General features: G+C 40.5%; 4 protein-coding genes across 18 annotated transcripts; 3 read left to right on the forward strand and 1 right to left on the reverse strand.

Annotated features, from left to right (window-relative positions):
• Positions 1–3,771: 3,771 nt before the first annotated feature.
• On the forward strand, positions 3,772–103,825 carry SYTL2 (synaptotagmin like 2). 11 transcript variants are annotated; one of them, XM_061204062.1, is made up of 20 exons: positions 3,772–3,913; positions 47,407–47,904; positions 57,668–57,819; positions 60,166–60,301; positions 67,785–67,866; positions 69,088–69,202; positions 70,319–71,122; positions 74,332–78,231; positions 81,025–81,126; positions 83,101–83,154; positions 84,403–84,450; positions 87,967–88,061; positions 90,924–91,043; positions 92,359–92,528; positions 93,637–93,739; positions 95,760–95,930; positions 97,936–98,014; positions 99,746–99,845; positions 101,559–101,764; positions 102,601–103,825. In XM_061204062.1, exons 2-20 carry the CDS (start codon positions 47,804–47,806, stop codon positions 102,744–102,746), a joined length of 6,684 nt encoding a protein of 2,227 aa, XP_061060045.1. In that variant the 5' UTR covers positions 3,772–3,913; positions 47,407–47,803; the 3' UTR covers positions 102,747–103,825. The 11 variants fall into 11 exon arrangements, with proteins under 11 accessions (XP_061060045.1, XP_061060051.1, XP_061060053.1 ...); XM_061204068.1 differs by having other exon boundaries at positions 74,332–76,767; XM_061204070.1 differs by having other exon boundaries at positions 74,332–74,400.
• Positions 103,826–110,535: 6,710 nt separating this feature from the next.
• CCDC89 (coiled-coil domain containing 89) lies at positions 110,536–111,916 on the forward strand. The gene has a single exon (XM_061202766.1). It carries the CDS (start codon positions 110,660–110,662, stop codon positions 111,773–111,775), a length of 1,116 nt encoding a protein of 371 aa, XP_061058749.1. The 5' UTR covers positions 110,536–110,659; the 3' UTR covers positions 111,776–111,916.
• A 12,891-nt stretch (positions 111,917–124,807) lies between these two features.
• CREBZF (CREB/ATF bZIP transcription factor) lies at positions 124,808–130,219 on the forward strand. 2 transcript variants are annotated; one of them, XM_061204074.1, is made up of 4 exons: positions 124,808–126,099; positions 126,312–126,389; positions 127,471–127,539; positions 129,294–130,219. In XM_061204074.1, the coding sequence occupies exons 1-2, from the start codon at positions 125,042–125,044 to the stop codon at positions 126,325–126,327; spliced, it is 1,074 nt and encodes a 357-aa protein (XP_061060057.1). In that variant the 5' UTR covers positions 124,808–125,041; the 3' UTR covers positions 126,328–126,389; positions 127,471–127,539; positions 129,294–130,219. The 2 variants fall into 2 exon arrangements, with proteins under 2 accessions (XP_061060057.1, XP_061060059.1); XM_061204076.1 differs by lacking the exon at positions 129,294–130,219 and having other exon boundaries at positions 124,808–126,215; positions 126,312–128,159.
• Positions 130,220–134,152: 3,933 nt separating this feature from the next.
• TMEM126A (transmembrane protein 126A) lies at positions 134,153–142,086 on the reverse strand. 4 transcript variants are annotated; one of them, XM_061202767.1, is made up of 5 exons: positions 141,969–142,086; positions 139,849–139,941; positions 136,296–136,489; positions 135,029–135,161; positions 134,153–134,388 (listed from the first exon to the last, which is right to left on the reverse strand). In XM_061202767.1, exons 1-5 carry the CDS (start codon positions 142,010–142,012, stop codon positions 134,196–134,198), a joined length of 657 nt encoding a protein of 218 aa, XP_061058750.1. In that variant the 5' UTR covers positions 142,013–142,086; the 3' UTR covers positions 134,153–134,195. The 4 variants fall into 4 exon arrangements, with proteins under 4 accessions (XP_061058750.1, XP_061058751.1, XP_061058752.1 ...); XM_061202768.1 differs by having other exon boundaries at positions 139,849–139,976; positions 141,934–142,062; XM_061202769.1 differs by having other exon boundaries at positions 139,849–139,976; positions 141,969–142,033.
• Positions 142,087–144,179: the final 2,093 nt, after the last annotated feature.

The following is a 144,179-nucleotide window of genomic DNA, read 5'->3' on the forward strand; positions in this document are numbered from 1 at the left end:
TTATATGCTAAATGCTGTACATTTGATACCTACTGCTCGCTACAAGTCACATAACCACATTACCACACTAGATGTAATTGTACAGCATTTTGCAATATCTTCCATTTTTGGTGGGTAAGAGGTTATAAATCCACATAGCTTAAAGACAAACTCATGTCTTCACTAGAAGATTTGGTTTTTGTTTAATTTCTTTTACTTTTCCATGGTGGCAACAGTGCTGCTCTCTGTAACATGTCTACTATGAGATGCAATTTAACAAGCATTAATTGAGTGCCTATGGTATACAGTCATTTGGGGTAGAGATGGGGTTGGGGGAAGGGTGGAGGTCATGAGAAGAAACACAAAGAGAAAAAAGCGGTCCTTGAATTGGGGGATATTTAAAACTGGTGGGGAGTGGCATATCCTGTGACAACTAACTATAAAGACACAATGAAATCAATGCCAAGAAAAGGCTTAAGGGGCTTCCCTGGTGGCGCAGTGGTTAAGAATCTGCCTGCCAATGCAGGGGACACGGGTTCGAGCCCTTGTCCAGGAAGATCCCACGTGCCGTGGAGCAACTAAGCCTGTGAGCCACAACTACTGAGCCTGCGCTGTATAGCCAGTGAGCCACAACTACTGAGCCCAGGAGCCACAACTACTGAATTCTGCGTGCATAGAGCCTGTGCTCCACAGCAAGAGAAGCCACTGCAATGAGAAGCCTGCGCACCGCAATGAAGGGTAGTCCCTGCTCGCCACAACTAGAGAAAGCCCGCGCGCAGCAACGAAGACCCAACGCAGCCAATAAATAAATAAACAAATAAATAATAAATTCTTTAAAAAAAAGAAAAAGAAAAGGCTTAAGTAATACAGCATGCAGGTTGGAGATGTTCAAAGGATTAATTCATTCAACTAGGAGGGCAGAATCTTGTGAGATTTGTCCCTGGTCCTGATGCCTGAGAAGGAGTCCTTGGGTCAGAAATAGAGGTGAGGATGTCCTGAGCCTGCAGGAACCACACCTAGCCTATCCCACAAATATTTACCCGCTAACTGGCTGATAAAACTAAATAACTTGGCAATGTGCCTGTGACTCTACAAAGTAACAGCTGGGTGGTGTTAGGGTTTAAATCCCAGGTTCTCATCTGAAAGCAAGAGCCTTTGGCATTCCACCATCCCAGGAGGCCAGTTCAGAGGGCAGTCATACACACCTCTGCAAACAACACTTCATTTTATTTCAGTTCCATAGAGTTGCAAGAATTTAATCTTTGTTCAAACAGAGGTTCCAAATTTAAATAACCCACACGCAGCTGGAAAACTCTCCAGGCCCAAGTTCCACCTGCTTGTTTCTAAACTAACTTCTGCTTGTGTCCCAGTCAGTTTTCACAGATCCAGCACCAACCTTTACGTTTGAGTTTAGTTTTGGGGGGAGGGATTACACTTCCCCTTCCAATTCATTACTGTTAGATTACTTTTCCCTTTCCCCAAAGTATAAGAACTCTCTTCTAACCATTATCATACTATTAGCTAACATTTATTGAGATCTTACCTTGGGCCAGGCAGTGTGCTATGCGTATTACAGCATCTCCCTTGCACAAGACAGGTAATATTACTATTTCTATTTAATTGCAGAGGAACAGAGGCTTAAAGAGGTTATGTAACTTTTCCAAAGTCACCTAGCTAGTTTAGTGATGGAGTCCAGTGGAGTCAGGACACGCACATATAACCACTGCACTGCCTTATCCCTACCCACTTGTCTTTGTCTTCAATATCAACAGAGAATTCTGTGAAATTTAAGTGTCACTTGTAGGCAAACCATTTTGAAGGGCGGCAATCTGTAGGTTAAGAGGAACAAGCCGCTCCTGACTTGCTAGGGTCATGTTAACTAAGATTTATTCAGCGCTCTCTATGTGCAAGACACTCTGCTAAACACAAGCACGTTCTCATTTTAACCTTCACAGTAGCCTTAGAGAGGGGCACGATTATCATCTCTTTAACAGATGAACAAACTGAGGCACAGAGAGGTTATGCAACTGAGCTCAGGTCCTCTTAGAAAGTGGTGGGGACAGTATTTGAACCTTGGCCATTTGATGTCAGAGCTCTAGCTTTTAACCTCTGAGCGATATGGCCACTTTGGATGAGTTGAGGGTCGCTGACAAGACCCTACCTCAAAATTTCTCCCCCACTTGCCTGCCCCAGAACTTGAAGTGAGAAGCCTTAGACCCTCCTTTGCAGTTGGGAGTTGCTGTTTGTTTGCTGGAGAGGAGTGACGCTGGGAGTAGCGAGCATCGGTTTCCCTCAAAGCCCTGTACCAGGTGATGCAAGGCAACCATGGCGGGGGGCGGACAGGGCAAGACCCAGTGCCTGCCCTCCAGGCTGGAGAGGAGCAGGAAGGAGATAAACAAGGCAGGTGCAATCGACACTGAAATTGAGGCACCAAAAGCAAATGAGGTCATGCCACCCCTTTGCTTAAAATCATTCACCAGCAGTCATCACCGACAGGATGATGACAGCCTGCTTCCCTCAGCAAGAGAGGCACAGCTACTCCTCCTGCATCTGTCTGCCTTCCTCCTTAGCTTCATCTCTGCCCCCCTGTCACTCACTCTGTGCAATAGCCAGGCATATGACAGGCATCTTCATGTCCTCTTCGCGTCCACCTGACCTAAGTTATAGCGCTCCTTCAAGACTTATCTTGGTCGCACTTGTATTGAAGCTTTTACTGCTCTCCTCTCCCCAGTGTATGCGACTCTATAACACTTTGTACACCTATTATAGCAGTTACTACCCTAAATTGAAATCGTTTACAAATTTGTCTCTTCAAAGGCTTAATCCTCTTTTGCATCCGGAGTGCTCACTCAGCACGGGGGACACACTAGGCTCTCAAAGCTTGGGTGAAAGCCAAAATACGCACATTAACCCGATGCAAGGATTCCTAGGTCGATTAGCAGTCCTGCACCCAGCGCTAAACGAAGACACTTGGGGATCAGCACTTGTAAGTTCGGGAGAAGGAAGATCTTTGGAAGGACCCAAGGCAGACCTGGGCTACACTCAACTGGATGTTCAACAGTAACTGGGGAGATGATGAGGAAGCAGAAGGCCTTAAAGTTCACCAATTTCGGAAATTTGCCTGGTCTGGCTCCACCATCGGTAACTTTTTTTTCAACTGGCCCTGATACAATATTGTATTTATAGGCGTGCCTGCCTCTCCACCAGCCAGCACCTTCCAGCCGTGTACCAGTCCTCACTGCGCATCCATTGGGTGGCTCAGGCCGTACACATCACCCTCACCGCTTATCCAGGTATTATTGTATTAGATATTTTAAAATCATCAGCTCATTTAATCCTCTCAACAACCTGTGAAATATTTTTGTTTATTTTACTCGTGAGGAAGCTGACGTCCGGAGTGGTGAAAGCACCTTGTTCTGTACCACTGTGCGCTCCTTTCCACTGCGCCGGGGCTGACCCCGCTCTCTGAGTGGAAGGGCTCCTGGCGCTCCACGCTCTCGGGCTCCAAGGACCCCTAAAGCAGAGTGGTCAAAAAATGTGTTGCATTCTTTATCTGCACAGTGAAAAAGTTGTTTCGGGGTAAAAGTTGTTGAGAAGGAAGCCAAGATGGGGAGCTAAGGGGGAGAGAAGAAACAGGAGGGGGCGGGGAGGGGTGGGAGAAGGACCCGAGAGAGGGCTGGAGTCCAAGGCAGCGGAGGCCGGGCCGGGCCGGGGCGGGGCGCGGGGGCGGGCCGGGCGCGGGCGCAGAGCTATTGGCCCGTGCGTCCGGGAGTGGCCCCTGCGCGCCGGCCCGCCGCCCGACGGGGAACCCGCACGCGCCTCCCATCGCTGACAGCGGCCGGGCGGCACCTGGACCGCAGGGCGAGCGAGCCGCGCAGAACCGCCAGCACCCCGCCAGGGGAGAGGAGGCTCGCAGCGCCCAGTCCGGAGGAAGGTAACGCGCCGCACCGCGCTCGGGGTTGCGGGGTTTGCTCCAACCGGCCGGGGTCTGCGGCCAAGAGCACGAGGGAGGCGGCGAGAGGCTGTCCCTGCCCGGCAGCGCGCCCGGCTCTAGCCTCGACTAATCTGCCCACTCGCTGTGTTACCTCGGGCAACTTTCTTTCCCTCTCTGGGTCTGTGTTTCCTCCTCCTTTAAATGAGGGAGTTGGTGTTGAATGATGATGCTTTTCTGGTCTTCTGAGTTCTAAAACGTGAACTTCGTTTTGACACCCGGCAAGCGCCGTTTCTCAATTTCCCACTCACGAAAGAGCCGGCTCCGCTGCCCAGGGGGCGGTCTCCAGGAAGCCGAGGTGCTTGGGTAGGCGGCGGTTCCGTGGGCTGTCGCGTTTCCTGGGGCTTTCGAGGACTGAACCTGGGCTTGGGGCTGGCTGCTGGGTGGCCCTGACTACAGAGTAACTGTCCCTAGATTGCTCAGGTGGAGTAAGGTAGGGCGTTAGGACCTATCTACAGGTGTGGGGTTGGGAAGGGGGAGTTGGGTGCTGATGATTTCTACCTGGAAAATAAGCAGATTTGTTTTGGAGTTCTCCTCCTACACCCAGACCTTGTCCCGTGGTGAGTTATAAATTACAGGAATGAGATTTATTATCTTTCAAAGTAGAAAACCAACTGCTTCAGCAGCTAAGACATAGGGCTCTCCCAGCATGTAGGAAGTGGGCCTCTCTCTCTGCAGCCATCCTCCTCCCTCTTCCTTTTCCTCCCTCCTCCCTTTATAAATCCCCTTTGACTTTGAGGGGCTCCACTTCCTGCCTGAATGAAAAGTCCTCATTTTCATTGAGTGCTGGTTTGTGACCAGCAGCCTCCAGGGCTTTGGGCTCTGGGTTGAGATGGAAGCCTAGATAAGAACAGACTATGAATCATACTGTCAGCCTCTACCATGCAAGGATGTGCAGAGGAAGCCCCATGGGGTTTCAGACAGACAGACAGACAAACACTGGAAGGTGGGATGGATTCCAACTGCTGTTCAGCTTCCCGTCCCCTTCTTGGCAGCCATTCTCAGCTATGCAGCCAACTGTCAGTAGGCTGGAGCAGCCAGAGGAGGGTGCTTGAAAGCAGCAGAGGACTTTGGTGGGTTTCTGTGGAAGGTCTCCAGCAATTCTCTCCCTTCTCTTTCCCTCAGCCCTTAGTGTGGTATCCAGGTGAAATCAGATTCCAGGGCCCATCAAGAGCAGCGGAGGAGGGGGGCAGGGCAGCGGCAATATTGACTTTTTGGCGGGCACTTACGGGCCAGACACTCTTCTTTGCATGGAACATGTCCTTAGTTCTCACAAAACCACGTGAGGGCTGGTATACTGATATTTACCCCATTTTACAAATGAGGAACTGAGGCTCAGAAAGATGGCTTCCCTTAGTCACACAGCTAGTAAGTGGCAGAGCTGGGATTCAAATCCAATCTCTCTGATTCTAAAACCTGTGTTCTTTTCCCTTTTTTGGTGCTCCTTGAGTAAGGGCAAGTTGGAACAGTGACAGCAAAAATGATTGTTATTGAGTTCTCACGAGGTGACAGACTCCATTCAAAGCACTCTAGAGGTGTTAGGTCATTTATGATGCAGGCGTTTCAGTCATTCTGGTGGGCATCAGTGATGCCTTAGCCTCTCTCAAGCAGCAGTCCCGTTCCAGAACGCCTGCCTGACCCCACCCAGCTGCTGGTGAGTGGGCTGGGTGAGGGCCCTGTTTGCTTTATCCTGGAGGTGGTTTGAGGTCTCATGAAAGATTGATTGTCCACAGCTGATCCGTTAGACCTGACCGTTGGCTTGTGAATGATCCCACTGTCCCCTAAGAGGCCTTTCTCAGGCTCCGCTCAATAAACATTTGTGGAATGAATGAATTAGCACCTTGTGCAGAGTGGTCTGCTGTCCTGAAGAAATGTGAGGCGGCCCCTGGGGCAGCCCGGGCCCTCACCATCCTCAGAACCCAGGATGCCGGGCCAGGTAGTTCTCCCCGTTGGGCAAGGAAGGTAGGGCGAACTGTGCCCCTGTGGGCTTACAGATTTCCCTGCTAATGTGTTGGCTGCCACCTGTTTTATAAAGGAGTTTTTAAAGATAGTAGATGAAGACAAATTTGACTTTTTAAAAAAGTTAAAAGGAAAAGTGACGTAGTTTTAATCAGGTTTCTGCTCTCTCAAAAAGGGGGGGAAATGAGATGGTACTATTTGCCTTAGGGCTTCCCAAACTTCTCCATTAGAAGAGTCTCTAATAGCAAAAGAAGCCTGACAAGTGCTCCTGGGGGTTGGGTTATAGTTCAGATTGGCCCCAGCGAGCACGAAAATTGTTTTAAGGATTTATGCAGGTTTTTTTTCATTTGATTCCGTTATGTCTGTCAAATTTAGTTTTTCTGATAAATATTTATATATAGTTTTCTTCCCCAAAATATTTGTGTAAAATTGGTGTCCTGGCATATTGCTTTATATTTTTGCGGGGCTGAGAGTACCCAAATGGAGAAACAGGGCAAAGGTTCTGGTCTGGGAGCTTTAAGTATTGTTTGCATTTTCTAGTCACTTGGTTCATAGTGATAGAGCTTCCCAGCCTCCTGTGGTGATAACCTCTTTTCCCAGTTTTCAGAGTGAAGAACACATTTAAAAAATAAAAACAATCATTGTTTTCCCTCCCCACAGACTTATTAAGATATAAATGACATTGCATAAGTCTAGGGTGTATACATGATGATTTTATACATGTATATATCACTACTATTTTTCTTGTAGTGAGGACGTTTAAGATTTAGTCTCTTAGCAACTTTCAAGTACGTAATACATACTGTAGTCACCATGCTGTATATTAGATCTTAAGAACTTGTTCATTTTATAACTGGAAATCTGTGTGCTTTGACCAAGATCTCCCTGTTTCCCCCACTCCCCAGCCTTTGGCAATCATCGTTTTACTCTCTGTTTCTATGAGTTTAGCTTTTGTAAGATTCCACGTGTAAGTGATATCATTATTGTTTGTTTTCGTATTACCAAAACTATACCTATTTGTTGTAGAAAAAGATAAAATACAGATTAGCATTAATAATAATACATCTGTACTCAGAAACTACTAATGTAAAACTTGGGATACAGCCTTCCAAATCTTTTCTCTGCATATGTACGTTAAAAAAAAAAAAAGAACAAATGAATATAACCCTTATTTTTTTTTTTAATAAATTTTTTATTTATTTATTTATTTATTTTTGGCTGTGTTGGGTCCTCGTTTCTGTGCGAGGGCTTTCTCTAGTTGCGGCGAGCGGGGGACACTCTTCATCGCGGTGCGCGGGCCTCTCACTATCGCGGCCTCTCTTGTTGCGGAGCACAGGCTCCAGACGCGCAGGCTCAGTAGTTGTGGCTCACAGGCCCAGTTGCTCCGCGGCATGGGGGATCTTCCCAGACCAGGGCTTGAACCCGTGTGCCCTGCATTGGCAGGCAGATTCTCAACCACTGTGCCACCAGGGAAGCCCAACCCTTACTTTTGATTGTATTATTGTCAGGGCTAAGAGCCATCTCAGGTTGCTTTTGAAAGAATGTTGAAAGTAAATCATGAATAATTAAAGACATCATAAAGGTTAATCCTGTTTGTGAACCCCAAAGTTCACCCCCTAGAGTTCCCCTGTGTCATTTAGTTTCCAGCAGAAAGAAGTGCCCGCAGTGGGGCTGCTGCTGACATTACGGGGTCAAGTTGTGCTCCTTGTTAAAGTGAGTCAAGCATCTTAAATGTCTCAGATGTAACAAAAAGGTAGCTCTTCAGCGTTGTTAATGTGCAAAACGTGAGCAGAAAATTCTAAAGCTAAATAGCACAGTGAGGAGGAGAGAGCCTTAGAAAAGGTCCTTGCGCCAACATTGCATTTTAGTACCTGTGTGACTTTGGGTAGCTTCTGGGAACCAGTTTTTCCTTCCGTAAATTGGAAATAATGACACCTACTTGATTTTTCTCCACCGAAGTCACTAGGAGGGCCAAGTGGCAGGTGTTATTGTTTGTTACTTGAATTGCATGTCAGTGTGTATGCAATTTAAAAAAAATTTAAAGGTAGAAAAAAACAAAAACATTGTCGGTCTTTATAAAAATGCTGAAATCTAACTCCTGGGCCTAACGTTAGTAGGACTTAATTATGATGCAGATGCTCTGTTGGATCCCTACTCTGTTTTCTTCAAAGAATATAGGATTCCTACATGGCTGGCATCTCACTGATCTTCATCACAATCCTGAAGCGAAGAAAAGGACAGAAAATAGTCCCATTTCACAGAATAAAAAACAGGCTTGCCGTTCAAGGGAGCTGTTCCTTTGCACAGGGAGTCCCAGAGCTCCTGAGGGCCGTCTCTAGCTGCCTAAAGCAAGGCAGAGGCATGCTGGGAGGAAGCAGTGAGAGCAGCCGGAAAGGTGATGATGTACCCCTGGGGGCGCTCACCCAGCTTGGAGCAGCTCTGCGGAGAGGAACGGGCCCTGTAATGGGAGGCAGGTGGCTTGGCTTCCACTCCTATCTCACAGATAGGCTGTGAGCTCTGAGTTTAGTCATGTTCTCTCCCGGAGCCTTGGTATTTTTTTTTTTTTTAATCTATAGAGGGAGTTGGGCCAGATGAAGTTCTTTCCAGTCTCAAAAATCTATGATTCTGGGTTATTTTCCATTTACATTTGCCCAGATAAAAGTTTGGTAGAGAATCCAAATGAATCAGGTGTCAGAAAATGTTCCCACTTCCTGTTGCTTTCAGTGCCCCCTCATTATTTTCTAAGGGTCTTCCCAGCTGACTGCCCTCATGCAGAACACGTGATCCATAGATCATTGAGGGGAGAGTAGTTTCTGCTCATCTATTTGTTACTCTTAATCTAGAACACCCTCAGATTGTAGGAGGGAGAACTGCTTTGAGGCAACTTTTGGGAAGGTAGGTTGACAGAAGTATAATGAAAGCAGGTTATTTATGTTAATAAGGCTGTGTGTGTCACGAAGTACTCACTTCTGAAATCACTAAATACAGTACTATTCTTTAGTGCCCACTGGGTATTGGTCCTGTGCTGGGACCCTTGCAGAACGTGAGAGAAGCACACTCTAGAGTGGTTCAGAACCGTAGGCTAGGGCGAGGGAGGGAGAGAGGAGACCGGAGAGAGGAGAGAGCGCCAGGTGTGGCTGGAACACCTTGGAGATGAAAAGGCCAATTTGGGAAAAGATTGAGGCTCTAAGGGCTTGGAATCTCTGGTTTAATTCTGCATCCAATTGCCTGGCACTCAGTGGGAACTTAGTAAAGTATTTTCAATGAATTAATAAATGAACAAATGTAAGAATGAATGAATCACTCTTCTGAAATGAAGTCTATGCTGAAATGTGGTGTAATGATCCTCAGGTGGTTGCAGTGACTTTACATATGTGAAGTACTTACCACTTACAAAAACACGTTGCTATGCATTATCCCTCAAAATGATGATAGAGATTAAAGAAAGCCAAAATAAAAGCATTTCCTAATGTCATACTTTGTAGATATTTTGCAGCAACTAGTAGAACAGATTTGGTTTGTTATTCATAGATAAGTCTTCTTTCTATAAATGCATCAAGAAATATTTGAGAGGGGGGTATAAGACCTAGTAAACAATTCCACAAATTTGCATTGTGAGCTAGAGGGAGAAAGAAAGGCATTGCTTAACTTCTGAGTCAATAGACATTCTTTTTTCCCTTGTAGAGCATTGTTTTACTGTAACTCCTGGTGTAACTGACACCATCAGCTTCTGATTAGACAGATGTGTTTTGTGGTGCCATTACTCACGGCCACAGGCGCCTGGTCTCTCCTGCCACTGGCTGAGTCAGTTGATTAAAACACAGGGCTCTGCGGCTGAGGGCATGGGCTGGATCCCAGGCCAAGCCAAGGCGCCCTGTCAGATCTGTGCCTCAACCTCTCCGCCCCCTCTGCCAGCCATCTGCGCTGGGAAGAAGACTGAACTCTGGCATGTTAGATTCTTTAGGGCAGAATCTTCACCACTGCTGGTTTTAAACTAATCATTTGAATTTTAGAAATAAAGGGTCTGGCTCACAGACTTAGAAAATGAACTTATGGTTACCAGGGGGGAATGGTGAGGGGGACAGATAGACTGGGAGTTTGGGATTGACATGCACACACTGCTATGTTTAAAATGGCTAACCAACAAGGACCTACTGTATAGCACAGGGAACTCTGCTCAATATTCTGTAATAACCTAAATGGGAAAAGAATTTGAAAAAGAATTTAAAAAAAAGAAATAAAGGGTCTGGGTTTTCAGTTTAATTCTTTGATTCTTTTTTTTTTTTTTTTAAAGAGTAACACTTTTTAAAAAAAATTTTTATTTATTTATTTATTTATCTTTAGCTGTGTTAGGTCTTCGTTTCTGTGCGAGGGCTCTCTCCAGTTGCAGCGAGTGGGGGCCACTCTTCATCGCGGTGCGCGGGCCTCTCACTGTCGCGGCCTCTCCCGCTGCGGAGCACAGGCTCCAGACGGGCAGGCTCAGCAGTTGTGGCCCACAGGCCCAGTTGCTCCGCGGCATGTGGGATCCTCCCAGACCAGGGCTCGAACCCGTGTCCCCTGCACTGGCAGGCAGATTCTCAACCACTGCGCCACCAGATTCTTTATAGAATGCATTCTAGGGTTGTTTCAGGTCTGCCGTCTTGGGACATGTTGAAGGGCGCATCCTGAGACCTTGGTTGTCCCCCAAGTCTGCAACTATCGCCATAGCATATCACTTCCTCAATGTGTCTGTAAAATGGGAATGATCAGACCTGCCTCACAGGTTGTTCAGAGGATTAAATGAGGGCGTATATTTAATGGTCATATATTTAACGTGGGGGGCTGATGCCCAAAGGTGAAACCAGGCTATAAACTTGCCCCTTATCTTGAAGGCAGCAAGGAACTAATGGAAGTGTCTCAATATTGTGTGTGAAATAACTAGACTTTAGGACAGTAACACTGTCCAAAGTATGGAAGGTGGATCTGAGGTTGATCGAAGGCACGCTTGTTTGGACTTGTGGGAACAGATAAGATATTTTAAAGCTTTTGGTAAAAGGTACTTGTAGGAGCAGAGATGGTGCTGCTGTTTAATTCAAAACTTCTGGAGGAAGGTACACGTGTGTTGGAAAATGGTGGCTCCATATACTAATTTATGGACTGGACCACATTGGAGATTAATTCCAAGATGATAACTATGCCTGCCTTAGCGTTAAGCATATTTACCACTTTTAATAAGGACCCAGGTGTGCTTCTGGCAAAACGATTGAGGCTTGGACCCAGAAAGAATGTGTAAGGCCCGTATTTCCAGAATTGAAGTTCTGGGAATTGTTGACACCCAGTACGTGCTGAATTTGCTTCGTGCTTTGCAGAATTTCTCGTGCTCAGCAGGCACTGCTGTGGTTAGCAGTCTCTGAGTTTCCTGGCGGGGGAGGAGCAGGGAGGCGTGGGCCACAAAACTCTCATCTGTGGGCAAATCGCAAGAAACTGAGTGGCCCTTTTCCCCAAGCCATCAGCGTCAGACACAAGTACACACAAGTGTGTGTTTGTATGTTTCTAGGCCTGTGTTTCTGTTTCCCTGAGTGTTGTCGGCTTTATCCAGACCAACGGGAAAACCTGACATATACCCGGAGTTCCTCAGGGAAGAGCCCCTGGGGAGATCAGCCTCGGTCGCTAGAGTTGCCTAGAAGTGGAGAGGATCACCTGCTTCCCACATGAACTGGGTGGTGGCCCGAGCCAAGGGTGTGGAGGAGATGTGGCTCCACCTGTCAGAAGCTTCCGGGAACAGATGTTTGTGGAATGAAGCACAGGTGTTTGCTTGGTGTGTGAGGAACTGCGGATGGAGTGGACGTGCTCCCTTTTTCCCTTCTCTGGTAACCTTTCCCCATAATCTCACTCTCTGAGTCATCAGGAACTGAAAACTAGTCTCAGGCTGACAGGTGGAACACAGGGAGCAAGATGTACCCTTTAACCTCCTGGAGGCACCTCACCTTGGGCTTTTGGAATGTGAGACCTTTGAGCCTGTCTTCCTCACGTGCCAAGCCCCAGGTCCTTCTCAGTGGGTTAATCAAGCAGAGGAGGAATCCTTTGATAGATTCGGGTTTGGTCTCTCTCCTTTGAGACCACAGGCACCAAGACAGATGAGCTGTGGGTGGGAGTGGTCAGCTCTTTGAAGGGTGTGTTTGTGTGCTTCACTGCCTACAGGTACGATGACCACGTGTTTAAGTTTAGTTTGATATTTAAGTATAGTATGACTGGTTGATCTTTGGTGAAATTTTGTTGCTACTCTTTTTAAACTATTAATAAATAGCGAACGTTTGTTGATAAAGGGGCAGCATGCTCTGGGGGGAAGGATATCAGACTTAGAGACAAGAGTTAGTTCATTCAATAAATACTCAGTGTTTACTGTGTGCCAGAAATTGTTTTAGGCTCAGAGTCCAGTGGGGAAAGCAGGCGTCTATAATTACACATGGTGTGATGTTAATAGTCAGATGTGAGTATAGAGGGAGGTGGGGTGGTAAGAGGGAAGAGGGAGCAAGTGCCAAGGGCTTCCTGGAAGAGGTGACACTTGAGAGGAGACTTGAGGGATGAATAGGGATCAGAAAGTTAAGAGGGGCAGGAAATAGTGTGGCGGGCACAGTTTCACGTTCAAGGCAAGGTTGGCAGGAACTGAGGCCAGAGACGTAGCGAGTGGGCTGAACATGGAGAGCTTTGTAAATCTCATTAAGGAGACTGGACTTTATAAAATCCTAACTTGTATTCTGCACTGTGTGAAAATTGGGCAAGTATTTCCTCTCTGAGCCTCAGTTTCCTTATTAGTAATATGGAGATGATAATGATTGCCTGGCTTTATCTCATGACATTATAGTGAGACTCAAGATAATAATAGTGGCCAACAATTACTGAACACTCACTATGTGCCAGACAGACTTTGCATTAAGCTCTTTACATGATTTAACTCATTGAATCCTCACCACAACTTTATGAGATAGGTACTATTATTGAGCCCATTTTATAGATGGGAAATCAGAGGCATAGAAGTTAAGTAACTTGTCTCAGATCAGAAAGCTAATACATGGTGGAGTCAGGATCTGAACCGAGGCACTCTGGCCACAGAGCACTTCTCAGTAGTGTGCACGTGTGTGTGTGTGTGTGCATGCTTATGTTTATAGTGCTATCTCTCTGTCAAGCTTAAGAGCCTAGTTATGTTTGCTTGAGGGAGAAGAAATGCGTAGCTCTTGACTTGCCGTGTGTAGTGTTTGGCCTCTCCTCTGCTATAGCTGAGCCTCTAAGCTGGCTTCCTCCACATTTGCCATTCTAGTCGCCACCTCCTTCCTGAGCACTGGTTCCTCATCTCCATCGGAGTTCTAGACACAGCCACTGAATTTTCTGCCCTGCTATTAGTTTTTACCTTTAACCTGGCTGCCCTTCCAGGCACTTCTGGTTGAATGCACTAATCCCGCAGTTGACTTAAGAACTTTGAGTCTTGTTTGATTCCTGCATCTCCTGAGGAGCATTGTTACTGCTTCCTTCTCAATGTTGTTCCCAAAGGACATTTATATTTCACCTCTTTGCACCTTCTAGCTCTCTGCGGCTTTTGTGAGATCTAAGGCAAAAGCCCTGGTCCTTTCGATTATAGTGACTCCTCTCATTCATGCTAAAGTAACATGTTTAGAAAAGTAAAAAAACTCACACACAGACTCCCCCATTACCCACTGCATAAAACTCAATCTCCTTAGTTTGACATTTGAGACCTGTGTTTTAGATTCATGTCTTCCACTATCCCCTTCTATGAACCCAGTCTTCCATTCAAACCGTCTTCCCCTCTCCCTATAGCAGCCTCTGTGCATTGTTTACATAGCTTCCTGTCTGTGCCTTGTTTACATAGCTTCCTGTCTGTGCCTGGAACGATACGTTTATTCCCCTTCTTGAGCTCTTCCCTGCCCTGTCACTTACTCTCAGATCTTACCTGTTCCTAAAACTGCAGCTCTGTGGTAATTCTTACCAAAATCTTCCTGGTTCATCACAGCAGGAAGTTTCCTCTCCCTTCTCTAACTGGCTTAGTGTTTGGCTTATACCTCTTTTATGGTCGTCATCGCATACCACCTTGTGTTAATGCTCTTTGTGTACTCATCTTATCGTCCCTATTGGTCTGAAATTTCTTAGAGGGCAGGCACTTATTGTTATTTCCTTACTGCCTGGAGCCCAGCAGGCTGACACAGTACAAATGTGCTGAATGAATATATTTTGAAGCACTGAGTTATATTCACTATCTTTTTTTTTTTATAAGAATTTCAATGTGTCAATTGGCTCTAAGAATTTAGTGGTCAGAGGGCAGTTATTAATTAGGTATTTGGGATTTTGCTTTGTGTGTGCAGGAAAGGATTAACATAGTGAACCTGAGACTGCTTGTCCTTAGAAACGCCTGCTTGCAAGGTTGGTCCTTGACTGGTATCTGGGAACTTGGATTGCAGAAGGGTTCCCACCACTCTATATGATACCAGTAGCTCACTGTATATCTAAACTGTGCAAACAATGCAGTTTATGCTGAGCACCTGCTTTCCTTCTGGGAGTCTGGAATTTGGGTACATGCCAGGCAGGGGGTATCTACATGACCAGTCTCCAATAAAAACCCCTGGACGCTGACTCTCTAATGAGCTTCCATTGTTGTTAACATTTCACACATGTTGTCACAACTTGTGTGTATGACTCAGCTGAGATGGGCCTCTTTGAAGCCCATGCCTGGTTTTCCCCAGACTTCACCCCATCTACCTTTTTTCCTTGCTGATTTTGCTTTGTATTCTTTCACTGTAATAAATCATGGCTGTATGATTGTATGCTGTCCTATGAGTCCTCCCACTGAACCATCAGAAATCTGGGGCTGGTCTTGGGGATCCACTCAACACACCATGAAATGCCACAGATGCAGACCCAATCCTTTTTTTTCTTTTTTCTTTTAGCTAAAACTTCAGAGTTATTAAAGTTTTGGAGTGGTTATTGGTCCTCACATAAGAGAAGAACCCAATTCTTAAGACTGTATGCATATGGGCATGTGAATGAACATAATGCTCTGTGAGATAAAGCTGAAGCCTTCTTGATTGCTCTCTGTAAAATTTGGGTGAGAAAGAGCTATTGGAGGAGGCTTGGTTTGATTTTTCATAACATCTCAAGTACTGTCAGAGTCCTAAAAATATTAGTTATCAGAACTAGGCTCTTAGAAAAACTAGGGGCAGTATTAGCCTGGGATCCACCCATTCTTATTATTCCTCTAAATCAGGAGTTGAGTTCCTTGGGACATTTTTCCTGCCTGAAAATAAGGGGTGGGCAGGGCATCCATAATGTTGAGATTCTATTGTGTCAGATATCAGCTAGGTGTTTAACATGAATCATTTCCTTTAATCCTCACAAAGATCCTCAAAGGTAGGAATTTTAAGCTCTACAAATATAGTTAAGGAAAATGAAACTTAGAAGAAGTGAAATACTTGTCAAGAGTCACACAGCTAGTGAGTGGTAACCCTGGAATTCAAGCCTAGGTCCAAACTCCCAAGTCAGTGCTCTTTTTTTTTTTTTTTTTCCCATTGTGCTGCCTGAACACAATGGTGTGACTTCATAAAATAATTAATAATCAATCAGTGTATCAGCTCTTTTACAAGTGGCTAAGCCTTACCTGGGCCTCAGTAAATGTTAAGTTTTGAGAAGTTTTATCTTCTGGTCCCTAGCTGGAAGGTTTAGAGAAGGAGGAAGTTTCCCTGGCAATGGTGGCTTCTGTGCATGCCCTATGCTTGTGTGTTGCCTTTCCAGGGTCCTGGCTCTATTCACACGGCCCAGGAGTGTGCTGCAGTCCATGAGTGGGTGGAGGCAGGAATGGCCTGCTCTGTCATTTTGTCAGTTTCAGAGCAAGTGTGCCTGAAGTCTTTCTTCCTGATAATCTTGGATAAAAACTTATCTGGGAACAATTGCATTATGAAATTTGAAAGTAAATGGAGAGTTGTTTTTTTTTTTTAAAGAATAGAACTATAAGGAGGAGAATAGAAATAGGTGATTTGGGGTGCCCTCTTCTGTTCTTATTAGTTTCATCCTAGGAAATGTTTTTATACCGCATTGCTTTTAGATGATAAGCATATTTCAATAAGGAAACAAGGCCTTGGGCTCCACAGAGTACAGTGGGAAGTGCTGGGTATGAGCAAATAAATTTAGCATCCGGTACAGGGCCCAGCACAGACTAGGTACACAATGAACATTTGTTGAATAAATGCAACTGGGGGTAAGTGTCTTACCTCTTTTGCTGCCCAAAGGACAGAGTAACTTGGGCCCCAGTTCCCATTAGTGTGCTCCTGCTGAGGAAGGGAAGATTCACTTTTTTTAGATCAGATGTTGAACCTGGGGCCAGGCCATCATCATTTCAGAGAATGAAATGCAAATGGTTTCTCCTTGGTGGGATGACATTTTATTTGTGATGCTGAGAACAGATTTAGTGGTGGAGGTAGTAATAATAACAGCTAGTACTTAGGTAGTGTTTATTATGCGAGACTAAATGCTTTACACATACAAACCCATCTAATCCTCACATCATACCTTTAAGTAGATATTTTACCAGTGAGGAAGCTGAAATGCAGAGAGACTAAGTAACTTGCCCAAGGTCACATATAAGTGGTAATTCTGAAATGTAAATGTGGATACCAAAAAGCAGCCACTTAACTGCTCTTCAGTGATATTATAAAGGAATAGGAACCTAAGCATTTTCCCCCAATTTTTTTTTTTATTGTGGTAAAATACACATAAAATTTATCATCCTAACCTTTTCTAAGTATTCAGTGGCATCAAACACATTCACAGTGTTGTGCAGCCATCACCATCATCCATCTCATAACTCTTTTCATCTTATAAAACGGAAATTCTATACCCATTGAACAATAATTCCCCATTTCACCCTACTCCTACCCCCTGGCAACTACCATTCTACTTTCTGTTTCTGTGATTTGATTACTCTAAGTACCTCATGTGAGTGGCATCATACAGTATTTCTCTTTTTGTGACTGGCTTATTTCACTTAGTATAATGTCCTCAAAGATCTCCCATATTGTAGCATATGTCAAAATTTCCTTCCTTTTTTAAGGGCAAGTAATATTCCATTATATGTATATACCACATTTTGTTTATCCATTCATCCATCAATGGCTACTTGTGTTGCTTCCACTTTTTAGCTGTTGTGAAAAATGCTGCTGTGAACGTGGGTGTATAAATATCTCTTCCAGACCTTGCTTTCAGTTCTTTTGGGTATATACCCAGAAGTGGAATTGCTGGATCATATGATAATTCTACTTTTAATTTTTTGAGGAACTGCCATACTATTTTCCACAGAGGCTGTACCACTTTGCACTCCCACCAACTCTGCACAAGGGTTCTAATTTCTCCACATCCTTGCCAACACTTGCTATTTTCTGTTTTTTTTTTTCTTTCATAGTAACCATCCTAATGGATGTGAGATGGTATCTCATTGCAGTTTTGATTTGCATTTCCCTAGTGATTAGTGATGTCAGGTATCTTTTCATGTGCTTATTGGACATTTGTATATCTTTTTTGGAGAAGCATCAAGTCTTTTGCCCATTTTTAATTGGGTTGGTTTTGTTGTTGAGTTTTAGGAGTTCTTTATAACTTTTGGATATTAATTCTTTATCAGATATGTGTGATTTTCAAATTTTTTTCATTCTGTGGGGTGCCTTTTTACTCTGTTGATAGTGTTTTGATGCACAAAGCTTTAAAATTTTCATGAATTCCAATTTATCTATTTTTTTCTTTTGCTGCCTGTGCTTTTGGTGTCATAGTCAAGAAGTCACTGCCAAATCCAATGTCATGAAGCTTTTGCCCTATGTTTTCTTCTAAGAATTGTATGTTTTAGGTCTTATATTTAGGTCTCTGATCCATTTTAAGTTAATTTTTGTATATGGTGTTAGGTAAAGGGCCAACTTCATTATTTTGCATGTGGATATCCAGTTTTCTCAGCATTATTTATTGAAAAGACTGTCCTTTTTCCATTGAGTGGTCTTGGCACCCTTGTCAAAAATCATTTGAGGGAACCTAGGCATTTTGAAAGGCCATCTAGTTCTTGCTATTTCTTTGTTTTATTTATTAAAAGAATAGTACAGGTGAAAGGCTTCTCTTTCCATGAATTCCTGGAGCAATTTCTGGTAATTCTGCTTTTCTTTTAGATCTATATAAACCTTAAAAAATATTTTAAATTTTTATCAGAAAGAAATGAAAGTTCATGTTTCAGTCTTTTCATACTTTTCCCCCTAACATAATGTTGTTTTTTTCTTCCCTCAAATACCAGGCAAATAGTAGAAATCAAGTTCAAACAAGCAGCAAAGACTTTATAAACTCAAGTTCCCCCACTGGGAGACCAGTTCATGGAGAAACATGATGACCGGTTGGGAATTTGGATTCTTTTGAGTTTTGTGATATGAAAGTCTATTGTGTGACCTTGAGGAAATGGGAGATTTTATTGCTTGTTCTGTTGTCCTTTAGAGTTGAATGTGCATTTTTGAGTCATTGGAGCATGGGGGTTGAGGAACTGTGAGCTCTTTTCTCTAATGAGTTTCATAGCATCGTTAATTAAAGATGGCAAAGTGTTAACTTCTCATTTGGACATGTTTCCAGTTGTGCTGGACTTGTTTTTCAGACCACATAGTTATTTTTAATTAAATATTTTGCGGTGTTCATATTTGCATTGAGGGAGCGTACTGACCAAAACAAAGTGGAAATGCAATTGCTTGCTAGATTCCAGCCACAGATCCTCCAACCTTTTTTTGGTAATAGGATTTTTCATTTGTGCAGAACTAAATAATATGACAGCTGTGAGGCCTTAACCATGGAAATGCCTATTTATTTGCCTGTTGGAACAATTTCCATGACAGAAAGTGTTGAGAGCATGCCCTTGATTTTTAAGGACAGGTTTATAAAAACATCAGTTATGAGATATATCAGCTTACATTTCATGCATGTTTTCAAAATCTGATGTGGCTGAAACTTCTCTCCATGTCTGTCTCTTGGAGAAAGTTTATAATTCAAAATCCTTGAGGAGAAAATAGAAAACTGTTCGTCTCTAAAACATAGAATTTGATTAATAACAGTTCTCAAATTACTTTCTTCCTGATAGGTATTTGTATTTTGTAATGAAACTGGGCAGGTGGAGGAGCAGTTTATTAACAAACAATTAGCTTTTGTGATTACTTCTCTTGTGAAATCATTTTGAGTCTTTGGTTTATTGTTTCTAAAAGGTAGTTGTTTGAGGAAGAGGAAAAATCCTTCTGGAGACTTCAAGGTACTTAAAGTGACACATTTCATAGGAGCCCCATTTAGCGATGGTTTGCATTAAATGAACTAGAAGGTTAAGCTACAGGTTAAGAGAGAAATGAGCAGCCCTGACTGAGAAGAGAACACAGAAGGGCAAGGGACATGTGGCTGACAATGGCTGCCACTGCCCTGTCAGATAACCCCTTCTGGTCTATCCCAGAAGGGTCTGAGGGAGCTCTATTGGTAGAGCCCAGGGTCATCCCTAATTTGAAGAGGTTAGAGGCTGGGTTGGTGTCATATTTTCCCTGGTGAGTTGTGTCTTTTTTCAATGATTCAGAGTGCAATCTATAGAACAACGGGCTTTCGCTGAAGCAGACTATACCCCACATCAGACCTTGCTCATCTGGCTTCCTTTGACTCACACTGGGTACGTACCCAAATTTAGCACATAATAATAATCTTTCCTATAGAATTCACCAGTTACATACTGTGTGTAGGTTCGATCTCAGCTAGACTGTCAGCATGTCAAGGTTATTCATCCCCTTCTCCTGTAGCTTTTGTATTCCTGTAACAGCTGGTAGGATTCCCAGGGAATGAGGTTGAGAGTTATGGGTCTTTCTCAATTTCAAGAAATTGAGAAAGCGAACAGCTATTTGCTGCATGTATTCCCTTATTTATGAGCTCAAAGTTTAGCTATATGACTCCACATGAGTTACTCCCAATATCTTGCTAACCACACGACTGAAGCCAGAAGAGAGGGATTGAAGTGGGCACACATGAGAGACTTCAAGTATGTATTTGAAGAACTGTTGTAGGCGTGTTGGAAAACAGCTGTTTGCTGTGTCCACAGTGGATGTGCAAAAAGGAACAGATGGCAGATTAGATGGTAAAAACTTAGATGATAAAGGGCTCGTCCACCTTTATGATAGGAAAGGAACTTAGAAGTTGTCTCTTTATTCTACAGATGAGGAAACTGAGGCAAAGGCAGGTTGAATGATGAATCCAGGCTCACAAAGCTACTGAGTAGCACAGTTAGTGTTGAATTAATGTCTTGAGGCTTGCCGTTTGCTGTTTTCCCATAATCCTCTACTCCCAATCTTTAATCATTGCAAACGCTGTGACTAGATGCTCAAGTGCTCTACCCAGCAAAACTGAGGTCTCTTCCTTCTGGATTTTTAAAAAATTTTAAAGGCTAGATGACTATCTTCCTGGTGGAGGGGGTGTGCAAGTAAAGTCCAGAAAAAAGAATATTTTCTGGAGGTCACTGTGAGCCAGTATACTTACTGAGAGTTCTTTGTTTTGGAAGATGCACATTTGTACACATGTACCATTTCTCTGCCACACCATACTTTATCTCTTCACCCTGAAGTAGTTTCTAGGTCATTTGGTGTTCCCTTATGCTGTGGAATGGTGATGGGGCAGGAGCTGCTAGCATCCTATGACACATGCCAGTTTCCCTAAATAGAAGGTAAGCAAGAATCCTCAAGCTGGGTTTTTATATCTAAGAAGTGAGAGCCCAGGGATCAGAGGAAGCTGCTGGGAGGCTGTCCTTGAAATGCAGATGAATTTAGAATGAAAGAGAAAGCACAGTGTTTGGTATGTAGTTGTCACTTAAGAAATAATTATTGAACAAATGAATTATGGTGCGTCTCTTCCTTCCCTTGTAATTATAGAGCTGGAAGGGAACTTAAAGACAAATTCAGCTCAACCTTTTCATTTTATGGGATGAGACAAGTGAAGACTAGTGATTTGCCCAAAGTCTCACAGCTAGTTAGGGACTGTGCTGGGGCCAGGCACATGTCATTCTCTGTCTTGATATTATGTTACGTTGAACCAAGTGAAATTGTCATTTCTATGGATCAGAACATTTGCATATTGGCAATTTTGTGTGGTTTCACCTAATATGTTTGAAGGACCAATACTAAGTATACTTTCTTCTCAGTAATAGCAATAACAACCGTGGCCTTCTCTGTAAAACAAGCCCAGAGTAGTGTAGCTTAGTGTGAAGATCAAGAATACTGGTTCTGAATCAGATGATCCTGGTTTTATATCCTTGGTCTTTCTAAGCTGAAGTTTCCTCATCTATAAAATAGAAAAAATATTATGCACATCGCTCTTGAGATTGTTTTAAAGGTTAAACGAACTGATTCTTTGAAAGGCTTAGTATATAGTGCCTGGCACGTAGTAATTACTTAATGAGTATATGCTATTATTCATTGCATTAATAAGGAAGAGAATAGAACTCATAAAGTTTTAAAGATTTTTAATCCTTCTAGACAGCACATTCATTATTTTTTCTCTGAAATCTGTGGGTTATGCCATACGTTTATTGTCTAACTTGGACATATCTTTATATTCTGTTTCATACACTTCTGCTGGTTATAGGGAATATGCTTGGAATGATGTTCTTTTTTTAAGACCTTGGCTTTGACAAAACGTGCTGTTGTTCCATGCAAGATCATCATGGTAGAAGTAAAGCAAACATGTGTGAATATGCAAAATTAGACCAGGATCTCCATTAAGGGATGGAGTCTGTTCTGTAACAGTCATGCATGATTCCTCCTCAGTTTCTAGCTGAGGCCAGGTGTATAGTCAGGGCTCAAAATGACTGACCAACCGACTAAGTATATTCTTTTAAAACCTGGACCCTGGAACTATATCCAGTGTTTGTCCGTCTCTGTCTTATGGGTCAGCAAATATCTCCACTGCCTGGGCTTGGAAACAGCCATGTGTAAAGTATTTCTCATAAAACTCTTCATAACCCAGTGACACATCCAGAGCAAATATGTTTTCAGACAGCTGCATACTTAGGGGAAAAGTTATCACCCTCTGGGTAAGAACGGACTAAGGCACTCCCAGCCCTGAGAAGGAAGCAGTAGACTTACCCTGAAAACAAATACTTCCCTGGCAGAGAAAATAAACAGAAGCCCTTTCTCCTTCTCTTCAGTACCACCAACCCACTATTCTTAGGGATCGTAGACTTTTGGGGTGTCTTGCCCTAGTATCTATGCTGCTTTTGGACAGGACCAAGGCGTGAAACCAAGGGGAGGAGGCCATGCCTGAGATAAGCCTTCTTCCACAGTGATTTGCAGGGAGGGGTACTTGCGGTGCACTGTCCTAACAGCTACCAGTAAATTCCCTTGTCAGCTTCCACTTGAACTGGTCTGCTCCCATTTCTCCATCCTCTATCTCCATTTACTTTGTACACATTACTTTTGCCATTGTAAATGGAAGTAAAGTTCGATCTTTAGAGAAACGTGCTACATGAATAAAACACTATTTATTGAAAAGGCATAAACTTACTAAGAATTGGCCACCATTTTGCAAAAATAAGCAGTATCCCCCATTTTACAAATGGGAACACTGAGGTTCAGAGAAATTAGCTGGCACAAGATCACACAGCAAATAATCAATGCAGCTACTACTGCAGCCTCAGTGGGAGGTGATCTTTAACCTCACTGTAGGCCTGTAAGGCTGGGGTGGGGAGCACAGCTTTTACAGGCCTTTCGGAGTTAAGAAAATTGGAGCAAAAGGACTGTGAATTACTGGTTTACCCAGCTCTACTCTAAGGAGTAGAAAATGTGTACATTCCTTCATTCACATATTTATTAAAACCACTTTTATTCAGTCTCTGCTCTTGGTTCAACATTGTGCTAGGCACTGAGAGGGTATCAAAAAGGTAGAGGACATGGGTCCTGTCGCAGGAGCTTTTATCCTATAAGGAGATAAGTGTCCTGAAACACCTGTCCTTAATGTAAGAAGAGGAGTTTGATAATGTGATAAAAACAGTCGGTGCATTTAGAGGCGGGAGAGATCTATGTAGGTGGTAAGGAAAGATTTCATGTGTTAAACATTCAGTCTCAAATGGTGGTGCTTATGGTGGCAGAGGAGAGATTTCTTAAGATTTTAAAAAAAACTTTTAAGATATTGTAGATTCTTATATAGTTGTAAGAAATAATACAGAGAGACCTGTGTACGCTTTACCCGGTTTCCCTCAATGGTAACATCTTGCACAACTATAGTATAATAATCACAACTAGGATAATGACATCAATACAATTGTGATATCCTGAGTATTACATGTACTCACGTGTGTGAGCAAGAGTGCTCACCTGGGTGTGTTAAGTGCTGTACAGTTTTATCACGTGTATTCACCACTATCAAGATGCTGATCAGTTCCATCCCTACAAGGATCTCTCCCTTTTTTCTTTTACAGCCATCTCCATCTTCCTCTTGCCTCCTCTATCCCCATTCCCAACCCCTGGCAACTACTCTTCTGTTCTCCATTTCTATAATCTTGCCATTTCAAGAATGTCACATAGATGGAATGATAGAGTATATAACCTTTGGGATTGGCTATTTTTTACAGTTAGCATAATTCCCTTAAGATTCATCCAAGGTGTTGTGTGTATCTATAGTTTGTTCTTTTTATTGCTTAATAGTAGCCCATGGTATGGATATACTGCAGTTTAACTCTTCACCTCTTGAAGGGCATCAGGATTATTCCTAATTTCTGGCTATTACAAATAAAGCTGCTATGAACAAGATTTTTTTTTTACACTATTTATGTAGCATAGTTGGGTCTAACCTCAGGCAGAGCATGAAGTGGGAGTCACTGTCGTGCCTTCCCTGGGGATATTTTGTTCTTTCATTTAGCACTCATTCAGTGAGTACTTTTTTGAGCTAAGCATTATACTACTTACATTCTACTAAGAAGTAGGTGAATGAAAATTACCTTTGTTGACTCTTGGACTTCAGTGGCCTGTGGCTCTCAGTTTATGGCTTCTTTGGAAAATCAAGCTGGAAGGCCAGGGTGTGGACCTCATTAAGCTCCTGTGGACTCTGACAGGCCTCAAGAATTCAGTTTTCAGGGTTTTACTCTCTGAATTCTCCTGGACCAAGTCAGACTTTCTGTAGCATTTAATGATTAAAAATTTAATTGAAAATCTTACCAGTCAGCCTTTGGAATTATTTTGGAAACAGAAGAATAGAAGAAGTTTCTGCAGGAATTGTTTACAAATCTGCTCTTCCTTAAAAACAAAAATTAAAAAATGGGACCTAATCAAACTTATAAACTTTTGCACAGCAAAGGAAACCATAAAAAAAAAAAACGAAAAGACAACTTACACAATGGGAGAAAATATTTACAAATGATGCGACCGACAAGGGCTTCATCTCCAAAATATACAAACAGCTCATGCAATTCAACAACAAAAAAACAACCCAATAAAAAATGGGCAGAAGACTGTTATAGACATTTCTCCAAAGAAGACATACAGATGGCCAGTAGGCAGATGAAAACATGCTCAACACCACTAATCATTAGAGAAATGCAAATCAAAACTACAATGAGGTATCACCTCACACCAGTCAGAATGGCCATAATTAAAAAGTCTACAAATAACAAATGCTGGGGAGAGTGTGGAGAAAAGGGAACCCTCCTACACGGTTGGTGGGAATGTAAGTTGGTGCAGCCACTATGGAAAACAGTATGGATGTTCCTCAGAAAACTAAAAATAGAATTACCATATGATCCAGCAATGCCACTCCTGGGCATATACCCAGACAAAACTTCATTCAAAAAGAAACATGCACTCCTATGTTCATAGCAGCACTATTCACAATAGCCAAAACATGGAAACAACCTAAATGTCGATCGACAGATGAATGGATAAAGAAGATGTGGTACATATATACAATGGAATACTACTCAGCCTTAAAAAAGAATGAAATAATGCCATTTGCAGCAACATGGATGCAACTAGAGATTATCATACTAAGTAAGTCAGAAAGAGAAAGACAAATACCATATGATATCATTTATATGTGGAATCTAAAATATGGCACAAATGAACATATCTACAAAACAGAAACAGATTCACAGACATAGAGATCAGACCTGTGGTTGCCAAGGGGGAAGAGGGAAGGGAGAGGGATGGACTGAGAGTTTGGGGTTGGTAGATGCAAACTATTACCCTTAGAATGGATAAATAATAAGGTCCTACTGTATAGCACAGGGAACTATATCCAGTCTCCTGGGATAAACCATAATGGAAAAAAATATTTTAAAAAAAAGAGTGTGTGTGTGTGTATACACACACACACACACACACACACACACACACACACATATATATGTATAACTGAGTCACTTTGCTGTACAGGAGAGATTGGTACAACATTGTAAATCAACTGTACTTCAATTAAAAAAGTCAATTAAAAAATCTTCTTTTCTTTTTATAAGACTGGTAGACAAGGACTTTGACTCCTAGGAAGATATTAGACATTTGCCAGATAAAAGCTAGTTAAGGGGAAAGTTGAAATCCCACTTTTCCTTCTGTTTTATATCCCTGAAGGGGGTTTATTTCCATCTGCCCTCAAATGAGCTGTGTTGTTAGTTTGAGCCCATACTGAAAGTCTGTTCTATCCCCTCTGTTATTTACCATATGTCATTTCATTTGAGTTTTGTTCAGAATTACAAAAACCTCTGTCCTCAGGTGAGACTGAGTCCCACAGAATAGACCTCATTGGTGTTTTGCCTTCTAGCTTTTAGGGGCCCCCAGGTGCTTTTCCCTTTAGCGGGGACCATACATCATATATAGCTGTGATTTCAATGTGGAGTGGGTGTGGGATTTCTCTTGACTCAAATTGCCCTTTTCTCACCTCCTACTTCTTTCCTCCCCTCCTACTTCTTTCCTCCCTATCTTGAAACCTCTTCTGACTGATCCAAGTAAGAAGTAACACCCAAGTAAGAGGATACTGCATTAAATACATGCAAATACTGGTGTGTTGTAGCAGGCAGAAGGCTGTGATGTGAGTAACTAGTGATTCCAAGGGCTGATAGAAACTAGTTTGTAAATGTAGATGATGGAAACATTTTCCCCCTACCAGCTCTGTGGGATTGTGGGAAGAAATGAAACACTAAAATTTAAGGTGGTGGGTTTTTTTTTGTATAATTCTTTGTTTTAATGAATGTTGAAGGATGGTAGTTTTCTATGCTTCTGAGGTACATGAATGTAATACAATGAACATGTAATAAAGCGAAGCCCCATGATGATATCATTTATTTCCCTTGTATCTCAGCCTATAGTAGTGGCATTTGAAAGCTATTATTTTGGGGAATAATATAATTATGGACCCAGAATTTGAAGTGAAAGAGCATTGCAGGCTGACTAGTTCTCCTTGATCTCCTCAGTCTTTTCTTCCATTCTTTTTTCTTCTCTTGTATCTCAGATGGAAAAAAAAAAAAAATCAGGCAGAGAATATCATATCTTTAGATAAGGTTTTTTTTCTTCACATCTCTATTAATTTACTTAATTCCTTTTTGCAACACATTCATGAGGTTCACCACACTCCTTTTTTCTTCTTGGTGGCTTTGGCCTTCCAAATGGAAGAATAAGGCAGAAGGAATTTGAGGCATGTAGTGGTTAAGCCTGCCCTTAAAGCCCAAGCTCTATTTTCAGACCATTGTGTTGCACCATCTCTACCATTAAACTTTTACAAAGTTTAGTCTTAATTTATCTGAGTTCATTAAATGCTTTTCCTGGGGAAATGTTTCTTTTCTCCTCTGACTTGTCTCTTGGTGAAGATGAGAGTTCTCCCTGGGTTTAAGAAAGATGAATTTTCAGTTACCTTGTGAAGGCTGATTTTAGGACATTGTGTCAGGTCAGACCGAGAAGTTTGCTCTGGGGCACGTGAGCCATGGCTGTTGTGGCTGAATAGCATCCACTAGGCTGCTGGAGGCCTTCTGGCTCCTCCTGTCCTTGGGCTGCTTCAGAAAGTTCAGTCCGAGGAAACCTATGGGCAGAATCTGCCGGAGACTAGAAAATGAAACAAGCCGGAGAGTCTGCAAGGGTCAGAGAGAAAGGGGCAGGAAGCGCCAAAGACTTATAAGGCTACAATCCAGGCATCTAGAGAGTGACACCGTTGTCCAAGAGGGGCAGAGTGGCATGGAGGTCAAGCGTGTGGACACTGGTGCTGAACAGCTGAGTAGAGTCCTGCACTGCCACTTACTAAGTTACTTAGTCTCTCTGTTTCCTTATCTGTAAAATGCTCACTTTGGCATATAGTTGTGAGAAATTAATGATATAAAGTGTTTAGAACAATGCCTGTCATATGGTAAGTGCTGCCTAAGCCTTTGATATTCTTATAGTTATTATTAGTCAATAATAACTAATTTTGCCTAGTTTGCTATTTACTGTCAAGAATAAGGGCTATTTAATTTGGTTGTAAAATATCTTACTCTTTAGAGGAGCCTGAGCATTACTGAATGACTGTGTTAACTCGCTCCTGCCAGATTGGGATGGCGTCATTTTGGGCTTTGAGATGAAAAGTGTTCTCGTGAGTTATGGGGCCATGGCCTATTGTAGCCAAATTCTGCTGCGGTCTGAATTTTGCTCTCTGACCAGTATGAATCAGAGCATTTTATTGCTGGCTCTATGAGATCCCTCTTTGGAAAAGAAAGATCATCTTTTTCAGTGCCATTATTTTGCAAATGAGGTGAACAAAGACCCAGAAGGTTAAGTGACTTGCCCAACATCACATAGGTCAGGAGTGTCTGAGCTGGGAGAGAGATTGACCTTGATTCCCATGACAGTGTTCTTTTTCCAGTACATATGGGTTTTCCACAATCACAGTCCTCCTCTGAGGTGTAACGTACCTGATAAGTCTCTCTCACACAGATGTCCTTAGGAGGTATTTATTGATCAGTCTTCATTGATTAAAAATTTATAAAATGAGTGCTCATCTTCTTCTGTAATCAAAGTTATGGGTAAGATTGATTTACCTAAATATTTTCAGCTTTCCATTATAGCTTGACCATTTATTTAATATCTACCTCCGCTAGGAAAAAAAACAGTATAATAAAAATTTATAAGTATTACCTGACCCATATGTTTGTAGTTTTTGAAATGAAAACTTGAAATTCTATTATCAGTTTGTAGAAGGTAACTGTTATCTATAAAATACACACATATACCCATATCTGTGTGTGAATTAGTATTTAAGAAGACAGACGGGGGTGAAGTTCCTCCACTCCTCTGAGCCCAGTTCCTCTTCTGTAAAATAGGAATGATAATGATACTTTCCTTACAGTGTTGGACTGATGGTTCAGTGAGACAGCTTATGTACGTCTTCTAACATGGTGGGTCTTCATAGTGACAACAGCAGTAAGTAACTTCACATATAATCCTGCTAATCTCCCCGAAAACAAACAAAAAACCCCCAACTACATCTGAACCAAAATAAGCCTTGTTAGGACGTTGTTTTACTGAGGAGAGGTGCCTGATTTTACCCCCTACCTGGTCATCAGAATCCTGGCTTTATAGTCACTTAGCAACAGTCTTCTTTATATAACAATGGGATGAGGAGTTCTCAGGATTTCATAAATTGGTTGTAAATGATTGAGAAGTAAATATATATATGTGTGTGTGTATATATATATATATATTTATAGCATATATTCATGTATACAAATGCTGTTATATTCAAATGTGTATATATATTTGAAAATATATGTATATATACACACTATATTTTAGATAGGTGGATAGGTAGGTAGATAGAGTATGTGTGTGTCTATTCTGGTTCCTCCTCACTAAGCTTAGTCATTACTCGGCACTTGCACAAGGACAAGTCTTCAAGACGCCACTGGTAGATGTCTGTGGAAGGCTCTGCTGCGTTCTGATGAGCTCCTCAAGATGCCAGAAAGGCTGAAAAGATGCTGGCACTGGTTCTGCTGTCTAGTTTGGAGCTCTGTTTATCTTTGGTCATTGTATCCACTCTGCAAATAGTACTGGGTTCATGTGATGGAAAAGAAGGTTTAAATTCCCTCTGATTGGAAAGAGTCACTTTCAGCTTCAAGTCCAAACTCCAAAACCGTTTCCTGGGTACCATCATCATATAGTCCCAGACTCCATCCCATCCCCACTGCTTTCCAGTTGCTTAGGGTTGGAGGTGAGGGGGGGATTGTTTAATATCCTCTATTGTGTGAATTACACCTGTGAATTCCATCTCAGAACCCTTGATGAAATAGGTATTGTTTGAAATGTTACCTGATGAAATAAAATTGGAATCAGAATTCTGGAGGATTGACTAAAGTCTTACTAGTAAGAAATAAGATCTGTAATTCTGCAAAGAGTAAACTGTAGAATTCCTGTCCCCTAAATTCCCTACCCCAAACAGGTCTGTGGTTTAACTTTAATCTCACTCTTCTTTGTGTCTAAAGTCTCCCTTCTCAAGGACCTTTAGCCTGAATCCACAATCTCCCCAATTCCTGTTTTTTGACTTAAATCCCACTCTCTCTGATATACAGAGCCTGGGCTTGTGTTATTACACACTTAGGTAATTTTGAGGCTCTATCATCACCTTGAAATCTTCCTCAGACATTCTCCTCCTCTTCCTTCCCACTTCAGGACAGGGTCCAGGTTGCTCATTAATTACATTCTTGAGCCTAGGTAGCAATGAATGCAGTTTGGGAAGGTAGGCTGGCTGTACAAGCAAGCATGTGACTAGTCTCACTCACAGAGAAGAATACCTGACTGAGAAGGCCAGTTCGCTCAGGTAGTTACTGTAACGGTCAAGAGTGCCAAGTTCAAGGATTTTCACCCTGGCTCATTGGGTACAGATCCCATGCCCCTAACGCCACATGGCCCTTTCCCTGATGCCCACTGCGAGTGCCAAGGGAAAAGGCTCGGAGCCACCCATTTCTGCTCCTGAGAAAAAGAGCACACACGTGCTGATTACTGATGGTGGCTAAAGAATGTCCACTTCTTAAATGAAAGACAGTGTGCTTCTGTGTGCATATAAATATAGACATCCTTTTGTTTTTCTGCACTCCACCCTCTCTAAAGTAGTGTTATGCTGTCTTCTGCATTGAATTCAGTGAGTGTAGGTTGTGAATTGTCTAAATCTTACCCCATAGTCAAAGCTCCACTCAAGTTTCACCACTTCCCAGTTCTTGCCCTCATCTCTTCACTTCCCCACTCGTCACACAGTTGTCACAAATATACCCCTTTGTCTGTAGTCCTTTTCCTCCTCTGCAGATGTGTTGTCTGCCCAGCTCTGTCACTTAGCAGCTGTGTGACCTTGGACAAGCCACTTGACCTTGCTGAACCTCAGCTTTCACATCAATAAAAGAAGGATTATGATGACACTTGTTCCTACCTGCCCTCCTGCCCTCCCGCCCTCCCAGGGCTGTTGTGAAGAGCGCATATGCCAGAGTATAGTGTAAACCCCCAACCTTGTACAAATGGGAGCTGTTACTATTGCTGGGAGCCAAATCTTCTTGACAACAGGAACCAGGTCTTACTACTTAATAGTTGTATCTGTAGTGCCTCACCCAGTCCCAAACAAGGGACACTCTGAATGAGAGAGGAAAGGAGGATGGAGGGGCAGAAAGAAGGGAAGGACGACTTTTGTCAGTTTTTATACCCTATTTTACTAGTTATCATTCTCTCCTTCAATATAGCTATATCTTATCAAAGATTTTTTTTTTTTTTCCCTAAAAAGACATTTTGCACTGGGCAGAAGGATGACTTTTTTTTTTCTTCCAATATTCTTCCTCTACATCTCTTGCTCCCTCAGCTAGCTGGGTAGTGGTGTTGGAATTTACTCTGATCATTTTATGCTCATGAGAAAAAACGTATACAATTGGAAGATATCTGAGAGATCAGAGAGCAAATGCCTCATTTTATAGGTGAGATCACCCAGGGAGGTAAGTGAAACCACCAAAAGTTTCAGTCATAAGCAGCAGAGAAAGAACTGGTTTTCAGCTGTTCCTCCAGGCTGACTCTGAATAATGAAGTATCGGTGATCATTTTTGCCTGCCTTTGGAGGGTATTTTAAGTGTTGACTGACACTATAAAGCTCTTTCTCGGATCAGTGCAGGGATTTTTGTTGTTCAGGAGGGCTTAGGAAAAAAAAGATTTGCTGATGCTGGATCATCATACTCCCTGCCTGCTGCCCACACTTTAGGAGTTTATTTATATATGCTGATAAACTGGATCACATAAAGCATAAAAATCCCTTTGTAACGAGTTGCATTACACGTCAGGTTTAACAACATTCTGTACTGCAAAGCTCAGTGTCTTGGGTGTGTGGGCATTGAGGGAAACGCCGCTCCTCTTTGCATCTTTGAGTTCCTTCATAGGTACCTGTGTGCCTGGCCCTTCCTTCCACTTTTACCACTCTCTTCCTGGTGTGTCGGACAGCACTTTGGAGCCAGGCAGATCTGGGTTCGTATTCCAGCTCTGTAGCTTAGAGGCAAGATAGGTTTAGGCAAGTCCCTTAACCGCCATGAACTTCAGTTTCCTCATCTGTGAAACACAGACGATACTGCCTACTTTGCTGGTTCGCCTTATGGTGTAGAGGTAATGTGTGTAAAGATGGAAGAAGATATTGAAGGAAGATAAAATGTCTGTTTCTTCTCCAACTTTTCCGTCAAGTCCAAGTTCTACCTATTAATTTCATTAACTTAGTTTTTATCTTTTATAACACACATACATACCTTTCAATATTATTAGTAGTTAATAAGGCATTTTGCTTTTCTGTACAAAATCACATTCTTTCTTGTTGCCTTTCATCTGATTTTTCCAGGGTTTGGCTGAGAATTTTCAGAAGGCTTAGTGTATAATTTATCTCTTTTGGAGATTTTCCTTCCTCTTGCTAAAAAAAATTTTTTAAAAACCCCACCCCAAACCAAAACCCACCAAGTTGGACATCATTTCTAAATTTGACTCTCCTTTTTAAAAAACTGGTTCAGTTAGTTTAAAGAGAGGTTTCTCAGAAACAAATGTAGTGTATATTTTTCATCTCCGTGAAGATTATGTCACAGTTCCAAACCGCTATATATATTTTTTCCTAATAAGGCAAAGGCTTGGAGATAGTTTACTTTCTCGCTTTTTGAATAGAGAAAACATTCCCTTAAAAAAATCAATTTCTGGTCGTTTGTAATAATGCTTCAAAATGCATGTGGTACTTCAGTGGAATTTGGTCCAGTATCAGCAAACACTGTATGGCAGGCACAGGGTCAGGTAGTGGGAATACAGAGGAGATGGACACAATGTCTCTACCTTCAGGGAGCACCCAGGGTCCTTGTAAGGGAGACTGACAAGTCAGCAGGCAGTTGCTGTGTAATACAGTCCTGTGAGACCACAGAGGAGAAGACTGTAACCAACTTGTGAGGAAAGGGCTAGACTCACCTTCTCAGAGGAGATGACAATTGGACGGTGACTTGAAAGATGAGGAGGAGTCTAAGAAGCTGGGAAAGGGCATTACAGGCAGAGGGAGTTCTGTGTTCTAAAGGCACAGAAGTGTCAGAGGTAAATTTAAGGACCATCAGGGTGTGATGTCGGGGAAAACAGAGGGGAAGGCAGGGGCCAGATCTGGAGGGGCCCATGTAACACTGAGGGGTTTGACTTTTATCCTGAAAGCAATGAGGAACCGTTGAATGGACCTCCCAGGGAGTCTTACACCAGAAGGAGACCTTAGAGGTTAGAGTCTAGCATTTCATTTGACAGATTTGCAAACTGAGGCCGAAGAATGGAAATTGACGTACTCATGGCCACACAGCTAGTCAGTGGCTGATAATGTACATCCTTGTATAGACCCGGTGGTGCCTGGGGAGTAGGGTAGAGGGGAGCCTTCACAATGAAATTCCAGTGTTGACCTTGTGAAGGCAGATTCTCATAGGAACATTTAGCCAAAGATTTATCATGGGGACTGCATGATTTTTGGGCTAATGACCCCAGCATGCCTTTTTTGCATATTATGTCCTTTAAAGGAAAGGCCATCACTAGCTAGAAATGCTCTTTGACTATTTTTAGGCTGTGTGGTAGGGGGAATTAGTGGAATTCTTAAGGTCAACTCCAGCTGTTTTTCTCCAAAAGACCAGCTGAATTTTTCATGAGATTCGCTCATTAGGGCTTTTACCCTTCAGTGAGGCATTGTACTGAGTCTGAGTCAGCCTGTCCTGGGAAATAAGGGACGAGAGTATGGGGAAAAGTAGATTGGAGTTGGGATGGCTGCTGCCCTTTTTTTTAAATGTTAAGCACTAACTAGTATTAAGTGCTAATTAACGTTAAGTGCTGTCTTAGATGTGGTTGGTTATTTCTCATACCTTCTCAATCACAGTGAAGGTCCTTCTGGATTACAGCAAATACCTCAAAGGATTGTGGGGTTTTGAAGATTCAGGGATGCCATATATGTAGAGTCTGACACGATGCCTGGGTAGAGTTCTGACTAATTGCATCGTAGTACACTGAGTAGCACCTTTCATTCAGGACTGTCACCTTGGAACACTCTACAGATATCAAGTCAGATATTCCTTAAGAATCCTGTGAGGGGAACTTGCCCGTGGTTATTTGGCATCTACAATTACAATACTACCTCTCTATTGTGGGTCAGGGACTATATGAAGGCAGGTGAAGTGAAAGTATTCTTCATTTCTTCTGGAGTGCTCTGTGAACCCTTACTCCTATCTAATCTTATGGGTGTCTGTTTGGAGCTCACGCTGTGTTAGAAGGTAAATGGATAAATATAGCTGTAAAACATTTTTGCAGTTCACAAACTGTCTTTCCATATGTGGTCTCGTTGGCCCCCTGTAGTAATTCAGCAAGGGAGGTGGGCAGTGGCTAGAATCAATTTTAGAAAGGAGGAAATGGAGACTCAGGTAAGTGCTATGTTCGTGGTCACCAAGCTAGTCAGTGGGTGACTCGTTTTCAAACCAGATTGTATGACTTTAAATCTAATGTTCTTTCCTCTTCATGATGCTGCCAACTAGATTGAGAAATAAAGGGCCAAGTTTCTCCTCTAGCATAAAAGTGGTTTAAGGAATGCCTTTAAAGGAAGGTAACTGTTGCATACCCAACTGAGGAATGAAGGATCATGTCCAGCATGGGATTTCTAGACATGATGGAGTAAAAGTGAACTTTGTCCTGCTAGCTCCGGAATAACAGCTATTTTCTGATCTAGAACTCAGTGACATTGAAATAACAATGTATAACTTATGCTAATGAAAACAATACTCATTTAAAATTGTTGGTTGGGTTGAATGGTAGTTGAGAGGCATTAACCAAAGAGAGTAGGTCTTACAAAGTTTCTATCTTAAGAATTCTGTCTAACACAGATGATCCGAAAGAGAACCAGAATACTTCTCCCCTTCTCTCTTAAATGGAGAAAAATGAGGCCATCCTTACTATTCACAGAACAGGAAGCCTGAGGAGATACTCCCAACACTTCAGTGACTTACTTAATATTTAAGAGTTGTTTTTTTTACTACTATGTGCAAGGTACTGTGTGGCTACAAAAATGAAGTGGACATAAATCTTTCCCTTAAAGAGTCTAGAAGTGGGAATTTGATATGTTTATAAGTTTCTGTAATGTTTATGTAATTGTTGAATGCTTATTGTGTTGGGCACTTATATATGAGCTTAAATCTTCTTAACAACCCAGTAAGACAGGTATGATGCCCATTTTACAGATGAGAAGCCTGAGGCTCAGAGAAGCTAAGTAACTTGCACAAGAGGGTCACATTGTACCCAGGTCTGACTCTAGAGCCTGTGCTCTTTCCTACTTCAGATGACAGATGTACAGATAAGAGCTACGAGGGCTCAGTGAAAGAAGTAATTATTGCTAGCTTGTGGAAGGGATATTTTTGAGGGGCAGGGGGCTGCAGGAGCAGCTTCATGGAGGAAGTGTCATTTAAGCTGGGGCTTGAGTGATTGGTAAGGTTTGGATGTGTGCAGATATAAGGGAAAGACATTCTAGGTGACGAGAACAGCAAGAATAAAGGTCTGGTGATGATAGTGTAGAGCTGATATTGAGGAGTGATTTGGCTGGAATTCACAGGGTAAGAAAGGGTCCATGGAAAATAAGATTGGATAGGGAGCTTGGGATGAGAAGTACATCAATACTAGGAATTTGGACTTACTCTGCCATCAGGGAAGAGCTAGGAAAGGTTTTTAAATTGAGTATGGCATGCTCAAAGTGGGGCTTTGGAATATGAGTCTAGCTGGACTGTATATGGTAGCCAGAAGTGAGGGTGAACCAGGAAGTAAAGAAGCCATGTTCAGTTCATATTCCCTTCTAAATGAGTGGTAGAAAAGGAGAGAAGGGGTTGAATTGGAGGGAGAGTGCAGAGGTTCAGTCAACCGAACCTGGCAACTGATTGGCTATATGGCAAGGAGAGGAAAGCATCCACTCTCAGTGTTGCTTTTAAAGATGTATTTAGTCAACAGAGTTCCAGGCAACAAACTGGGGGTTCAGAGATGAATAAGGCACATTATCTATCCTCAGGCTGTATTAGTTTCCTATTACTGCAGAGCAAATTACCACAAACTTAGTGGCTTGAAACAACATAAATTTATTATCTTACAGTTCTGGAGGTCAGAAGTCCGAATTGAGTCTTACAGGATAAAGTCAAGGAGTTGGCATAGCTGAGTTCCTGCTGGAGGCTCTGGTGGGAGAATGTTTCCTTGCCTCTTCCAGCTGTTAGAGGCTGTCTGCATTCCTTGGCTCCTGGCCCCATCCTCCATCTTCAAAGCTCATCACTCCAACCTGTCTTCATCCTCACATCTCCTCTCTCTCTTTTAGACCATCTTGCATCCTTATGAGGACCTTGTGATTCCACTGGGTCTGCTGAAATAATCCGGGATAATTTCCCCGTCACGATATCCTTAATCACATATGTAACGTCCCTTTTACCGTTTACCATATTCACAAGTTCCAAGAATTAGGATGTGGACATCTTTGGAGGACCCTTATTCTGCCTACCAGGGAGTTAACAAACACATCTATGGAAGATAACCTGACAAAGCTTTTTGTCCCTGTAATCTCTTTTTTCTTCCCTTTATTCAATCAATGAGGCATCTGTTGTAAGTCAGGCACCTTACTAGGTGCTGAGGACACGGGGATGCCGAGGCGCCTCACTGCCCGCCTCTAGAGGAAGAAAAATTAGAGAAGGGCTGTTAATGTAGAACCAGAGACCAAAATGTCAGACTCTTGGCTCTTGATTTTCTAAAGCGGAGGTCCAGGCCTAAGACGAGAAGGTTTAGAAGAATTTTGGTAATTTAAAAATGGGATCCTCCTACCCACCCTCTCTACTGCCAAACCCCAATCCCCAATTTAGATTTTTTTATCTACTGAAAGGCCTCTGGGGACGGGGGTGTTTGCAGAAACCAGGAATTTGACTCTTTCTTACAATAGGGTGGGAGGTTAGAAGAGGGAGACAAATAGAAAAAGCAGCAGCAGTAACATTCCAACCTCAAGGTAGCATAGAAAGGTGACTGAGTTGGTGAAATGTTGAAGATTTATTGTCAGCTGGTGTTTATGAAGCCCTTACTATGTCCCAGACCATTTAACCTACAGCCTAGTGTCATCCTCACGGTAACCCTGTAAGGTAGGCCTTACTGTCTATGTAGCACAGACCAAGAAACAAACCCAGAGTCCGTAGGGGGACTGCCAAAGAACTAATGAAAGATCAGTCCCCTTCCAAGCATCTTTTGACTCTAAATTCAGTGCGTCCTACTCCATCACAGCAGCCTCTTATGTCAAGGGGTATAGTTAATGCATGTGGTCGGCATTATCCACCTGTATCCATTTCAAAACAAGTGTCTCTCGGAGAGGAGCAAGAAAGACCTTGCACACAGTTAAGAACTTGATGTATCTTACACTAGGGTGGTATTTCATAGAGGAAAGACTATGTGAGAACATCATGGGAAGGTGGCCATCTTCAAGACAAGGAGAAAAGACTCAGAAGAAATGAAACCTTCTGACACCTTGATCTTGGACTTGTAGCCTCCAGAACTATGAGAAAATAAATTTCTACTGTTGAAGTCGCCCATCTTTTTGGTTTTTGTTATAGCAGCACTTTCAAACTAATATAATGTATGCAGAGTATATAGACATTCTTTGTGCCATTCTTGCAGTTTTTTATAAGCTTGAAATTAATTTTTTAATTTCAAAATAAAGGAAAAGTTAAAGAAAAATGGCACACATCTATCTATTCTAACATAGAAACAAAAATATTGAAAGAGTATTGTTAAATTTTTAAAACCCAAGTCACAGAAACAATATCCACTTTTTTGTTGAGATATGTGATATGAGTATCTGAATAGAAAATGCCTGAATTGACATATAATACAGTGTAAAACAATGATTGCCTCTCTGAAATGAAGTTGGTAAGTGTGAGAGAAAAAGAGGTCATTTACTTTATACCTTGTATGATTTTGTGATTTTCAAACATTTTTTTAACAAAGAAAATGTATGTTACTTAATGATAATAATAATAGTATTAGTAATAAATTCAATGAAAAAAAACAGAAAAAGAACTTGATGTATCTTTGATGGGATAATTGATGGCCTGACCAGAGCGATCTGAGCAGGTGTGGGCCAAGGGTGAGGCACATAAGGCACCCAGGGCACAAATCTATGGAGAAAAGGTCACACAAGTACTGGCACGGCACTTGCCATACCCTGAGAGTGAGCGTCTCCTTAGTCGTGTGCCTGGGTGCCCGACTGGTAAGGAGGCCTCACTCTCAGGGTGCTGCAGTACAGTGCGCTGTGCTCACACAACCTTGCCTCCTTGAATTTGGGGCCCTGGGCATCTTGCTTGCCTCACCCTAGGTCTTAAATTTGAGCAGGGGCCAGAAAGAGGAGAGGACCAGTGAGTTCGGTGACCTCAGTGCTGGCTGCACATTCAAACCCCCTGAGTAGCTTAAAAAAAAATATCTCGGGTAAGGTCTGACCCCAGACCAGTTAAATCAGAATCACTGGCATGGGGTGGGAGGAAGGGAAAGAGGCCTAGGCACGGATATTTTTTTTTAAAGTTTTTCAGGTGATGTTAATATACAGCCAGGTTTGGGAACCCCTGAGTTTGTACATTTGGAGAGTCCCTCACTGCCAGGCTGAGTAGGAATGTACATGATTGTACCAAAAGTGAGGGTTTATGTAGTCCTTTTAAAGTCAGAGCTGAGGATTGCTACAGTTCAGTTAACTTTATGATCCTGGGTTTAATTCCAGCCTGGTTAATAAATCAGCTGGTTCTTCCACTCCCTTCCTCTGAATTTGAAACCTAGAAAATAATTAAATCTAGAATTCATCTGCAATGCCTGTTGTTATCATCAATGTGCTGGTTTCGGGGGTGCTGGGAAATGTATCTCAACCCATTTTATTAGCCCGTTTGCAAATCCTTATGTGGGTTGAAACTGTATCTGTCCCAGAAGATAAAGGAGGTCTCCTCTGAGTGTCCCAGCTCTCACGTTAGGTAGCTGTGTGACGTTAAGCAGTTGGTCTAACCCCTCTGTGTCTCAGCTTCCTCATCTGCACGAAGAACTGGTTATGACTCCATGATTCAGCCATTGCTTCATTTTTGCGTTTGCTCTTGTTACAGCTGGAAAACAATTGATGTACAAATGAACATGCTTAATTTTGCTGTACTCTTTAACCAGTCGTCAGCCATTTCTGACCTGTTGGGAATCCTTTATAGCTGTGATTGCCAAACCTGGCCAAACATCTGCATCCTGTGGGAACATTTTAGAAAATGCAGATTCCTGGGCCTTGTCCCTGAAGATCTTGATTCAGTGGGTCTTAAGCAATGTCTGGAAATCTGCTCATCAGCCATATTTTGATACAAGCAATGATAAGTTTGATTAAAGTGGTAGAACTCCCAATTTAGATATCACTGTAGAGTTGACCGTTGACAGAGATCATAGTTCTTCAAGGAAGCCTTCCCTGGCCCCCCGAAACTACATTAAGCCCCCTGGTTAAAAGTTTTAAGGCACCCTTTTCTTCTGTTTTGTAGGACTTCTCAGGCTTGTTCAATACCTGTCTTCCTTGCTGGAATATAAGTTCTCTAAGGGCAGAGACAGCGTACACTATCCCAACGTTTGGGACATACGACCTAATCTCTTCCAGAGTTGAGATCTGTGGTGAATGCTGCCATGGCAAAGGGAGAGGAAGTTTCCGTCTGGCATTTGAACTGAGGCAGGGCTCCAGGTGCTTCCCAAGCTGTGTAACCAATAAGAGCCCATGACTGTGTTGGCTTTTACAGCAGCTCCGTGCGATGTCCGATGAACCTTGTTATACTGTCTTAAAGCTCCTGGATGTGTTGTAAGTCATCCCTTTCTTAGGTCGTCATCCCTTTTTTTAGATTTGAGTTTTCAGCCCAAGTGTGAAGATTAATATGAATTTTCAGCTGCCCATTTCCCCAGCTCCTTTCTCTTTACTGTTTTTATCTTTTGAAATCCTGATATTCCAAGACAATTCAGATTAAAAGGGTAGTTCAGGCACATTTATCGAGACTGAAAAATGTGAAAAATTCCAGTTCCAGTTCCCTCCCTTGGCATTTCAGGCCCCTCAGGGTCTGACCCCAGATACTGTTTCCCCATTTGTACCCTACACTCCAGTTACCAGTCTTCTTTTTGAACACCCTACCTTCATGGTTTCATGGCCAGTGCACTTGCCCAGAATGCCCGCTCCCTTCTTCTCAGGCTCCAAGGCTCTCCTCATTTGATCTCCTTCCTAAATCCCTGTGGCCCCTGACACTTGGTTTGTGCCTCCTTTATTAGTACTTGTCATAGTACTTGTACGAAGGTAGGTTGTGTGTGATACTGTTTTCTTCACGTGGCCCATTATCTTACCCTTGACTGGGACTTGGTTAAACTCTTTGATTCCTATGGGTACCATAAGTCTAAACTTGCCTAGGAGTGGCAGAAGGTGAGCTTTTCTAGAAATCCAGAGACATTATCACTAGGTTTGAAGAGGAGATTAAGGTGTAGGGAGCATTGTCACATATGAGTAGTCTTTCCTTCTCTGCACTTTCTTCATCCTTAGTTTGAGATCACCAAGTCAGTCTATGGGAAATGTTACCCGTCAGTTGCATCAGCCCCGGGGCTGAAGGAGGTGACTGAAGCAGAAAAATTTCTTCCACTTTTGGAAGAATCCTCACAAAAGTGAAAGCTTTGTATCTTGTGGTGCCTGTCAATTTTGACTTTCAGTTGTTCCCCTGTGAAAAAATAAAACAGAAACTTATTGGATAAATTATTCTTTCTTATTCCATCTATATTTTTTCATTTGTTCACTTCTTCCTAGTTTCATTTCATTTGTTCGTTTTATTTTTTCATTCAACTCAGGTTGTTTTTGAGAAGCTACTTTGAACCAGTCACAAGACGATTGTTCTTTCCCCTCAAGAAGCCCAATTTAGGCAACAGGTTAGATTGAGTAATTTACATGTTTTTTAGTAGACTGATGAAAGCAGGGACCATGCAGAAACAAAATATTCATACAGCGTTGTTTCCTGACAGTGCTGTGGACAAAGTTTGCTGTTCATATAAGCACATTTCTATTAAAAACAACAACAACAACATTCTGATCGAATTTAAGCACCTCTGAAAAAACTTCTTTTAGTGATAGTTTCTGGTTCCTGGGATTGCTACCATTCTCAGAGTCTAATGAGCACATATAAACACCCGCATATTGACACAGGTGCCTTTTTCCCTCTATCCATGCTTGTCTTCTTTTCCATGTCTATCCGTAAAACAAACCCAAAGGACCCAATCATTTTCCTGTTCCTGACAAGTTCTGCAGAGCATGCCGTGCTTTTTTTTTTTTTTTTTTTAAATTACTCAGAGGTATACATTTTTTTTTTTTTAATTTTAAATTTTATTTTATTTATTTATTTTTGGCTGTGTTGGGTCTTCGTCTCTGTGCGAGGGCTTTCTCTAGTTGTGGCAAGCGGGGGCCACTCTTCATCGCGGTACGCGGGCCTCTCACTATCGCGGCCTCTCGTTGCGGAGCACGGGCTCCAGACGCGCAGGCTCAGTAATTGTGGCTCATGGGCCTATTTGCTCCGCGGCATGTGGGATCCTCCCAGACCAGGGCTCGAACCCGTGTCCCCTGCACTGGCAGGCAGACCCTCAACCACTGTGCCACCAGGGAAGCCCGCATGCCGTGCTTTGAGGGCCAGTGCAATTCACTCATAGGAAATGACAAAGAAGAAAATAGGACGTCCAGAAGGAGGAACAGCTGGGTGAAAACAGGACTGGGCTGGGAATCAGGACACCTGGGGGTCTCGTTTCATCTTTGTGCCTAACTAGCTGTGTGACTTCTCAGAGAATAAGGGGGGAGGGGTGTAATGAAAGATTAAAAGTGGCAGCTTTAGAATCTTAACAGCCCTGGGTTCCAAATCACATTCTGATTGAGCGACTGTGGACAAATTACTGAACTCCTCGAGCCCAGTGTTATCTGCACGATGTGGAGAAGACCTGCCGTACTGGGTGGGCAGAGTGATTAACTGACCTCCTGTGTATGAAGGATCTTAACACCACCTGCTCACTTTTCAGCCCGGAGAAAAATGACCAAGATGGTGAGAGGCTTAGAAAACATCATGTGAGGAACCCCTGAGGGAAGGAGGAAGTTCATCTTTCTCTCAACAAAGCAGACTCAGGGAGAACATGAATGCTGTCTTCCTTTCAGACTGTTGTGATGTCATGGGGCTGTCAGAACAATTTGCTTCTCTTCTGAAAACCTCGTCATGTGAGAGTCACTACTTAAGTTTTCCTCCCCTTCCTTGAGGTCCGCAGGCTTTGGTACAGCAGCAGCCATCTGGGAAAGGAGAAGGTGCAGAGAGAGCTGGGGGAACGAATGCTGCTGTTAATCAGACTTTAACCTGGGTTTGGTTGGCAGAATGTTGGAGATTAGGCCTGCAAGCCTAGCTCTTCTCTTTGCTGCCATCAAAAGCAAACACCAGCTGTTTGGGGCCTTTTGGACAGCTGACAAAGAGAAGAGTGTAGGCTTCTACAGATGTGGCATAGCAGGGCTGACACATGCAAACTATTTTGTTTGTTTGTTTCTTCCAGTTTCAGTGAAATACAATTGACATACAGTACTGTATAAGTTGAAGGTGTACAGCATAATGATTTGACTTAAATACACCATGAAGTGATTATCACAGTAAGTTTAGTGAACATCCATCATGTCATGTAGATACAAAATTAAAGAAATAGAAAAAGTGTTTTTCCTTGTGATGAGAACTCTTAGGATTCACTCTCTTAACAACTTTCATATTTAACACCCAGCAGTGTTAATTATAATTGTCAGGTTGTACATTACCTCCTTAGTATTTATTTATCTTGTAACTGGAAGTTTGTCCCTTTTGGCTGCCTTCCTCCAATTCCCCCTCCCCCCACTCCCCACCTCTGGTAACCATAAATCTGATCTCTTTTTCTGTGAGTTTGTTTGTTTTTGAAGTATAATTGGCCTGCAATACTATGATAGTTCCTGTTATACAACATAGTCATTTGGTATTTCTATGCATTTCAAAATGATGCAAGGAAAATTTGAATTAAGCACAGTTTGCATTTGGAGCCCTCACATTTCCCTTTTACCTGCTGCTCCTGTGGCTGCTCATTCCTTACTTGTCCTCGACACTTTCTTCCTTCTCGCCAGAGCCTCACAGTAATCTCCATAAGGAAGGGAAGGTAGGAGTGAAGAGACCCATCATACAGGTGAGGAAACTGAGACTTGGAGAAGTCATGTAATTTATTTAAACCAGACAGTCATGTGAAGGACCTGGAGCTGGAACCCAGTGAATAACATGGACCTGCTTTTTCAATGATGGACCCTAGAGCCAGGTTCACGTGAAGGGGGAAGTGGAAGCTCAGTCCCCTTCCACGTGTGTTCATATATGAAATACCTGAGTGCCTAGTACGTAGATGGGTGCCACAGTGGCAGGTGCTGGGTGGGCATACAAAGCACTTAGAGGCCCTGGCCTTGCGCATAAACTAGTGGAGGACAGATGTGAGTAGATGGGATTCGAGATGGTGTGGTGAGTATCCTGAGTGAGGAAGTTAGGTGCTAATGGAGCACTCCACAGGGGCACCTAACCTGGCCTTGGGAGGATGGGGAAGGCTTCTGTGCAATAAGTGACATCTCACCTGAGACCCAAGACGTATTTTCTCAGGAAAGGGTATTCTAGGAGCCAGGACAAGCATATGCAAAGGCCTGAAGGCAAAAGGAGCTGAAAAAGTTCAGTGGGGCAGGAAAAGAGCTTGGAGAAGAAAGCAGGTGTGAGTTCACGGAGAGCCCTACACGCCACGGTAAGGACTTTGAGCCTTAGCCAGTGGACAGTGGGAAGTTGATGAAGGGTTTTAAGCCTGGGAATATGGCTTTGTCATATTCATATTCAGCAGCATGAGGAGGATGGGAGGGAGGGCTGAACCTAAGGAGAACTGTTTGCTCATCCTGGGAGCTACTCCTTCTGTAAACACGTCAGGCATCCCTGTTGCCAAGATTCATCCCTCCCGAATTTTTGCACTGAGGTTGCCTCCATGCTGACAGCCAGCTCTGGGCCAGTGATTCTTTTATGCTTAAGCAGAGAATGAGGGTCCACAGCCAGACAGAAGAGCGTTTTTCTGCTTCCCCAGTTTGAGGATCTGTGTGCAGGGGAGAATTAAATGAGATGTCAATATCGGGGTGACCTATTCTAACAAAGCCACTGGCAAATGCCAGCCCCACCACACACAAGCTTGGTGGCAGACACCTCCCTGGGCCTCATGGTCCTCATTTGAAAAACAAAGGTAACAAAATACCTCCCTCAGATCTTTGTGAGGATCCAATGAGATGATATATGTAAAGTGCCAGGCGTTAGGAAGTGCCCAGTAAATATTTATTACCTTCTTTTTTTTCTGCCTTCCCTTATTGCTGCTGCAGAAATCTTACAGTCCTTGCAAAGCCTGATACAGTCTGACCTATTTCCTTTCTGACCCACTCCATCCTTTTCTCCTCCTGGCACACTGGCCTTCCAGCACTGGCTCCCCTGAAGTTTCTTGAACATGTCAAATACACTTCCACCTCAGGACCCTCTGATACCTGCATGGCTCGTTCCCTCATCTCTGGCAAGTCTTTGCTCAAATATCATCTTCTCAATGAGACCTACCCTAGCCACTCTCTTTAAAACTCCAATGCCCCTCACCTTATTATTCCCTTCCCAGCTTTGTTTTCCTCCAGAGCTCTTATCACCTTCCCAAAAGTTACATAATTGTTTTTATTTTTTATTTATGTTTTTATTATTTACTTTGGTCATTATCCCCTCCAACTGACATATACACTCTACAAGGATGGGAAGTTTTTAATGTCTTATTCATTAATGTATCTCCAGTGCTTAGAACAGTGTCAGGCACATAATAGGCTCTCTATAAATGTTTGTTGAATGAATGAATGAAATTGGTTAGCTCTCATGATAGATATCATCCAGAATATTGGGAGTTGGGGGGGCACCTGGTACTGAAGAGGCTTGATTGCCATCTGAGGGCTTTCCCACCATCTGGCTGGGTAGTAACTCCCTGCTACCCAATTAGGAGTCAAGGGTTCGAGCCCGTCACTTCTTTGTAAAATAAGGACATTGCCCTTTGCCTCACCAAATAGCCTATTTTTAGGAAAAACTTAACCCTAGAAGCTTTTACACAGAAGCACTGGTTAGCTTATAGTTCTATTTGAAGGTGTGGAAACAAGCATTTCTCCCTTTAGCCCCCCTGCCAGTTACCACTGCTGGAAAATTTAAGTTGTTTTTCTTCTTTGTTCTCTTCCTGTCCTCGACTCACTGAACTTAAAAACAATCTCCCATTGAACCTGGGAGGCAGTGTGATGCCTCATGAGGGACATGGTTCCAAGAATGTGGCCTGAATCTATTTCCTTGCCAGCTTTTGAGATCTAAGGAAGTTACTGCACATGAAAGAAAGCTACTGTGCATGAAAGAATTGAGATAGCCATCCCCTGGTGAAGTTGTCTATTTGGATTAGGTTCACTAATTCATTTAGTCATTCACTTATTTCTTTTCTTTTTTAAAATTAATTAATTTATATATTTATTTTTGGCTGCGTTGGGTCTTCATTGCTGAGCATGGGCTTTCTCTAGTTGCGGTGAGCGGGGACTACTCTTTGTTGCGGTGCACAGGTTTCTCATTACAGTGGCTTCTCCTGTTGCGGAGCATGGGCTCTAGGCACGCAGCCTTCAGTAGTTGTGGCTCGTGGGCGCTAGAGCGCAGGCTCAGTAGTTTTGGTGCACGGTCTTAGTTGCTCCATGGCATGTGGGATCTTCCCAGACCAGGGCTCGAACCCATGTCCCCTGCATTGGCAGGCGGATTCTTAACCACTGCGCCACCAAGGAAGTCCCAACTCATTCACTTATTTCTTCACGTTGAGAGACTCACAGTCAGATGGGAGAGATGGAGAGCAGACAGATAATTATAACAGTGGAGATACGTAGGTGGAGGAGAAAGTTTTTGTGTTAGTCAAGTTCCTGCTACAAAAGTGTTTGTTGTATAACAACCCCAAACCTCAGTGGCTTCCAACAAAAAATATTTACTTCTTGCTTCAATACCTACAGGCCAGCGAAGGTGGCCCTGCTTCAGGTGGTTCAGGTTCTGGTCTGTTCTTGTATCTCTTTTTCTGAGACCCTGACTGAAGAGGCAGTGGCTACCTGGGGCAAGCTCTTCTTGTGGTCTGTGGCCAGAGTACAAGAAGCCAAGCCAAACCACACAAGCACATCCACAGACTGTGCTTGCATCACATTTATAACGTTCCATTGGCCAAAGTAAGTCACAGGCCAAGCCCACCACCAGAAAGATAGGGATGAATACTCTGCTTACTGTAGTGGCAACGTGATTGTATAGCTCTGTTTCAGGGAGGAAGTGAAGAGTTAGGAATAATCGAATCTACTACAGCATTTAACTCTGGCTATGGGAGTGAGGGAAGGCTTCCTGGAGGTGGTGACTTTCATCTTGAAGGATGAGTTATTTTTCAAGACAAACAAGCAGGAAGTAACATATGCAAGTGCAGGCAAATTTAAAAAAGTAAGTGTGAAGTGTTGTCTTAATATTTATTTGAGTCGTCACTGTGGGCAATATGCAAAGAGCTACAGGAAGATAAAATAAAGGTCACCTGAGTACCTGCCTATGAAGTCCAAGCTTCATGGGGGAGATCAGAAAGATACGAAAGAGAAAAGGAAATTATGTAACCAGTACACTCTTATTCAGCTGGATGGGACAAAAGTGTGAACTCAGAAAGGAAGCTAGAATATATTTTTAGCTATTTTTGGTACAGGATGCAAGATATGCGCTCTTTTATGTTCTTTATTTCATTTAATCCTGACAACCTGCGAGGGATGTCCTAATGAGAAACCTGAGCCTCAGAGTGGTTAGGTAACTTGCCTAATGGTTTGTAGTTAGCAAGTAGTGGTGCGAGTACTTCCTAGTAATTCTGTTTTGCCAAAGAGCAAAGAATTTATTCATAAAAATTACTAGTGTACACACTGTATTTTCTTAAGTAGGGCTGCTTTAAAATGTACTAAACCCATGTTTTTTAGTGTCTACTGTATATGCAGTACTGTGCTTGTTAAAGGGCCCCGATCCTGGAGTAATCTCTGAAGTTCCACCTGGCTGTGGCATTCTGTAGGTCTCATCTACTTCTTATTGCTCATGGGTTTAAAATGCCTCAAAGAAAATAGGATTCTTGCCCATGGTTCTACGCAAAAATGCTCACTTTGAATGTTGAGGAGTTTTGAAATTCTGCCTCTTCCTTTCCCCCAGATTATATACACAACACCAGTAAGTGTTCTTTCTCCTTGGAAATGAAGGGAGACAAGCTAGGTGAGTTGCTCCAGGTCGAGCAAAAGTTAGAGGTGGGACTAAGTGGAGAATAACAATTCCCATTGTTGTGCAGATTACCTCTACCTAATACTAATTCTCTTGTCATTACGGAGCACAGATATACTGTAGTGGAATGTCCCTATGCATGAAGAAGTGAGCATTTTTGAATTTTTATTTCTAGTTTCCTACCAGTAATCACTTGACAACTGGAATAAGATCTCCCTGGTCTTCCTGACCTTTAGCGTGACCTTTTAGCCTACCGTCCCATGGGTTTTCGGAGAGACCCACCTCCTTTTTGCAACCATCTCTTCCCTCTGTGGATGGTTAAACATTGACAGGCGTTTTTGTGCGCTCTCCATCTTGGCGGTCCGGAATTGAGTTGAAGCATGTTTCATGACCCATTTTCTATTTGCTCAAGAAGCAGGCAGAACTGGTTTCCCTGATCTCAGACACCATCTCACATGGTCAGTTTTTTCCCCCCAGACATGTTTTAAATCTTAAAATAACGAGCAATGCTTATAGGAACTGCCTCTCACTGTGTGGTGTTTACTGTCTCACGATTCTGCAGGTAGGTGATGCTCAGATGCTGTTGCCTCTCATCAAGTTGACGTTGGACGGAAGGAGAATAAACTGTGCTCAGACTGGTCCAGGAGAGGGGGCGTGAGCAGGACTGCCGCTGTAGGAACAAGTGACCTGTCTGGCAAGGAATGCAGCATCCTGAGAGCCTCTTCTTGACATCATCCCACAGACCACTGCTTCCTCGAGGGAAAAGGCGCTGAGGATTTTGCTATCAGCTACCTAAAACTTTTGCCTAGCCAATAGAAGACTTTTGCTGAAGAACTGAACAAGATACCGTTTCATTTCGTTTTTGCATCTTCTAATCATCTGGGCTACAGTAACTGTTGTTTAGCTTTGAGAATTTTAAGCCATATTTGTTACTGTCATTTTTGTGTACACGTTTCAAGATGATCGACTTAAGCTTCCTGACGGAGGAGGAGCAAGAGGCCATCATGAAGGTTCTGCAGCGGGATGCTGCCCTGAAGAGGGCTGAAGAGGAGAGAGTCAGGTAAGAGGCCGGACAGGTCCTCGGGCTTGGGTGGAGGATGGGCGGTCTATAGGAAGATGAGACACTTTTCTTTCCTCAACCTTAAGTGGTAGTTCTGACTTGGAGCCTGACTTACGGATTCCAATTTTAAGTTTATTTCCTGGACAGAACTTTCTCCTCCATATCTCTTAATTTATCCCATAGGACTCCTGCCAGAAATAGTCTTGATTAAAAACCTAACTAAACTCCTTTAACTTATTAAACACTGGATTAAAAATGAAATAATGTATACAAACACATACATACATCTACCTCTCTCTCTCTCTCTCTCTATATATATATATATATATATAAACACACACATATATATCCACTTTTTTCACTGAATCTACTTAAAAAATGGATCATGTATGAAATTAGAAACATTTTTTAATTTCTAAAGTTTTCAGAAGAAAATAAACTGAGAAGTAGCTCACATTTTTGCACATCTTCAGAAATGTTTGAATTGGTTTCAACAGCAATTGAAATGAGTTCTGACTGAGCCAATTTTTCATTTGTGTTCCATAAGAAGGAGTGGCAACTCTGACACACTATTCACTTTGGGAGGAACCCAAATGTTCCACATCAACATTCCTACCACTTTCACTCACTTGCGGGGTAGGAGGAGCATGAGGGCAGAATGCTGAAGAAGTGGGCTTGAGTCCAAGCCCTGCCATCTATTGCCTTTGTAATCTGGGGCCTTGAAGGCAGTGAAAGGTTTCCTGAATGTGAGTTAGTCATATTAACTGCATGATCCCCAACCTAGGAGTTATCCAAAGGGAACATAAGCCCTGTTCTTACTTCTTAGGATAGCAGGATCATGAATAATGGAGTTATTTGTGCCCATATTTCGTTATCCATATTTTGACCCTAATTTGAACATGGGTGCTTTATAGAAGAACATGCTGAAATTCACTTCAAGCACTCCAGAGTGTCTGACTATGGCTACTAACAATAATTCATATATCGATAGTGCTTAACAGATTGCAAGGAGCTTACATGACTTTTATTTCTTCTGAGCTCACAACACTTGTGCAGTTGGGGGTGCAGGGTGGGATGTAATTACACCCGCTTGATGTGTGAGGAAATTGACCTTGAGACAGGTCAGGTGACTCGCCCAAGCTCATGTAGTCCGTAGGTGTCAGAAGTGAGGATTAAATCCTGGCCCTCAGGTACTCATTCACTAACTCCACCTCCCCTCCCTAAGAAAACTATAGCAGACAGGACATCCTGGGACCTGGCCATGGAGGAGGGGGTGGCTGTCTTGGTGTGAGGTAGGACACTGAGCTGTGATGGTGACAGGAGGTGGCTATAGGTAGTGGAGATCATGAGAATGGGGTTCCTTACTTGTCATGCTCCTTCCCACAAGTCACTGCTCCCCATTCTCAGCAAGAGGGGTGCCTTGAGTAGTTTTCCCTGGAGAGGTGGGGATTTACACCAATCAGCCATCAGAGTCTTAGTAGCATTCATCCTTTACCCATTCACAGTTTGTGAGTGTTATCGTCTTATGTTCCTCCCAGCAGCTCTGAGATTTGGCAAGACAAGACTGTTAGACCCATTTTAGAAAGAAGGGGAGGGGGCAGCACAGAGAAAATATTAGTTGATTTTTCAAGCATAGTGGGAAATGGGAATTCCTTTAGTCTCTTGGAAGACAAGATGGAGAGGATGGGAAAGAAAGCAGTGGAGCTGGGATTGCACCGGGTCCCGTCCCTCTTCCTGCCTCAGGATGTGGGGACTCTGAATCCTGGTGAGCTGAGATCTTTGATTCCTCCCACTTACAAGACCTTACATGTGGTCTGTAATTCTGTTTCCTCTATCTAGCCAGGTTACGAAGAGAGATTCATTCTCCCTCCCTTCTGTATTTACTTGGCCCCAGAGATTCCAGGCTGCTGGGTCTCCCCTGTAGTTCTGTGATTCTGAATGAGATGAGTGGAGGTGTTTCTCAGGCATCTACAGTAATTGCTGAAAATATACTTAAAAATTCAAAGTTCTGCCTGGAACTGGGCCTTGTAAGGGGTGTGTGTGTAGCCACTAGCGCCAGCCAGTCTACGGCCACAGCAGGAATGCTGTGAGTCCGTTTGTAGCAGGGACTTTGCAGATTCTCCTTCCATGCACTGTTTCTGAGGATGCCTCGGAAGCTGCTGCTGGTGCTGCCCTTGTTTCTTGCTTTTGTAAACTGATAGGAAGAAGGCTTGGGGTGGTGAAAATCTGGTGTGAGTCAAGTCCTGTTTACTGCTACCATTCTGGGGGCCTTCCTAATTAGGCACCAAGCAGCTCATGTGGACTTGGCCACAGGCAGGTCCAGGACTGAGTGACTGTGTGCGGGGGGCACAGATGGGCATGAGGTCCATAGCCTATGGACACTGACAGAGGCCCAACCCGTAACCTGCTCCACACAAAAGGAATGGAGCTCTGGCACCCTTTGCTTTAGGACTGACGGAACCTGGGTTGGTTCTGAGACTGTCTACTCCTGGGTTGGTGGAACCATGACTAGGTTTCTGGTCTCTGAAAATGCTATTCCATGGGCTTTTGCTTTTCAGCCCATCACCATCCCCCAGCTGTTTGTCTCTAGCTCTTCCATCAGAGTGATAGCCTGACAGCTCTGGAAAGATTTTTTGGGTCCATATCAGTCACTTTACAGATAATGAAGGAAAAGCCCAGAGAGGGGAAGTGACTTTCCCAGGGTCACACAGCTAGTCAGTGCCAAAGCCAGGAAAAGAAAAGCTCTTGGTCTACTGCTTTTCCTTCTGCCGCATGTTGCACACTGGTATTGTTTTTTCAGAAGAACAGTAAGGGCCCTAGCGCAGACCTTAAGTCAAAACTTAGTGAGTTTGAATCCTAATCTCACCATTGATCAACTGTGGTTCATTCAGCAAGTTACTTGACCTCTCTGAGCCTCAACTCAGAGACTGGGAATGACCCTAGTACCAAACTCAAAGAATTACAGTCAGGATTAAGTAAGATAATTCTTAATCTTCTTAGCACATAGTAGGTGATTGATACATTTTAATTCCCTTATTCACCACTCCACCTATGCCTCTAAAAAAGGACAGAATTCTCTGGTTAGTCGTCTGATTCCTCAGAAGGAAATTACTCCTAAAACTCTCAACTATTTAATACAGTGAAATTTAATTGAGTACTCATTAAGTCTAGGGAACTTCTCTGAACAAATGGAAGGAATTTTAGGGTAATTGAAACATGGTCCCAGCGCTCAAGGAATTTACCATTTAACCATTTAATGGATTATCAATCGCAAATTTAAAATCTCAACCTTGTTTCCCTAACATGATTTTACAATGCCCCAGTCCTCCTCCAAGTTAGTATATGGCTTTAGAAACATAAATTAGATAATTCTAATATTAGCCTAAGCAAAACATCATTAGAAAGGCAAATCTGCCACTAAAATTCAGACTGCTATTTCAAATGCTAATTCATTATGGGCTTTGGAGTATAACTCTCCTGTAGCCGTGAGGACCTTACTAATGGATTATAGCACTGCTGCCCACTAAGACCAGACACTGCCTCAGAGTCCTTTTCAATATGGCTGTTGATGAGAGTTGGATTTAAATTGAAATCTGTTTGCCATTCCTGATTTATCCAGTGCTTTGACTTGTTCACATCTAAGCTCTTTCAGGGCACTTTGGAGATGATTTTTATGCTACTTCCCATCCTGATTTCATGGATGAGAAAATGAGTGTCAAACAGGGGAAGCGTCCAGTTCCCAAATCACTCAGCCTGTTAATAGTAGAATGTGGATTTGAACCCAAGGGAATGTCTACTGTGGTATCTCAGGGGTTCAGTTAGAAGAAAGCAATTCCAGGTCACCGTCTTTCATGCTGCCTCCCTACCTGTACCACAGTGCTAGGCCCAGTTATTACCATGCCTCACTACCCAGCTTGCTTTCCTAACTACCAGCTGGAGAGAGACATTTCACAAACCAGCCGTGAAACAGACATCAGGATGGATTCTTTTCCTCTCTCCCCGCTGCCTCCTCCCTCTCTGTCCTCTGTTTTTAAAGAAACACCACCATACATACATAGATGTAACTTTAGTCTCTTACGGTTTAAAAATGACACACTCTAGAGGTGGTATTTCCTGTGCTTTCCATCACACTGCCAGCAGGAAATCATTGCCGCTGTGTGTCTGTACACCGCCAGCACCACGTCCCCCATCCCATAAACACACAACCACATCTAGGGTGATGGGCGTTCTTGCAGTAGATACCATCTCAACCACGACTGCATCTTATGATGCTCAGCTGCTGCCTTAAGACCTGCTTTCTTTTAAACAAAGGCAGTTGTCATTGAAGAACTGCTTTCTAGGACCTCTGATGGCATTTTCTGTCAAAGCAAAGGGGAAAGGAACCAGCATTTGTCCAGGATTGACACTGTACACAGAGCTTCACATTTTCCCCTTTCGTCCGCACAGCAGCATAGCTGAACCCACTCAACAAGGGGGAGGAAATAGAGTGGAGGAGGTTAAGTGCCCTGTAAGATTGAAACCTTGCTTATCCAACTACAGAGCCTGTGCTTCCCACACACAGTGCTGCCTCGCAGCAGATTGTGGGGATCTGTGGTGTGTCCACAGCACAAGTGATGCATGTTTCTTCTTGTTTTCCGCTGTAAAGAACTTTTGCAATTTATTTCATTTTCACGTGTTTGTTTTCAGATTCTCTATCAAAGGTTGAATGCCTTTGTAGAAAGAGTGAAGTGTGATAGCCATCTTAGAAATCAAAATCATGTTTGGCTCTCTCAGGCAGGATGATGGGGCAGTGGAAAGAACGTCGGCTAGGAGTCAGGCTGGCTTCCGGTCCCAGCTCTGTGTGACCTCGGGCAAACCTCTTAAACTCTCTGGGCCTCATTTCATCTATAAAGTGAGGCCATTTGTAACTATCTAAGGTCCATTCAAAACAAACATTCTCTCATTCAAAACAGACATCTAAGAGTACTTTCAAATCACAGAGTCTAACCACCTTGCCCAGAATATACTGAAAGGTTAAAGAAAAAAAATCTGAGAATGGATCAATCAACCTCTCTGGCCAGTCTGCTGATTCTTATTAGGCACAGCTGAGCAGATAATATCGACCAGGTCCTGCCTATGATGTTAGGCCTTTGCTTCATCATGAGGAATAGCTAGAAGCTGGGGTGCGCTATGTGAGTACAAGCAGGAAGAATGTCGAAGGCAGGATGAAGGGCGCCACTGCTCTTCTGGCTTTCCTCTGAAAGTGCTCACGCTCTCTCTGCACCGCAGGAGTTGACGTTAGCAGTTAGGGCTGTGGACTAAATTTTTTATGTACAATTCCAAGCATGTGCCTGGTATATGATAGGGAATTAATGAACTGTTGAACGAAAAAATGAACAGATATGGCCTTTACCATACAGAGAAAGCAAGATGGCCATCTTTTGCAATTGACTGAATTCTTTGTACATCATGGTGAAATTGTAAGGATTAAATGAGATGATGCATGTTAAGTCCACGCGTGAGGCCCAGTACCGAACACATGCTTTGTATGTATGAGCTGAAAGAATGGGGTGTGACCAGCATGTTCTGCCTGGAGGACCAACCGGACAGTGTCTTCTCTGGGTTGAGTGTTCTTCTGCCTTCACTTCTGCCCAGCAGCAGCCCATGGGTGTTTATTGAGCATCTTCTCTATCCTTAGCTCTCTACTAAGTACAACATGCACCTGTGGAGAGGATGGTAAGGTATAAAAAGTGTGAGTGCCAAGAAACTTACCTTTTTCCCACTTCAGCTAAATGGTACAACAACGAGAGAATCAAGTGCTAATTTGGTTGGTACAATTAGAGTTCAAGAAAAATGAGAGATCAATATGGGCTGGTAGAGAAGATTTTATTTTATTTTTTATTTTAACTTTTTTATCGAAGTATAGTTGATTTACAATATTGTGTTTCATATTATATTAGTACTGCATTGTGATTCAGTGTTTTTATAGATTATACTCCACTAAAAGTTATTACAAGAGAATGGCTATAATTCCCTTGCTGTACAATATATCCTTGTTGCTTATCTATTTTATACATAGTACTTTATATTTCTTAGTCCAGTACCCCTAATTTGCCCCTCCCCCATTCCCTCTCCCCTTTAGTAACCACCGGTTGGGTTTCTATGCCTGTGAGTCTATTTCTGTTTTGCATGTACATTCATTTGTATTATTTTCTTAGATTCCACATGTAAGTGATATCATACAGAATTTATCTTTCTCTGACTTATTTCACTAAGCATAATATTCTCTAGGTACAGAGAAGATTTTAACAGCACCACCTAGATGGTGGGATTTCTCTTTTTAATATACACCTTTATAAAACTTGGGCTTTGATGTCATACATATAGATTCATCTGTAAAATATTCCAAATGACTAAGCTAGAAAAAGAGATTGATTTACCCTAGTAGTGATTATCATGATAGGAGGTATATAAATAGCACTTACTGAATTTGAAAGAATTTCCTATTCTTTTGCCACTTTAAAAGAAATGAGCCAGAAACCCAACCTCAATTCTTTACTGTAATGGCTTTACTATGAAGGGCCACGTGCTTCAATGAGCCTGACTCACATGGCATGTGCCCATTGTTCACTGAAAGCTTAGTGGGATCAGAGGCTTGCAGACAGGCAGGAGCAAATCAAGAGTTGCATAAGGACCCTTACAAAGTGCCTTTCAGTTGAACAACAAAGATAAGTGAATAAATAATCTCATGAAGAGAAATTGGGAGTTGTTATGCTATGAGGGTTTGTGGTCTTCTTTAACATGATGGTGGCTGATGCCGTATTTCATCATGCTTTTCCCTAATCCACCAAGAGATGAGGTGGCCTGCCTCATTAGGAGAAGGCACTGCCATTGTGATGGAGCGTGGCTCACTTAACCCCAGCAGCGACAGGATCTCTCTTATCTCTTGTCTTTACTCAGACTGGGCTGGCTGCTGAGCATTTATTTGTTAACTGATTTATTCACTCAACAGTTTCTGGGTATCAGCTCTGTGCCAGGCTCTGTGCTGGATGCTGGTGTTACAAAGGTGATTATGAGTTAGTCCTTGCCTTCAAGGAGTTTGCAGAGTTCACAGATTAGTGTGTAAGACAGATGTGCAAATAGATCACTGGAACACAGTGTGGTGAGTGCTGTTGTGGAGGAGCTGTGGGAGCATGGAGAAGGGCAAGCCACACGGTGCCCTCAAGGATCAGGGAAGGCTTCCCTGGGGGGATGCTACCTAGATCTGAGGGATGAGGGGCCACGTGCTGGACAGAGAAGTGAGGGAAAGACATCTGGAGAGAATTCACATTTATTGGTCTCTTACCAGGATCCGGGCACCGTTAGGTACTTTCAGGTAAATACCGCATTTAATCATCCCAGAAGTCCTGCAGAGTAGGTTCTATTTTCCCCTATCTTTATAAACAAGGAGACTGAAGCTTAGAGGGGTTCAGTAACCTGCCAAAGATCACATTTAGGAAGGGTCACAACTGGGAGTTGGACCTAATTTGGGGAGACATCAAAGCCCATAATCTTTCTGCCACACCTTCCTGCCCTTAATGTCTACAGAGGTCATGTAAGAACAGTGTGGAGATCAGTAAGAAGTCTAGTGTGCTGGCACGTGGGGGAGCATGGGAGCAAGTGCTGGAAAATGAATCTGAACAGGTATCCTGAAGCCAGGTGGTCAGGGACCTCATATGATATCCCTTCACTCCAAAAGCGCTGAATAAACACCCACTGTTTTCCAGACACCAAGCAAAGCTATATTGAGTACAGGCCCTGCCCCTAGGGGCTCACTGTCTAGTCAAGGAGAGCTGGAAGGACTTCTCTTTTCTGGAATTGAACTTGAAAGTGGTCCTTTTGGGAAGAGAAGGCAAAAGCTTCACCAGCAGCTCAGGGTGGATTTTTTGCTGTGCTGAAAAGCTAGGCAATGGTTCCACATATAAGCGATATCATATGATATTTGTTTTTCTCTGTCTGACTTACTTCACTCAGTATGACAATCTCTAGGTCCATCCATGTTGCTAAAAATGACACTATTTCGTTCTTTTTATGGCTGAATAATATTCCATTGTATGTATGTACCACATCTTCTTTATCCATTCCTCTGCTGATGGACATTTAGGTTGCTTCCATGTCCTGGCTATTGTAAATATACACACTACTGTATATAAAATAGATAACGAATAAGGACCTACTGTATGGCACAGGGAACTCAATACTCTATATAACCTATATGGGATGTATGTGTATGTATAACTGAATCACTTTGCTGTACAGTAGAAACTAACACATTTTAAATCAACTATACTCCAGTAAAAATTTTTTTTAAAAAACAGAAAATTTAGGCAATGGGAAACCATTAGAAACATTTTATAAGAACCATGACCTCTCTGGTGATTCAGAACCATGAGATGAAGACACGGTCCCTGTCTGGATTTGGTGATGGGCTCTCACAGCAAGGTGTGTCCAAGGGTTGTGATTGGACATGTTTGGCATAGGGTCACTTCTTTCTAGGTAACTGTGGGAGGAGAGGAGTTTCCAGCAGAGAGTGGGACGCTGGCTGGAAAGACTCTCTCCAGGCACACTTGGGAGAGAGAAAACGTACTTGCCAGAACCCAGGTAAATGCCCCTCCTGCCTTCCCCATTCCTAGGTAGGCCTGCGTGCAACCCTCACACACAGCCCTGCCACCACCTTGGGTGTGGCCGCCATACACGTTCTCTGGCTAAAACACTTAGATTGACTACTTTAGGAAGCGTGCATATTGGCTCGAACGACAATCATAAAACCCTCTTGGATTTTTGTAACACATTACCCTCCAAGAGTTCAAAGTCCCCTTAAGGCTTTTATTCCACTTTATTGTAAGTACAGCTCTATCAAAAAGAAAAGATAGATTTTTTGATTCTCATTTTATTGACGTGGATAGAGAGATGCAGAGATTATAAGTCTTGTCATGTAGAACAGTGTTTTCCCCTCCACTGTAAATGAGGGAGATTTTAGGAGGGTGGTACTTGGTTCGTTCTTTAGGTTTTAACTTTTCAATGAGCATGAATGACGTGGAACCCTTCGATGCAGTATCTGCACAAATGGAATTTATGTCTGCCTCCACTCCCCACCCCATATAAATATGATCTTTCCTGATCCCAGCCAGTCTTGTTGAATTCATTTCCCTGACATTAAGAACCAGGGACCTCATGCACTGTCCCCCACAGGCTTCCAGAAAAGTCTCTGATAAGCTCATTTCAGTGAAATGGCAAGAACTGATGAACCGGTAACTTCCTCACCAGTTATTCACTGAGTGTTTATTAGGTGCCAGGCATGTGCAGAGGGTGGTCTGCATGCATTAGCTAATTTAATCCTCATAGCAACCCCGTCAGGTGGGTTACTATTATTAACCCCTTTTAAAAGATGAGGAAACCAAAGCTTAGGGAAGCTTAATATGTCATCTTTCTCTGGGGTATTTACATTTGAACAGTGAACAGCAAGCCTACAGCCAAAAAGTGAATTTGCTCTTGAGAAATTTCACGCATCATCTGGGGATCATGGCTTAAATCTTTGAATTTTTAAAAAGTGTTGGCCTTGGCTTCTCTGACCTTTCAGTCAAAGCATACATTTGTTAGTCATCTGGGAGGTTTGTGGGATCTTGTAAGATATTGAGAACTTCATTTTGGCTGTATGTTTACAGATTTCTTTATGCAGTGTCATAATAAACTCATTTATTTACTGTGGGTTCTTAGCAAAGTAAAGCTTTTTTTTCTTTTGTAGACATTTGCCTGAAAAAATTAAGGATGACCAGCAGCTGAAGAATATGAGTGGTCAGTGGTTTTATGAAGCCAAGGCAAAAAGGCACAGAGACAAAATCCACGCAGCAGATATCATCAGAGCATCCATGAGAAAGAAGAGGCACCAGGGAGCAGGTGAGTTGATTGGGCTAGTACATTTAGAGCCAGCGTTTGTTTGGGAGAAGGAGTCCTTGGGAGAAAGGAAGGGTGTCAGAATCGTTACTGAAATCTGCAGCGGGAGATCATTAAGGGGTGTGCTTTGCATAATGTATAGTTCTCTAGGTCGTAATCTTCTTGCCCTGGGTTTGGATGGATGAGGGCAGGGCTAAGTGACTTATTGTGGTGAAGAAGGATGAGGGAAGCCCTTTAGATGCCATGTTGAATTGGAGTAGCCTAGACAATTGGGGGTTATAAGGGATCTACCACCTCCTCTTTCTTGGCTTTTAACTCTGAAAATTCAGAACCTTTTCTCCTGAGGAGGGTGACAGGAAGAGATTAGCCTCCCTGTTCAATGACCTTGACACCTGGTTCTTCTTTAAAAACCAAGTACATCATTTAAGGGACTGTAAAGACAGTATTTTGAGGGCTTCTTTAGAATTCTGTTGAGTTCATCAAATATTAACCGGGTGCCTTCTCTCTAATTAACCCTGCACTAGCCAGTATAAACCTTTATCCCTAAGAACAGCCACTGTCTAGTTCTAGCCTGTACTCAGTAAGGAAAATAGCTGTCACCTCTTCAGTATCTTATATATGATAGGCATTTAGTCCCTATTATTTCTAATTGTAGTAGCAATCTTGTAAGGTAGGTATTATTATCCCCATTCTATATGTGGGGTATGTGAAGTTCAGAGAAGTGAAGTAACTTGCCCAAGGTCATATAGTTGGCAAATGACAGCTCCGGGATTTCAGTCTTTCGGACTCAGAGCCACGCTCCTTACAGATGAGGGCTGACCTCTTATGATGTGCTATGTATTGCTCACAGCCCTCTTGATTTCCAAAACCACCCAGACCTTCAGAAATCTTGAAGGGTGCAAATTAGTACCGTGGACTCCGTTTTGCAGCTGAAGAAAATAGACTTATGTGTAAAGAGACCTATGGATGTGTGAGTATTTGGAAATTGGGAGCCCTTATATTGCTTCATCTTCTTAACACTGATGAACGTATTCCTGGCACTTACTGGCTATGTGGCCTTAGGCAAGTTTCTTGAACCCTTTGATCCTCAATTTCCAAATCTGTAAACTTGGAAAATAGTTCCTTCCTCATAGGATAATGCATGCAAAGGACTCAGCACTATGCCTGGCACTCAGTCATCACTCAGTTGATGCTAATTATCTAAGAGGTTCAGGTAAAGAGTTCTGGGTGTTCAGAGGCAAAAGAGGTTATTTCCTGAAGAGGGATCACAGAGGTTTTAAGGGGGCCCTGGCATCTGAGCTGGCTATTAAGGAAGATACAGAATTTGGATGTGTAGAGATTGGGGAGGAGGAGGCAGTGGAGAGGGACATTCCAGAATAGAAGTATTTGTTCCCCTTTGTGTCCCAGAACCCAGCCTCAAGTTGGGCCCATTGTAGCTGTTCAGTAAATACTTGGTAATGATGGTGTGTCTGTCCCAGTGAGGACTCCCTGCCCTGAGCGTCCCCTGGCCATACACATTTGGTCCTGACCCCAGTTCAGGTCAGAATCACCTAGGGCAGTCGGAATTTTGCTTTAGTCATCTCTGCACATTTAAAGGTGCACCCATGGTCTCTGGAGACTGTACTTGTAGGGAGGTAACAACATGGGAATCTACTGACTTCTCTCGCAGATGTAATTTTTTTTTTAATTACATGATTTCTTTTATTTTTATTTTATTTATCTATTTGTCTTTTTATTTATTTTTGGCCGCGTTGGGTCTTCGTTGCTGAGCGCGGGCTTTCTCTAGTCGCGGCAAGCGGGGGCTCCTCTTCATTGTGGAGCACGGGCTCTAGGCGCGTGGGCTTCAGTAGTTGTGGCACATGGGCTCAGTAGTTGTGGCACATGGGCTCAGTAGTTGTGGCACGCGGGCTCAGTAGTTGTGGTGCACAGGCTTAGTTGCTCTGTGGCATGTGGGATCTTCCCGGACCAGGGCTCGAACCCGTGTCCCCTGCATTGGCAGGTGGATTCTTAACCACTGTGCCACCAGGGAAGTCCTGCATGATTTCTTTTAATTTTCACAAGTGTCTTCTTTTTAAGAAGAGGAAAATTAGGCTCATAGAGCTCAAAAACTTTCCCTCTGCCTCAGAGCAACTTAGTAATATAACTAGGTCTTGTATACAGGTCTTTATGTTTTGACTCCTCTTGCAGATGCAATTCTGATACCAAGTACTCAGACTCATTAGCGACTGCCTGGGCACTCAGGGAGGCCTGATGTTCAGGTTCCAGCCTTCAGTGATAAGAGCTGATATGAGAGTTGTAGGTCGTGGAGGTAATAGATAACCTTCTTGTCTTTATCGTTTCCTGTTTCAGCTGAGCAGAGTAAGGACAGAGCAAACAGGACAAAGGAAAGCTGGGTGAATAATGTCAACAAAGATGCTTTCCTCCCCCCAGAGCTAACCGGTGTTGTAGAAGAGCCAGAAGAAGACGTAGCGCCTGCAAGCCCAAGGTAAGACTGAGCTCATGAGGAGAGCTGCTGCACGTGGGATTCGTGGCTTGGTCCTGCTGTATGAATGCAAATGCCAGACAGGTCTCATGGGCATGGGAAGGGGGCATGTATGAGAGAATTCTGGGCCCTGATGTGGGCAAAGCCTGCGCAGTACTCTTTCTCAGCTTCCAGAATTTCTAACAGATCTGCATAGTAAATAAAACTAAAATGTTAAGTGGTGATTTCTTCCAGCACCAACAAGAGCAGTTTTTTATTTGTGCTAAGAATATCTCCATAGAGTAAGTGAAGAGGTACTCCAAAATGAATGTAGGGGAATAAGTCATTTCAGGAAAGAGATGAATGATGATCAAATTGTAACAGCTTGGTACAGTAGAAGAAGCTCAAGCACAGGAACCAGGCAGACGTGAATTCAAATCCTGAATACGCCACTTATTAGCCATTTGACCATGGGCAAGTCATTTAATCTCTCTGAATCTCTTTTCCTAACTATAGATAGGAATCATACTATATAGGAAAGGTTATGATGAGAATTAGTGGTAACGTATGTAGAATACCTGCACATGGTAGGCACTCAATAGATGTCTCTTAAGGATGCAGATTGTCCTCAATATTTCAGTCTTGATTTTTTGTGTTTTCCATACATTTTTATCATCTGGCCAATCAAAGTGTACATTTGTACAGTACATGGTTCCTGCGATATAGCTGATTATGGGGTTACGTTGCCACAGAACTTTTGGAACCATGATGATTTGCTTTTAGGTATTTAAGGATCTTCCCATTGGTGTCTGTCCCTTGGCAGTATAGTTGTTACCCTTTGGTGGGAGGGCAATTGCATTTTATCTCTACTTCCTCAGTGAAGACAGCTCAATTCAGAGTCTCCAACTGGAATGAAGTCAATGAATTTGCTGGTGGGACAGTCAGTGAGCCAGGATCCAAGGCTGAGGCACCTGGGGAATAGGGATGTTTCCAACATAATTTACAGGTGAGGGAGAGGGTCTATCCTGTAGGCACCAACCGGCATTTCAGAGTCAAATATAAGTAAAGTTATGTCACATGGATAATGGAATACTGATTCTATTGTTTCCCATTAGTTATCCATTTCCCTTTTGGAGAGGACTTGCTTTGTTTTCCTGGGTGGTAGGTGGCACTATTTCCCCTCTAGGATGATTTGTAATGTTCTGTTATGTCTGTAGAGGCCATGTCAGCTAGAGGTTGAAACACCTTAACAGTAGCTGCGAATTGACTCTGTGACCTTGCACTAGAAGTGACTTAACTTCTTGCACCGTTATTTCCTCAGCTGTAAAATGGGAATGAAATAGTTTGCTAGCAGGATTGTTGAGACTCTAATTAGCTAGTACATGTAGAATTCCTAACACATAGTTCATAGCGCATAGTAGTTGCTCAATGAATGGAAGTGTGGGCTCTCACATACATACAGGTATTTCAGGGAGCTCAGGAAAGGATGTGGAGAACACGTTACCTCTTTCTCCTTGTGACTCCCCATGTACCAGCTGCCTGCAACTTCCCTAATGGGATGAAGGCCTGCCTTCCTTCCATAGAGCAAATGGAGACCTTAAATATTAGAAACTCTGGGAGTGAGAACACAGGCATTTAGATTCCCCTTCAAGGAACTGAGAGCAGCTCCTAAGAGCTGGGTTTTATGGGGACACCAGAGCGCTGACTGACTGAGGGAAGAGGGGGACAAAAGAAGATTTGGGGGTGTCAGACACAAACTTAGCTCATTGTACTCTTTTATCTGGGTCAGACTTCCTGTCCTTCTCCCAGGAACTTGTTTCATCTCAAAGGGCCTAAGGGACCGAGGTGCCACTGCCCTTAGAGCATATAGTGTCCACATTTGCATCTCCATTGTTGGCTACATTTCTAGCGTCACCTCAGAAGAGTCTTTCGGGTTTCATCTGTATGTACATCAGAACTAAGCTGCCTCACCAGGATGTTATGAGACTGAATGAAATGAGGTATGGGAACCACTTGGCATTTCTCAGGAAGAAAGAAAATGGGCAATTTGCAGGTGGCCTTATAATTATGTTATTATAACATAGATGAGGTGGGTTGAGAAGGCAGGAATAAAAATGTTAGATGTATCCAGCATGCTTTGCTCATTACGTGGCACGGGTGGTAATCACCCAGAACTGTAGAAGGAGCTGTTGTTTAATCCCTCCTTTCCGTGTCAGAAACTACTGCTTTACTCAGTATCAGGTTCCAGCATGTTTTTCACCTATACTTTAACATTTGGGAACTGGGTGTGTTAAGTATATTTTGGGGCCTGTACTTTTAGACTAAGTGAACTTCAATAGAATGACTCAATACCTGTCAATATTTTGTTAGCCAGGAGTCAGGAGTTGGGGAGTGTGAGCCAACAGTGACTGGATATTGGAGCTTCTGAAGGAGTTTTTTCTTTCTTTTTTTTTTTTTTTAACATCTTTATTGGAGTATAATTGCTTTACAATGGTGTGTTAGTTTCTGCTTTATAACAAAGTGAATCAGTTATACATATACATATGTTCCCATATCTCCTCCCTCTTGCATCTCCCTCCCTCCCACCCTCCCTATCCCACCGCTCTAGGTGGTCATAAAACACAGAGCTGATCTCCCTGTGCTATGCGGTTGCTTCCCACTAGCTATCTATTTTACGTTTGGTAGTATATATATGTCCATGCCACTCTCTCACTTTGTCACATCTTACCCTTCCCCCTCCCCATATCCTCAAGTCCATTCTCTAGTAGGTCTGTGTCTTTATTCCCGTCTTGCCTAATAAGCTCTGGGGGCAAGAGTCCTTCTTCCATTGTGGGCACAATTCTGTGGGCTTCTGCCTGTGAATAGTTAAAACACTGTGGGTATTCAGTGTGTATTCAAGCATGGGAAGCTACCTGCGTTATTTTGGAACTCATCTTTGTTTGCATCTGTAGCACGGGGAAGCAGAGAGTGGTTTGATGAACAGAGCAGCAGAGAATGAGGTTCCCTTTCGAGTGGCAAAGAAAACTCCAAGTGATCCCAGTTCTGGTTCTGGTTACTGGTTGTCAGCATGGTAGTATTGGCACACACGGTGGTAAAGGGCCAGTGTTTTGGGGTTTTGAAAAAAGGCATAGCATATTTTTGAATTTGCTTCACTCAATCCCTGAGCCATTTCTTCATGTGTTTGTTGATGTGTTGAAGCCTCATTCAGTGTAACACGTGTTAGCACAGCGCTGGGTACTGGGCATGGGCACAGCATTAGCTGCCAAGGAGAAAGGGAGACATCAACAATCCAAAGGGAGAAATCAACAACAAAAAACACGGGGGGAAAAAAAGAAAAACACTTGCAAAATTTGCTTCTGATTCCAGACACAGTTAATATTTAAGCTGAAAAATACCTCAGAAGAGGGTACGTCTGGTGTTATTTTTAACTGCTTATTTATTTTTTAATTTTTTGGTTGTGCCACAAGGCTTGTGGGATCTTAGTTCCCCGACCAGGGATCACACCCATGGCCCCTGCGGTGGAAGCTCGGAGTCCTAACCACTGAACTGCCAGGGAATTCATTTTTAACTGCTTTAGAGGGAAAGGCTAGTTAAGGTTCAGAAGCTTTAAAAGTTGCTGCATGTGCTTGGAAACACTTTATGGCTAGACATAGAAGCAGATGAACTGCCCCACTGCCCACGTGGTGTACTTCTAAGACTGCTATAAAGCCCTCCCTCTTCCCCAGATGGCCCTACCACAGTACCTAACGTTATTCTTCTTTTTAGTTAAGTCTTCAAAGACTTGTATTAAAATGCAAACACTTTTAGGAGGGGAACCCTAACAGTAGTATCGTAGTCTAATATTTTAATAATCTTCTTACGGAAGTAAACCCATTTTGGCTAAGTGTTACATCTAGTATTGCCGGTAGTTTTTGAAGGGTACCTGAGGGAAGAAATTACAGAGCTCAAGGTGTGAACCTTGGCTTGCTGTACAGTTTTAAGAACTCATCACGTGGAATGTATTGAATATCTTATATATGCAGGACACACCCTGAGAATAGAAATCTGATCCCTCTGAGAGGGATTCTAAGAAACAAAAGACACAGTATCTGACTATAAAGAGACTATATTCTCTTAGGAAAAATAATGCTTCCATATATGAATATCTGATCACATGATAACAAATAGTACCAGGCAGGGAGCAAATCCCAGTCCCAAGGTACCAATAAAATGTGCTGTAAGACTTAAGACAAGGAGACCCACTTCCAGCTGAGCTGATAGGTGACCAGCATCACAAGGGAGGTGAGATTTGGACTGGGCTTGGAGGTGATAGTGAGGATTTGGGTCAAGAGAGTAGAGCAAACACTTGAGGGAAGGGCTGGGGATAGGTTGGAGGAGACAGCAAAGAGGGACAGTGAGTCATGTTTGGCATGAGGGTCAACAGGAAGGCGGAGTGGGAGGGTACAGTGGGGCAGATGGTGGAGCGTCTCCAGTTCCTTCCTGAGGAGTTCAGACTTCAACTTCATTCCACAGGCCTTGAGGATCCAGGAAAGGTAATGCGCAGAAGAGGGACATGATCAAAGTTCTGTTTTAGACCATTCCAGCTTAGAAGTGGAATGCTGAATGGATTAGAGAAGTGGAACTTTGGCGTCAGGAGGTCAGATATGAGGCTAATACAGATGACAGAAATAAAGGAGGAATCAGTAGGGGTGGAAAGGAAGTGACAGATGTGAGAGTCACTGGGAAGGAAGAAATCGCCCAGACTTCACTCCAGTCCTCTTGCCATAAACCACTGCTTTACTCATGTGAGAAATCAGAGGCAGTAGAGCCCAGCCATTACAGTGATTGTCTTTGGAATCAGGGTCAGACACACCTGGTGCAAATCCCCAGCTCTTTCACTGACTTAACCTCTCCAAGCCTCAGTTTTCTCACTAGTGAAATGGGGAGAAGGATACATACCTCACAGGGATGTTGCAAAGATCAACTGAGAATGCGATGGTTGCTGTATTGATGGTTGAGCGATAAAAGACAGCAAACAAAACATTGTTGCATTCCTCAAGAGAAGCAAAGCCAGAGCTTAACTGAAGAAGTAACTATATTTTCAGAGACAGTGTGAGGTATAAGACTCTTGTTTTATTTTTTTCTAGTAAGCAGACTTGTGAACTGTAGTTAACCAAGTATCTCACCCTCATCCCATTTCCCGCCAATCCCAACCACAAGGTAACCCAGTGAATACTGTATGTTTCTGGTGTTTGATCGTGTGCTCTGAATACCTCATTTCTTCTTCTCTTTTGATTTCTGAATAACAGGAACAAAGACATTTTGTTTAAAACCTAAATAATGTGCCTCATTGTAATGTGGCAAACAACATAGATATTTTAAAAAACCATGGCACCTGTGTGCTGCTGCCTTCCCTGGCACTGGCTCAGTTGGCCTTCAGTTGTTCAGTCGTTCACCAGTTGTGTACCAGGCACTGTACAAGGCATCGTGGGGAATAGAAAGAAGGTCAGGATACTCTTTAAGGATCTCCCAGTTTACTATGAGAGATAAGATATGTATGCAGAGAATGACGTTGCATAGCAGACATGAAATCCATAGCTGCATAGAGTTTAGTAGAGAGAGACTGGTTTCATCTCTGGGCAGGAGGGGACAACATGATATGCAGTGTGGACAGTTGTGGACCTGGTGGCTAGAGGCGCAGGAACTGGATTTCCAGGGAACAGAGGGAGGAGAGTGTAGAGACTCTGCTTGTCCTTTGTTCTTGGTGAGTGGGAAGGAGAAAGGAGGAAGATGACAGGAGAAGATGGCTGTTCCATGGAGACCCCAACCATCAGCATTTGGCCCAGGTCCTCTCATTGTGTGACTGATTTATTTACTAAAGGAGATGATACAAAACACTGTAAGAAAACTGAACATGGCATCCGCTATAAGCTTCCTCGTATCACTCACTGGCTTCTTAAAGTGACACTCAAGAGACATTGCTTTCTAGTCCTGAGCTGTTGGCTGTTTTTACTGTGAGTTCTATCAGTGACCAGGGTTCTTTTCTCACATTGGCCGCTAGATAACTTGCTTCAAGTTTGTGCTCACCTGGTTCAAGAACAGAGGTCTCCTGCCATGTGTTTTTCTATTAGCCTTAATTCTGGCTCCATTATCAGTTCCTCCTCTTGTTCCCTGCCCTTCCCCTCCCCATCCTTTTTTCCCCCCTTTCTCACATCCCTGCAGTCAGGCTGTATTTGATACACAACTGCCTCATCTGCCGTAATTCCTTTCTGGAACAGTGAGGAAGGTAACAAAAGGGAGCATGGCTTCCTCAAGTGTTCAGCCTGTCCCTGGGACTACAAAAGTAGCAATCAAAGTGCAGAGAGAAGGAAAGGAAATGAATCTGCAAGAACATCTAGTCCATAATTTTAGTGACAGCTATCTTGGGCAAGGCTCTGTGGCCTTGGGGCAAAATGCTCCCCTCCCCGCCTCCCCCAGTTCTTTAGCTTCGTGGTAAAAAGCCAGCACTTTCCGAGGTACTTCTTCCAAGTCCTTGACTCTGTGATGCCACTAGGAGAACTGGTGGAGTTTAACCAGGCACGGTGCTTTCAGCCAATAGTGACTTCCCCTCTTATGCCTGAGGCAGGGCCACTGGAGCAGGAAGTCTGAGTGGGTAGTTTTCCTCCCTCTCGGGGGCCACTATGACCCTCTTTGCCCTTCTTACTCAACAGCCAAGGGAGTGGTTGTTCAGGAGGGAGCTGGCTCAAGTCACTTTTCTCCATTCACCCTCCCCGCACTCTCACCGTAGGGCTGCCCTGTCCCTCCGGTAGGCAATCATGGTCTAGAGAATCCTCCTCTCCCCTCTAAGCCAGCTCCAGGCTTCTGACCTCCCACCATCTTCTGGATGCTCTGCTTGTCTTTACTCCTTGCATTCGAACGAGAACTCACCTGGCCAGCCTGGAGAATTGGGTTGAAAGTTCCCAGTAAGTTGCCCCAATCCACCATCCTCCCGGCACAGCATCTCTTAGATCTGCTGTTTCTTCTGTTCTACTGCCCAATCACTTGTCTCGCCTGCGTCTTTTCTTTAGCTATTTTCTACCCGAGTTAGAGTAAGCAGTGCCATTCTGGTCCTGGCCTACGGAATCTCTGAAATGCTTTGGGGCCTTATTTCAGCAGGGATGTTCCCTTCTTGAGAACAACTGCTCACTGTTCTAGTCTGCATCTGATGTTAGGTCCTGACTTTGAGGTGAGTTTATTTGTACAAATTTAAACTGTGAACCTCCTGTGTGCCTGGTACCATGATAAAAACTTCAAGGCTTCTGATGGATGGTTTTGTCTTGTCTCATGCCTGTTTTCATTTCTGTTCTACCATTGCCTTTGCTTCGCTGCTTAATCATCTCTAGGCTCCAACTCCCTCTGCCTTCCTGGCAGTTTGATTTTTACAAACTTCCTCTCCTATCCTGCCTTAATAGCTTCTGGCTTCAGAGGCGTGATTTACGCTTCCTCAAAGGGTAAGTTTTTATTCGCTGAATTATTGTTTCTTTTGCAGTTCCAGTGTGGTAAATCCAGCTTCCACCATGATTGATACATCCCAGGAAAGCACAAGGAAGTCAGCTGTATCTCCAGCCAAGGTAGATTGAGCTCAGACTTTGAAAATCTCATTTGGGGCAGGAGTGCCATTTTTCTCATTTTATCAAAGCACCGTGAAGTAAAGAGAATTTCGTAGTACTTTTTTCCTACCAAATATAGATAATTTTTACTGTTTAATATAAGAAATCACTCTTGTGGTGCAAAATTTTATGGATATCATGTTACTGCATTGCTGAAGACCTAGAGTTTTTGCCCTAAAGAATGAAAAGTCTAATGCTGTTGGGGGTTGCTTCTTTCAAGCATAGGAATGTGGCTTGTTGGTTCCATATCAGTCCTTATTCCTATTCATGGCTTCCTGAATCTCTGTTAGAGGTCTGCTTATGGGAGGGAATTGTCAATTTATGAAACAACAGATAGCAAATATTGATATTCAGTCTTACATTAATAAAAAAATGCTGGGGGGAGGGATAAATTAGGAGTTGGGGTTAACATATTCACACTACTATATATAAAATAGATAACCAACAAGGACCTACTGTATAGTACAAGGAACTATACTCAATATTTTGTAATAACCTAAAGGAGAAAAGAATCTGAATAAAAAATATATATATATGTATGTATAACTGAATCACTCTGCTCTACACCTGAAACTAACACAACATTGTAAATCAACTATACTTCAATTGAAACAAAATTCTATTTACTGATATGCTTTCTGTCATTAGAATTGATGATCATGATAGTGACTGTGAACCACTTCAAGATACCTTGTCTTTTAAATCCTTATAGGAAAGGTCAGTTACAATTATATTTAGTACAGCTTTAATCTATCACAGTGAGTCTCATACAGTAGGAAGAGCACGGGTGGGAATCTGCCCTAATTAGAGTCTCAGATTTACCCCGACCTTGACCAGCTCTTTGATATGTTCAGGCCCATGTTTTCTCACATCTGTAAAAATCTCACTTCTGTGGGATTTAGATTTGAATGCCTGGTTCTGGTTTAACTTTGTAGGACTCTGGAATTGAGTATATTTTATACAATTTTGTTCTGTGTTTATTTTGGTTGTTTTTTTTTTTTGGTATGGCATATATATGGTAATTCTTTGCTAACCAGATTAATTAAGACCATCATTTTTCAAACATGCCAGATAGAATTTACTGGATAAAGCTACCAACTATTGGAGATAATAAGCATTTGCTGACACTGAGTTGCTGTTGTGACATTTAAAATGAATTTAATAAACAATATTTTTCCCCAGCAAAGGAAGAATCCGTTTAATAGCTCCATGCTGCCAGAAGATCACTTATCTCAACAAATCAAAAACGAGCAGTCAAAAAATGGAAGGGCTGGTTTCTTTCGGACTTCAAAAGAGGGTAAATATTATTTTTATGGGCTAGATATTTTTATCTTTGTTATCTATGGACTAAGGGAAATTCTCAGAGTTCCTTTAACCAAAATAGCTTTCAAGAGAAAGTGAAAAGGACTGATGGTTTTCTTCTACTATGCTCACTGGTTTCCTGCCTGAGGGAAGGAAGCAGAAATTTTAGAAACCGGAAGTTCGTGCATTCCAGTCTCGGAGCTGACACTTGTGTGACCTCCATACCTTGGGTCCCCCCACAGTGACCTGGGAAATTTTTTGACCAGAGGCATTCAGTCATTCATTTAACAGTCTTTATAGGATGTCTACCAGGTACAGACACAGTTCTCTGTTTAAAATCGAGAGTTTGCCTCCAGATAAAAAGACCACTTGACAATGTTACAATCCTCTAATCTGTAATTATCAGCACAGTCTTCCAGGAGCATTTGATCAGATTTGTTGCTTAACTGATTGAAGTCTGCCTCTTATGGAATTTTACCATTCTTATGTACCATTAAGAAGAAACATTAGACAATTTAATCTCTTCAAAAGCAACTGTAAGACGATTCCACAAGCATCAAAGATTGGAGGAGGGGTAGAAAATTAACAAACAGTAGAGTTAGGAGTTTCAATTAGCCTGTTTTAATATTAGTGTATTTTTCCTCTCCATTGGATACACTTTATATAGCATAAAATATTTTACAGAAAAGAAGTCACTGGAACATTACCTGTTTTTTTTAACTTTTTGACAAAATTAATTTTTGTTTTAGGTATTGAGATTTTAAAAAATTGAGCTCCCTTTTCTGGTTTCCATACGTGAATTTTTTAAAGTGACTTTTGGGTTTTTTCTTTACCCTCCTTGAGGAATTTTTAAAGTTTCTTTTTTAAAAAAAATTTTTATTGAGTCTAAAGTACCACAAAGTATGTATGTAAAGCACAGCAATCTTAAATTCAATGAAGTTCATGCATGAATTTTTTAAGGCTTTTTAATTAGGTCTGTATTTATGCTTCATGCTTCATTGTCTTTAATATTTAGTGTTTTTGCTAAATGTAGATTAAGTTTATGATAGGTGTTTTAAATTATAGAGTTATTCTCCATTTGGTATATCATCTAATATGTTTTACTTTTCAGGTGAATTGTCAGAGTCCAAAGAAAAGTCATCTATCCTGGATATTTCAAGCCAAAAGTTAGAGAAAACAAAGCAGACTTTTCCAGGCCCTGAGAATGGGTCCCAAATCAAGGCTCCAATCCCCAAAGCCAGGAAAATGATCTATAAATCGCATGACTTAAAGCAAGATGATGACCAGTCTTTTCCTAGACAAAGGACAGACTCCCTGAACACAAGAGGGGCTCCAAGAGGGATCCTGAAATGCAATTCCAGTTCCAGTAGCACAGACTCAGAAACTGTTCGTTTTCATCAGAACATTGAACCCAAAAGCAAAATTGTGTCACCTGGCCTAACCATCCATGAGAGAATTTCTGAGAAGGAGCATTCTTTAGAAGATGACTCCTCCTCAAACTCACTGGAGCCATTAAAGCACGTGAGATTCTCTGCAGTGAAGGATGAACTCCCACAGAGTCTGGGGCTAGTCCATGGCCGGGAAGTAGGAGAATTTAGTGTTTTAGAATCTGACAGGTTGAAGAATGGAACAGAAGATGCAGGGGACATAGATGAGTTTTGCAATGATCCTAAGCCTTCCCAATACAGAAAGCCTTTGCTTTCTCAGCCATCAGCCTCAAGCCCGAGTACATCAAAAAATGAAACACATCAGCCAACGACTTCTGGTTCCTTTCCAATTAATGAGCACCATTCTCCCAAAGAAATTTTAACTACAAGAGCACAGTCCACTGAGAATTCACACACCATCAATGAACACAAAGCTAACTCATCAGAATTGTCAAGGCTTGAATCAAAATTGTCCAGAAGCCCTGCTGGTAAGAGATTCGTCACTACCAGGCTCTAAAAACTGAGCCAGTGGGCTTGGAATGGCCAGGCCAGCCAGCCAGCCTGGTAGAAACCCATTTTGCTTTCTAGGTATTCCCACTAAAATTCAAGCAGATGCCACTGGGGAATGTTTATGCCTCTTAATGGGTTTGCATGTTTTCCTCAATCACCAATAACTAAAAGAACCAGGATAGCACACTTTCTGGCACATTATGCTTAATCCAAAAAAAAAAAAAACATATCAATAATTTAACTAAACAAATTATAGTATTTTGAGTTAAATCAAGGTGTGTATACAGAGTGAGAAATAAACATATGCTAATACCTTTGTACAGAGTAAATATATAATTACTCACCTAATGCAAATTTATCAATTACCATTTAACCAAACTTCGGTTTCTCTTTTAATTTCAGGAGAACCGTCACTTTCTTAGCCTCAAAGGATGGGAAACTAGACTTTAAATTCTTACTATGAAAAAGCCTCATACTTTGGCCTGCCCAGGGCCTCCATCCATTTGTTCTTAGACTTTAAATGCTCTGAAGGAACTTTCTCCTTCAGCTGGTGTGAGCTGAGAGGCAATGAGAGTACTGCTTTTTCCTGCTAACTAGCTGACTAGTCCTTTCTTGAAGATCTTAGAAATCTCAGGGGATGCCTCAAACTGCTTTCCTATACCTATATGATTACTTCACAATTCTTATGTTTTAAAACAGAAGCAATGGGAAAAATCATTTTATGTACTCTCTCCCATCTTCACTAAGTCCTAATCTAACCCTATGATAATTTTTATGGTCAGGAAAATTTACAGTAGCAACAGTCAAGTTTCTAACTCATTTGCTCTCCTCCTCCCTTATTAGTCAATGTTAAGTTGACCCTGAGTCACTTTTGCTTAGCCGTACACTTTCATACTTATTCAAATCAATCCACTTCTTAAAGGACAAATCATTTCCATCACCCCTCTCCCTGGGTATTTTAAATCACTTGAACAGAAGAGAATATTTTTTTTAAAAAATTAAAAATTAGCTTCTTCAAGATATAAAGGAACTCATTTTAAGGAAACTACTAAAGTTTGAATAAACACTAGCAAATAATTGGGTGATGCTTACTTAAATGTTTATCCAAAAGATGAAAAAAATTTCTTTGGTAATATTTTCCTTTGTTATAATCCATAGGAAAAAAATGGTAAACCTTTCCTGATTTCCAAAGTGCACCTGCTTTCCCATAGACTACCTTTATAATTTTGTATTAACTATTTATTTGTGCTTTCTGATTTTTAAATCTCAATCTCATCTCACCGTGAAGTCGGGAGAAGCCATCATCAGCTAAACCCATTTTGGTTGACAGACAGGCCTTCTGGTCTCAGAGCTTATAAACAAAGTTCTGCTTACTCATTAATGCCCTGCTTTCCCCCTGCTTACCACAGAAATATATACAAGTAAATAATGGAGCATAAGAAGAAAATCAGGACCAAAAAAGAATGGTAAACTCTAATTGTGTGAATTATAAGAGTTTGACTTCAGCTCTGAGCTTTAGGACAGTCGTTATCACACTCATTATATTATACTGGAAGAAAACAAAAGAATTCCTCAAAGGAAACAAAACATTATCTGGCATCAAGTTTTTAAAATAACTGTTCTTATTTTTAAAGTAATATACCTTCATTTGAAAAGTGTAAAAACATTTGAAAAGAAATGCATACAGAATAAAACAATTATCATTTGTGATATCACCCAGCACTAACTATCACTAATGTTTAATTGTAGGGCCTTCCAATAATTTTCAGGCATGGATATAATTTAAATTATGTTTATACTGTCCAGACTGCTTTTTTCACTAACAGTGTAGTACAAGCATTTTTTTCATTGTTAGGCTTCTGTTAAACAGACTAACAAAGAATTCTTAAGGATTTCTCAAAGGAACTTTATCATTACTGACATATATTTAATAGTATAATGTGTAGTTATGAAAGGAAACCAGTATCCACTATGTGCCAATTATTGTATAAGTCTTTGTGGTTTTTACATTTAGCCAGAGTTGATGATTAAAATTAAAGAGATAATTTTATTAACTGACATCTCCTCTGGTGCATTTCAGATGTAGCTAATGTCATAAAAATTCAGCTCGCGTAATTTTCAAGAACATGTATTGTGTAGCTTAGCATTTATAAGGAAGAGCAAGAAATGCTGAAACACCTTTAGTCTTAACTAAAGGGAAAGAATGCCTGAGTTCCCTCATCTACATGTGCCATGTGCCCTGTGAATAAAGCTCAGAAAGGTCTCTCCTTACTTTTTCTTTTTTTTTTTTTTTAACATCTTTATTGGAGTATAATTTCTCCCTACTTTCTTGGTAGCCTAGAAAGAATTTAAATCCTTCTCTAGCCTCCTAGCCATTGGTTGGCAAACATCAGGGAACAGGTAGAAATCCCATTCTCCATCAGTCCTCATTTTACTTTGTCTCACAGAGACTATCTCCAGCTTACAGATTGTAGAAGGGAAATAGGGGATAATGGAGGAGCCTCTTGAGACCATGGTCCTCAAACTGCAGTATGTAAAACAACCACTGGGATAGCTGGTAGGAAAGATTCCTGGGCCCCATCTTCAGAGATTCTGGTTCAGTATACCAGGAGTAAGTAAGGCCCCTGGATGCATATATCCTCCTTGTGCCATTCTGACGTTTTGGAGGGAACTCCTTGTTTAATCTTCCTTGAACATTGTTTTTCCATCTCCTGAAATCTCCTAAGTCTGTGTTTCTCGAACTTGAGTATAAGCCCTCTCTAGGGTTTATGAGTGGGCCAGTAGATAGGTGGCGTCATAAAATCAACATGATGTATCTTCCTGGAGTGTCTATTTTATGCAAAGCTTTGAGAAAAATTAATATTTAAAATGTAACATGGGTCAGAATACAAAATCTACTTGATTTTTTAGAATAAAACAGACACTTGAAAGAAATTCCCCAATTCGGCTTACACCCCATACTTCCAGGGGCCTATGTTTACCTTCCTTTACTGTTACAGGGCATCTTTGGTAGAATATCTTAATTAGGATGGTTTACATTATAACTCCTGATAAATGCTGGTATAAACAGCTAATGGTATAGAAAATGTAAATACAAAGTGCCTTTTTAAAAGATAATGTGAGTGATTGAATAATAATTCTTTAAGCATTCTCTTTTCTTATTCAGAAAAGCATTTCTATGTTGCAGATGAACTGTCTCACGTTGAGCCTGAGTCATCTCAGGTGCCAGATCGCAGTTCTAGAGACCATCAGCAAGGTAAGCCCCCTCTTCTCAAGTCCCTAAAAGCTAAGACGTCCTCATGCTCTGGTCCACATGCCACTGAGATAAGGAAGACAACCGATGATTCCATATCTAAAGTCCTAGACTGGTTGAACCGAAGTTCTCATTCAGATGACAAGAAATCATCTCTCCAATATTCCCAAGAAATAGAGCCCAAAGAAAAAACAGACTCAAAGTCACGGATTGCTGTTGGCTTGGTGACAGATGATACCAGTCAAAAAGAAAATGGCTCAAAGGCTCTGTTATCCACCAAAGTTGAATTGACACCTGTGGGATCTGATTCAACGTTCCAGGTAGAGGAAAATATGCCTTTTGGAAATGGCGAAAATGTGAATATCAAACCCAAATCTATTAATTTGTCCTCACAAGGCAAGGAAAGTCCGGGCATACTGCAACCATTTGAAATCTCCAGTCCAAATCAAGAGAGTAAAACTGTGGACTATAGCCAAGGTTCAAAAAACGTAGGAGAAGGAATTGGGGTACTTCCTCCAACCAATAACTATTCCTACAGTGTTTGCAAAGGATCTCATGCAGAAGATCAAGTTCCATGCAACATTAAGGATGTTGACAGTTTAGGTGAAGAAGAGCCCAAGCTTTGTGTTTATGAAAAAAATAGAAGAAAGTCAGAAGTGAATTTTGACTCTTCAACAATTATCAAACAACGGAGTTGTAAAGACGATGTGAAGGCAGAGAGAGAGAGCAAAGGAAGAGATAGTTACATCCTAAAAGCTTCTTCAGAATCAGAGACTATTGAGTCACCCCCTGAGGCTACCAACAATAAATCTCCTTGGAAGAAGCCTAAGGTCCAACTACAAGAAGCAGGTGAGGTTCCCCAGAAGCAAGTGCAAAGAGAGAAATACAAAAGAGTGAGTGACAGAATATCCTTTTGGGAAGGTGAGAAAGCTGCTGCTAACTTAACTCATAAAGAACCGACATCTTCATTTAGTCAGGAACGAATTTCTGCTAAAGCATATCAGCCTGTGAAGTCCATGGACAGTTTATCTACGGGCTGTAGTAAATATAATAATCAAGTCACTGCCAAACAAGTGGTCCTAGATAAGGATGGTCAAGCAGCCCATCTCTGCCATTTTTATTCCTCACATAAAACTAAAGAGACCAGGCCCCAAATATCAGGTCCATCCAAAAATGATCCTTCAGCTGACCAACCAGGTAAAGTGTCTCTGTTTCAGAATAAGACAACTGAGCCTATAAGATTACCAGTGACAGACAGTTTGCATTATGAAAAGGACATTACTCTGCCACCACTGCAACTTCCTTCAAATGTTGGGAGTGAAATACATACCTCTTTGGAGAAAGACAGATCTCTAATTGGTGAATGGAATCCCAACTTTAAAGTTATATCCCTAAAAGAAAGAATGGATGAACCCAACACAGAACAGGTCTACAATCACTCTCAATTTGAGAATTTGAGAAAGTTTTGGGACTTAGGAGCCAATCCAAACAGTCAAGATAATATTGAGAAGAATACTACCACAAGCCAAAAAAATTCTGTGCTTTTAAATAGCCAGAAACACAAAGAATTCAGTGACATTAAATCATCAGGAAAAAATACCCATGAAAGAGAGATGCTTCTAAGCCAGAAAAAAGTTCCGGCAGGAGAAGAAATAGAGAAATTAAATTCAAAGGGCATACTCCAGGTGTTACCAAATGAAACCACATTTCCATTGAGACCACCCAGAAAGTTCACTCATCAGTTGCCAGGATATGAGTCATCAAAGGAAAACATGGGAAAAAATACAGAAGGGTTTGTTACTCCAGTGTTCAAGGACGAAAAGGATTACTCTGACCGAGAGATTCAAGAGATTCAAGAATCCATCGTGAAAACAAGCGTTTTGTCTAAAGACTACAGAGACACATTTAATGACAGCTTACAGAAGCTGCTTTCAGAAGCCTCATCAGTCATCCAGCCCTCTGGTGGAAAAGTTCATAAAAAACAAGCACTTGAACCAGGTATTTCTGAAAATAGGACATGGCCTCGAAAGACAGATTTTGCTGATACTGAGGAAGAAGCCAAAAGACCTAAGGAGATCATTAATGAGCATATAGACAAAACAGTAGCTCCTCCAAAGGTCAATTCGAACACTTTGACTGCTAGTCTAGACAAACTCCTGAAGGAAGCAACTGGAACTCCACCCTCTCCCTTGCAAACCAAATGTGAACCGGCAACCACTGGGATCAACTCTGAGTCTGAAGAGAGTAGAGTTTATGAAAAAGGGATAGAATGGAGTCAGAACACATCAGCCTATCAGAGAGAGATAATAGCTTCTTTTCCAGAGGCAGAAACTTTGGGAAATACAGCTCTCTCCCAGAAAGCTCAAAGTGGTGAGTGCCAGCTAAACATGGAGAACTTGTTTCAGATGGCTGCAGAAGGTTCTTACCCATTGGATCAGCCTTCCTATCACCACAGAAAGGGTTCTTTTGGGGATGTGGCCAACACTCCCCAAGATATGCCTTCTTCTAAGGATGCCCATCTTGCTCCTCAGAATAAGGCACTACCTTCTCAAAGGGAAATTTCTGAGACTGTAGAAAAAGTTCTTCTTCCATCCAAACCTGCACTGAATGATGTAAAGGCTGTATTACAAAAGCTACTTAGAGAAGCTTGGTTGAGTTATCCAGTTGGGAGGGAAGTAGTTTCTGGAGAAGTAAAAGCAGAATTTCCTGAAGGTGCACAGGTAGAAGGTAGCCCCTCAAATTCTCTGGGAGTTATCCCATCACAGACTACAATGGACAGCCTAGTTCCAGACAGAAAAGATTTGTATTCCTTCAGTGTAGTTCCTGATAAAACTCATAAAGTTGGATCTTATTTAGCTGCCCAAATGCCTCCATCAGAACAAACCCTTAGCTCCTCTGCATCTACTGTTGCTGAGTATGGCAAAGAGTTATCTCAGGAAGTGACAGAAATTGTGAGGGAAACAATTATTCAGCCTAAATCAGAGCTCCTTGAATTCAGCGCTGTCTTAGAAAAACTACTGAAGGAAACAATTGAAACCCCCTGCTCAAAATATGACAGTGATACAGGGACTCTTTATTCATCAAAGTTAATAGGTAGTACTGAGGTGCCCAGGCAAGCTGCTTCTGAATTCCATCCTAAGGAAATAAAAGAAACAGTAGAAAAGCCTGAGGCTCCGTCAATTACTGGGAGTGCTTTTGAGACTGGCTTTGAGAAACTCCTTAAAGAATCATCTAACGGTCCTTCTTATCAGCTCCAAGTGTCAGTGAAGGAAGAAACTCCTGAGAAGGAGCCTTCACAGTCAAAGCAGGCCAGGTTCTTGGGGAAAGTGCCCTCTTTTTACTGCACAGCCTCAAAGGCCTCGGAAATGAAACTTAAGAGTAATGTTTTCAAATCTCAAGTCAGTCAACGTGATAAAGTGTTGGGAAGAGACAAAGCTGTGACTGACTTACCAATAGATCTCTGTGGTTTTGAAAGTGGGGTTGAGATCCCTGGAACCTCACAACTTTCTGTGGACCATGAAATAGGGACCACTGAAACTATAAAACCCCCAGAGGACAGGAATTATGAAAGTGAGGTTGCAGTAGTTCGAGAAGGGGCTTTTCAGGAGCTTGGTTTCAAAGAGGCTCCTGAAGCAATTAACGTGCCCAGAAGTAGGCAACCCATTCCTCTCCTGACAAAGAAAGAAAACTCTACAAAAATAAGTAAAGTTGAATTGATTCTGGCATCACCATATAAGAGACAAGAGAAAAAGGAAGAAAAAGAAGGTTTCTCTGACTCTGATTTTTCAGATGGAAACATCAGTTCTAAGGCAGAAAGCTGCAGAAATACCTCCAGTGAGCATTTTGAAGTTTTTAACTGATTGGTTAATGAGTTGATTTATGTAATGCTGACATAAAGCATGGTGTAGTTTTTAGAATTGGGATTAATTTGACAATCCCAAATAGTACTAAATTCTTCTTTGTACTTCAGTTCTCCCTAGATTTTCTTAATAAAAAACTACATTTCCTTTTATATTCTATAATCAAATGAGTTACATAGAGATAGCTTTACCCATCAGGCAGTGTTTCAGAATCTGACTTTATTCTCACTGATCAATGATAGAATTTTTAGGTTTCAAAAATATTTTTTAAAGAACTTTTGGGGTCTAGAGAGTACCTCTAAAACATCCAAGTGTGCTTTCCTCTTGGAACTAATTAGAATTTCCTAATTGGCAGTCCATACAGGAGTCTCTAGTAAGATTTGTGGCAAGAAACTCCCATATTGGTCACACATTTCCCTTTTAAGAGCAGTAGTTTACCACATTAGTGGCTAAGTACCAGGAACAAAGTGCAAGGCTGGAAGTTTCCCTCAGATACCTTGGGCTGTGGTGTTTCTGTTGCCACTCTGTCCCTCTTGTTTGCAATTATCTGCAGGATCCTCCCCTTCTAGGGTATGCCTCAGTCTGATGACCTCACCTGATTCCACCTATAAGGGCATTACCTGGCCTGCTGCATTTCTTTGGCTCCAGCCTTAGCTAAGTGGATGGAGATCTCACTCAATTACCATATTCACCTAAGTGGACTTGGGCTTCTGGTTTCAGCCAGGCTATAAAAGATAGGGCTTGTCTCAGTTTGCTATTCTGAGCAACCTGGCTATTTTGGGAGAGAAACCCAGGAACAAATAGGGATTAGAAGTTAGCTGATTAGAGTGATGAAATGATAAAGGATGCTCTCTGGCTGGAACATTTTAACCAAAATTGCACAACAACTAATGTTGATCACCTTCCTTACTAGAAAATTAATAGAATTTGTCATTTTCTAGCTCCCTTCAGTCTCAATGAGAACAAATGAGCTTTACTGAGTGGCTGATTTGTGAGGTTTGGGCTCCTTTGCAAGTAGCTGTAGGGCCTCTTATTGAAAACTGACTGAAGAATCTACCTTTAATCCTAATTAATCAAGCTGAAGCCCCTTTAACATTTGTAACTGGTGAGAAAAGGAAAATGAAATACCAGTCTCTCAAACCAGGCATATGCAAGAGTGTAAGGCAACATCTTAAACTTGTTGAAGTAGACTTTTACTAAGCTATCCCATGAGTTACTAGGGCAAATTGACCTATAGGAGGTGAAGGGCTTGTAAATTTGCACTTACTTTACAGACTATTGCTTAATGTATATGGCTGTGTTAAAGTATACCAGCATAACTGATTGAACAGCAAAAAAGCCTATCTAAAAAAGAAATAATCAATATAAATAACCACCCAGACAGACAGAGCCCAGAGAAGATATTTTAAAATTATAAGCCAAGTAGGAGGTATAAAATAGTACATAGTTTTGTATCTTCTAACCTAAATTATTATTTTTTAAATAAATGGGTGGGGGTGGAGTGAGAGTAGGGAAGAAGCTGACAACAAGGCACCATAATTTTGATGAGCAGCCTAACATGTTTGACTTGTGGCTGAGCTCTTAACCAACCAATACCTCAGTATGTTCCTTTAAAAAGGGGGGGGGGAGGGAATGCTGGGAGATCGTGCAAAGTCACTGAGAAGGTCTGCAGTAAGAACCCTTTTAAGTTTGAACACAGAGCATCCCAAATCTAATTCATCTTAGGATCCATTTACTGGAGAATGCCTATTAACATTGGGCAGAACTGGGATGCATTTCAGGAAAGTATTGTCTAGAGAAGTAGTTCCCAAATTCATCAACTCATTACTTGAATCATTCATTGATTTAGCAAACATTTTTGAAGTGCCTGTTGCCAGCCACTGTTCTAGTCACTGAGACTACAACAGTGATGAATGAGAGGACTCAGACCAGGGCTTATCCATGATGGAGTTTCCACTGTCAAAATGGAACAATTAAGGACTATCTAGAGAAAAACTTTTATAAAATTAGATGTATTTAAAGAACTGTTCTTATTCTCTGGTTATGCCCTTTTTCTTTTTTTTTTTTCCTTGTGGTCCTAAAATGCCTTTCCTTTTATAAAATAAAGGCATTAGTAGATAATAGAGACCTTCCTCCCCACCCACCCACCCCACCCACCCCCCCCACCCCCGCCAAATGCCTTAGTAAAATAAAAAGTTGACTACCTTATGTCATTACCCAACATTTTGTTGGAAATTTCACCAGTTCATGAAACCCAAAAAGCCTACATTTGTTGATCTGGAGAATTCACCCATCTGTGTACCCAATTATACACAGATGTTAAAACATCTGAATCCTGCCTTCTATGGTTTTCAGCTAATTATTTTAATGCTCCTAAAACCATTTTGTGGCTGTCTTCAAAAGCTAGAAGTGAAAGGGAAAGATTCAAAGTCTGGCACAGAACAAATCATGTGCCTAAAATAGAGGTGTAAAAGACTAAGAGAGCACATTTCTATTAATGTAGGAATCTTGTTAATCTTGTTTCTGTATCATTTATGCTTACAAATATTTCTTGACCAGGAAAGTTATTTAAAGAATATACTAATATTCTTTAGTGGAGAAATTTTATTTTCTTCTGTTGGAGTACTTCATAGAGTGAATAAAAGTATAGAGGCTTATGGCATAATGCCTCCTTTCAACCTACCATTTCAGTGTCCATTGATTATTAAGAGTTTGGTTGTTTTCTTTTTTCTTTTGTGCAGTATTCATCGGTTTTATCTTGCAACAGGTTCAGAAGAAGAACCCAGTCCTGTTTTGAAAACTTTGGAAAGGAGTGCTGCTAGGAAAATGCCTTCCAAAAGTCTAGAAGATATTGCATCAGATTCATCAAGTGAGAATAAAGTTTGCCCCACTGTTCATGCCCCCATCTCAGCTTAAAAATGCGTATGTGCTCTTCTGTGGCCTCACTGCATGCTGAAACTGCTGAAAACCCTAAAGGGGGGTTAACAGATGAGAATAACTTTTCCCAAGTGAGCTGAAGAGGCTCAGCCTAAAGTGGCTGGAACTTTGCTTTTAAAATAACGCATGAGGTTTGGTTACTAGAATACTAGGTTTCCTTGAAGAATCCCAGTTTGAGTGTTTATTCAAGTACAGTGAGTTTTAAAAGACTGTGGTAGCTAGTGGTTCTAGTGGTAATAACTAACATTGATTGAGCACTGTGTGCCAGGACTTGGCTAAGTGTTTTACATGCATTTTCCCATTTAACTGGCATAGGCAACCCTGTGAGGGACAAATTGTTACTCCCATTTTACAGATGAGGAAAGTGAAGTTCACAGAGGTAAAGTAGTTTGCTTCCTTTCATACAGCAGAGCTGGGACTCAAAATCAACAGGCTATTAACAAGAGCATTTATGAAGTGACCGTGTTACATATGACAGTGTTGGATGTCTGATGAATTTTTGCATGATATAGAGATGAATTAGTCCCTGGCTTCAAGGACTTTGCTTTCTCTTTTATGCCTTTTCATGCATTTCTTTTGGATAGTGGAATTATAAGCCCAAAGGCTATCTGACATGCAACACTTCAGGCACACTGTTCCCCACTGGCTGCTGCTTTAACTGGTGAAGGATTTCTAGAGTACTAACATACAGCATAATGTATATAGGGACTTAGAGATTGTGACTTCTTGGGGTTTTGTTCTTAATATTTTTAAGCTAAAATTCACCCCTGGGATTACAGATGGTCATGCGAAAACTTATTGAGTGCGAGTTAACCACTGCCAAACTCATATGATTAAAATTGACCATTGTCATGTTTAGAATATTTTTACGCATCTGCAATTGAGACTGAAAACTCAGATTTTGGAAAAGAAAAGAAAAAAGAAAAAGCTATGCCACTAAACAATTCTTAAAATTCAGAGATTTTCAGGGCTCTGGGGGCAATAGTCCCAGTTTGGAATGCAGTCCTCACCCTACCAAAGATCTTGGAATCTCAGGGTTGGAAGGGACCTTGAAGGTCACCCATTCCAAACTCCCCCCAGTGCAGGAATTCCCTCTAAAGCCCCCTTAACAGGTGGCCAACCCCCCACATCCGCCTGAATGCTTCCAGAGAAGGCGAGTCCAGTCCTTTGTTGGACAGCCCTGATTGTTCTTCCTGATGTTAGTGATGGGCCCTGAGGAAAAAAAAAAACAACAAAAAACTCAGCAACAATTGTCCAATTTGGCAAACCCCTTGCCTGAGAAGCATGTGGCTATTTCCATGGTGCAGCTTTAAAGTACTCAGGAATGTGTAGGGTTAAAATAAAAAACACCATCAGCTGACGGGTATTCCTGCATGCTCCTTTCCAAATACCGATACCCACTCTCACAGTAGCCTGCCAAGATTCCACTTAGCAGCTGGTCCCCAGTTACATCTCTTCAGTTGACTTCCCAAGCAAGGCTCCCAGAGGCATACACAAATGATGATGCACGCACAGAAATATTTGTTAATGACCGTGGGTTTGAGAAGGTGTTAGTCATGGCTAGCATCTTACCCTTTCCAGAAGCATAAAGAGGCTGTTGCAGCCCTGTGCTTTCTCCTGCTGCCAGCCGATTGCTTGCTCTGAGCTAACCCTCTAACCCTTGGGAGTCCGTGTGCAGCAGTGTGCTGATGTAAGCTGCATCGGGGCTGAAATGGGAGCTCCCGCTATGGCACTGGCTCAACTAGCTAATCTAAAGAGAAAGTATTTTGGGGAAGACATCTTGGTTGCACCCCTCACCGCATCTTGACTAATTGCTTCCAACTCCGGGGGCTTCCAGGGACAGTCTCACTGTTCTTTCTCGCCAAGGGTCAGTCGTTTTAACCATTTGTTAATTTCTCCTGCACAGATCAAGCAAAAGTAGATAATCTGCCAGAAGAATTAGTGCGTAGTGCTGAAGATGGTAAATATCTTTATGTATTTGCATGTCTGTCTGTGTATTAGGTTCTGGGATGGTTTGGGCAGTCACCGGGATGCAGCTGTTAGAGAAATAGAAGAACGTCATTTGTCGCTATGTGATGAATTGTGCCTAAGTTATTATAAAATGGTTCTGATTTGGTGCATTTAATACTGCTTGTATTCTTAAGGTTTCTGCTGGTGATACTGTTGTGAGGATCTCATCAGAGACCCTAGGGAAGCGAGGGTTTCTAAAAATAGGAAATTGTATTTCTATGGGTATGGGCAGATTTTTGCTACTCTGACTTGCAAAACTCCTTGTGAAGGCAGGGAGAGTGGAGTGGGTTCCTGGGTTAAGTTATTCCTATATTTGATTCTCAAGTCTCAGCATTTAGATCTCTCTAGGTATAACTGGTAAAGATTTAAGGTCAAAGGAAAGGGTTCCAGAACAAGAGTGGGGATCCTGCCTCTGCTCAAGTAAATAACTAAGTATAGACCAAGGGTGAAATTAACTGATTCTGAATTTTAAGGAGCCAGAAGGTCTTGCAGCTTGTCAATGGATCAGGTATTACTTGGTTCAGTTATAAAATGAATAGGGTAATAGTGGTGGGAGGGATGGAAATGAGTCTGATTTTTATGGCTCAGCATTTATGCAAACATAAATATAATTTATACTTGTATGCTAGAATTTTGTTTTCTAAGTTGCCTGCACTATAATGATAAAAATGTATATTAACTGAGCTTTCTCATGTAAAATGCAGCAACAGAGCTCTTCGAAGGTCATTCCTTACTTTTATGTAATAGTTTTGTCTTTCTCATTTTATGTTTACAACCACCTCACTGAAGTAAGTGGGGCAGTGATTTTTATCTTCATTTTACAGCTAAGAAAAGCTCAGAGAAATTAGGTGATCTGTCTAAGCTCTTGTAGCTAGTCAGTCTGTGGGAGGGTGGGGACGGGCATCTCAGCTTCACTACTCCTAGTACAGTGCTCGTTCCATTTTCCATGCTGTGGCTTATTGAGTGAGAGGAAAGACACTGCACATCTCCTGTGCTGGATGTTGGATATTTAGTTGAACAGGAGACCTCAAAGAGGCTAATGAAGAATTGCACTGGGGAATGGAGGAAAGCAAGCTGAAAAACTGTCAGATGTATTCTGCAGTCTTAGTTGTGAAACTGACATTTGAGCTTTATTTTCATGTCTCTTTCATCTTTCTGTTAAAATGGTATTTATTCTCAATGTTGCTCTTCTGAGTAGATCAAAAAGCAGATCAGGAACCAGATACAAATGAATGCATTCCAGGAAGTGAGTAGCAGGATCTTTCTCACAAATGACTAAATGTTGCCACTCTACATGGTGTTAAATGTACTGAAATAACTAACCCCATTAATAACATAGCATTTATTATTATACTAAACTCTTGCAGCTTACAAAACTATTTCATTCTGACAAGGGTTTTATTAAAAATATTTTACTACTATCTGTGTTGAAAGATTAATTCATGATTCCACTGAGGGATAGTTATATATGTTTAAAATTTTTATGTATACATATGTATATGTATTATATATACACACGTTATTGCTGAGTACTATTATGCTTTTGCCAGTCTCTCTGCTCTTTGAGTCTTTACTTAAAATGAAGTTGGCACCTTCTAATATCACTTGGCTTTTATGTTGCAGTATGGTCTGGAGTATTGGATCTCTTATGGCCTTTACGCAAGGCTATAGACATGAAGCAATTTATAATGTATCTGGACCTAAGAAAGGACTGTACTTTGACAATTAGTATGTAGTATGGTCATATATGCCTCTCTACATTATCTATAGGAGCAAATTTTATAATGCGTAGGGTTTAAGCTCTGAGGTTCAAAACTAAACTCAAATAGTATAGTTCAATATATAAAGCAAGTGAACATCTGAATCTCAAGTCATAAATGTATATGACAACATGGATGGATCTAGAGGATATTATGCTAAGTGAAATAAGTCAGAGAAAGACAAATACCATATGATCTCACTTATATGTGGAATCTAAAAAAACAAAACAAAACAAAACACAGACTCAAAGATACAGAGAACAAACAGATGGTTGCTGGGGGGCATGGTGGGTGGGAAAAGGTTAAGTTTATTTTATAACTTAACCTTAAAAGGTTAAGTTATAAAATAAAAAAGCTGTGGGGATGTAATATACAGCATAAGGAATATGGCCAATAATATTGTAATAACTTTGTATGGGGACAGATGGTTACTAGACTTATGGTGATCATTTTATATGCAAATGTCAAGTTATTAGTACACAACATAATATTGTATGTCAACTATATTTCAATTTAAAAAAAGAAAGAAATGTATGTACACTTGTGGTAGCTAATATGCATCAACTAATTAATATCTACCATGAAGAAAAGATAATGATTATTCACCATTTTCTGTTCAATCTTAAGACTGCTGTTCTTAACTGTGACTATTGTCTTGAGTACAAATAGTGCATTAAAAAGGTTTTTGTGGAGGCTAGCAAAGCATGCAGATATGCGTGTGTGTCTTCTTGACGTCCCTGTTTCAGGTGGTTTCATAATCCTAGGCACTGGAGGGTTGAAGATAATGATACACACACCTGCCCTCAGGAGTCCACAGAATTTTTAATAACAGTTTCCCAGCAGTCTTTGGATGTGCTGATGATTCTTAAAGAGAAGAGCAGCCAAAGGAAGGAGCCATTAGGTAGAGAAATGCTGATGCTTGAAAGCCGTGACATCTCATCTGAAATCTGAAACTTGGCTCATGACGTTCTCCTGCTGGAGATGAAGGAGCTGAGCTTTGGCACATGACCTGACAAATTCTTAAGAACCACCTAGGAAAGAAGGCAATCCAGGCTTCAGCCCTTGGTGTGTGTTCTCTGTCCGGCTGCTGCAGAGGAAACAAGACTTCTGTCCCTCAGGGGTGTTGGGTAAAGAGGCCTTTCCAGTTGCTTTTGAACTGGCAACTGGATACTTAAGTTTGGGCATCCTAGTTTATCTTTCTGTGTTTTGTTCAACATTTAACTTGAGGAGTGAAAACAAAAATAGGCATAGACAATGTATGCCTATATGTCTGTGTCTTCATATGTGACCTCCTACTTAGCTTAGTTATTGGTCAAGGGAAATAGGCTAATCGTGTGCTAAATTCTGGGTAAATTAATTTCTCTTTTTTGTGATATTTTCCAAGATGACTCTTAATGTCTGGGCTGGGGTTATTCCTTTTCTCTAGTAAAGAGTGTATTCTTACCACAAGACAAAATGAAATGCATGATCAAAACACCAATAACTAAAGCCCAATAAATGTAAAACTGACTACATTTGAGTAACAGATATATACTTTTGAAAATAATAGGGAGTAGTGTTATGTTAAAAAAGTTTTGCATACTCATTGGGCTACATTGTGCCCTTGCGGGATCTCATCTTATACTGCTTCAGTATAAGTCACCTGAATACACACACACATGTGTTATTGTTTAATGGGAAGTAATTAAAGTAGGTATCATCTTGTGAGACACCATAAATGTATTTTGATGCATTTGTGAGCCTAAAGCTAGGTGAGAACTATTATGTGAATAAGCAAATATTTAATATGTGTAGTTCAAGTTTCTGTCTTCCTTCATTAGATTTCTTTTAACTAAAGATGAATTTAGCTAATGCTCAGGACTAAATTTGAGCCTTTTGAGTTATATGCAGAAATAATAACAATTATTTTGATTTTTTTTGACAATTTGACAATTTTGACAATTTGACAATTTTTTTGACAATTTGATTTTTATTTATGTTTTCCTAGTATCTCTTTCAATGAGAAAGTCAAGTCAGTATATTTATATCACATTGAAAAGATAATTTAAAGATTTCCTATCTGATAATGTTTATTTGTTTAGCAAATATTTACATAAGGCCTAATATGTGCCAGACACTGTTCTAAGTGCCTTGAAAAATATTAAGCCATTCAATATAGAAGCTCTGATTCACCATAAGAAAAGCTTAGACATTGTCATTCTTAGGCAAAGAAGAAGAAAGTTTTCTAACTAGAGTTACACAAATGAGGAAGCGAATTCATCATCTTATTGTGACTTCCACACATATACCTACTGTATCAGAAAGAAACCATATGCTACATTTTCATAGTAAATTCTTAGAGTATCTTAAATTGAATCATTCAAACTTGGCCTTGGGATATCTCTATTGAAAACTCTCTGAATTGACAGGTATCTAAATAATTTCTATTTTCAAAAAATAATTAGTTTTGAAATTGTAGTTTTTCACGGCTTTCTGAGGGCGAAACACTCTTGCAGGTAATCCCAACAATCACTAAAGAAACCAACCTCCTTTTAGACACTCAATAGCCAGAAAACTTTTATGATTGAGTTGTGTACAAAGATCCTTGCTATCTGATGAAATAGTTTTTCAGCCTGCAGCATGTTCAAAATGTAATATATCTCAAGGAGATGAACCAATAAAGTACAGATCCTGTGGTTCAAAGCTCTAATGTGAAAAAATATAAGTTAAAACCAATTCACATTGGTAGTAGGTTTCAGTATAATTCAAATCCAGTCCTGCAGTCCAGTAAACCTAGTGGTTTTTAAATTTTTGTTTTCTATTTGGTTCAACTCCTTGCTAGTTCTCTCTCTATAATTGCATGTTGCTTACCTTATGGTCCTGTGCATGTGAACTACTATGCCTTTAACCAATTTACAAAAACATCTCTGTTCATAGACGAAAGAAAAGTGTGTTTTCAACTTATGCCTTATGTTTGTCTGACAACTGTGAGGATAATTTTGAATGGAAATGCTACTGTTTAGTTTCCACAGTGCCTTCACAACCTGATAATCAGTTTTCCCACCCTGACAAACTCAAAAGGATGAGCAAGTCTGTTCCAGCATTTCTCCAAGATGAGGCAAGTTTGTCTTTTGTACCTTCCGAAAAATGGAACCAAATAGGTGGATTTGCTATGCCAAGGTTGGTGTGTCTGTATTCAGCCATAGCAGAGACTGAAGAGGTCAGCAGGACTGACCTTCGCCTCTCATGTCAATAGAGGTAGTGTTGTTAGTCCTGGAACAAGGCAAGGCACATCTCATTTGACTCATACAGTAACTCTTATTGGTGGTGAAGTCAAAGTGCATAGATTTGGGAATGTGACTTTTGTTTCAAAGTGGGTACAAAATAAGAAATCCAGCAGAAAAATGTTGGCATGAGCTCCTCTGTAGTTTAGAGTACAGTTGATTTGTGAAAGCTTAGTCTAGGTAGCATGACTAGCTTGAAAGCATATGTTAAAATAGTAAAGTAACAATGACATAGCAAACTTTATCGATATCAACTGGGGGTAAGCACTTTATGTACATTATCTCATTTAATCCTCCATTAACCCTGGGAGGTGGGCACCATCATTATCCCCAGATATTACAGATGAGGAAACTGAGAGTAAGAGAGGTAAGGTAACCTCACTCAGCTAGAAAGGGGTTAAACCAGCACTGGAGCCCAGATCTGACCCCCATGCTATTAACTACTATACCTACTGTCTCAAGTAAGAACATGACTATTACCTATTATTCATTTAGTACCTAGTAAGTACCAGGCACTTGATATTCACTCTGATGTCTAACTCTCACAAACAAAATGTGGTAGGTACAAATTTCTCCATTTTATAAAAGAAGAAAGAGCCTCACAGAGGTTAAGTAACTTTCCCCAAATCCAACAGCTACTAAAAAGTAGATCTAGGATTTGAACTCAGGTCCTTAACTAAGATTCCATGTTCTTGCAGCCAGGTAGTTAGGAGCCTGAGCTTTGAGGTTAGGCACTCCCAGTTCTGGCTATGCTACTAATTTGCTACGTGATTATGGACAATTTCCTTAGCTTCCCTAGTACCTACCTCATTAGATTGTGAGAAGTCAGTGAGATAATGCAGGGAAAACACATAGCACAGTGCTGACACAGAGTACCTTAATGTTAGCTGTTCCCGTTTGCAGTTTTGGTCTGATTTTTAATGGCGAAATAAAAGCTTCATCCTTAAGTGTTCTCTTAGTAGATGGAATGTAAGGAAAGCTCTGGACAATATATAAATTACATCCCTCCTCCCCTACCGCCTGGGCACCGTTCTGTCTACTCTTGAGCCTTAGATGAACTGTATCTGCAAGTATTCAGCCCTTGCATATGCTTAAGAGCCCACATTACAGTTCCTTTGGAAAGAATCACTCATTCTTTGAAACTAACTCATTAGCTGGAAGCCAGCATAGGCACCTCACGGAGTTCCTATGGTTTTATACCTTTGTAGATATGCTTTGGTCTTGGTTGGTCATATGAGTGAACCGTCTAATAATTTGGGAGGCCAATGATACCTGATTGGCCTGATTTTTAATTTTTCTCCTCCCTTCAGTTTTAACCTGCTGCCTCACTGCTCCACACAAAAGACAGTCCAAATTGTTTGAGTTTGTACATCAGAGATGCCAAATTAAGCTGTATCATTTTACCTTTCAAAGTACCTGGGGTTGGACTGAATGTTAAAGGAAGTGGGATGAAATCAGGCATTGCTTCTTTGTCCACTGTCCCTTTAAGGCTTAGTGTCAGTCACATTTGTTGAGTACCAACTTTATGAAAATCAGTGTTCCAGGTCATCAAGACAAGGTCCTATCCTTCCAATAATCACTAATGATCTGATGTACCAGGTAGAATGTATTACGGCTATGATAGGGGGAAATGGTCTGTAAGCATGTGGCAAGGGAGTATGATAATAGAGACATTAAAAATGTATAGTTTTTTTTCACCCTTGAGTAAGGATTCTTTTCTCATCCATATAAATCATAATTTTTTAACCCTTTTCTTAATCTGCGTTAGGATTGGCATCTGTTATATTGACATGTAATTGCATGGGCCCTGCAATATGTTGGCATGAACTAATCACTCCTCCATAAAGGTGTTTCCCTAACCCCAGGAGCCACTGAACTGCTCCATAAACTCTCTAACCCCCAAAGGAACTCATTCTGAAGCATAAATTCTTAAAGCTACCATCTAATAAACTATAGATCTAAATATAATAAAATTTATTATTTTCACTTTTCTTTCTTGACCCAGGTAAATATTTCCTGGGACATATTTAAAATAAGTATCTTGTTGCTATTTTTTTTTTAATTTGTTAAAATCTAATGTGGGCAGAATGTACAAATCAATATACTTCCCTATAGCAACACAAAAGATAAGCACAATAACACTACAGAAATACCTAAGAGGTGGTTTAAAATTATATATACACACGTATATACATATGTGTAAAAAACTTGAAACACGGATCAGATTAGCATTTGTTTTCCCTAGTTTAATAGTGTCTCAAGTAAAATGAGACACTATTGATTTTTAGGGAAGTTAAGCCTATGTTAACGAGAGGAATTAGGCATGACATTTTATGATTTGATAGTAAATGTTAGACCATTTATTGCCTAGGTAAAGTTAATTTCTCTTATGTATCAATAAAGTTTTCCAAGCAATATAAATGTATAATATTAAGAGAATGCACCTTGGGGCCACACCTTGTAGGTGAAAAAAATCACTTTGTTATTTCAGTACCTAACCACTGCTGTCCTCCTAAGATGAGGGCCAAGGCAGACCACCCACCCCATCTTGAATACCATTCCTTGGCAGTTAGCACTTTGACCTTGGAAAATGTCATAGATCAGTGGGATACCAAGATATTATCTTTATCTAAACAGATTTTGATCTTGACTCATTCTGAATTTAAATTTTGTATATATTGTATGATGTTTTGTAGAGTGATGACAGAGAAACAGATACAGCATCAGAAGGCAGTTACCAGCTCAGCAGACACAAGAAGAGCCCGAGCTCTTTAACCAATCTTAGCAGCTCCTCTGGCATGACGTCCTTGTCTTCTGTATGTAAACAAAGGCTTCATGTTAATATCCCTCTGCTTCTGCGAACCTTGCTCCCCCATGCTCCTGCTACTGTAAAAGGGCCTTTTGTTGTATTTCTCAGATTCCAGGGGCATGAGAGCTTTTTCTCTAACCCACAGTTGGCTTCTGGCTAGCTAAATCTTCCTTTTTCTCTGTTTTAATCACAAGAGAGTTCATATCCAAAATAAATAAATATGGTTTTTTGGATGTAAGTACTTAAAAAATAAACCTTAATTACCAACAAGATGAACCACTAAATTTTTCTGTGCAACAAATTGGGTAGCTATCACAAAGTATGCTTATATCTGATATGCTTTTATATACTGTGTGCAGGTATAGAATTGTACCTCTCTTTTATCAAGACTTTTATTCTGATGAATGAAAGTACTGATTCACATAAAAGAATAGGAGAGGCGATTCTTTGCCCCATAGAGGGATTCAGAATGGAGTTTTCAAAGGAAAACTCCCTAAGTGTAGTTGCTCAGATTTGATTTAGAGAATTTGACTTTACACAGAACTTTCATAAAGTGAGGTAGTTTTGTGTGTGCATGTAAGATGTATGTAGAAATATATATGTAAGTATGTCCACATACACTTATCCAAATATCTCTGATATATATACACATGCACATATCTCACTAGGTATGCTAAACAAATGATAAATCTGTGCTTAAATTCTTACTAGCCTTGCATTTTTCAAACTCTTTGTTAAAAAATCTATTTAAATTGAATTTCTGCTGATGACAATCAAATGTGTGACCTTGGGAAGGCTTTAGACTTCCTTCATCAATCATCCATTTTCTGCCCTTACTGACCTCTAAAAGTGTATGGCTCAGTAAGCATTTTCTTAGATTCAGTGGATGGGTAACATAGTAAAATTCCTTTTTAGTGCCTTGGAAATTTGATAGAGCAATGTGTCACTGTGATTTGTGTGCCTGGGGTTTCTCACATCCTCTTTCTTTAACACTTTAAATTCTAAGCATGCCTAAAAATGGAACTCTGAATGCCCCCTACCATAAAATCACCCTGCTTTGAAATGAGTCAGCATCTAAAAACCTTTGCATTTCACTTTTCATCTATGTCTCTTAGAAGCAATTTTTGTTAAACACTAGTCATCATGTCATGTATATCATGTCAGGTTGTCTGTGTTGGTATGCTTTTTTGATGCCATATTAAATTAACTGCTTTTATATGCAAACTAGAGAAATAATGGCAAGCAAAGATTACATCCATGATCCTTGTGTTGGGTTCAAGAATGAGATAGAGACAAACACTGCCTGTTTCCGACGCTTTCAGGTGAGCGGCAGTGTGATGAGTGTTTATAGTGGAGACTTTGGCAATCTGGAAGTGAAGGGAAATATTCAGTTTGCAATCGACTACGTGGACTCACTGAAGGAGTTGCATGTCTTTGTGGCCCAGTGTAAAGACTTAGCAGCAGCAGATATTAAAAAACAGCGTTCGGACCCGTAAGTACATTTTGGAGTCACTATTTTCTCTTAGTTACTCTTAATCTTGTAGAAATTGGGAAGGAAAGAAAGTAATTGAAGGGAGGGTATGTGTGTGACTGTGTTAAAAGGAATGTTTGGGAAAAAAAGTTGGGGGGAAATGCTGTTTACTTTATAGATTCATGCGCCAAACCTACTAGATTATAAAAATATCAGAGAAGCACTAAACTTTTCAAGTTGGAAGGGACCTTTGAGGTCATTTTGTCCTGATTCCTTCTTTTTACAGATAAGGAAACAAGGGACAGAGAAGATAAGCGACTGTTTACATAAATTTAGCAGCAAAATGAGGAATGATGGATTGAGCCCCAATCTCTCTCCACACACTTCCAAACTTTCTCTAAGATTAGGGACACGTGGGACATACTTTATAATGCTCTATGGTGCAGAAATAGTTAAGATTCTAGAATAAGGTAGTTTCCATATTTAAATCATATTCTATAGAACTTTAGGGGGAATTACCAATTCATCTTTGAAATCACAGGTTTAATTGCATTTCAGTTTAGTTACAAAGTTGAATGGTATTCCCTACTTATCCCTATGCAGAAGTCTGATTCTTAATTATTTTGCTAGCATAAACCCAATCCTAAAAGGAACTGGGCTTAATAGCCTTTTCGTTTCTTTTCTTTTTCTTCTTCTTCTTTTTTTAACATTCATATGGCTTGATTAGGTATGTACCAGATTATTTTTTTTCAAAAGACAGTCACGAAAGCTTTTTTAATTCTGCAAGCATCAAAGCCTTTTCTTAATAGGAAACTAGCCAATAGAATTAAGCATCACGTTAGAGGTCTGTCGTCTTCCCCTTGCCCCACATTAGTTAAGGTCAAAGGAAGAAAGGAATTCAGGAAATATCCCTTAAAAATCTTCAAAACAATATCAAATTATCAATTCCACTGAAATCACTTTAAAAGCTTAAGTGTGAAGGTGTTGGTGAGAGCATTTATTACATACTGCTTTTCCTAGTGTCATGAAATAATTATTTCTATCAATTTCCAATGCATTTTTAAAAGTGGAGGTAGACACATCACTTTTATTTTCTCTGACCTTCTTGTCTGTTCAATTCTCTTTTTAGATATGTAAAGACTTATCTGTTACCAGACAAGGGCAAAATGGGCAAGAAGAAAACGCTTGTAGCGAAGAAAACGTTGAATCCTGTGTATAATGAGATACTGCGGGTATCTATGACCTCTCTATCTAGGAAAATCCTAAATGGTTACCTATGCATTTAAAAGGCCATGTCATCTTGGGTAGTATCTCTACAGAGGAAGTCAGTCACCAAGAGAGAAGGAAATGAATAACCATTTTCTGAGAATCTGCTTTGTATGAGATGATACACCATGACTGTTGTATGCATTATCTCATGCATGCCCTCCATACCCTGCCAGGGGGATAGTATTATATGTGTCTCACAGATCAGGCAAATGAAGCTTAGAGAAATAAAGGAACTTGCTCAAGGATACACAGCTGATAAAGTTGAGCATTGCCGCCAAAACAATCTTATAAAAACCTAATTCTGATCATGTTATTTCTTTGCTTAAAATATTTGAGGATTCCCATTATCCTTAGGGTCAAGTACACCCATCTTAACACACACACCACTCCCTTGATAACCTGAGCTCCAGTCTCATCGTTCCACTTTCATAGTCTTTCTTCAGGTCACCCTGATTCCTTTCTGTTCTTTTGGAGGAACTACATTTTCTCACACTGCTGGGACTTTCTGTTCCTTCAGACTGGGATATTCTTCCCCACATTCTGTCCATAACTACTTCCCACAGCCTGAAATGCCTCTTCCTATGAGAAGCTGTCCTTAACCCCTAAGTTTCCCTGCTGTCTGCTGCCTCAGTCTCCTTGTTTTACAATAGGCTGTGTTAACATTCAGCACTTTAACTACTGGTTTAATTGTAAGTTCCATGAGGGTAGGGACCAACTCTGTGTTGCTTGTAAACTGCGTACCCTTAACGCAAATGATTTAACCCATCTGCACTTCAGATCTGCAAAAGGGAGATAAGAATAGTACCTACCTACCAATATGTATGAAGTAATTGGTATGCATTAGACACTTAGTAAATGCTGACTCTTAGCACAGTGTCTGGTATAGGTACTTAAAAAATGTTTATAGATGGAAGGATAGATGGATGGATAGATGAATGAAGAATATACCTGGCTCAAATGCCCATATTCCTTTTTCCTTCAAACTTTATTATGCTGCCTTAGTCATGAGTAACAGATTATTTAAAACTACAAATATGAGAAGTTTTATTCATTCCCTCTTTCTGAAAATTCTGTCCAAGTATTTGGTTATCCTCTGAGAAAAGGAGCAGCATTAAATTAACCCTCAGTCATCCATGGGTGAATTTTCTGTAGCAAGTTTTTAATTATGATTTGACTATGATATACCTCAGCACCCTAGCTATTTCTAGGTCAGCTACTTCAACCCTATACTCAGGAAAAGCCAGCTAGTTTAAATGGTAAACTCAGAGAAAGGCAAGTCTGCTACAACCAAAATGGACAGTCAAGTAGTATATCATAAAGCCAAGTAGAGATTATTTTTAGATTAGAAAGACTATTATCCCTTCCATGATTATATATAATCAAGGATTGACTACATTTTAGATTAAAACTATTAGGATGCCAAAAAAACCAGGTTGATCTTTTCTTGAAAAATAATCTTGTCCTTGAAGGATAATGGTGGGAGAGGTTGTATGTATATGGGACAGGTGATATATGGGAACTCTTCTGTACTTTCAATTTTGTGTGAATCTAGAACTGCTCTAAAAAATAAAGTCTATTTAAAAAAATACTTTGTCCTTAGGTAGACAACAGACCATTGGATTAAACTTCATTTGTATTTTTAGACTGAATTTGATTTATGTTATATCTAGTTAGAACTAAAAACATCCAGTAAAAATTGAATAATTGGCTTTTGTTTTTAGAGAGCTATTACCGGCTATGATATTTGAGCCATCATTTGCTTTTCCAGAGAGGGAAAGAAAAATGAGCTTTTGTGAAAGATGAATTTGAGCTCTTTGAAACAAGACACTTAGAATAAGATGACTTTGCAATATTCTTGAGACTTGAAACCTAACAGATGAGAAAATCTGATCTACCCAGATGACTTTTTTCTTCATCTCTATGTCATAACTTTGGCATAAAATAATATTATTTACCACTTTAATTTCCTTCTTTGAACTGCAGTATAAAATCGACAGGCAAATCTTAAAGACACAGAAACTGAACCTGTCTGTTTGGCATCGAGATACATTTAAGCGCAATAGTTTTCTAGGGGAAGTGGAACTTGATTTGGAAACTTGGGACTGGGATAACAAACAGAATAAACAATTGAAGTGGTACCCTCTAAAGCGGAAGGTAAGTGCAGAGTTTTTTGTTTGGTTTGTTGGTTGGTTGGTTTGGGGCCTAGGATACAGGAGAGAGCTGCTGTAAAATTGCATTTTCATTCAGAATGCTTATCCATAGTTTGGGATTATTATGTCTTTTCACTCTGTCCCATATGTTTCTTATGCTCTTTTCTATATTTTCTATTCTTTTTTTTTTTTCTCTATTCTTTGGGCTGGCTACTTTTTGCTAACCTATCTTTTAGTTCAATAATTTTCTTATCTGCTGTGTCTAATCTGCTGTTACACCCATCTACAGGTCCTCAATTATACTTTTCAGATTTATATTTTCATTTCATTCTTTTTTATAGATTCCATTTCTCTGCTAAAATTCTCCATCTTCACATTATCTTTATGAATTTATTAATCAAAGTTATTTAAAGTGTGTATCTGAAAACGCCAATATCTTAAACATTTGTGAGTCTCTCTTATCTAATTTTTTATCTTAGTTTGGTCATTTGGTCCTTTGTTCTGATATGCCTGTTCATTTTTTATCGCATGCTGGACATTGCATATGAAAAATTCTAGGGATAATTTGAGAGGGTTTACTTTTGCATCTGACACACACAGTAAGGACACACCGCCTTAATCTAGTCTGGTAATGAACTGACTAGAAGCTGGGGTTCAGCTTTCACATGGTCTGATCTAGTCTTTCTTTGCCCATATTCCTAGGCTGTGGTCTTTCATGGGTTGCAACTGAAAACCTAGGTAGTAGTTCTCAAATTTTAGCATGTATCCAATTCACCTGAAGGACTTACTAAAACATAGATTTCTGGCCCTGTTCCAAGGATTTCTGGTTTGGTAAGATCTGGCCCAAGAATATGCATTTCTAACAAATTCCCAGGCATTGCTGATGCTGCTGGCCTGGAGACCATACTTTGAGAACTACTGGTCTAGAGTATTTTCTGAGACCATCTCTCCTTAGCTGGCCAGTTTTTGCCTCCCCAGCACTGTGAGAAGCCCTGCTCAGCTTCTTAGTCTCTTTCTGCTAGGCTTGTTGTGCTCTCAGTTGGCACTACTCGAAAATCAGCTAATGCCTCAAAGTGGAAAGCAGAGAATGTCAGGCTCCAACATCTGGTCCATTTGAGTCCTGTCTATTGTAATAATTCTTCATCACCTTCAAATAGATTCTTTTAATCCAATTTTTTTTTTATCCTCATCGTGAGGGTTGGTGTGATCCCAGCTAGTCCATCATAGCTGCAAGTGATACATACAATTAATACAAACTATTATTAAGTATCTACACAATAAAACAGTTCCACTTAAGAAATGGTTCCAAAATATCACATCAGAATCACCTGAAGCACTTATTTCTAGGTCTACCCAAGACTTGCTAGATGAGAATTCTTCAGAAGTTGTCAAAAGCATCTCATTTTTAACTAAATTCCCTTGTGTTTCTGACATGTAGCCATGTTTTGGAAATAAGGCTCTAAAAGACCAGAATTTGAAAGTAGAACTCTCTCTCTCTTATAACAGATATGTTTTAAAATTATTGTTCAGTCTTTGTTATTCTTACAGGCATCTCCTCATTTGGTCTAAAATAATTAGGTTAATGCAGCTTTGAAAATGTAATATTTGTCCCCCGCCCTGCCCCCCACCCCCGAATCGTCTTACTCCTTCAAAGAAAGAGAATACAAATAAGTTGTTTTATGTGCTGGCTGAATGACTGACAAAATGTATGTGTTTTTATAAAAACCAAAGCATCCCAGAACACCTCTCCTGTCTCCAAGGAAGCCATTCTGATTTCTCTGAACTAAAGACCTTGAAATGTTTTCTGGGTACCCCGCAAAGATACACAGTATAGCTTTCTCAGATATAAAAGCAACAGTCTAGCTCTGATGGGGAGGGAAATTTTAATCCAGGGCACTCATGAGTGATACCTAATCTGAGAAATGAGGCAGATATGGTCCCGTAACAGAGCACCAACAAACAGGGTAAATGATGTGTCTCATACCTGCTGACATTCCTTCATTTTCCAGACGGCACCAGTTGCCTTTGAAGCAGAAAACAGAGGTGAAATGAAGTTAGCTCTCCAGTATGTCCCAGAGCCAATGCCTGGTATGTAGTGATTTTCTGTCCAGATTTATGTCCTTACCTTATGCCTCCCCTCTTCAAGGATTTCTTTGAGTTCTGTGAGTTTTTCAAAGGTGAAGCCCTAAATAAACTTACTAATTTAGTAATCGTATAGACCGAATGAGTCAATCCACAGTTGTAAACTACAAAATTTTCTTTTTTTTTAATTGTGGTAAAAACACATAGCATAAAATTTTTCTTAGCCATTTTTAAGTGTACCATTAGTAGTGTTAAGTATATTTACAATGTTGTGAAGCAGATCTCTGGACTTTTTCATCTTGTATATCTGAAACTCTATACCCATTAAACCACAGCTCCCTTCTTCCCCTTCCCTCCAGGTTCCCCTTCCTGGTAACCACTATTCTATTTTCTGTTTTTATGAGAAAAATTCTCATTTTTTTTTTTCAGTCCAGCTTACAGCCCTTGTTTTAACTTTTACCTCACTCTCCCAAAAGTTTGTATCTGCACAGCGTGAATGGCCTTTCCTGTATAGTGCTGTGATACAAATGGAACTGGTGTGTGTTTTCCCCCATAGGTGGGAATTGGGAGAATTCATATGAAGCCCCTAAGAAATTAGAGCTCATTTGTCCTCTACGCTCAAGGTCTCATTAGGGGAGAAAGCTTTTTCTTCAAAATTTTTAATTGCATCCTTGATGTTAGGGCCTCAGTTCTCCAGCACAGTTAAGGAGCAAGAGGCTGTCAGGAAATGAGTGCTAACCCCCCTCTCATTTCCCACACAGTTCCCCAAGTTGTCCTCCTTAAGAATCTATATGAATGTTAGGACTGAAATCAGGGGTTGCAAACTCAGGTGCTTTCAGTAGCCTATCCAAGTCTTAGATGAAGTCCCGTCTCCTCCCTAAAGCTTTTCCTGAATGTTTTTACCTCACTGATCACATCATCTTCTAGAACATTACAGTAATAACTTTGCATTTCATTCTTATATTTTTATAGTTTTTATTGTATTTCTCTCTCTAGCTTAACTGTAAACATCTCCCAAGGACATAGATTTCCTGTATTCCTTGTATGTCCAATAACATTCCTAGCATAGGGCTGAGCACATAATAGATGCTCATTAAATACTGGTTGGTTGACTGATTGGGTCCACCTATCCAGAAATATGCGGTAGTATTCCTCTATCCATGTGCACCCAACCTAGACAACAACTTCAGACTAAGCCAACTTCTCAGTAATTCCCTGTCTATAATACTGGCTCTTATGTGTGTCTATACAATAGTCCTATAAAATTTGTAACTCCTTTTAACAAGAAGAGTGACTGTACCTTAACCAGTACCTGTTTTGGTTACTCTATACTCAAATATGTTTAAAATGCCTCCTGTCAGCACCGATTGATATTGGTATTAATATTTGAAAGGTATATGCATTTCACCAAGTAGTTTTGAATATAACTGTAAATGGATGATTCACATACCTAATATCTATAATTGATCTCATTGAGTCAAGCAAAACCCAAAAAGAATGATGTAATACTCTGTACTTGGAATCAATTAAATTATTTTCATAGAGCTATCCGAGCTCAGTACAGCCAGACTATGAAAGATATAGTTAAGAATAGATACAATCAATTAGGATCATATGATCAAGCACTAGCTAGCGTCACTATGTCAGACCATTTTTAGGTTGGCATCTTTGGATGCAGTACTGCCAAGAGAGGAATGGCAGTGGAATTTCATTTTCTCTCTCTTTTTTCTGTTACAGGTAAAAAGCTTCCTACAACTGGAGAAGTGCACATCTGGGTGAAGGAATGCCTTGATCTACCACTGCTAAGGGGCAACCATCTAAATTCTTTTGTTAAATGGTAACAGCATTGATAACTCTCCTCCCTCAGTTCTACAATAGCCTGGCCTTTGCTGTTTGGTTTTACTTTTCTGTATCTGTGATGCTGAAAGTCATCATTCGTAGTATAAATGAAATAACTTGAGACAATGGCGACTTGAGCTAGAGGGATCTTTGACATGAACCCCCTCCAAGGCTTCATTTAGTTTTTTGCTTTTTGGTTTTTTTTAAATAAATTTATTTATTTATTTATTTATTTTTGGCTGCATTGGGTCTTCGCTGCTACGTGTGGGCTTTCTCTAGTTGCGGCGAGCGGGGCCTACTCTTCGTTGTGGTGCACGGGCTTCTCATTGCCGTGGCTTCTCTTGTTGCAGAGCGCGGGCTCTAGGCGCATGGACCTCAGTAGTTGTGGCACGCAGGCTCAGTAGTTGTGGCTCGCGGGCTCTAGAGCACAGGCTCAGTAGTTGTGGTGCACGGGCTTAGTTGTTCCACAGCATGTGGGATCTTCCCGGACCAGGGATTGAACCCGTGTCCTGTGTCCCCTGCATTGGCAGGCGATTCTTAACCACTGCACCACCAGGGAAGTACTTCATTTAGTTTTAAAATCATAAAGGTAAGAGGGAATATATACAATGGAAACCAGAGATGACATACTCAGATACGTAATGTCTTCTAGGAGGTACATCTGCTGATGAGGACAATATTCAATACTAAAGAGTTTATGAAATGGCTAATGGTGATGCCACACCTCTTGGATCCTTTGTGGAGCATCTGTTTTGTGGCCCATTTGCAAAAGGCCTTTTGCATCAGTCTGTAAATACCTGGGAAGTTATTTGCTAAATAGACCCATACTAATAATTAGCTCATAAGAGCTGAAGACAATTTGGGTTTTTAAGTTGCAACCTTTTTCTCTGTTGTAATATAAATGCTTGGCATCTAGTAAATAAAAACTAAACAGATATTATTGTGCCGTCCTGACTCTCTCTGACTAATTTTGTCTATATAGATTCTACCAGAGGACCAGTTGTAGCTATTTAAGTTTATATGACCTTATTTATGATTTTCCCTATACGTATTCTTCATAGATGTCAACTGATAAGTTTTTCAGCTCAGGTCAGTCTCCCATTCCAAGACTAGTCCCGGCCCTTCTTGCCTTCACAAGAGGCATGGTAGGTTAAATTAATTTCAATTATTACCATAAAGTAAATATAAATAATTGCAAATATGTAATATAATTTATTCCCAAAGTCAAATCTAGCAAATTGGAGAGGTTTCTCTTCTTTTTCAGTTCTGTACAAGACTGATTTCTTAGGCTATCACAGATAATCAGGAAGAGATTTTAGAGGAATCCTCAAACAATTGCTACATAGTAAACACTAAGTGCAGGTACTGAACTAAGTTGTTTGCTTAATATGTAATTCTAATATTAACCTTTTGAGGTAGGCATCACCATTCCCATTTTATAGATGAGGAAGCAAGTGTCTAAGAGGTTAAGTCAATTTCCTACACTACACAGCCACTAAGTGGCAGAGTCAGGATTCCAAGAAAGTGTGGTCCACTCTGGTGCAGAGAGTCTTTCCAGCAGGATGCCCCACCATCGCCATCACCATCACCATGTCTCTACACTCTTTTTTTCTTCCATTTCCTCTCGCCAATCCTCAGCAGCTGAAGCACACTGAAAGCATGAGTTTACTGTCTTATTAAAATGCTCTCACAATAATATTTCCTTTTGTAGTACCATCCTTCCAGATACAAGTAGGAAAAGTCGCCAGAAGACGAGAGCTGTGGGGAAAACCACCAACCCTGTCTTCAACCACACCATGGTGTATGATGGGTTCAGGCCCGAGGACCTGACGGAAGCCTGTGTCGAGCTTACTGTCTGGGACCATTACAAATTAAGCAACCAGTTTTTGGGAGGTCTTCGGATTGGCTTTGGAACAGGTAACATTTGTTACATTTTTAATTCTCCATGAGTCAAATGCTTCTGGAGACACTAGAGATTGGTTGGTTTGTTGTTTTGCTTCTTCCTAATGAAAACAGATATTGTTTCTGTTAAGTATAATGGAATGAATGAGTGAAGGAATGTCGGGCTGTGTGCCAAGGACTCTGGATACAAAGATTAACAGGATGCAATGTCTGTCCACACAGAGCTTAAGTTATTGTGGGGGAAACCAGAAAAGCCTTCATCACTACTCTTTCCTGAAAAAACATTTATGGCCCTTCATGGCTAAAAGTGTGCTTTGCATAATAATAGTAACTAATATTTATGGAGCACTGATCACTGTACTAAGTGCTTTATTTGCATTATTTCATTTAATCCTCACAGCAGTTCTATGAGTTGTTTCTAATGTTATCCCCAGAGAAACTGATGTTCCAAGAAATTAAGAAACAGAGCTAATAAGTGGCAGAGCCAAGATTCAAAATTGAGTCTGTTAGACACTAAAGCTGTAACTGCACTTCCCTAGAGATCACCTACTGTCACTTCCAACCCAATGCTGGAATCCTCCCTACTATCCCCTTATGCACCTGACAGATTCTCATCTACCTTTTATATGGATGTGAAGAGAAATCATTACTCTGAGAGTAATGAGAATAATCCCAATTGTGGTGGGTCCCATTATTGGATATCTCAGATGGTTAAACAGTTCTTTCTCTGCCCTCCTGGTGATGTTAAAACTCTTCCTAGCTGTCTCCATTGGTGATTATAATTAGGGAATGACTCAGTTTTTCCCAATGAGCTATTCCTTTCTAAATGCAAAGCTTCCCTTTTTTTCCAGGGAAAAGCTATGGTACTGAAGTGGATTGGATGGACTCTACTTCAGAGGAAGTTGTTCTCTGGGAAAAGATGGTAAATTCGCCCAACACTTGGATTGAAGCAACCCTGCCTCTCAGAATGCTGTTGATTGCCAAGATTTCCAAGTGAACCCAAAGTCCACTGACTCCTCCACTGAAAACTACTAAACAGGTGGAATCTGATCTTAAAAATCTTACTATGTAGACAGAGATCCTCACCTTCTATCTATTGACATAACAAATGCTACACAGCATGTTAAAGTCAACCTGCATGTACTTCTTCAGTTACAAGTCCCAAGAGACTTAAATGATAACAAAATATGTAACATGTTTGTGACTCCAACATTAAAGAAGATGTTTGAGAAAGTTAAGAAAATCAAACCATTGCTGCTGCTTCAAAGAAAAAGCTGCCAAAAATAATTAAATGTGGAGTGTTGTTAATGAACAAAGTTTTCCAATTTGCCATCATGTGTTTCTTTCTTTCTTTTTTTTTTTTTCATTTTTTGGCCATGCCACAAGGCTTGTCGGATCTTAATTCCCCGACCAGGGATTGAACCCACACCCCCTGTACTGGAAGCGTGGAGTCTTACCCACTGGACCACCAGGGAAGTCCCACCACCATGTGTTTCAAACCACAGTTTTGTGCTACAGTTAGGAGGGCATGCCACTTGATCATTGAAAACCCTTGCATGAACTGAAAAAATGTTGGTTGTGGAAGAGTGACTGAAAGATACTCCTACGAGGGGAAAAAAAGGCAGAATATCAGTGATGATAAAGAATTTGTTCATAAGAAAACTATTTACTCTGTAATCTCTATTGAAAATGGAATTCCATGTTAGGGCAATGAGACTATATTTACTGCGTATATTTTTTGCCTTGAGAAACTTTCCCTTTTCCCAGTGTTAAAGTCCCAAATGTGCTTTGGTGCCACCCACTGGCCATAGGTGGAATTTAGTTTTGGGCTTAATTTTCTCCTAAGGTAAGTCTCAAGCCTGTATTTTGTAATAGAGTGCCCGTATATAAAACAAAAACCTTGCATATATGAGATTCTGTTTTTCTTATAACTCTACTATATGAAAGCAGCATGAGAGTGGTCGCAGACGTGCCTTGCAACAAAGTTTTAATTAGAATGTAAATTGTTAAATAATACTGTACTTCCTGTGTCTGTATAATTTTCATAAAGTATTTTGTAAAAACCCTTAGAATAAATTATTATATGATTTAATTGTCAGATTAATCTGACTTCTTGTTTTAAATGAAATACTTTATGTTAAGAACCCTAAAATCTAAATTCCCTAGCAAGGCTAAAGAACTTTTGGGCTAATATTTCTCCAGAGTCTTTACTGCAACTCTGGGCATCATTTCCTCTAAATTGGAAGCTTCAGCTATGTTATTAAGAGTAGAGCTTTTATTTTATTTTTATTTTTTTAATTTTTTTAAACATCTTTATTGAAGTATAATTGCTTTACAATGGTGTGTTAGTTTCTGCTTTATAACAAAGTGAATCAGTTATACATATACATATGTTCCCATATCTCTTCCCTCTTGCATCTCCCTCCCTCCCACCCTCCCTATCCCACCCCTCTAGGTGGTCACAAAGCACCGAGCTGATCTCCCTGTGCTATGTGGCTGCTTCCCACTAGCTATCTATTTTACATTTGGTAGTGTATGTATGTCCATGACACTCTCTCACCCTGTCACATCTCACCCCTCCCCCTCCCCATATCCTCAAGTCCATTCTCTAGTAGGTCTGTGTCTTTATTCCCGTCTTGCCACTAGGTTCTTCATGACCTTTTTTTTTTTTTTCTTAGATTCCATATATATGTGTTAGCATACTGTATTTCTTTTTCTCTTTCTGACTTACTTCACTCTGTATGACAGACTCTAACTCCATCCACCTCATTACAAATACCTCCATTTCATTTCTTTTTATGGCTGAGTAATATTGCATTGTATATATGTGCCACATCTTCTTTATCCATTCATCCGATGATGGACACCTAGGTTGCTTCCATGTCTTGGCTATTGTAAACAGAGCTGCAATGAATATTTTGGTACATGACTCTTTCTGAATTATGGTTTTCTCAGGGTATATGCCCAGTAGTGGGATAGCTGGGTCGTATGGTAGTTCTATTTTTAGTTTTTTAAGGAACCTCCATGCTGTTCTCCATAGTGGCTGTATCAATTTACATTCCCACCAACAGTGCAAGAGTGTTCCCTTTTCTCCACACCCTCTCCAGCATTTATTGTTTCTAGATTTTTTGATGATGGCCATTCTGACTGGTGTGAGATGATACCTCATTGTAGTAGGAGTAGAGCTTTTATTTTTAAAAAGTAGTTGAAAAGCTTTGAAGATACATTAACATTTATTCTTAAAGTTTTCCACAAAGACATTTTTGGGTCATTTAATACATAAAGCATTACTCCCCTTTAGTACCCCACTAGCTCTCCATTCGCAAAACAAGCCCTGATTTAATACAGCTTGGGGGAAGCCTGGGTGGTGAGGGGAGGGTGAGATCTTACAACAGGTATCTAACGAATGTCATTGAAAACATCTGGAGTGCTTGCCTCCCTTCCCCGAAACAGATGCGAGAACCTTCGACCCACTGGCCAGTAAGAGCAACGAACCTAAAACAACACCCTTCCCTCATTGTCTCTCAAGGTCTTTTAGGAGGGTGGTTAATCTAGCTGTATTTCCTCTTCCTGTTCTGGCTGCAGGGAGGGACAAGATGAGGTGAAAGGAGGCACACCTCCCAGGTCGGCTAGAGCCATAGCAGAAGTGCAAATCCTGTTCCAGCTCCTGCCACTTCATACTACAAGCTACTTTCTCAGCCCTTTTTCCAGTTACCTGCTCAGCCATCTGCCAGCATCCAGCCAGCTATGAAGCATGAATGAGATGGGTTCTAGTATCTCCCCATCTAGGACTAGGAATGCCCGCCTTCCCCATCCCCAGATCCCCAAAACACCAGAGGGGACAATAGAACCATCCTTGCATCTGCCCACAGAACTTCCAACTGCCTCGGGTCATCCAAGGGGATGTCGTGTCACATTGTTTTTCAAAAAAAAAATATAAAAGCTTTAATCTCACCTGGCTACAAGAGGAAGGCTAAATGGGATTTTCATGCATTATAAAGTGTAGGCAACCTGAATTCTTTGGTGAACTCAAGTTGACAGACTTTTCATCCAGTGGGATTTTTAGGCAAAGTCCCTGCTGAGTTTTTTTATTTTCTTAAACTGGAGGCATTTCCTTGAACTGCATGTTTTAGGGCTCTTTTTCTTTTTCCAGAAACCCAACCAGAAATAAGCCCAAAAGGGGGATTTATTGGAAATAAACTGTTAGCCCAGAGAATTAAGGAAGTACTACAGGAACTAGATTACTTTGGGGATTCGTGGGCTGGAACCAGGAACTCAGATACTGTCTCTCCTCTTCCTCAGGGGCAGGCAGCTCCAGCATCACAAGCTCTCAGCTAAAGCACTTCTCTTTCCTGGATTCAGCTTGAGAGAGCTCTGGGAGAAACTGGCCAGGCTTGGGTCACGTCCCCACCTGTTGGACCACTCACGGTAGCCAGGAATGGATAGGGTAAGATCTTATGCTTGGCCCTGCGTGGATTATGTGTCCACCCTGTGGCCAGGGAGAAGTGATCCATTTTCAGAAGACTAGGCTATCATACAGATGGGCACTGGAGAAATCAAGAGCTAGGTAGCCATGTAATTTGTTTCCCCGTTTGGTGAAAATGCTTCAAAATTCCATTATTTAAAAAATGAAGTAATATTCCAAAGAGTCACTGCTGACTCTTTCCAGGGAGGCCGAAATTTCCCCAACCATCATGACTGCTGCAGCTTTTAAGTAGATGGTGAGGATCCTGGAAACTGCATAACCTGTTCACATGGCCTAGGAGCCCACCAAAGCATGATTACTGTTAGCCTAGGCTTACGTCCAGGGAACTTGCTTGGACTTCTTTGTACATCTCTCATCCATACTCACCATTTAAGTAAAAAGTCCCCGAACATCTGCCTTCTCTTGTACTCTTAGGCATTTGTACGTCTTCTCTCATTTAATTCTGACAATATTCTTGAAACATAGGCATTATTATACACATTTTAGAGTTGGCAGGGAACAAAGAAACTAAGGCACACAGAGGTTAAGTTGTCCCAAGAAGAATTCTTGTCCCAAGAAGAATCCCCATTCTCCTTTGGGATTGCTCTCCTATCTCCTCTCCTGTCTCCACTCCCCGGTAGGCTCATTGACTAATTTCACTAGTTTGTTTTACAAAACAAATGCTCCCACACATTTGATCCAATCACAGAACATTCCTTCCACTTCTTTGGCTGACTTGTTCCAAAAGAACTGGTTCTCCTTCAGCCTTACAAAAAGAAGACTCTCACTCTTCACAGTCAGCCCCTCAGTCAGGATGCGGGATCAGACTTCAGATCATTGTGCCCCTATTTTTATTCTTTGAGAAAAGTGATGTGTCCAATTTATCCATGATTATGTCAGCAGTTATCATACTGAATTGCTGTTTTTCTATTATTTGTCTCCATCTCCATCATTAGACTGTAATCATCTTAAGAGCTGGGACTGCAAATCTTGGACATAACAGTTTCTCAGTATGTGAATTGAATGAATGAATGATTAAGCAAATGAATGAATGATGAACTAAAGACCATGGGGTTCGGTATCAAAAAACCTGGGTTTGAATTCTGTCTCTATCACTTACTCTCTGAGTGACTTGGGACAACTTAACCTCTCTGTGCCTTAGTTTCTTTGTTCCCTGCCAACTATAAAATGTGGATAATAATGCCTATGTTTCAAGAATATTGTCAGAATTAAATGAGAGAAGATGTACAAATGCCTAGTACTATGTAGGGCATATAGAAGAACTCTGTAAATAGCAGCTTTAAAAAGGAGATGTTAAAAGACTTAACAAAGACAAGTGGAGGGAACTCGTTGGTCACCACTAGGGAGAACACTGGCCAAGGTTCATGACTTGGACCTCTGGAAAGGGAATATACTGGATACCTTCAGGGTCAAAGGTAGGTGGGAAAATGGCATAACAAAGAAAACCATGGCAGAAAGGAGCCAAAAGTCATTATTACTAAACTGAAAGTTCTCTGAGAAGAGTGATATACCTAATTTATTAATGTATACTTAGCATCTAGCACTGCACCATACATGACAAATGTTTGTTGAATAAATCAGTGAATGAATACTGATTAGGATCTTTTGAGATTCTTAACCTTGACAAGTGATCTATGAATTTAATATTTAAAATAATTTTAACATAGAAGAGATATATAAAATATTCCTAATGTAGAAAATGTATTTAATCAACAGATTTCATTGAGCATCCATTATGTGCAAGGGACTTAGGTACAAAGAGAGGGGAAAGCATCCATAAGGTCATCCTCAAGAAACAACTGCTATTAACATCTTGAGTATTTTTCCTCTTTTCTTTTCTTTTCTTAGGAAACATATTCTGTGAATTCACTTTACTACATCAGACAACCATATATAATAATCAGCAAATAAAATTTTCAATGTATGTCTGACCCTTTTATTTAAATGAAGAGGACTATTCTAATTTTCTAGTCACTTGCCTCAACTTTTCAAGTTCCATTTCAGTATATGAAGCTTGAAATTTAAGGAAAAGTGAAGAAGACATGTGAGGGGGAAATTAAAAATAAGTTTCACTCACATTTTTAAATTCACTTTCATAAACCCTAAATAACCTACCATTTAAGTTATTAAAATTTTAGTTCAGGAGATTTTCCCAGCCTTTTGCTGGTGAAAGCTTTCCCTGATAGACAGATTCAGGATTTGGGACAGGAGATCCTGATCTTTGAGACCAAAGCAAAAATCTCAAACTCTTCTTTCAGATCTGTTTTGCTCCAAGTGAAACCTGAAGCATTTAAAAATCCATCCATGTATAATAACAGCCCAGGCTTTTTCCTTATCATCATGACTTGAGAAATTAAGTCTGACCACAGACTTAACAGTGATTGCAGGAATAGCTAACTCTTTGCTCTGTGCTTAAGTTTTCACATCATTAAGATCATTCTAAATTTTAACTTTTTTATCTTGCTTTTTTCAATTATCTTTCAAACACAAGTATTTCCATGCCATTAAATTACCTATAAACATGATAATGTTTAATGTCTACATAATATTCTATTATATGAAAATATCATAATTTTCTTAAAATTTTCTCTTTTTTGGATATTTTGGTTTCCAACTTTTAGCCGTTATAAACCACACTTTGAGCAAAACTTTTTCTTTCAGAAGGACAGAAGGACAATCATTAGTTCAAAAGGCATAAAGGTGTTTTAAGTTCTCAATACATCAATTGACTTTTACCATGGTATAAGAGAGCACCTATTTCACTATACCCTTACCAGTCCTGGGTCATCTTAAAAGAAGGGGAAAATTTTTGACTAATTTGATAGATGAAATGATATCTAATGTTAAATTATTTATTGGATCCCTGATAGGGTTCAATTCTTGGCCATTTCTGTCCCCTCATCTGTGAATTCAATTGTTTATTTCTCTTTTAAGATGTTAATGCTTTATTGATTTGTACAGGCTCTTTGTAAAAATACAAATCTGTTGTCTGTCATATTTATGGTGGATATTTTTCTCTATTTGATTTTTGCCTTCAACATCCATTCAACAGATATTTATCTGAGTCTCCCCAAGGCATTGGTCTAGTCATCAAGGATGAAACAGACACAGTTCCTGCCCCCAAGGATCTCAGAGTTTAACAGGGGAAGGCAGGGGAGTAAATGATTAGTGCAGTAAGGCTTTCAAATGCTCTGTTGGAAGTCCAAATAGGCTAGAGTGGCTGCACTAAAAGAGGTGAGTGGTCACGTCTACACTTAGGGGCTAGGAGAGGTTTCACAGAGGAGGTGATTCTTATCTAAGTATAAAATGCTGAGTAAATTACTAGAGTGACAAGGGACAAAGTGGGAAAAAGCATTCCAGGCAGAAGGAACACCTACAGACAGGGCCTGCTAGGGAAACGTCAATAGCTGGTGTTAGGCTAGGGAATAAAACTAAAACATCAGGCAGGTCCTGAGGAAGAAGGGGCTGGAGAGACCTCAGAGTCACATAATTTTTAAAATTATATATAACTTTATATGTTTAAGTCAAATTGTTACCTTATTCATCTCTTACATAATATTTAAGCTAATAAAGTCCTTCCTGACCCAGAACTTTAATGCTTACCTTTATTTTCCTCTAGTTTCCATTTTTAATACTTTGTTTTCATTTTAGTCTTTACATTTAGCTGTTTAATCCATCTGGAATTGACTTTGGTGTGTATAAGGTAAGCCTCATTTGAATCTTTTTTCTGTTTTAATGTTTGTCACGTCTATATTGTCCATTAAGCTTTTCTCTGTAACCCTATTGTGCCAGTGGGTAAAACAGGGAGTGCTGAATAGCTAATAAAATGTATTCCCAGTTGGGGACAATGCTTCGGGAAACAAAAGAAATTTCTCTGGGGTTTGCTCTTTCACTGAGGTGTGTTAAACACTACAGGTACAAACTCACAGCCATTTAGGATCACCGCTCTCAGAGTACCACTGCTACTTTGTATTTATAGATTGCAAATTTTTTAAGGAGCCAACCCTTTCCACAGAGAGGACTTTATTCCCATGACCACTGAAGCGGGGAGAGGGAAGAGGAATATGTCACCACTGCTTGATTTGTTTACTCCCACAAGAAATTATGCGGACTCAGGCTTCTTCCCCTGATGCTGGCTGGAAATCAAGTGGGCTTGGCATCTGTGTACAGTACAGGCCAGACACTGGGCTGAGAGCTGTGACTGGTTAGAAAGGCAAGTATAACCTGACCAGATTGGTTCTGGACTCACCGGGTCCCCCTGTTGTTACTTCACAGCATTCTGAAGACCTGTCCACCAATCACAGGGCTCCTTACTGGGTGAAAAAACAACTGCTAGACATTGCCAGGAGTCCCTAGCAACACTGTGGCTTTTGAAATCTGGAGGGGGAGGCCGTGCAGTCAGCCGATAGTAGAGGAGAGTGCTGATGCCTCAGGAAAAGACGGCTCTCAGGATGGACACCCCACCCTCTGAAGAACCCTTAGATAAGCAAAACAAAAAACTAGAAAACCAGGAAGAGGAGATGGAGTTTAAGGAACTGGATGGTCTGAGGGAAGCCTTGGCAAACCTCCGGGGACTGTCCGAGGAGGAGAAGAGTGAGAAGGCGATGCTGTACTCCCGCATCCAGGAGCAGTCCCAGCTCATCTGCATCCTGAAGCGGAGGTCGGACGAGGCCCTGGAGCGCTGCCAGATCCTGGAGCTGCTCAACACAGAGCTGGAGGAGAAGAGGATGCAGGAGGCTGAGAAGCTGAAGGCCAAGAGCCAGCAGGCCCAGAGGCTGGAGGAACGCTTTATGACCCTGGCAGCCAACCATGAGTTGATGATCCGCTTCAAGGATGAACACAAAAGTCAGAACATCAAGCTGAGCGAGGAGAATGAGAAGCTGAGGATGGAGAATGACCACCTCTTCAGCCAGGCTCTGAAGGACCAGGAGGCCAAAGTATTGCAGCTCACTGCCCGGAGTGAGGCCCTCACCCAGGAGCTGGAGTCTCTGAAGCAGAGGAGCGCTCAGGAGGCCTGCCAGGCCCAGGCCCGAGAGAAGGAACTGCTGGAGCTGTGCCAGAGCCAGCAGGCCTGCGCCCACTCCAAGGACACAGAGCAGCTGCGCAGCCAGCTGCAGAGCCTCAAGCAGCAGCACCAGCAGGCCATGGAGCAGATGGCCAAGGCCGAGCAGGCACACAGCCAGCTGAACCGGGAGCTGCAGGCCAGGCTGCAGACCGTCACCTGTGAGAAAGACGAGCTGGTGCAGCTGTCCATGGAGAGGGGCAAGGTGCTTCAGAACAAGCAAGCGGAGATCCGCCAGCTTGAGGAGAAGTTGGAGACGGCCGATGTGGCCAGGAGGCATGCGCTGGAGCGGTTTGAACAAGAGGCAGTGGCCGTGGACAGTAATTTGAGAGTCCGGGAACTCCAGCGCAGGGTAGACGGGATCCAGAAGGCCTACGATGAACTCAGGCTGCAGTCCGAAGCCTTCAAAAAGCACAGCCTGGATCTTTTAAGCAAGGAGAGAGAACTCAACGCCAAACTCCGCCATCTCTTTCCATAAGGAAGCTTCTGGTTCCTCTGGCCTCCAATTTAGAAATCAAGTATTTGTGCCTTGTGGCGAGAGTAAAGATGGGATTCCATTTATTCTACTTTTAAGTACAAGAGACCACTCAAAGAAAAACTACTTTACTATGATATTGTTGTTGCCATTGTCAGGATAACACGAATTTTCAGTCCTACCACCTAGAATACACGAGATTTACCAAATTTCTTTCTGTGCCTTTGAAATCTTCCTAAGTTTGCTATCAGTATCTCCACCTCCCCCATAACTTATTCATTCTCAACCTCAGATATCTTCATGTGTCCTAAGTTTTAAAATTAGCAGCTGTTATGGACTTGAGTGAATCTTAAAAGGGCAATGGGATGTGTTTCTGTGAAAAGAAAAAAATAGCATAATTAGCCCTTGTAGATAGGTAGGCTTGTAATCTCCCGTAGTTGAGACTGTAAGCTATAACAGTTAATAGCATATTAATAGCATGGATAACTTGCAGAAAAGTGTCTGATTTTGCAACGGGCCAAACAGTTGCTTGCTTCACCTGCTTTCTGGCAGTATCCTTTCTATTTTATTTTATTCGCAGTAGCTTGGAGAACAAAAATTGAGCTCATTAAATTCTTTTCCAAAGTAGGCAAACTTTATTATAGTCAGTCTATATGAGCAATAAGATTCAAGTAAGTAAAATCAATCCATTTTAATTTTTCCTGCAAGCTTAGATCACATTCCATTTTCTTGGTTTTTCTCCTTAATAAAAATAGGATTTACAGGTACAAAAAAGCAAATATCAGTAGTTTCATTTAATATTGCACAATATGCTAATAGACAAAAGTCCCCAGTTTGGGGTAATAGGTCATAGCACACTCGATATGATACATATAGCAACACATACTGTTTGTTGTGTTTCTATTAACATACTTTCTTGCAACTCTTTCCTTTAAAAAAAAAAACCATCTAAATGGAATGTATATATGTATACTTACAGCATTTTTGTAGGAATACTTAAATGTGTAATGATAAAAGCAGATAATAGTTTTTATATATATTTATGCAAAGTTCTTAAAGAGGTAGATGTAAAAATACACTTTATGCTTCCTTATTTCCCTGTATTTAGTTGACATAGAAGCATTATTATGAATACTTCCCAAAATAGATTGCAGTGTAGTATTTTCCTCACCCATTTAGTGCCAAGAGTGCCAAGAGTTACCTAATGATTTGAATTTATTAAAAAATATTACTTGGTACCTTTTTAATAAACAATTTTAAGCATCACTTGCCTTACCTAAAGCAATTTTTAAAACCTATTTTCTCACAGTTCTATTAAGATGGTGGTATTAAATACAAATTCCAAGGATCCACCTTGCTGGCATGAAAGGACTATTTACTTCCTCTTACACATTACCAAGAATCAGAATATATAGGAGCTGATTAAGGTTACCCTTTATTGAGTCCATACTATTTATCATTGTGCTGAAGCACTTTCAATGTATTGTTTTACTTAATCCTTAGCACCACTGAAGAAGCTAATAGTGTTCATTTCTATTTCAAAGAACAGGAAACTGAGATTCAGTAATTTGCTCAAGGCCACTTGGTCACTGGGGAGCCGGGATTTTGATGACAACATCACACTGAAAGATTTATTGACTGTCTACTGAGTACCAAGCTCTGGGGGTGGGCACTGAGAATAAGCATGAAGAAGCATGTTTTCTGCCCTGGAAGAGCTCCCACACAGTCTAGCCCAGGGGCAAAAGAGCAGTCACATACAGTGTAATGTGTTTTCACAAGGGGTGTTGTAAGATCACAGTGGGTAAAACACACACACACACACACACACACACACACACACCAGTTAAAAGCCTGAGGGTAAGGGTTGGGATGATAGAGAGGATTGCCCGGGATGACTAACAGAAGTTGATATATAAGCTGGTTATTAAATAACTAGTAGAATTTTATCAGGTGTTGAAAAGGGAGAAAGATTTCAGACAGCATCGTGTAGAAAGTCACAGAGGTTTTTAAAAATGTCCAGAATACTTGGAAATCATAAGTAGTTGGGAGGAGGTGCGGAGAAGCATCTCTACAGATAAAAAGAAGAGAAGAGAGGCGGGAGGAGACTGGCAAGCGCACAAACAGGAGCCGCAGAGGAGCCCTCCTCCTCCGCCCATACAGGTTCGGGCGGATTTGCGAAGAGACTGGTGCGCATGCGTGCCAGCATCTCTTCCTGCCCCCTCCTCCACCCCCGCTGGCCCGTGCAAGCTCCGCCCACTGCCCCAAACAGCTGTCGGGTGGGGTGATGATCTCTCCCATTCAGCTTTTGTGCCCAGCCTGCGAGGAGGAGGAGGAGGCTCCTGGGCAAAGGCCAAGCGGGTCCTGAGGGCCATTTGAGCAGGGAATTCTGGGATCCTCGTACAGGAGTGTGGGCTAGTAGAGGACTTGCCACCTGGGCTCTTCATTAGGAGGGAAGGGTGCGTCTGGAAGAGCATGGGGGATGGGTAAGGTGCATGCTCCCTAAAACGTGGGCGCAGAGAAAGGGTCTCAGTTGCCCCGGTCTAAGGACAATACTGTTCAATCATGCTAAGGAGTTTGTGTTAGGTTGAACCATATAAAATTGCCACTTTGTAGGTTACAAATGATTAGATGTGGACCATTTCATAATGCTCACTCTAATACCCTTTTGAAAGATATTGAAAAGAAAGTGGGTAATGAGAATAGAAGGTCAAAGATGGATGCCTAGAGAACAGCCGAGGAAAGGAGCCCACAACCCAAAGGAAGAAAGTAAGAGTAATGTGAACCTATCATGTGTCAAGTGCTTTTCATGTCACCCTCATACCAACTCTTCAAGGGAGGTTCAGTTATCACTATTTTATAGGTAAAAAATGAGACTCAGAGAGAGAGGGTGACTCGCCCAAAGCCCGGAAGTTTTGGGGTGGCAGGGGTGAGATTTGAACCCAAGCCCCTCTGGCAGGACCGGCTTCATGGACGTGCCACCTGCACGGGGACCCTGCACTTGGTTCTACTGCTGCTGCCTTGAGATTCTTAATAATTGTGTGGCAAGGGGCTCCACGTTATCATTTTATGCTGGGCACAGCAAATTATGTAGCTGGACCTGCTTTCTGGCTCTAAAACCCATGCTTTTTCCCAGTATACAAACCACCTTCTAACCAGCCACAAAAGGGCACTGTTTTTTGTTTGTTTGGTTGGTTGGTTGGTTTTTTCCCCCCCTCTGTGCTCCACAGCACTTTGTAATTCCATTCTCAGTGCTTATCTTGTATTTAATCTGTGACCCAGACCAGATTAGGGCATGGGCAACTAGATTAGTTATTGTGGTATGCTCATCTGTAAAGCCATGCTTATCATTGGAACAAACTGTCAAAATGTAAATCAGCCACCTCCAAATTACTGCCCTTGAGGAGAAATTTAAAAACAAAACAACAAAACTCCTTTCTAAAGCAGACCTAGATCCCTAGTGAATTTGTCTGTGGCATCCACAAGCAGTAACCCTAAAACGAAAATCCATAGAACAGAGATTCTAAAACCAAATAACGTGTGACTAGTGCTGTGTAGCTATGTGTGATCTTTTGTGTTACCTACACTGTAAGCCCTTCAGTGTGCCTCTGAGGAACTTGTCTGGTTCAAAAAAAAAATCAAAGAGAGCTAGAAGAGGAAGGAGAACTACAGGAAAAGTGAACCGACTGGCTGATGTTTTCACAACACTGTCTCTGTTTCACTTAGTGAAAATTAACTGAAGTTAGTTTGTTTCTAATAAAAAGTATTGATAGAAAATCTATTTCTCCCCAACTCCACTACATTGAAGTTAAACCTTTAAAGAACATTGTTTGAAGGAATACCTGCCCAGGTGCTTGCTGTTCTATCCAGCCCTCATTGACTCAGGTACCTGTGGAGTAGCTGTGGCTGGGTCGGGGCAGGAATGATTCTCTGTTCCCCACTATGACAAGATCAAGAGAACTGGGCAGACATTTGAGATACCACGTCTTGGCCCATGAATAAAGGAAAGAGGGCCACGACCCTAACTACTCTCCCTAAAGCTGAGCAGATGACTTGTCATTGGCCAATTATCATTGGCCAAAATCGGGCCATATGCAAATACCCCAACCAAACATCTTCATGGGCAATGTTGCCACCATGACTGACTTGGACCAATCAGGATCTGCCTGGATCCTGGATAGGATAGGAATGAAGCCAATCTCTATGGCATATAGTACATGGGGTTACCTGACAAAAGCAGGGCTTTGCCAGCAAGGATGAAGGGAGATGGATGTTGGGTGGGCCACCAACAGTGTCTGCTGTACCACATCTACTTAGATTGACAGGGCTTTATCAGGCAGGGAGTCTTTTTTTTTTTTCAATCTCAGCCTCTTAAAAAAGTTGTTGGAATTTTGGGAGGTGGCCAAGAATGGACTTTTCTAATCATTTGTCCATCTCCTTAAGGACAAACTGGATATTATTTTCCAAACACTAAGAACATCTTATTAAATTTAAGGGCCTAGGCTATACAGATGAGCCTCCCTACTTGATGTTGTTCTTTTCAAACCTTCTGTTTATCCCGTTTGGCAAAAACTAATCCAAGAAAAAAATTTTCCCTTGGATAGAACTCCCTGGTCATTCATTACACATTCAACTAACTACAGTGCCCCTTCCCCAACCCGCTCACTCCTCAGTTCAACAAAGGGACTTTTCCTAGCTATTTGCCAGACTCTCCCTATTTAATGCTTCTAATCTACTCTTATTTGCACTAGTGTAAAATAATCTTCCCTTTCATGTTTAAGATGATTCATTACAGAATTGTTTGTAATAGCAAAAGATTGGAAATACCCTACATACCATCAATAAGGAACCAATTAAATAAACTGTGGGCCCTCCATACCTTGGAATACATTGCAAATGCAAAAAAAAAAAAAAAAAAAAAAAGAAAAGCAAGAAAAAGGAAGAAAGAAAAAGGAAGCGCTCTGTATAGTGATATAGAAATATCTCCAGGATATACATAGGGGAAAAAAACAGGGTGCAGGGACTTCCCTGGTGGCGCAGTGGTTAAGAATCCGCCTGCCAATGCAGGGGACACAGGTTCGAGCCCTGGTCTGGGAAGATCCCACGTGCCGCGGAGCAACTAAGCCCTTGCGCCACAACTACTGAGCCTGTGCTCTAGAGTCCGTGAGCCTAGAGCCCGTGCTCCACAACAAGAGAAGCCACCGCAATGAGTAGCCCCTGCTCGCCACAACTAGAGAAAGCCTGTGCACAGCAACAAAGACCCAACACAGTCAAAAATAAATAAATAAATGTATTAAAAAAACCAAACAGGGTGCAGAATATCTATCATATATTACCTTTGTGTGGGGGGAGAGAATGGGGGGGATAAGAATGTAAACATATGTACCCCCATCTGTATAAATAAATATTGGAAAAAAGAAATGCTAAAAAGAAAGTGTTTATTAGTGGTGTGGATGAGTGTGGGGACAGGGCTGGTTAGGGATGGGAGTATGAAGGAAACTTCTCAACTTATCCCATTTTGTATCATTTGACTCTTGAACAATGTGAATATATTACCTCTTTAAAAATATAGTAAAATTGGGAATTCCCTGGCAGTCCAGTGGTTACAACCCTGTGCTTTCACTGACGAGGGCCTGGGTTCAATCCCTGGTCGGGGAACTAAGATCCCACAAGGCGCACGGCACAGCCCAAAACAAACAAACAAACAAACAAACAAACAAAAAATATATATATATATATGCACATGTATATTAAAATTTAAAACAAAAAATATCTTCTGCATAATTGCTTCCCAATAAGCTGTATTTCTGTGCAGATGGCTCAAAAAGCCTACAGATTTTTCTTTCCCCAAGAACTGAGTAGACAAGACATATTTTCTATAGAGCCAAATATGGCCTGACAGATCTGGGTCAGGCCATTCAGCTGGAAGCTGCTGCTTTCATTAATGTTCAGCCACATATGGCTAGTGACAGTATCTTTTTCTACCCTAAGGAGTGCCTCCTATGATTCCTATTTCTCTCCTAAGTATAAAGATTTAAATGTATTAACTTTTCTCATGGATTTTCACATGTCTGTGTGAGACCTAAATTTTAGATTTTGGAAAGCTTATTTTCTCATCTATTCAAGTTTTTAGGCTTTGGGTGTTGGTTTTTGGTTTTGCCCTAACAGACAAAAAAAGATGTAGAGGTAGGGCAGGCCAAGCCATTCTGATATTCAATTTTAATTAATAACTAATTTATTTAATATATCTCATTAATGTAACAAATATTTATTGAGAGCCTATTATTGGCTAGGCACTATGTTAAGTGCTGGGCACAATGTGAGCAACGCAGAGACCTATCCTCACTGAATCTGCATCCTAGTGGGTAAGAAGAAAATGCTAAAGGATAGGATGACATGGGAGTGCATAGCAGGGTTTCTTAACATAAGGTAGAAGAGGTAAGGGAAAGTTTTTCCTAGACGTGGCATTTAAGTTAAAGCCTATATAATGTATAAGAATTGTCCAAGAGCAGAGAGGAGGAAAACATTAAAGAAGCTCAGAAGCCTTCATAGCACTTCCTGTTCTTGGTAAGAAAACTGCTTTCACAATAGCCACACCATCTAGGGCTGCAGAATAAGCACTCACAGTAGACTCTAACAAGAGACTCTGGCTAGATTAATCCAATTTTGCTCACATCCATATTTATCTCCATCCCTGTCAGAAATCTTAGCTCAATCCTCCCCATGCCCTATCCCCACTCAAATCCTTTCACTACGCCCTTTAGAAACCCAAATCTGTGATCAACAAACTAGCCAAGGTATTAGTGCAGTGAGTGAAGGGGAGCATTGGCATCAGACTGCCTTATTTCAAATCATGTCACTTACTGGGTATCCTTAAATAAGATCTTGCTGGGTGAAGAGGAAATCAGAGAGCTAAAGCTTTCAGTGAGTGAGCATTTATCCTACTTTTCCTATCCCCTGTATTTCACGGGGGAAATGGCCCATATATGGTGAGATAAAGTTGCTTTTCACTGAAGAATCCCAGATAATAAAAGAACCCCAGGTAATAAAAGTAGTGAAATAATTTATTCAGGCACTGATCATCATTAGATGAAACCATTAGGAGAAAGCTTAATGGAGAATTTACTGTCACCATTTGAAAACATTGATCAATCTTAGCATCACTAAAAACAGGAAAGCTAGACGTTATATGCCTCCTGAGGTGACACGCCATGAAGAGCCGCGCCTCCTTGGAAGTATTTCGGCCAAAAATGTTGAACCTTAAGCTAACTAAGCCCTGAGATCTAACTTCCCGCTTATAGGAAATATGGGGATGAGGGGAAAGTAAAACAGTACAAGAAAGCAAACAGACAAATATAGAATAATGGGACGTTGAACAGGACAACTGACCTGGCTTCTTCAGAAAATCAAATGGCATTGGTGAAAAGGGGTGGAGGAATGCTGTCTTAGATTAAAAGAGGTTTGAGAGATATAAGGAATGTATTAGAATTCTTTGGGTCCTTATTCAATCAAGCCATCTGTAGCTGGAAATTTTTGAGACAATTGAATATTGACTGGGGTTAGATGATACCAAGAAATTCATAATAATTTGACTAGTTGCAATCATGACCTTGTGGTTACAGAAAAAAATGACCTTATTGTTAAAAATGTATAGTGATGTGTGTAGGGATAAAATGACATATGTCAAGGATTTTTATTTTACAATATTTCAGGGGAAAAAAAAGGCAGGGGGATGAAGCAAGTGTGGCAAAATTTTAATAATTCTTAAATTTGGAGGAGGAGCATACAAGGGATTCAGCATACTTTTTTCTCTAGCTCTGTATGATTGCAGATTTTCAATATTTAAAAAATTAAAGTTAATAAAGAGCTGAGGTTTGTGAAGGAGAGCAGAAGAGAAATGATTTGAAACTGGCAATGGGAAGCAAGAGCAGCTCAGCCAAGGTCTGGCTCTGGGGTGCCTGAGGTGAGAGATAAGACAATTTCCCACCTGAGAAGTGGAGTCCTTCCCATCAGAACACAAAAAAAGCTCTGCTCCAACCCTTCCAAATCTCTAATGCCCAAACTTCCTCTACACCTGCTCTCCCTTTCCCCACCAGAGCAGCAAATCTCAACTTCAGGGGCTGCAACTGTGGGGCTTGATTAGTTGGGAGGCATACCAGTAATTTGTTACTATTTTAGTTGGTTACAAATGTTGGTCATTTTAAAATAAAATAAATCAGATTCCAGATTAGTCCACAATACTATAATTCTCATTCATTTACATTCAGAAATGGTTTTTTGAGAGGAAAGGAATGGAAATACAGCTAGCACACTGAGAATTGAACATAATCCATGCAAATATGTAGCACTTGTAAACATAATCCTATAGTACCCTAGACAATGTCAATCTTTTGAGTCTTTAATGCTCATCCAATCATAAAAATCCTCTCATGGTCTTAGTTCCTACCTTTTACAGATTATACTTCATGAGTGTATAGGCAAACTATATTAAAATGAGCACTCTGGCCTCTGTAGCACTCTTATCCTTCTGCTGTATCTATTCAGCAAAATCCCAACCCTGATTCAGCTGCATTCCCTACCATCTCTACGCCAACTCTCTGTTATAGAAAATCCAATAAATGTATGTATTGGTGATGAAGTACCATAAAGTCACGGTCTTTGTGGAGGATTTGATAGATTGGTACCCATAATGTATTTCAGGCCCTCTTTTAATGTGGTTTTTTTAATTTTTGAATTTTATTTTATTTATTTTTTTATACAGCAGGTTCTTATTAGTTATCCATTTTATACATATTTGTGTATATATGTCAATCCCAATCTCCCAATTCATCATTTTTAATGTGCTTTCCTGTATGGCACAAATGGAAAAACTAAAACAAAAGAAACACAAAAACAAATTATATTTGCCAGACACCTCTGCAGTTATATTTGGAAGAAGCAAGTGAGGCAGGGATCCTTTCCCTCTGCTTTGGCTGTTTTTGCTGCCAAGCACATTCTTGAAGACATTGGGTTTTCATCCTAGTATTCATTCACTAGTTCTATCTATCTATCTATTTATCTATCAATCATCTATCAAGTATAGGTGATTTACAATATTATGTTAGTTTCAGATGTACAGCATAGTGATTCAATATTTTTATAGATTTTACTCCATTTAAAGTTATTACAAAATAATGGCTGTAATTCCCTGTGCTGTACAATATATCCTTGCTGCTTATCTATTTAATACATAGTAGTTTGTATCTCTTAATCCCATACCTCTATCTTGCCCCTTCCCCCTTCCCTCTCCCTATTGGTAACCACTAGTTTGTTTTCTGTATCTGTAAGTCTGTTTCTGTTGTGTTATATACATTAGTTTGGTTTTTTTTTAGATTCCACATATAATTGATAACATACAGTATTTTTCTTTCTCTGACTTATTTCACTAAGCATAATACGCTCTAGGTCCATTCACATTGTTGCAAATGGCAGAATTTCATTCTTTTTATGGCTGAGTAATATATCAGCCATAAATATGTATATATTATATATCCATTTATATATATATGTATATAGCCATTCATCTGTTGATGGACACTTAGGTTGCTTCCTTATCTTGCCTATCATAAATAATGCTGCTATGAACAATGGGGTGCATATATCTTTTCGAATTAGTCCTTCCTTCTTTCCTTCCTTCCTTCCTTTCTTTCTTTTGATGCTTCCCCCAGGAGCAACCTGTCAGCCACCTTGGAAGTGGATCCTCTAGTTTTAGCCAAGCCTTCAGATGACTCCAGCCCAGGCCAAAATCTGGCTGAATTCCATGAGAATTCCAGAGCTAAGCTGTATAGCCAAGGCACTTACAAATTTCTGACCAATAGAAACCGCCAGAGATAGCAAATGTTTACTGTTATTTTAAGCTGCAACAATAAGCACATGTTTATTGTTGTTTTATTGATGTTTTTAGGTTTTGGGTAACTTTTTAGGCAGCAATAGATAATTAATACAACAGGTTGAGAGTTTTGGCAGCAGCGGTGCTCTTGAAGCCAACATTCCTGCTTTCTATTTACAACTTTCCCAACTGGGGCAGAGATAGCAGTGACCTCTCAGGCCTGTTTGGCCACATTGGACTGAGAGGCATTCTTGATCACCCAGCCTAATGCCCACTCCTCCAGTCCTTCCAATTACTTTGTAAACACCTTCTCTGTATTACATCTTTTTCTGCTTAAAATAGCTGAGTTGGTTTCTGTTACCTGCAACTGAGCTTAACCAAATAAAAATACCCATCTCAAAGCAACAACTAAACACTAGAGGCATTCCTGCTAAAGTCAGGAATAAGACAAGTAAGTTGGTTATTAACAGCATTATTTGATATCGATCTGGAAATGCTGTTTCATTATAAGTCAAGATAATGAAATAAGTATTTCAAAGAAGGAGCCAAAATTGTCATTATATATAATAAGGTGATATAATTGTCTACCAGGGAAATTTGAATGAATAAGCTAAAAATAAAAACTATTAAGAAAGTTGAGTGGGTGAGTCAGTTAAAAATTTAACAAAAAAATCAATAGCTTTCCTATGTAGCAACAATAACCATTTAGAAAATATAAAAGAAGAAATAATTTAGTCCAATAGTAAAAAAATGCATAAAGTCGCTGGGAAAAGTAAATTCATAAATTTAATGCAATTTTCATGAAAATTCCAGCTTTTTTTTGAACTTGGAAAATTTTATAAAGTTATCTGGAAGAATAAATATTCAAATAGAGATTAAAAATTCTGAGAAAGTAAGACTAACAAATAAGGACTTGTCCTATGACATATTAAAATATATTATAAATTGCATAAAAATGTAGTGAATTTGCTTCCAGAATGGTTAGACTGATCAATGAAATAGAAGAAAAAGGCCAGAAATAGATTCAACTTTATGTAAGAATTTAATATATGGTATACATGATGGGAAATCAGTGTGGCAAGTATGCATTGTTCAATAAATTATATTGTGGCAAATAACTTTTTGAAAAAATTATATTCCTATGTCACATTTTATACTAGAATAAATTCCATTTGGAGCTAAATGAAATAATCACTTGTTAAAAACTCTTAGTAAATTATAAATAGAAGTAATTAAAGAAGTTCTAAAACATATAGGTAAATATCAGTATTATTTAGGCTAATAAAGCCTTTTTAGGCTTAACATCAAAGCCAGAAACCAGGAAGAAAATTTTGATAGATTGACCATTTAAAAATTATAGCAAAACAAGCAGTTTTTACCCCTTTCCTCCCCCAGTAAATGATCAACTGGGGGAAAAAGTGGAAAATATATAAGAGACAAAGGTATGTTTTCCTTATAATGCAAAGAGTTCATATAAATCAAGAAGGAAAAAGACAGATATTTTCCCTGACAAATATTTTCTCCTACCTCAGAGAAAAATGGGCTAAGGAGGTAAAAAGGCTATTCACATTAGAAATCAATTGGTCATGTGAAAAACATTCAACCTTCTAATAATCAAAGAAATGTACATTCACAAAAAAGGATATCACTTTTAATTTTCGGATAAGCACATTCTAAAAAGAACAAATCCACTCTCATGAGTGCATAAGAACTACATACTGTGACCACTACTGGGGAGAGATACCTTCCCGTATGTAATAAAGGTCTATGTATAAAAACTTAGCCAGAAATTCTACTTCAAATACTTTATCCTAAGCAAATCATAGGATAAGTAAACAAAGATGTTTGCACAATATTATTGTGTGGTTTATAATGGTGAAAAATCCAATACAACTTAAGTGCTATCAGTGAGTAACTGGTTGAATAAAAGTTGGAAAGTTCATGAAATGGAATTGTAGGCAGTTATCAAAAATAAGCATGTGGACCTATATTTAGTTGTATGAAAGATGTCCACAAAATATTCATACCAAAAGAGTAGAGTTCAAAGAACTAAAATAAAAAATGTGTTGTTCTATATCTGTACATAGAAAAACTCTATTATACACCAAAATTTTAATAAGTTATTTTGAGGTAGATTATGGGTAATATCCTTCTACTTATTTGTACAGTTCTGCACTATCTGAATCTTTTGCAATGATCATTATAACCAGAAAAAAGAAAAACCGACTCTGAAGAAGGAGAGAATGAGAAGAATGAGAAGAAAAGGGAGGAATGGTGAAAGGGAGGGAAAGCCATTTTCTGGGAGTTTTACCCTTGCTTCAGTTGCTTTTTTGTCTTCTGAGGCTACGTTGTAAAAACTTTCTTCTCTTTCAGTTTTCTACTTTCCTCTTAATCCAATTGGAGAGGCTCTTAAACAATGTATATTTAATCCAAAATCTTGTAATTTAGGGAAAAAATGATAAATCAATCCATGATCTTGATTTTGCCCAAGGAGAAAATGCAGTTCGATGGTATTACCAGCCACACAAAACACCTGTAAGTCAAAATATGCCAGAATATTTATTATCTCAAACTGTTTGCTGTTCTACTTTAGCAAAACCTTTCCTAATGGGAAGGTTAAGAAGGACATGGAGGCCACTTATTTCTTCTTCTAGATACCATATATTTATACCATATATTCCATATACCACATATTTTGTATATTTGGAAATTTTTATAACAAAAACTTGGAAAAATTAAATTACATATGAATGACTTATTCACCTCTTTTTTCTTCTAGTACTCTATAAGTGTTTGAGTGAAAAGATCTTGTGATATAGCGAAAGGGGAAAGGAGCAATTCCAAGAAGAATCTGATCAGCAGTCTTAAGTTCCAGGATAACTAAGATTATTCATAAATTAGGTATCTAAAGATCAATTCTGAGCGAGACTGGCTTCACTGGAGGTGGAAGCTAGAATACAGAGTATTGAGAAGTGAGGACCGAGAGGGTAGACCACTTTTTCAATAAATCCCAGGTTTGTTGTTATTTTTGCCGCTGTTACTATGACATCACTGGAGATCTGGAGCTCCTGCAGCTCCAGACCTCATTCGAACTCTCGCGATACTAGAGCCTGGTGGAGCGCGAAATGCGGTGGGAGGGGCTGGAACGAGATCGACTGACTTCCGGCCAGGCCGTTGTCTGGGTGGCGTGGTCGAGTCATCGTTGGGCCTCGCCGCTTCCATCTCCCTTCCCTCCCCCCCCGCCCCGGCGCGGGGGGTCGACCAGCCAAGTGGGGCGGGAGGCGACTCGGACCTTCCTCTTCATTTCGTTCTGGCCTGCTGCCCCGCTACCCGCTCTGGGTCCTTCGGACCCGCGAGGCCCAGTCTGAGGGGCCGGGGCCTACGTGGGCCCGCCGTCGGGCCCCATGCGGCATAGCCTGACCAAACTGCTGGCGGCCTCGGGCAGCGACTCCCCAACCCGCAGCGAGAGCCCGGCGCCGGTCGCGACCTGCTCGCTGCCCCCGGACTTGACCCGGGCGGCAGCGGAGGACGAGGGGACGGCGGCGGCCGGGTCTCCCGGCCGCAAACAGCCGCCCGGCGACGAGGGCGAGTCGGACGCCGGGAGGGGGGGCCGCGGCGTCGTGGCCGCGCGCGCGCCCTCGCCCGAGGAGATGGAGGAGGAGGCTATCGCCAGCGTCCCCGGGGAGGAGACGGAGGACATGGACTTTCTGTCGGGCCTGGAACTGGCGGATCTGCTGGACCCCCGGCAACCAGACTGGCATCTGGAGCCCGGGCTCAACTCGCCCGGGCCTCTCTCCTCGTCCGGCGGAGGCTCGGATAGCGGCGGCCTGTGGAGAGGGGACGACGACGACGAGGCCGCGGCTGCCGAGATGCAGCGCTTTTCTGACCTGCTGCAGAGGCTGTTAAACGGCATCGGAGGCTGCAGCAGCGGCAGTGACAGTGGCGGCGGCGAAAAGAGGCGGAGAAAGTCCCCGGGAGGAGGCGGCGGCAGCAGCGGCAACGACAACAACCAGGCGGCGACAAAGAGTCCCCGGAAGGCGGCGGCGGCTGCTGCCCGTCTCAACCGGCTGAAGAAGAAGGAGTACGTGATGGGGCTGGAGAGTCGAGTACGGGGTCTGGCAGCCGAGAACCAGGAGCTGCGGGCCGAGAATCGGGAGCTGGGCAAGCGCGTACAAGCACTGCAGGAGGAGAGTCGCTACCTACGGGCCGTCTTAGCCAACGAGACCGGACTGGCTCGCTTGCTGAGCCGGCTGAGCGGCGTGGGACTGCGGCTGACCACCTCGCTCTTCAGAGACTCGCCCGCCGGTGACCATGACTACGCTCTGCCCGTGGGAAAGCAGCAGCAGGACCTGCTGGAAGAGGACGACTCAGCCGGAGGAGTGTGTCTTCATGTGGACAAGGATAAGGTGTCGGTGGAGTTCTGCTCGGCGTGCGCCCGGAAGGCGTCGTCTTCTCTTAAAATGTAGGGTCAAGTAATCTGCTCTTTATCCGCGTTTACCCCTTTCAACTCCCTTACACCATGTAAAACACCTTAGTGGGACATCTTCACTGGACACATTTCAGAGGAGGAAAAAAAAAGTAATATTGAATCTTTAAGTGTTTAGCTAAAAGCATGAATGTGACACTGTAACCAACTCCTAATGATAACATGTCACTATTAAATCTCTCTGACAGTTTCTTTTTTAGGTGATTTCCTTCCTGCCAGGCTCCGTTGTAGGGGTTACAGAACAGTCGTTCCCGCCTCACAACCTGGTAAGGATCCATCTCTTCACGTAACGCTCATGCTCTGCTGCTTAGTCTACTTTAATGGGCAACATCTCAATTTGTGTGTGTGTGTGTGATATTTTTTCTTTTTCTTTTCTTTTTTGGAAGGTGGGAGGGGAATCTAATTTGGGCCCTGTCCACCCTGGAAACAGACTTGTGCTGGTCAATATTGTATTCAAGTTGCTTCTTCTGGTTGAAATAGCTGTTAATGTGTCCCCTTGTTCAAACTTGCGTGTACCTAGCTCTTCTGTCCCCAGTGTGGACATGGCCTTGGATGACATCGGTTCCAACTGTACACTGAAAGCTGCTAATAGAGATACAGTTTGGAGAAAGTGACACAGGTGAAGTTGAATGGAAGTTCCGAGTTGTACAAGGTGCAAATTGGAATTCCAACTTTAGAGCAACTTTTCAGAGGTTGACAATAAGTACTTGGGGCATACACAGATGTGATAGTTATTTTGCGGAGATGACAGAAATCTCTTAAATATTCAAGAATGCCTTTTAGTTTTCATAGATCTAGATATACAATCTATTAAGATTAATAGATTTTTATATCTCACCATTAGAGAAGTTGGAAATTAACATGCATATCAGACTCCTGTGTTAGTTACTTAAAGGAAGAATAAGAATGGTTAATGAAATGTTTCTTTGAGGACCAGCACAGTGATTTACCCTATCACTGAGTATGAATAAATTGTTGAACACCTTTATTTTTGTTGTATTAAAATTTTAGGTTAAATTTATGTATGATTAGATATTGAAGGTTATGAAATGTGAATGAAAACGTGTAAAGTGAGGCTTCACAAAGAATCTTATTCTCCAAATTTCAAGGGTATTTGTCCTATTTAAAAGTAAGTTTTAAAATTGAGTGACTTAATGACACGATTGACACTTTTTCCAAAGTTGGGACATAGTCTTCCTTTGAAGTACTCTATTATCTATTGTCCAGTTGTATAGATTGAGTCACAGTGTCTTTCAGTGTAAGAGACATTAAGAAATTCTTTGTGAAACATCACTGTTTGATAAAGTATATACGTATTTAGCATCCTTGTTTTTCTTTGTGCTAAAGTGGATACAGCTGTTGGGGCAGAAGAGACGGGACCAGCTGCTGGCCACATTTCCTGCTTTATTTTAAAAGGTAGTATAAGAAATGAGGAAGAAGAGGTAATATCAGGGCTTCTGCTTTTATTTTAAAATGTTCATAATTAAAAAGTATTTTCCAGCAGTCCAAAGATGTAAGTTATCTTACATATAAAATGTTTTATTTTGTTGTTATTTGGTTATGAAAATGGAATCTTGTTCTTGAAGAACTGTAAATGTTTTGTTGCTAGATAATACACTTTTGAGACCTAACTTGGTCTCTGGTTTCCAGTGCATTACAGCATATTTTGTAAAATCATCTACTGCACTTGAGCATGAATGGATAGTAGCCAAACTCACAACCTGGAGTGATGAACCTGCTTATACCTAAGTGCAGGAGCAAGCCCCTCACAATGCAGCTGCATGGATTTTTAGTGCCTACTGAATTATATATATAAATATATATAAAAACCAAAAGTAGTTGGAAAAGTTATTTGAAATGACTAATTTGTGCTATCTTTATGGAATATGTTAAATGTAGCTTTTTGAAACAGAAGCCTTGAATTGAAAGTTAATTAATACTTGAACATTTTGTATATATTTCTTTGTATATAATTTTGTGCAGTACCAATGACAAAAATATGGTGTCATAATAAAACCAGGTTTGTTGATCTTTCAGTCATGGGCTCAAAGAATTTATTCATCTCTAACATGACATTAGAAAATAATGGATGAAAATAGGAAAAATGATTGTTGTTAATGCTGTGGGTCTTAAAAGGTTCTGGAAGCAGTAAGTGCGTTTTTCTAAAAATTATACCATTCCCTTAGAATATTTTCTTCCTAACGTCAATGATTTTCCTGCATTATTTGAAGTTTGGGGCTGGGGAGAAACAGTAGTCAAAGCTTTCTGAATTGGGATGCTTTGACATTCCAAGTATAGATTTTTAGAATGTCATTTTATAAATGGCAGTTTTTGGAAATACTTGATTAAGAACTTCTGAAAATGGAGATTAGTATCGACTATTTTAAAAGCTGCTTTGTTAGGTTGCTTCTGTTTTAACTGTCTTTTCTTAGTTTCCATTTCATTCTCTTTTTTTCCTAATTTTGGTAAATTAGTGATTTTGTCATTTTTTGCATCAACGTCATGGTCTTGTTTTTACATGGTATTGCATGTATTTAGGACCTATCTAACAGGGGCTTTAAATAAATATGGTCATATTTATGTGTAAACACGTTTTACTGTAAATGTTTGGGTTTCTGAATTTACAACAGATATGTTTATTTCAGTATGTAGTAAACAGTATCTTAAAGTGTCCTATTCACTACTTGTTAATTAAAGTTATGATTAATATGAAACTGTTGTCTTACTATTTTTAGAAAATTGTGTTCTGAATGATTAGTAGTTGGATAAAGGAGATTTCTGGACTATAATATGGATTTAGAAATTTTCAGGTTTGGCTCTATTTACTGTAATGGATGAAAGCAATTTAGTGTTTGGGGAATCTTTTTTTAAAAAATTTTTTTTTCCTAATTGTGCCTCTGTGGCAAAATGATACAGCAAGTACTAGAGTAAAGATGTAGCTTTTAATGTTTGTCTTCTGATGGTGACAGGAATTTATACATTAATTGAACTAACACATCATATTGACTTAATGTTTCTGCACTTCCTTGACCAAACCTAACTAAAAAGTCCACGTTTGTTAAAATGTAGTCACACCTCTGATATAATCCGACAAAAAGTGTTCGAAATATTTTAAATATTTGTGCATTTGATAATCACTAAATTAATCTCTCTCTCTTCTCTTTAAACAGCTTAGCAGTGTCTGCAAAAACGAATCTTTTCCTACAACCTGTTAACTGACTGGACTGATGGTAACAAAGTAATTGTGGGAGCCATGTCGGTCAAAAATTTGGCATCTGCTGAAAAAAATGAATGCCATTTTCAAGTTCCCAAATTACTTCTATACTGATTTCACTTTCCAGATTTCACTTTCCAGAAATGGAGATATGAAAAGATTCTCTGGAATCCTTGAAAGACTTAATAGAAATACATGAGACAAAGTTAATTTTGGAACAAAATTATACTTTTTTTTGTCTTTCATGGGAGTGATACTCAGTTCTTTGCATACCTTTTAAAAATTGTAACCATTGGAGAAGAGAATGATAGTATTTCATCAAGGAATATTAGATTCTTTACATAATCAAGCGCACATTCTGTGGAATTAGATTTAGTGGAGTAGAATTACATAAACAGGCCATCAGTGATCACAGGCATATCATGAGTTTGTATTTGTTTCCTGGAACATGAGAACTAATCTGAAGTACAGACAGACATTGCTGAGTAGAATATAAAAGTTAATGTAAAGTCTTTAAAGAGTAGTCTTTTTAAATAGATGCATTGATTTGTCTGTATATCTTTGAAAAATTGATTATGATTAAATGTGTGGGTAGTTAATTGCGATTCAGGGTAATGCCAAGATGTGTGGATTCTGAGGTTTTTGGCTTCTTGAGCTTTCTCCGAGGACTTATTAAAAATATTTTGAGGTTTCTAATGAATGGTATACTGGTTTCTACTGTTTTATATTAAAATTTCTCTAGTATGTAAGGGCTTTAGTATTCTGGATGATGGGAGTGGCTTTTTTCATGGAATATGGTTGTTTTACTTAATTGAAACATTTTTCCAGTTCATTACAAGTGTGAAAAAACACTCAAAACTCTGGTTGTTTTATGTCATTTTTGTTGGATTATGTTAATACATTCTTTCACCTGGTCTAGACTGAGTCATTTTATCTTACTGACTCACTTGGGAAGTGTGCAGATGATAGAAGTGGGAGGGGGTAGGAGATAGGCTCTTATTTTCTTTCCAGAACGATTCATCATAATAACTATACAGTTTGGTTATTGTATGGTGATATGAAAAAATTATTAAATCCACTCAGTTTCTTGTAATGTAAGTGTATTCAGTGTCTCTGATGCCAGGCAGCAAAGAGCATTCCCAGTGGCTTATTCTTATGTGATTGATGGATGCTCCTACAGTATGAACAGTACAGCTGGTTGTATTGTAACCAAAATCAGGTAGGCATCAACACTACTTGGTGACTATAACTACTGCTTTGATAGAATAGAGTGGATAATTCACTGATAATGAGTCATTACCTTTTAAAGTATGTGATTACCTAGTTCAGTATTTTGGAGGTATGCTTTTAAGCTAAACAATCTTATGACTATTTAAGGTTGAAGAGGTAGTAAAATATTTTCAAGTGTTTAGTTTTTTTCCCCAGGCTATCAATACAAAGTTTTGAGACCTTCCCAAATGGTTATATTTTTATATTTTACTGTACTGTTTTTTGTTGAGAAACCAGGTAGTTACCATTTAAGCCAGGGATCACAAAGGGGAGGTCCTCCATTAGAAACTTGTAAAGTGTTTGTTTGGCCAGCACAGTATTTTTTACATATTTGAACTTGAATACCTCAATACTCTCTCTGCCAGTCACTCCCTATTGTCTTATAATACCAGACTGAGCTCAGAGCTCTGACCTAGACTTCAAGTGGTCATTTACATGCAGTTTTAAAGTGCAGAAAAATTAAACTGGAGATAATTTAAATTTTATTCAGAAAGTAAATTACTTTATCGTTAGCAACAAATCATGTAATATTAGAGGAAAAATATTTTTTAAAGATAAAGGTTAAAAGAAAGTTGCCCTGTTCATTGCTTTGGTTACTCATAGTGTTTTTATTCCTAGTTTTTTACCTTTCCCCAATTTGTACATTCAGGATTTCTTAGTTAGCCGTTTTTTCCACTTTTTAAAAAGAAGCCAGGTCACAGTGGGCTTTCATAATTTTTTGTAGTTTTTTTTTGGCCATGCCACATGGCTTGTGGGATCTTACTTCCTGAACCAGGGAGTGAACCCGGGCCCTTTGCAGTGAAAGTGTGGAGTCCTAACCACTGGACTGCCAGGGAATTCCCAATTTTTTATAGTTTTGTTGACCCAAAATTTGTTGAAATTCATCTTTTGCTCAATTTTCAGTTAATCTAATTTAAAAATCTAGTCATTTGGTGTTTTGAACATTCGTGTAGCTGTTAATATGTATGGATTTGAATTTTATTGGTGGCCCAACTTCCTTTAAAATGTGCCATCAAATTCTGTATGTTTCCTTTTTACCCACTGAGGTCAAATCCCTCTGGCTTCTAATGTACCATAGTCTGGGGTTTACAAATTAACATCTTAATTTAAGTATAGTATAACATGCACCTTCTTTTTTAAAGCCAAATAACTACACAGAATAAATTTTGAAAGACAGGTTTAAATAGTTTGTTTACTGTGACAGAATTGAAATAAACTATTTTCCTGACTGAGGCAGTGTTCTTTAGGTCTTAGCTAAAAATGACTGTTTCCTTAAATTGTAATGCACATCACAGCAGGTTCACACAAATTTGCCCCGACCAAAAATTTTGGTAAAATAGATTTGTAGCAACAGGTTTAAAGTAACATGTTCTTTGGCTTATGTTGCCCATTTCTACTAACTGGGAAGATGATTTAAGAAAAATATGGTAGAGGACAGATGTTAGAAATCGTTTTTGGTTGCAGAAACCATTGTAAATTTTTGTATGTTTATAGATGGTGGTATGCTAGGGAGTAAGTACTGTGGGAGTGTTTAAGGATAAGTAAGGAAACAATTTGCGCTAAATTATCCATTTAGTAATATCAGTGGGTTTTGAATTATCTAAGTTCATTACACCATTGTTTTTAAAGGAGTCTAATTCAGTAATTTGGGTTTCTTATTTTTGAAGTCAGGAATTTTAATTCTTTTTTATTTTTACTGTGATAAGTAGAACTCTGCTTTAAATAAAAATGACAGCACACACATAAAATGTGTAATTTTGGGTCAGACAACTTTATCGTGGTATTTTAGCTTGTAAAATAAGTTTTTTGGGTTTTTTTTTGCCTTTTATATATGTTTTTCCTAGTTGTAAAGGTAAAGCATATTCATTTCAGAAAGCTGGGATTATCCAGAAAGGAATCAGAATGAAAAGAAAAATCAGCCTTAATTTTATAACCCAGAGAATATCCACAGTAAAATACAGATTCTTCTGTCTGATAATTGGGATCATTTTTTTTTTAATCAAACATAGTTTGATAGGGAATTTTTTTTTATAATCTGTTTCTATTTGGTTTTGACTTGGTGTTTTTTTTTTTTTTGACCTCGCCACGTGGCTTGTGTGATCCTAGTTCCCCGACCAGGGATTGAACCTGCGCCCTCAGCAGTGAAAGTGTGGAGTCCTAACCACTGGACTGCCAGGGAATTCCCTTGTATTTTATTAATTGAATTTTAAATCTTTGGCTGCACTGCTTTCTTTAAGGGACACTGAAAGCCTGTCCCACTCTCAGAGCTGCCTTATTTAGGTGACAGGCTAAATCCTTTCATATAATTTTAAGTAGCATAAGATTATTTAACAGATATATCACTATATTTGAAAAGAATAGTTAAGCTGCTTGTGATTGTGGTCTTGGATGACACAAATATTGTTTGGTATGACTGGCTTGTTTCATAAGAAAGTGTTGGTCTAGCTCTGCATTGTGTAATACTGAAGCTATTATCCACATGTGGCTAAACAATTTAAATTAATTAAAAGATTCAGTTATTCAGGTGCACTAGTCAAATTTTGGGTGCTCAGTAGCCACATATGGCTAGTGCTAACATATTATCAGTCATATATAAAATATTTCCTCATCATCACAGAAAGTTTTGTTGGCCAGTGCTGATTTAGATGCTGTTACATGAGAAAATGGTTTCAAGAACTGAGATGAAAACTTTTAGGAAGGGAAACACGATAGATCATTTCAAAAATTTAAATGATCTATCTTAGGAATTGAGGAATAGACCTAGGATATTTCAAAAAACAAAACCAGAAACAATAGGAAGAATATGGCTACCTCAGATTTGAGTGCCTGATGACAGGTGCTACGTTAAGTCAACTTACATATATGATACCAATCTTGAGTGAGGTTACTGATGAGGAAACTGAGGGCCAGAGAGATCAGTTAACTTGCTTAGCATCATCATACAGCCAAAAAAAAATGGCTCAGGTCTATGTGCTTCTAAAGAACTATACCACACTAGATGAAAACTTCAAAGATAGAATTTGCCTTAATCTTATAAGAGTATAGCTTTCCAGTGATACAAATAAGATGACTTTTGAAGTAGGTAACTATCATTAGGACAGCTCAAGCTGAGCCTGAATAATCATCTCTGAAGAATACTGGGAATTGATCCCTCTGTGAGGAATGTTTTTAAATATGTTCTAAGATTCTATGAAAGAATAATACCTATGGAAACAGTGAATTGAGAAAATGAAGTGTAAAGTTTCTGTAGTGTATTGATACTCCCCGCCCTGGCCCCTGCCATTTTCATTCCTGTTTGGAGTCTTTATGAGGTTTTCAGTGAAAACTGTTGTGTGGTTTTTTCCCTGTGTTACAGACCAAACTGCCTAATGTAAAGGAGTAGAGCAAGCAATGTGGGAGAGACGGTATTGGGAACACTAGAGAAGTAGGCTCTTGTCTAAGTGGGTAGTGTTGAATAATTTAAGTATTCAGCCTTTTGTTGTAGATCCCAGAATTGTACCTCATGTGATAAATTACAAGTCTTATTTATTCATACTTAGATGTAGGTTATTTTTACAGTTTTATTTTTGTGTACAGATTTGCTTAACCATCACTGAATTTCTAGGTCAGGTTCAGGTAACTGAAGAGCCTTTATAAGTAGTTTATATTGTCTAGACCCAAGGTATGCTGCAAACCCAGTCTGGAGCAAAATGGGAAATAACATCTTTCTAAAGACAGGCTTAGAAATCCTAATCCAGTAATTTAAGATGTTTCCTTTCTCGGGTAGCAGGGCTGAGTTATACCTGTAAGAAAACATTGAGACAGTTCACTAGAAAAGACAGTTGTATCAAGTGGCAAATCTATGTACAATACATATTAATTCCAGAAGTCTTAAAACTAGCTTAGGTAAAGACTGAGGTAATGCTATTCTCTTCAATGTCTATTAGTCATAAAAACTGTCCTTTTGTTTTCTTTTGTCCTTTTCTCCGTTTCACCTCTGGAAGCTCATATAGTACAGATTGCTTGGTACAAGAGTTCATCAGAGAATAACTGAATTATTTTGGCTTATAGCGAGACATTTTCTGATGGAATTTTCTTTTAGAGGAAGTACTCAAACCCTGAGAACATTATGCATATAATGTAGCTTTCATGCTAGTCACAGTACTTTTTGCAGCTTTGTAGCTAGCATTCCATATATAAAGTTAAGAACCTGAACTACACACCCAAGAGGTAGTGTGATAAATTTCTAGAAGTGTTTTCAAATTCTTGAGGAGTATTCTTTGATTACCCAGAAAAAACAAGTCTTGTTAACTCTTTCAAGTCAAACAGGTAACACTGCCTTAAAAATAGAAAATGTACTTGCTGTTTAAAAGTTTGCATTTTCTAGGCAATCATTTATATATATTATTAAAGTTTTTCGATAATTAGGGAAAACAATCCTACCTGGCTGCTAGGCCACCATTCACAGGGATAGCCAAGAAAACAGGGTACAGGCCACCAAAAACAAGACCAACCAGTCCACCTCGTGTTATGGTACAGGTTTCACAATGTAAATCACCTAGGAAATAAATTAGTTCTGCAAATGGATAGTCAAGCAAACATTTAAAGAATGCAAGGTCCCCTTATATGCATCACAGGTACTCAATTTTCAGGCAGTAATACAGCAAATGCATTTCTACAAGGCATGTTAAAAGGTATAATTACACATATGGATAATCTAAAACAGCCAGGAATAACTGATAAAACCATCTTAGGAAAAATTCCCTAATTTGTTTTGAACTTGAATATAATAATCTCAGTGTGCACTGCTTCTAGCTTTTTGCGCATGTATTAGCAAACCTGAGCTAATATTTTTGTCTTTAAGAAACTTTTTTAAACCCATGGGAAATTTAACAATTTATCTTACATTTTTACATTATACAGTGTGATTTATTTTTATAAAATTGTTTATTCATTTCCAGATTAGTACAAGGTATTAAAAATAGAAAGCTAAGCTAACCTATGTTTTCACTCATTCAGTTTATTGTGCAGTAGGTTTCCCTGCACATAAAAATTCTTTCCACACTGATCTTGGGGATTCAAGCAAATAACTCATCTAATTTAAACAAATCTGAAGTAGCACTTAAGAGAATTTAAATGGAATGCCTCCCTACTACCACCTATGGTAATAATTTTTTAAAAATTATTAATCAGAAATTCTTTCATGATTTAGCTATACTTGGAGTACTCAGCAAATACGGTGAACTGTCCAAAGGAAATCAGGTCTCCATGTATTTGATAACTATTGCACATACACACATTTAGTGCTTTAGAGATTTAGTGATTTTTATGGGAACAAGATAAAGTCTTGTTCCCATAAAAATTTTTTTCCCCTTAAGAAAATTGTATAATTTTTTTAAAATTAAGGCAGTCAGCATTTAAAAAAAATAAAGTTTCCAAATATTTCTTACTAAACACTGTGGGAGAGATAAGTTAGATAAAGGAGAGTATTTAGAATTACTGTGTATATATTTTACTTGTTTGGTAGACCATGCTAATCTGAATTAATTGCTGCTTTACATAGAGAGGCTAGCAAGGTTCAGTCTTATCCAAGCAGTGACTATATTACAGCATATAGCCAATTGCTACGATTATTTAAGGATTAATGTAAGGTGTAAATAATGTACATATACCAAAGCAAACTTGCTGGTGACAGTGAAATAGAACTTACCTGTATTCAAAGGTAAACTTACAAAACCTTTGTAAGATACGTGTGCCGTCAAAAATGGGATCACTGCCATTGGTAAGCCAGCAGCTACACGAGCCTGTGTCACATGTAGGATGCGTCGAAAGAGACTATTTGCTATTAGGCCACAGAGAGCAGCATTAAGTCCAATATATGTTGATCCATTTTCAAGCAGATTCCTGAGTCGGTGAGAAAAAACAGTAACTGTTTTTGGCTGTATTGTGTGTGTAAGCTCTCCAACGATTCTGGCATATGTTACAGAACTTATCAGGACTTTAGGATTAACAGGATCCAACATTTATATCTTACAGCTCCATAAGACAAAAACCTTTTAAAATCATTATGTTTTACATACAGATTTTTATTCTAAAAGGCTTTGAATCTGGTCAACACTTTAAGGATACAGTGATACATTTAGTTTTGCTAAATGTATTTTGGGATTTTGCAAAGAATATTGGTATGGAAATTCCACCCCCCCCCCCAAAGTATATAGCAGGGAAGAGCTTCTGAAGAGTCTGACTTGGATGCCTCTCTAGGCTCCCACAACACCCAATACTTACTTCTGTAGCACAACACATTATAAGGTGGTACTAGCTTATCACAGATTTACCTGTCACGCTTCCCAACTAGTCTGTAAACAACGTGAAGACAGTGGATACAAAGATATAAATATCTTGGTTTCAACAGCACCTGGCACACAGAAGGCATTCAATAAGGTGAAATTGATGTTTCCTTTTACCCTTCCTTGAAGCATTAGAGTCAGGATTAGGGGGGTGGAGCAGTACTAACATTTAAGGGATACTCTATGCTAGGTACTTTATAAGAACTCATTGAAATAAGAATGAATTGATGTTTTGGGATAGTAAGTGGTAGAACTGGTTTTTAAGGGAGGCATGTATGAGATTTAAAATGCATGTTCTATGCATTCTTTAGTTTTGGGGAAAAAACCTAAAACTGCTGAATATTGAAAGTATCCAATTCAAAGCCTTCAGCCTATCACTTAACTTCTTTACCATCTGCTTTGCTTCCTATAACACAGGCGTCAACCTCTTAATTTTCTCATTACTCTTAATTAGCCAAACTAGCCACACACAATATCCCCTTTAACTTCTATGGTTAACACTCAACTTAAGACAGGTTTTCTAGGAGTTCCTAATTGAGCTTTCTACATTGTGTAAGGTACTACTTTTCTTACTTGTCACTTTGCAATCACAATGGTACTTGTCATTCAATCATTGAGCACTTATTGCATGCAGGAGACTTGGTGATGAAGGCACAAAAAATTATCTTCAGTATTTTCATAGTTTATTATTGGAGAATGAAAGATGTAAACTTGATATATTGGATTGGCCAAAAAGTTCGTTCGGATTTTTCCATGAAAAACCCGAACGAACATTTTGGTCAACCCAATATAACAAAAGTGATTAAGATGGTAATGTTAGTACAAGGGAGGCAGTTTAGAAACTTAGGGTACATAAGACAATATTTAAATTGTGATGAGGGCCTAGAGAGCTACCAAACAACAAAACACATGAATGTGAAAAGACCTGTGTATTCTTGTAGGAGCTGAGGGAATGGGAAACTTCAGCACTTCCTCTAAAATATTTTTATTTTATCTTCATAACAATACTGTGAAATATGTATTATCTTCATTTTTAGTCATAGGAACAAATGCTCAGGTAAATAATTTGCCCATATATATTATATAATTATTATAAATATATACATTGTAATATGTTGATATATTAATGTTAAATATTATTTAAAATTACATAAATAAGTACCTAAATATAACAAGGAGTGTAACTGGCATCTGAATAGCAACGTTTGCTGTCTCCCAACCAGATTTTAATTTCCTGTGGCTTAAAGTCACATTGTTTAGTTAATAATTCAATACAAAATTGTTATTATCTAGCAGCCCCATTGCCAGTCAGTGTTCCCCAAAAGTGCCTATACAATTAGAAACATGAACTCAAGATTTTTTGGCAAGATAATACCCATACAATACCTAGATACATGAACTAACACATGAAATGTAAGACCAGAAATAACAAGTGGCAATGAAATAGATGGCACATGAAATTATTTTGTAGATTAGAAAGTGAAGTGTTTGATACTAAAGTTTCATACACTTAAGAACTTTTCAAATAACTATTAAACATATCTAAATTGGTAATGCAAGAAATGAGGATTCAAACTTAGGAGAACTAGGATAGATAAAATAGAAGCAGAGGAAAAATAGCGAACAAAGCAAAGATGAGATGCTGTCATCTGCCCTGTTTACGTGCCACTGTTCGAAAGCAGTTTATTCCAAATTAAAGCTTACTTTGCAGTTCCAGATTACTTCCCCATTGATTATTATTTCTAATTTGGTGAAAGTCCCAGTAACACAGCCTGCTTGCTTCTCTTCAAGGCTGTCACATCTCTATTCTTCCTGGCTTTCCCTACCTTACTGGCCTGGAAACATGGGCACATGTCTTTTACTTGCTTAAAAAGTTTCTGTTTACCTCTGGAAAACAATAACAAAACGATGTGTGTGTGTGGTGGGGGGAGAGGGAGGTTGGATATACATCTTATTACTGCCCTTGGTTTATGGGTTCTCCCTTGTTGAGCTGGTGTCAGCAAGATTGGAATTTGTGCAAGATAGTAAGATTATACTTCCAAAATGTATTTCAAATCCATCCTTTTTTCACTTCAACTGCCACCACCACTCACCAGGATTACTATGCCAGTTTTCCTACTGGTCTTCTTCCTTTTCTTACCTACCTTAAATCTACTTTCCAAAAAGCAACTGTAACGTTCTTTGGAAATGTTAGCTGGATCATTCCCTGCTTAAAACTCTTCCTGTTCCTTCAACCTTATGCCCACTTCCCTTGTACTTTAGTAACACTGGTTCCTCAAATATGACAAACTCATTGCTGTCCTGTGGCCTAGGCATATGCCATTCCTTCCTCCTCCCCAGGCTGACTCTTCTTCATCCTTTTTGGTCTCAGATTTTCAGTTGAAATGGAATGTTAGAGAGGCTGCCTGAAGAACATTTTGTGGGAGAGTACTGGAGTTCACTCAGCGTTGTCTTCAAAGATCAGTATGTTCCCTATATAAATTTAATAATATCTTAAAGATCTTTTAGCCATGATCCCATTTCTCTGACATTCCTTGTCTAGCTATGTGTGTTACATGGCACTCTCTTAGACCGGTAAGGGTAGTGATAGAAATGAATTGAGAAAGAAGACAGTTTAAAACCTATTTTAAAGGTTTGTTATTTAAATTAGTCCATAAATATATACATCTGCCTATACTCTAAGCCAAATGGGAAAACTGGGAGAACTATCAGATATCCAAAGAAATGAATTTTAGCCTTGACTTAAAGGAAAATGGCTAATCTCTCTGAGCCTTGGTTTTCTTATCAATGTAAGAAAAAAAATCTCAATTTCCTTCTGACATTCTATGTTTGTTTATATTCAAACCAAATAAATTTGAGATGAATCAATGATGAAAATCCACCTGATAAAAGAATTTTTTAATTAAGGGATCTTACCTTTCTGCTTCTGGAAGTTGGTTAATTTTTCTGGTTATGATTTCAATTAAGTTCTTGACAGTACCATCTGGTTTGTGATTTTCCATCTTGAGCCTTAAATTAAAATGTCATTTTTCAATAATGTGTATCTATAGAAAAACAGCAAAAGGGCTTATAAAAAGCCTTTGGAAGACCACAAATATTTAATTTTAAAAGAAGTAGCCATAGCTTTATTTCATAATCTGAAAAATTAATGCATTAGACACCCCCCCAAAAAACCCCACAATTCTATGAAATAGAAACCAGAACATGGAAGACAACACATAAAGCTTATAGGAGATACAGAATATCTTTGTAACCCTTAAAAATATTGTAAATTTGCAAACAGCACTAACCATAAAACACATAAAGCTAATATTAAACTAATATTAACCAATTAAAATGAACTTGTGTTCATTTACAGATACCATAAAGATAAACCAGTTGGGGAGAAAATATTTGCAATATAACTGACAAAGGAGTAGTTGGTACCCAGAATATGTAAAGTATTGAATAGTACAAATCAATAAGAAAAAGGCAACCAACCCAATAGAAAAACTGACAAAAGGTTTGAACAGGCACTTCACAAAGAGGAAAGTCAAACACAATAAATATGAAAATATGCTTAACCACTATAATCAGGAAAATAGAAATTAAATTTCAATTACTGGCAAGAATGTGGAGTAACTGAAACTCATGTGCTGCTGGTGGAAGCATAGGTACAACCACTTTGGAAAAGAATTTGATACTTAATAAGTAGAAGACACATACACCCAGCAATTTCACATCTAGGTATACCCTAGAGCAGAGGTCAGCAAACTTCTCTAAAGGGCCAGATGGTAAATATCTTAGGCTTTGTGGGTCACATAATGGTCTTTTGTCGAATACTTAAAAAAAAAAAACTTAAAAAATATAAAAATCATTTTGGCTGGCCGTAAAGAAACAAGCGATAGGCTTCGTCTGGCCCACAGGCAGGTAGTTTGTTGATCTCTGCGCTAGTTGAGGTGAATAAAAGATTAAGGGAATGGGTGAATGATGAATTTTAGCCTGAAGATTTAGCTCATTAAATAAGATTTCAGGGTAGCAGAGTTAAGAAAAGCAAAAAGTTCAGAAAGAACAGACAACATGACTCTGAAATTTAATTTTCTTGGTTCACTATTCATTTGCTACAAGATTAGTTTATAACACTAATTTAACAAATATTTACTGGGTAGCCATTAGATGGCTTGGAAAATGTTCAGTACACTGAATTTCATATCCCTAAACTTAAAGTCAACATAAGTAGTACAATGCAGGCTTAGAAATTTACGTCTGGGTTTCCCGGAGTCAAACTTTTTGAGTGCCTTGGTTACAATAACGTTAAGATCTCTGCCCTACAGGAACTTTGAATAATTTTATGTTGGGGGGTTGGGGGGGTGTGGTGGAGAGAGAGAGAAAAATAAGTAATCAAATTCAGTATATATAAAGTGTACAGTGTATATGTCTGAAATACTGTTACATCAGAAAGTCCAGCCTAATGCTATCACTAGTTTTCTGTTCTATGCTCTGCATATTGGTGAGGTTCCTGGTACTGTGAACTAGCCATTTCTAAGGTGTCGCTATTAAAAGTCACCCTTAATTCGGTAAAAGTTCTGATCTGGCAGCCCGCAGTAGGCCATTGTATCCCGGTTATTAATAATAAATCCCTATCAAAGACAATGCCACGTTTAAATATTACAAACATTTCAAAAGGCTTTTGCATTAGCTATCTCACATCACTCAAGATAGCTCCCGAGATAGACAAATGAGGAAAGTGGGGCCTCTGAAAATGAAATTAGGCCAAGGTCACCCTGTAAATTGGCAGTAAACCGGGGATTAAATTCAAGCACAGGCTTTTTTTTTTTTTTTTTTTTTTGCCCCCTATAGGCTTAATTTAAATATAAGATCTTTTTTTCTAGGGTGGAAAGTGTAGGGCGGTCGGTGCGGTAGAACCGACTCCCCTCCTCCCCTTGCGACTCAGTCCCGGGATCTCATTCCCACGCTGCGTTGAACAGCATGTCACCACGCTGTGCTTCTCTTGATACTCGCCTTTTACTGCACCCCTTTACCCGGAATGCCGGTACCTTACGCTCTCCTCCCAGCGGTCGCTGCCTCCTCCGGTCTCCATCAGCCACGCGAGTGCTCACTCCAACCTTCGCTCAAGTCGCCCGGGCGCAGCCATTTTGGCTGACACGTGACACTGCCCGAGGCGGGCACTGGGTCGCTGCCGGGCCGCTGATTGGGCTTCCAGGACCGAGGTTGCGCTCAAGGGCCTTCCAGCAGTGGGAGGTGCTGTGCCTCGCAGCAATGAGGTTTGGAGACCGCGGAGGGTACTGGTTACAACCTACCCACGCTTCAGGATAGAGACTGCAGAAATTGTGAAATTTCCGGATGAAAATTGAGTGATCTTAAACCTGCCCCATTCGTTGAAAATCTACCTTAGGTATGTTACTTAAAACTTCCTGGCCAATACTTCGTGTATTGACCTGGGATATATAAAAACTGCACAACCCTTGGCAAACGAGAGAGGTACTCAGTTAAAAAGAAGTCTAAAAGTACCAGAGATTTCTTTGCTCCATCGATATCCTATTCTCCCTTGGACCTTGAGCTCCTTGTGCCATGTTACGATTTGGTTGATTGTGCCACCATAATCTGAGCACCTCAAGAGCAAGCAGGAGCTTGTTTTTTCCTGAGGATCTGTGGGCCCCTGTAGAGTATTGCTTATAAAAGGAGGATTAGGTGAATGAGACGAAAGAAAAACTGTTTCGAGAGCAAAGGAGTCTTGTGGCTCCAACAGTCAGGACAATTGAGAATCAAAGTCTTGGACCAAACCTCTGAAGACCTCTGTTTCAGGTCTCCCCTTCGCAGCCTCTTTCCTCACTTACAAAGCAGGAGGGGAAACAGTCTCACTGATTATTTTGTAAAGTTGTGAGGATCCTATAAAAGCTCTTACCAAGGTTGCTTGGAAAATCATTGAGCTTTATCTAGGGAGAAAGTGGTATTCAAGATAAAGGGGGAAAACTTAATAGAAGAGGTGAGCAGGAGAAGACACCGCTACCCCCACTCCTTCACTGAGAGTGATTTATCTGATGTCAAAATCGTGGCTTGTCAACGAACCAGAAAATAAAAACAGATCCTCATATTCTGAGGTGGAAAGTCAGCGTACGTCCCAATCGGAAAGTTTCCGAGGTAAATGAGGAGAAAGTTTGGGAAAACCAGCTTTTTCGAGTCTAACGTGTGTGTGTGTGTGTGTGTGTGTGTATGTGTGAGAATATCTTTTCCCCCCAACACTCCATTTTATACTCTTATTCCAATTTAATTTTAAATGGTTTGAAGCTAATTTTGAAGTTAATAAATGTGCATGCTGTACAGTGTCTGTAGCATGCCATTCTGGAGTAATAAAGACAATTTTGTACGTTGAGATTTTATAAAAAATCAGTTCTTTTGAAATGTCAAGATGAAATGTCAAATTTCATCTCAAATTTATTGGCTTAAATTGCTGATAAATTTCCTTTATTATTCTTTAAAATCTGCAGAATCTGTAGTGAGGCCACATCTCTCTTTCTTGTTATTGGTCATCTGTGTCTTCTCTTTTTTATGTCTGATCAATCTGGCTAATGGTTTATAATTTTTTTGATCTTCTCAACTAGTTTCATATTTAATTGATTTTTTTGTTTTGCTTTTTTCTGTGTTCAATTTGATTGTATTCTGCTCTGATCTGTATTTTTTCTTTTCTTATTCCTACCTGAGATTTAAGTTGTTCCTCTTTGTAATTTCTTAAGGAGGAAGCTGAGGTTATTGGTGTAGGATCTTTTTCTCCTCCATATATGAGTTTAGCGCTATGAATTTCCCGCCAAGTACTGCTTTAACTATATCCCACAGATTTTGAAACATTGTTCATTATTTTAGTTCAGTTCAAAATACTTTTAAATTCTCTCTGCTTTTTTCTTTGACCTGTGGGTTATTTAAAAGTGTGTTACTTTCCTGGGCTTCCCTGGTGGCACAGTGGTTAAGAATCCGCCTGCTAATGCAGGGAACATGGGTTCGAGCCCTGGTCCGGGAAGATCCCACATGCCAAGGAGCAGCTAAGCCCGTGCGCCACAATTACAGAGCTTGTGCCCTAGAGCCCACGAGCCAAAACTACTGAGCCCATGTGCCAAAACTACTGAAGCCCACATGCCTAGAGTGCGTGCTCTACAACAAGAGAAGCCATCGCAATGAGAAGCACGTGCACCACGACGAAGAGTAGCCCCTGCTCGCCGCAACTACAGGAAGCCCACACACAGCAATGAAAA

Source organism: Eubalaena glacialis, chromosome 10 (assembly GCF_028564815.1).
Source record: "Eubalaena glacialis isolate mEubGla1 chromosome 10, mEubGla1.1.hap2.+ XY, whole genome shotgun sequence".
NCBI lineage: Eukaryota > Metazoa > Chordata > Mammalia > Artiodactyla > Balaenidae > Eubalaena > Eubalaena glacialis.

What these genes read in the sequence shown, in the direction of transcription:
- TMEM126A (XM_061202767.1), bottom strand. Translation starts at nt 142,012, where the DNA reads ATGGAGACCGGAGGAGGCAGCGACCGCTGGGAGGAGAGCGTAAG. An exon ending in AAGTTTACCTTTGAATACAG is followed by an intron (nt 135,162 to 136,295) that starts GTAAGTTCTATT and finishes ATCCATTTGCAG; the next exon opens with AACTAATTTATTTCCTAGGT. An exon ending in AATGGTGGCCTAGCAGCCAG is followed by an intron (nt 134,389 to 135,028) that starts GTAGGATTGTTT and finishes GTTTTCTTACAG; the next exon opens with GTATAACTCAGCCCTGCTAC.
- CREBZF (XM_061204074.1), top strand. Translation starts at nt 125,042, where the DNA reads ATGCGGCATAGCCTGACCAAACTGCTGGCGGCCTCGGGCAGCGACTCC.
- CCDC89 (XM_061202766.1), top strand. Translation starts at nt 110,660, where the DNA reads ATGCCTCAGGAAAAGACGGCTCTCAGGATGGACACCCCACCCTCTGAA.
- SYTL2 (XM_061204062.1), top strand. Translation starts at nt 47,804, where the DNA reads ATGATCGACTTAAGCTTCCTGACGGAGGAGGAGCAAGAGGCCATCATG. An exon ending in CTTTCGGACTTCAAAAGAGG is followed by an intron (nt 69,203 to 70,318) that starts GTAAATATTATT and finishes TTTACTTTTCAG; the next exon opens with GTGAATTGTCAGAGTCCAAA. An exon ending in AAGCTGCAGAAATACCTCCA is followed by an intron (nt 78,232 to 81,024) that starts GTGAGCATTTTG and finishes ATCTTGCAACAG; the next exon opens with GTTCAGAAGAAGAACCCAGT.